General features: G+C 43.6%; 1 protein-coding gene across 1 annotated transcript; it reads right to left on the reverse strand.

Annotated features, from left to right (window-relative positions):
* Positions 1–47,238: 47,238 nt before the first annotated feature.
* Positions 47,239–112,989, reverse strand: CDHR3 (cadherin related family member 3). The gene is given in 19 exon segments (XM_083179694.1): positions 47,239–47,856; positions 48,937–48,985; positions 53,432–53,463; positions 57,676–57,698; positions 59,277–59,452; positions 67,947–68,191; positions 70,018–70,189; positions 71,890–72,119; positions 75,470–75,568; positions 75,711–75,813; positions 78,638–78,809; positions 81,950–82,139; positions 82,663–82,808; positions 83,967–84,071; positions 84,162–84,256; positions 85,219–85,310; positions 92,225–92,393; positions 95,026–95,213; positions 112,936–112,989. Coding segments are annotated over 19 exon segments (2,691 nt in total). The 5' UTR covers positions 112,985–112,989; the 3' UTR covers positions 47,239–47,500.
* Between the last annotated feature and the right edge of the window lie 31,190 nt (positions 112,990–144,179).

Genomic DNA, 144,179 nt, shown 5'->3' on the forward strand with positions numbered 1-144,179 from the left:
TAGGCACAGTGTGAGGATTCTCCTTAGTGAATCCTCACACTGCTAGCGCAGCAGGAGCTGACAAAAGCGCGTCCTGTCAGCTCGCTGTGCACAGGGGAGACGCTGTCTGGCCTCCCTGTGCAGCGCTTACAGCTTCTTTTAAGAAGCTGCCTGGGCTCCGGAGCGTTCTGAAACCGGCTTTACGCTAGGTGGGGATCATGGGGGACAGGCGCTCCGTGATGGCGGTGGCCATTTTCTGCGGAGCTTACACACTGAGCTCCTATATGAGAGGACAGCAGTGTGTTACAGGCATGTTCCGAGTGGTCCCCAGCTGAGGGGGAGATACTGGAACTAGGAAATCCTGCAATGGGAGTGGCTGTCTGGGGGTGGCTGGCGCCAAAAGCCACAGACCCCGCAGCAGCAGGGACTTGGTCTCTTCCCTCACTCTGTTTTGGCGCCATTCGGAACTCTTGCAGTGGAGCCGAGCTGGCTTACAGATCCTGACAGAGTGATTGGATTTCCTGGGCATCGCTTTCCCCATTCTGAAGACTACGGACAGCTAAGTGACTGAGTACACTGTAATAATGCCTGTATATTTAATGCGCTGTGACTGTGTTATTTGAGAACATCATGTCTGAGCAACAGTCTGTGGTTTTGGGGGAGGGAGCCTTAAATGCATTGAGCGCTTACAGTGGTTGTACACTGAAATTTGTCCCTGAGCAGATGGCCAGGGGGGGCTTATGTATTTCTTGCGCTGCTGTGAAACCCATGGGGAGTGAACCCCAGAGGGTAGTGCTATCGGAACCTGCGTGGGCCAAGTCCCTGGGCAGGTCTGTTAATGCTTTGGTGCATTGCTGGACAGGCAGAGTGATGTGCTGGTAACTTCCCCTAGACCATTGCCATTATCTCAGCAGTCCTCTGGCTCCTTGCCTCTGATCCAGACAGATCCTGACTCATTACAGGTCATGCAGGATACTGCTAAGGGAATCAGCAGGTTTAATTACTTGTTGGACAGGTTTGATGGTGATTCTGTGGGGACCCCTAAAAGGTCTTATTCAGTGCCATGTTAGCTGCTGATGAGGAAGGAGAGTATTCAGACATTCCCTGGGAGCAGGTTGATGATTCTGAAGAGTCCTCAGCCTCAGGGGTGGAGGATTTGATTACTGCTGTTAAACAGGCATTGAATTTGTCTGTGGAGGATAAAACTCTTGCAGAGGGTGTTTTTTAAGAGACAGCGTAAAGAAACTGTTACTTTCTCTGCAGACGAGGGATTACAAGATTTATGGAAGGGGCCTGAAAAACGCCTGATAAAAGGCTTCAGATGCTTAAAAGATTTTAAGCCTGTACCCCATACCTGAGGCGCATGCTGACCTCTGGGAAAAGGTCCCAGTGGTAGATGCTTCTCTGGCACGTTTGTCAAAAGCCACTGTGCTACCAGTGCAAGGGGGAGCAGCGTTTAAAGGACCCCATAGACAAAAAGCTGGAGGGTAACCTCAAGGCAATATTTGAAGGGGTGGGATACACCCTACGCCCTCTGATTGCTTCAGCCTGGGTCTCTAAGGCCATGAATGTGTGGGCCAGTGATTTGTGCACTATTTTACACGCTGACCCTTGTGTGTTTATTGCTTGCGGAGAAGCTTAAAAGCAGCTGCAGATTATGTACTGGAGGCTGAGGAGGAAGCTCTCAAAATGGCTGCCAGAGTTTCCACAGTGTCTGTAAATGCCAGGAGAGTGCTCTGGCTTAAGGCTTGGGAGGCAGATAATGTGTCTAAGAAAGCCTTAGAGGCATTAGCTTTTAAAGGAAAGCTGTTATTTTGTTCTGAACTAGAAGAGATTATTAAGCAGGCCACAGGTGGCAAAAGTACTTCCCTGCCAGCCCCTGCAGGCAAGCAGACATCAAGGTTTTCTGCTTTCAGGCCGTCCTAGAGGCGGTGCGTCCTTTCAAAGGCAGTCCTTTAGGGGAAAGGTTTCAGTCCTCCAGGGGCAAGACCCCAAAGTCTAAATTTGGTTCCTTTTATAAGAAACCAAACACAAAAGGAGAGGACAAACCCTCCGCATGACTGCCAAGGGTTTTGCCCGGCGGTGGTTAAGGTGGGGGGACATCTGACACACTGTTCAAAGACGCATGGGCATTGTTAGACCGGGATTCTTGGGTGTTAGAAATTATAACCCAGGGTTACACTTCAAAGGTCTTCTTCCAAGAAGATTCATTCCCACACCAATACCAAAGGAGGCTCGGCTCCATACAGCTCTCTTGGGAGCGGCTCACTCTCTTTCAGAGAAGGGTGTGGTGATCCCGGTCCCCAGAGCGGAGTGGGAAAAAAGGCTTTTGTTCCACTCTGTTTCTGGTGCCCATACCAGACGGGTATTTAAGACCGATTCTCAATTTAAAGTCACTAAATATCCATTTGTGGGTAGACCATTTCAAAATGGAGTCTCTACGGTCAGTGCTGCTAAGCCTGGACCAGGGAGAATTTTTGGCGTCCATGGATGTCCAGGACGCCTACCTTCATGTTCCTATCCACCCAGAACATCAGGCTCTATTGAGGTTTGCGATAGGAGACCTGCACTTGCAATTCCAGGCGTTGCCCTTCGACCTGGCCACAGCGTCAAGGGTATTCACCAAAGTAATGGCGGCTGTGTTTCGACTGAGGGGAATCACGGTGATTCCATATTTGGACGACCTGCTGTTCAAAGCGGAGTCAGCAGACAGGTTGAAGAGTCACTTGGCAGAAGCCATCGGGTTTTTGCAGGCTCACGGCTGGCTTTTAAATTTACAAAAGTCTCAGTTGGTGCCGTCACAGAGACTCCAATTCCTGGGAGTTGTTCTGGATACCCACCTACATCGGGTATTTCTACCAGAGGCAAAGGCCAGGGATCTGGCTGCCTTGGTCCAGGAGATCCTCTGGTCTCAGAGCACGTCAGTATGGAGGTGCCTCAAGCTGCTGGGGAAGATGGTGGCGTCTTTCGAGACGTTGCAGTTCGCCAGTTTCCACTCTCTAGTGTTAAAGTGGAACATTCTGACAACTTGGTCAGGAAAAATCAGACCATGAAGTCAGAACAAATAGTGTTGTCTTCAGAAACTCGATCCTCCCTGAAATGGTGGACAGAGGTGGATTCCCTTCAGTGGGGTCGGTCCCTGCAGTCCTGGAGCTGGCTGGTAGTCACTACCGACGCCAGGCTGGGGGGCAGTAGTCTTGGACCTGCGTCTGCAAGGCTTGTGGATCCCAGAGGAGTCTGCCTTACCGATCAACATCTTGGAACTGAGAACTGTGTGGAAGGTGATTTCTCTGGCGGGAGAAAGGTTACAGAGGCTCCCTTTAAGGATTCAGACCGACAACGCCACAGCTGTGGCATATCTGAATCACCAGGGAGGCACACGCAGCAAGCTGGCTATGTGGGAGGTGTCCCGTATCTTCTTGTGGGCGGAACAGAAGGTTCCAGCATTATCAGCAATATTCATACCAGGAGTGGAGAATATAGAGGCCGACTTCCTGAGCAGGGAGGAGCTGATGGAAGGGGAATGGAGCCTGAACCCACAAGTATTTCACCAGATTACACTGAGGTGGGGAACACCGGATGTGGACCTGATGGCATCCAGGTTCAACCATCAGGTACCCAGGTTTTATGCCAGGACGAGGGATCCACTGGCAGAAGCAGTGGATGCCATGACTATCCCCTGGGAGGGGAATCTTCTTTATGTTTTCCCGCCAGTTCCAATGGCAAGAGTATTGAAAAAGATACAGGCCCAAACAATTCCAGTAATTTTAGTGGCACCAGATTGGCCAAGGAGGTCCTAGTACTTGAGGCTTCAGAGATTGTCTGTGGACTCGTGGCATCTACCTCTGAGGTCAGACCTTCTAAAACAAGGACCGTTCAACCATCTGGATTCAGCTCGATTAATTTTGATGGCCTGGCTGTTGAAACCGCCATTTTGAGGAATAAAGGATTCTCAGAGGCGGTGGTTAACACAATGATTAAAGCCAGAAAGTCAGTGTCTTCTGCAAATTATTATAGGGTCTGGAAGACCTATATTCGATGGTGTGAAAGACAGAAGTCACACATATCACGCTTTAAATTGGCTAAATTGTTGGAGTTTTTGCAGGATGGCTTTTCCTCCGGGTTAAGCCTTCAGTCACTCAAAGTGCAGATCTCGGCCTTGTCAATTTATTTCCAAAGAAGGATTGCATTATTACCGGAAGTACAGACCTTCCTGCAGGGGGTGTCCCGATTTGAAACCTCCCTACAAACAACCAGTAGCACCATGGGATTTATCTCTGGTTTTGGAGTGTCTTCAAAAGGCACCTTTTGAACCATTAAGGTCGGCTGACCTTAAATTCCTTACATGGAAACTGGTACTTTTTGTTGGCAGTGGCGTCAGCAAAAAGAGTATCGGAGTTGGGAGCATTGTCATGCAAGTCTCCCTTCCTTATATTTCATAATGATAGGGCTGTCCTTGGGACAGTACCCCAATTTTTTACCAAAAGTAGTATCTGCTTTTCATCTAAATCAGGAGATAGTTCTGCCTGTGTTTCAACCCCCAGAGGGTTCAAAGAAAAGGGACAAATTGAGGAATTTGGATGTTGTGCGCGCAGGGCGCATTTATGTGGACAGAGTTAAGAGTGTCAGAAAGACTGATACTTTTGCTAGTTTTGTATGACATACACAAAATTGGTTGGCCTGCTTCTAAGCAGACCATTGCTAGGTGGTTGTGCTCTGTTATAGCGTTTGCATATACAAAAGTTGGTAGGCCTGTGCCGGCCAGGATTAATGCGCATACCACCAGGTCGGTTGCCACCTCTTGGGCGGTTCGACATGGGGCAACAGCTGAGCAGGTTTGCAGGGCTGCCTCTTGGTCATCTGTTCATTCCTTTGCCAAATTCTATAGGTTCCATGAGTTCACGTCGGAGGACGCATCATTCGGGCGAGCAGTGATGAGAGCTGCAGACCTGAGCGTACCCACCCAAAGGACCGGCTCTGGAACGTCCCAATGTTGAGCTGTGTCACCAGGACCATTGAAAGAGAAAAAGGGATTTTTGTAAGAACTTACCGTTCGAATCCCTTTCTCTGATATGGTCCTGGTGACACAGCGATCCCTCCCTTACACTCAGTAAGTATGCCAGGTTCATGATGTTTCATGTTATATGGTTAAAAGTTATTTTTGAAAAATGTGCATATAATATGTGCAGGCGTTTGTACTGAGTTAATGTATTCCAGTGGCTTTGAAAGATTGAACTGAAGAGTCTGGGATGCAGAAGGGAGGAGCCTACCACTCTAAAGCTATAGGATAGGTGCCTGGCTCCTACGGACCCTCCTACATCCCAATGTTAAGCTGTGTCACCAGGACCATATCAGAGAAAGGGATTCGAACGGTAAGTTCTTACAAAAATCCCTTTTTTCTTTTAGATGAACAAAATCCTTTTTTCTTCTAATCTAAACTCGTGCCCTCTAGTCCTAGATTCCTGTCTAGCAGAAAAAAGGGTGTTTGACGGTTTCTTATATTGGCCCCTAATGTATTTATACATATTAAGCATGTCCCCCCTTAAACGTCTCTTCTCTAGTTTAAATTGTCCCAGATTGCTTAATCTTTCCTCGTAGCTTAAATTCTTCATCCCCCTAATAAGCTTTGTTGCTCTTCTTTGGATTTTTTTCTAATTCTATGATGTCTTTTTTATAGTGGAGCCCAGAAGTGTACTCCGTATTCGAGGTGCGGTCTAACCAATGATTTGTACAGAGGCATAATTACTTTTGAATCCATAGTTTCCATGCCCCTTTTAATACATGCTAGAGTTTTGTTGGCCTTTTTTGTTGCTATATTACATTGAGCACTACATCCTAGTTTGTTGTCTATTTGGACTCCTAGATCCTTTTTGAGTACTGAATTACCCAATTCATCCCCGCTTAGGTTATAACTAGCACACTGGTTATGTCTCCCAAGGTAAATGACCTTGCATTTGTCCACATTGAACCTCATCTTCCACTTTTTTGCCCACTCATCTAGATTGTCAAGATCATTTTGAAGCGTGGTGACATTTTGATGATTTAATAACTCTGCTCAGTTTAGTATCGTCCGCATCGTCCGCAAAGATGGATACATTTCAGAGTAACCCCATCCCAATATCGTTAATAAAAATGTTAAATAAAATGGGCCCTAGAACCGAACCCTGAGGCACCCCACTTAGTACTGGTGTCATATTTGATACGGCACAATTCACGACCACTCTTTGTTCTCTATTACACAGCCAGTTCTCTACCCATCTACAGACATTTGCCCCTAATCCCAGGTCCTCCATTTTATTTATCAACCTCTTGTGTGGTACGGTGTCGAAGGCTTTAGGAAAATCACATCTACAGTGTTTCCATTATCAAGGTTTTTGCTAACCTCATAGAAACCAAGTAGATTAGTTTGGCATGAACGATTTTTCACAAACCCATGCTGGTTATTACTGAGTAAACTATGAATATTGCTTGATACCATCTCTTAAAAATCCTTCAAATACTTTACCCACTATTGATGTTAAACTAACAGGTCTGAAATTAGCGGGATCCTCCTTTTTTGAATAATGGCACTAGCTCTGCTATTCTCCAGTCTTTTGGTACCTTTCCTGCTGACCGTGAATTATCAAAGATATAATGTAGAGGGGAAGCTAATTCCTCCCTTAATTCCATTAGTACCCTAGGATGAATCCCATCTGGCCCACAGGATTTATTTGGTTTGATTTTGCTGACCCTCAATAGTCTTTCTTCGGTAGAGAAATCAATATTGAGGTCCGGCTTGTTCATCCCATTTGTGGTATGTGTGCGTTCCAAAGTCTGCTCCCTTAGTAAACACTGATGAGAAGAACTCATTTAACAGTTCTGCTTTTCCGTTATCCTCCGTAAAACTTTTTCCAGTGATATCGGTTAGTGGGCCTATGTTGTCCTTAATTATAGGTTTACTATTTATGTATTTGAAAAACTTCTTGGGGTTAGTTTTGCTTTCAGTAGCTATGTGCTCTTCATAATCCCTTTTAGCTACTTTGATTGCCCCTTTGCAAACTTTGGTGAAAGTCTCCTCATTTTAAGTTATTTTTATAGAATTGAAATGCTATTTTTATAGAATTTAAGAATCTGACAAATATACAAAGCTGTGAAATTCTTCTCATTCTTATTTTCCGATGTAGCCTTTAGTATTCGTAACGGGTGGTATACGTATTTGGCGGGTGTCTATACAGCTGCCAAAATACATATGGAGTGGCAGCATTGCACGGATCAGTGTTAAAGATTTAATAATTAAAAAATGGAGTGGGGGTCCCCCCATGGCTATAACCAGCTGCAGACTTAAAGAGCCGGTCCTGGTTTTAGAAATTGAGGGACCAAAAAGATTGGGGTTTCCCCTTATTTTGAAAACAAGCGCCAGGCTCAAGGGCTGGTCCTGGTTCCCAACATCAATTAATTGGGGTCTTGCCCCAGGGCTGATATTAACGTGTTAAAAATGGATGAAATAATACGGTTTCTGTGGTTGAACTACAAGTCCCAGCAAGCCTGCACTTCTACAGCTTCCAAGCTATCCTGTGTGGGTTCCCGTCATCATTGAGCCAACATCGGGCCATTATAGATACAATATCGAATCTTCAATTGCAGATGACATCCTAAAGTTCCTATAAGCTTCCTAGCTTTTCATGCGATCATATCTAGTAATCCTGATTTCTCCTATACCATCTGTGTAACATTGGATTATTTCTTAGTTACAGTGCTATCCAGCATATCTGATATCCTGTCAATGTTCTTCACCAGAATAATTCTAGTACTGCATTCCTGTACATTCCACTAATTGCAAATTCCTCGGTTCCAGCCAACTCCTGTCTACACACGGTTCTAAACCTTTCCAATGACTATATAAAATTGGAAAGCAAGTGATGCCTTACCGTAGAAATAAACCAAATTTGTAGTACAATTTTGGGTCAAACACAATAATCAGGGGAACGGAAACAAATTCTTACTCCAAGGTAAGTTCCTTTCTTCTTATGGGTGGTGTTTGGAACAGTTCTTTATGGGTTCCTTTCAAGCCACAAGACGGGACACGCAGGATGGGATCCTGAAACTACACATCCCAGTGTTTCTCATGGACAAAGAGCATATTTAATTCTTTATATTTACATGAACATTGTTCTTGCAGTGGTACTCTTCAAACCCTTAGTGCATTGTTCGAATCAGTGTCTCTGGATATTTCTTTTTCAAAAAACAGGTACTATAAACTTCACATCTACTTTCCTTAATTAATAAATAAAGAAGGGTATATTACGCTTTCATTGTCTAGATAACCACTATTAAAATGTACATAACTGTTACTATCAACAGCTTTGGTGTTGTATATATGATGTTTACCCAGTATTGCAATCGGATCCAGTGGAGAAGCTGACAAAGGCAATTGTATATAAGCCAATACCAGCTGACACAGAGCAGAGGATAATACCTGAAAAGGGGTGTGTCAAAATCAGTGCCACGTAGTTGACTCAACCCAAGGCAAGAGGTCTGAGTATAACATGCCAGTGTGTTCACCAGAGGCCCTTGCAATGGGGACATGGGTTTTGTGGCACCCAATGTGCAAGTTGGGCTCTCTGCCTAAATCACCTGCAACTGATACTGAAGGATCCACGAGGATGCAATATAATAAGTTGAAGTCAGAAAGATTGGACTGATCTGTGGTAGTAACTGTGCAAGTGCTGAGAGATTGCAGGTCTGCTCTTAATTTTTGAAGTTGTGTAAGATTGTAATCTAGGAAGGAACAGAAGAAAAGAAGACTTTTTCTGGGGCACTCTTTGAAAATCAGATATAGGTGTGAAAAATTAATTATAATTAAAATTATAAATTTTAATATGTAATTGAAAAATGTGACATAGGGTGATCAAGGACATACCAGTGAAATAAGAAACAAAGGGCAGTATTGAATGCCGCTGATTCGCCACTTTTTTAGGCGAATGTGTGCCATTTTCGTGCTCCACGGCGTTCCTTTTGACTGAAAAAGTGATTCGCCCTATTCAATGCTCAAAATTTGCAGACGACGAACAGTGAATGACTGCCAATTCGCCATCTGTTAGACGCCACAATTCGCTGCTGTTTTCTAATGGGTTTTTCATTGTGATTCGCCGTGAGTGTATTTTATCCTAGGATGGCGAATTGCTTTCAGCGTGATGTTTGCTGTGCCTCACCGTGTAGCTATCGTCATCTTTTTAAGGTGAACTGGAATGTTATCTTTTAAAATATAGTTGTTTTTTTTTTAACTTGGTGTAAAAAAAAATAAGTATTTTTTTTCCTGTGAAGGGGCATGCTATTTTTATTCATGAATATATATTTAATTTAAATTTATTTTTATTTTTTTACACCTAAGCCAGCAGGGGGCCGGGAGCCGCTCATTACATATGTGGGAGCAGTACAGCGGCTCCCTACCCACGTCCCCTGCCAGCTCTCCCGGGGGGGGGGCAGCTTGTGCTGCCACCTGTGTCCACGGGAGGCCCCCCCCCCCATTTTGGGGCAGGCAGGGAGACTTCCTGCCTGCAGCCGTCCCCAGGTTGGTGAAAATTCAGCGAGTCCCTGCGGCGTTCAATAGGGAGGGTTGGTAGCGAATGCTCCAGCCCTCCGGAACACGGTGCACATGCTGAAATCGGCATTGAATACTGCCAAAGAGTATATATGCGATGTGTTACAATTTCCTGCTTACATTTAGGGGTGAGATTTTTATAAATATACTCCCCCTTAAAGCTAGAAATATGTTTCAAGTGTGGTATATTCCTCTGATACACAAGAAACTTATACAGCGAACAAGGTAACAAATTTGTATCAAAGAGATTACTTCTTGTTTGGCGTGTTCTAAAATATTTAAACTGTATTCTGGTCTTGATCAGTTATTAGGTACTATTCAGTAGAGATTTATGACATTACATATGTCAATGTAACAATTACCAACATGTCTCAGGTTATTGAGCCTTAACACCTTCGTATATGTGAACAGAATTCTTTACATTTGCATTAAGTATTTCTGGGCTCTGGATTTTTGTGGCTTTTAAATCCCCTTATATCATATACATGTATTGTGCCTGCATATAATTATCAGTGCATGGATGAGTGGGACATTTAATCAAAAGCTTATAGGCGGGACCACATATGCATGGGTTGGATTTTCCTTTTTCATCCCTAGAGAGGGTGATATATTGCAGGTTCACAACTCTATGTGATAATGATGCGCCAAAAACGAATCAATCTGCTGTCACTGGGTCTTGCAGAACGCTGCAGAGGACTCAGGATGAGAGAAATCATGTGTGTTTTAGGCCAGAAAGTATAGTATGATTACACTTCTGCTGTCAGCCTGGTGCTATTAGCATTGCAGGATACCAGGGTGCCTGTTTAGCTGATGAGAGAGTGGGAGAAAATGAAATAGTGGGAAATAGGTAGAGCTCTAAGTAGTTTGAGCCATCTACCCAGTGTTTACACATGTTGCACGTTTAGTACGTTCTTCAGTGCTCCCTATACCAGACAATTCTTCATTAAAGGATCCTCTTGATAGGAAGTTAGAGCATTTCCTTAAGACTGCCTATTCCCAGGCAGGGGTGATTATGCGTCCAACGCTGGCAGAGCCTGGGAATAGGCAGTTTCGGAGTGGGCTGACCAGCTTAAAAAGGGTCTTACTTAGGGTACAAGCCGAAGGACCCTGCTGGGCCATGTTCAGAACATCCAAAGGGCTAGTACATATCTTGGGGGAAGTGGCCATTGATTCAGGTATACTGGCATCCAAGGTGTCAGCAGCTACGATAGCTGCCAGATGCATGCTGTGGTTGAGATCCTGGCACGCGGATAATAATTCCAGAAAAGCCTTGGAGGCCCTCCCCTATCACAGAGATACCCTCTTTGGGCCTGAGCTGGACAAAATAGTTACCACTTTGGAAGCCTCTACATCTGTGTTTCTGCCTTCTGCGGCTCTCCCTAGACAAGACTACTTTTCGTTCCTTTCGGAGCCAGGATAGAGCTAGGGGCCAACCCCCTTTGAAATTTCTTCATTTAAACATAACTGCAGTGTTATACCAGCAGTTCTACCGAAGTGAAACAGAAGGAGAAACATCAACCACACCTCTGAAAACCACAAGACTAATTTGAGTGAGTTCACTTTATCCACACACCATACAACTCCATCCTGCATAATCTGGACATTCTACTATAATAACATCACCTTTTTGACATCACCAATAACATTCACTGTAACCGTTAATGCTTGTATTTGCACTGTCAGACTTGAAAATTCCCAGCTGTTCCTCTAAAGCCTCCACCTGTACTGCACTTCCACTGTCTTGGATGATCCAGTGCTTTTTTAGACTTAAAATGTCTAGGACTGAACTGATCATAATCCCACCCTCGCGCATAAAATCCAACCATCTTTCATCCTAACAGTATATTTATGCTCACTGCTACCCCTTCTGTGTCACTTCTGTCTGTCTTATCCTTCCCTCTAGAATGTAAGCTCTCATGAGTAGGGCCATCTCTCCTCTTCCCTCCTGTTCTTACAGCACTTTTCTTGTATTTCAACTACAGCTCTCTTACTCACCTACAATCTATACCTGCATCTATTCTCATTCACTGCCTTTTAGCTCAGCTGTATTGTGTAGTAAGAATTGTGCTTTTATTGTGTTATGTCTAGTTCTGTGTACCTTGTACTGTTCTATATGTACGGTGCTGGCTGGTGCAATCACCATGTGGCGCCGCCTGTGTGCTCAGTAAATGGCTGCCTGGGTGCTGCACAGCTCAGTAATTATATGTTCCCCATGTCTGTGCCCCTCATTAGAGTACATCATCTAGTATGTATATATATGTATGTATATATATATATATATATATATATATATATATATATATACAAGAAAAGGTACCCCTTCAATGCGCTAGAATTTGTAAATAGAGATGGGCAGCAACTAGGTGAGTCCCCTCTGTTAGTAGGGGATAGAGACAGAAAATGGAACAAAATAATTGACCCAGTGCGCCCTAGGTTAAAGTATCCTCCACCAGATCAATGATAGAACACAGTGGTAGTTCTTTTACAGAAACATTTAATACAAATGGTTTAAAAGTTACAATAAAACATTTTTCATCTGTATATTCGAATTCAGTCAGTTTGTGGAAAAACCCAACGCGTTTCGTCGACCAGGCGACTTCCTCAGGGGTTAATTTTATCCAAACTCAGCTCAGAAGTGTAACAATGAGCCTTCAGAATTCTGACTTCATATACAATGGATAAGTCCTTATAAGGTCTTAAATCCTATATAATGTAGTGTGATTTTCAATTTCCAGGTGGTGCCCTTTTATGCGAAAAAAAGGGGGGGGGAACGGGTTCAAGATGAATCTAATGAATCCACAAGTTCCTTGAGCAAATCTCACAGCCACCTTGCACTGGACCAAACTGCAGGTGCAAACTGGACCTGCAGTTTGGTCCAGTACAAGGTGGCTGTGAGATTTGCTCAAGGAACTTGTGGATTCATTAGATTCATCTTGAACCCGTCCCCCCCCCCCCCCCCCCTTTTTTTCGCATAAAAGGGCACCACCTGGAAATTGAAAATCACACTACATTATATATTAGACAAGGGTGGGGATCCGGCTCTCCCTGTAGGAAACTCCTGCTGCGCTGGGTGCCCACTTCAATGTAGTCATGACTGATTAAGAGCCTTTTTTCTAAGACGTTTGGAGTGCTACTTCCACCCCCTAAACTAACTCTCTCTCTCTCTCTCTCTCTCTCTCTCTCTCTCTCTCTCTCTCTCTCTATACACATATATATATATATACACATATATTCATATTGTGTATATATAAATGTGTGTGTGTGTGTGTGTATATATATAGCGGCATATTCATTTTGTTTTGTTATTTCTCGATCACCATAGTGACCGATGCGATCCACATCATTTCCGGGACATGGGAACTCACATGTCCTCCTCCGCAACTCTACCTTGCAGGTTAGTTCCGGCGTCTGACGTCACCAGCGAAGGACGCTGTGGCAACATGCGGGAGGTGACTGGACGGAGGTATGGTGGGGACGCATGAACGCGGTAACATGGCGGACCACACGGCGACAGGTGAGCCCCATTATACATTGCTATATAAGTTTATTCTGGTTCAGTTAACAATTGATGCCCTATGAGGAAGGTGTGGATGCACCGAAACGGCCCGTCAGAGCGCTTGTGGTTACTCTGTTTGCCCACTGCTGTCTTCAGCCACGCTGTGCTCCAGGTTTGTTGAGTATTAGCCTCATGCATTTGAACCTGTAAATAAACTGCGCACAATAGTGCATTGTTGAAATATTGCTGGGAGTACTGGTCCTCTCTGTGGATGTGTGTTGGATAATACCCATATGTCACCAGTGTTGTTATATCATAACCTCTGACCCTGCAGCCATACTCAGATTGGAAGAGTGTGCGATCCCTACTGAACTATATATATATATATATATATATATATATATATATACACACAATGTGTGTGTGTGTGTGTGTGTATGTATGTATGTATGTGTATATATATATATATATGTATACACTACTTAAATAAAAATTTTGAGGGGGGAAGCTGTCCCCGGGTGCTGGGAGGAGGGTGGTCCCTGCGGCTGCTGAGGGGAGGGGGTGTACCGGTCAGCCTGAGGTGCGCCGCTGCTGCTGTACCTCCCCCTGCAGCCGCGAAGTTCCTGCGGCGAATGGACAGTCAGTGGCGGGGGGTCCCTCCGGCACATGGGAACTAGTACTAGTTCCCATGCGCCAGAGGGACCCCCAATGCTGACTGTCCATTCGCCGCAGGAACTTTGCGGCTGCGGGGGGAGGTACAGCGGTGGCGCACATCATCCCCTCCGGCTCTAACCTCAGGCTGACAGGTACCCCCCCTCCTCCCCTCAGCAGCCGCAGGGACATCCCTCCTCCTGCAGCACCTGGAGACAGCTTCCCCAGCGCTGCACGCTGTGGACCCACAGCGGGACCATTTACACGGGTCCTATCCGGGTTCTACCCAGGTCAGGACCTGGGTAGAGGACCCGTGTATATGGCGGTGGTGTAAAAGGGGTATTACTTACACTTTAATACTTTTTTTAGCTTAGTACATCTTTCCCACTGACTGCAGCTCATTAGAGACTCTGCTGCCTGGCCGGCTCAGCAGAGTTATCTTTTGATTGGAGCTGCAGATAGTGTCTGCCGGCCAGCACTGATCAGGGGGTGTTTCTGGGTAATCTGATCCCCCTGCGCGCATGCACTACTGAAGTTGGGCATACACTAGGCCAAGGTATTGTATGCAACCTCACATGCCTTGGCAATTCCTCGCTGGAGACCTTTTGCATATGATGTATGAATGCAATCACATTCACTGATGTATGCAGCGGAGACAATTTCTGAATACATTTTCAAACAATTTGAAGCCTGGTGGATCGAAAAATTTCAGCCCTGCTGATTATCGGACACCCGTGAACTGATCTAGCGAAAGCTAGCCTTCGCTGTCTGTACGCAGGGTGAGTGAGATCATTTGGGGTTGGTAATGCAGCATTACCACTCCCAAATTTTACCACCCTGCATTACCACCCCCAATAACACAATTTTGTGGAATTGACACAGAAAATGCAGGCATTCCACAGCCATTGGGAGGGATGCCACTGATGTAATCAACATCCTCCTTCCCACGGCCTTCGCAGTCTTACTCGGCACTTGTGAACAGGGGGAATACATTCGAGGGTGAGTGATTCCAAATGTGTTTCACCCTGTGTGCACTTCTGCAAACCCATTTGCTGCAGTGCACATGGGTGGGATTTCACTCGAGTGGGGCAGCAAGGGGCATTTCCCCACTCAAAGGGCACCGGAAACGCGTAGCTCTGTAAGCAGGTCTGAATCGGGCCCAAAGTGTTCACAAGGTACATTCAGTATTGTGAAATCCTCATATCACTATGTTACATGAAATACCTGATACGATTTAGTAAAGCAGTGTGTCTTTTGTTCAAGCTGCCTTGAGTGCAGGGCCGGTGTGTGGCACCGGAGTGCTCATACGCTCCACGGGGGGAGGGGGTGTGTGATGTGGCTGCCGCCACTAAGCTCCACAGGGGGGGGATTGTGGTCTGGCCGTTGCGCTCCACGGGGGGGGGGGGGGAGTTGGCGGCGGGGGGAGGGGGTTGGAGGTGCGGCTCCGGGGGGGGGGGAGGGGCAGGGGTCACTCACCTGCTCCCAGCCAGTTCCTTTCTTCCTGCTCCCTCGCAGGGAGTTTTGCCGCTGCTGCTTCTTCTGCTGTCCAGTACCACCCTCCAGTGGCTGGCGCCCTAGGCAAATGCCTAGTGGTGGCGCCGGCCCTGCTTGAGTGCCACAGTTTTGCTGGATATTTTTCCCCTGTCCAGGGGTTAACTGAAGGACACCGGGGTGAGATTTAATAGGATGAGAGATTCAGAAAGTGAAAAATTTGGTGAGAAATCTCTAGTTTTTTTAAAGCAGCAATCATTTACACTGCAAAATCAAACTGGTTTTGCAGTGTAAATGATTGCCGCTTTAAAAAAAACTGGAGATTTCTCACCAAATATCTCACTTTCTGAATCTCTCATCCTATTAAATCTCACCCCAAGTGCAGATATTGTGTGTGTGTGTGTGTGTGTGTGTGTGTGTGTGTGTGTGTGTGTGTGTGTCATCACTGTTTTAGGCAGGTGTGGATATAATGCTGCAAAAAAGTAAGAGCGTTTTTAAAAATACAACGTTAATAGTTATTTCAAACAGTTATCAAAATGCAAAGTGAGTAACCAGAATAGAAATCTAAATCAAAACAATATGGTGAGAGCACCTTTTGCCTACAATGTAGCATCAATTCTAGGTATATTTAAAATGTTACTAAACCACACATTTTCTTCCAGTATAGACATTGACATATCCCTCTGTGATCTGTGCTGCGCATTGTAAAGTAAAGATTACTATACATTACTGCAAATCCAGCAGAACAAGAAAACCGAAAGTATTATACAGAATATTTTAATCAGACCAAAAAATAATTTGGGAGGCTAGAGGGGCAGTCAATTCAAAATAAAAACAAATTGGCAGTATTTATTTTTCTATTTCACTTTTCGTTCCTTTCGGAGCCAGGATAGAGCTAGGGGCCAACCCCCTTTGAAATTTCTTCATTTAAACATAACTGCAGTGTTATACCAGCAGTTCTACCGAAGTGAAACAGAAGGAGAAACATCAACCACACCTCTGAAAACCACAAGACTAATTTGAGTGAGTTCACTTTATCCACACACCATACAACTCCATCCTGCATAATCTGGACATTCTACTATAATAACATCACCTTTTTGACATCACCAATAACATTCACTGTAACCGTTAATGCTTGTATTTGCACTGTCAGACTTGAAAATTCCCAGCTGTTCCTCTAAAGCCTCCACCTGTACTGCACTTCCACTGTCTTGGATGATCCAGTGCTTTTTTAGACTTAAAATGTCTAGGACTGAACTGATCATAATCCCACCCTCGCGCATAAAATCCAACCATCTTTCATCCTAACAGTATATTTATGCTCACTGCTACCCCTTCTGTGTCACTTCTGTCTGTCTTATCCTTCCCTCTAGAATGTAAGCTCTCATGAGTAGGGCCATCTCTCCTCTTCCCTCCTGTTCTTACAGCACTTTTCTTGTATTTCAACTACAGCTCTCTTACTCACCTACAATCTATACCTGCATCTATTCTCATTCACTGCCTTTTAGCTCAGCTGTATTGTGTAGTAAGAATTGTGCTTTTATTGTGTTATGTCTAGTTCTGTGTACCTTGTACTGTTCTATATGTACGGTGCTGGCTGGTGCAATCACCATGTGGCGCCGCCTGTGTGCTCAGTAAATGGCTGCCTGGGTGCTGCACAGCTCAGTAATTATATGTTCCCCATGTCTGTGCCCCTCATTAGAGTACATCATCTAGTATGTATATATATGTATGTATATATATATATATATACAAGAAAAGGTACCCCTTCAATGCGCTAGAATTTGTAAATAGAGATGGGCAGCAACTAGGTGAGTCCCCTCTGTTAGTAGGGGATAGAGACAGAAAATGGAACAAAATAATTGACCCAGTGCGCCCTAGGTTAAAGTATCCTCCACCAGATCAATGATAGAACACAGTGGTAGTTCTTTTACAGAAACATTTAATACAAATGGTTTAAAAGTTACAATAAAACATTTTTCATCTGTATATTCGAATTCAGTCAGTTTGTGGAAAAACCCAACGCGTTTCGTCGACCAGGCGACTTCCTCAGGGGTTAATTTTATCCAAACTCAGCTCAGAAGTGTAACAATGAGCCTTCAGAATTCTGACTTCATATACAATGGATAAGTCCTTATAAGGTCTTAAATCCTATATAATGTAGTGTGATTTTCAATTTCCAGGTGGTGCCCTTTTATGCGAAAAAAAGGGGGGGGAACGGGTTCAAGATGAATCTAATGAATCCACAAGTTCCTTGAGCAAATCTCACAGCCACCTTGCACTGGACCAAACTGCAGGTGCAAACTGGACCTGCAGTTTGGTCCAGTACAAGGTGGCTGTGAGATTTGCTCAAGGAACTTGTGGATTCATTAGATTCATCTTGAACCCGTCGTCCCCCCCCCCCCCCTTTTTTTCGCATAAAAGGGCACCACCTGGAAATTGAAAATCACACTACATTATATATTAGACAAGGGTGGGGATCCGGCTCTCCCTGTAGGAAACTCCTGCTGCGCTGGGTGCCCACTTCAATGTAGTCATGACTGATTAAGAGCCTTTTTTCTAAGACGTTTGGAGTGCTACTTCCACCCCCTAAACTAACTCTCTCTCTCTCTCTCTCTCTCTCTCTCTCTCTCTCTATACACATATATATATATACACATATATTCATATTGTGTATATATAAATGTGTGTGTGTGTGTGTGTATATATATAGCGGCATATTCATTTTGTTTTGTTATTTCTCGATCACCATAGTGACCGATGCGATCCACATCATTTCCGGGACATGGGAACTCACATGTCCTCCTCCGCAACTCTACCTTGCAGGTTAGTTCCGGCGTCTGACGTCACCAGCGAAGGACGCTGTGGCAACATGCGGGAGGTGACTGGACGGAGGTATGGTGGGGACGCATGAACGCGGTAACATGGCGGACCACACGGCGACAGGTGAGCCCCATTATACATTGCTATATAAGTTTATTCTGGTTCAGTTAACAATTGATGCCCTATGAGGAAGGTGTGGATGCACCGAAACGGCCCGTCAGAGCGCTTGTGGTTACTCTGTTTGCCCACTGCTGTCTTCAGCCACGCTGTGCTCCAGGTTTGTTGAGTATTAGCCTCATGCATTTGAACCTGTAAATAAACTGCGCACAATAGTGCATTGTTGAAATATTGCTGGGAGTACTGGTCCTCTCTGTGGATGTGTGTTGGATAATACCCATATGTCACCAGTGTTGTTATATCATAACCTCTGACCCTGCAGCCATACTCAGATTGGAAGAGTGTGCGATCCCTACTGAAATATATATATATATATATATATATATATATATATATATATATATATATACACACAATGTGTGTGTGTGTGTATGTATGTATGTATATATATATATATATATGTATACACTACTTAAATAAAAATTTTGAGGGGGGAAGCTGTCCCCGGGTGCTGGGAGGAGGGTGGTCCCTGCGGCTGCTGAGGGGAGGGGGTGTACCGGTCAGCGAATGGACAGTCAGTGGCGGGGGGTCCCTCCGGCACATGGGAACTAGTACTAGTTCCCATGCGCCAGAGGGACCCCCAATGCTGACTGTCCATTCGCCGCAGGAACTTTGCGGCTGCGGGGGGAGGTACAGCGGTGGCGCACATCATCCCCTCCGGCTCTAACCTCAGGCTGACAGGTACCTCCCCTCAGCAGCCGCAGGGACATCCCTCCTCCTGCAGCACCTGGAGACAGCTTCCCCAGCGCTGCACGCTGTGGACCCACAGCGGGACCATTTACACGGGTCCTATCCGGGTTCTACCCAGGTCAGGACCTGGGTAGAGGACCCGTGTATATGGCGGTGGTGTAAAAGGGGTATTACTTACACTTTAATACTTTTTTTAGCTTAGTACATCTTTCCCACTGACTGCAGCTCATTAGAGACTCTGCTGCCTGGCCGGCTCAGCAGAGTTATCTTTTGATTGGAGCTGCAGATAGTGTCTGCCGGCCAGCACTGATCAGGGGGTGTTTCTGGGTAATCTGATCCCCCTGCGCGCATGCACTACTGAAGTTGGGCATACACTAGGCCAAGGTATTGTATGCAACCTCACATGCCTTGGCAATTCCTCGCTGGAGACCTTTTGCATATGATGTATGAATGCAATCACATTCACTGATGTATGCAGCGGAGACAATTTCTGAATACATTTTCAAACAATTTGAAGCCTGGTGGATCGAAAAATTTCAGCCCTGCTGATTATCGGACACCCGTGAACTGATCTAGCGAAAGCTAGCCTTCGCTGTCTGTACGCAGGGTGAGTGAGATCATTTGGGGTTGGTAATGCAGCATTACCACTCCCAAATTTTACCACCCTGCATTACCACCCCCAATAACACAATTTTGTGGAATTGACACAGAAAATGCAGGCATTCCACAGCCATTGGGAGGGATGCCACTGATGTAATCAACATCCTCCTTCCCACGGCCTTCGCAGTCTTACTCGGCACTTGTGAACAGGGGGAATACATTCGAGGGTGAGTGATTCCAAATGTGTTTCACCCTGTGTGCACTTCTGCAAACCCATTTGCTGCAGTGCACATGGGTGGGATTTCACTCGAGTGGGGCAGCAAGGGGCATTTCCCCACTCAAAGGGCACCGGAAACGCGTAGCTCTGTAAGCAGGTCTGAATCGGGCCCAAAGTGTTCACAAGGTACATTCAGTATTGTGAAATCCTCATATCACTATGTTACATGAAATACCTGATACGATTTAGTAAAGCAGTGTGTCTTTTGTTCAAGCTGCCTTGAGTGCAGGGCCGGTGTGTGGCACCGGAGTGCTCATACGCTCCACGGGGGGAGGGGGTGTGTGATGTGGCTGCCGCCACTAAGCTCCACAGGGGGGGGATTGTGGTCTGGCCGTTGCGCTCCACGGGGGGGGGGGGGAGTTGGCGGCGGGGGGAGGGGGTTGGAGGTGCGGCTCCGGGGGGGGGGGGGAGGGGCAGGGGTCACTCACCTGCTCCCAGCCAGTTCCTTTCTTCCTGCTCCCTCGCAGGGAGTTTTGCCGCTGCTGCTTCTTCTGCTGTCCAGTACCACTCTCCAGTGGCTGGCGCCCTAGGCAAATGCCTAGTGGTGGCGCCGGCCCTGCTTGAGTGCCACAGTTTTGCTGGATATTTTTCCCCTGTCCAGGGGTTAACTGAAGGACACCGGGGTGAGATTTAATAGGATGAGAGATTCAGAAAGTGAAAAATTTGGTGAGAAATCTCTAGTTTTTTTAAAGCAGCAATCATTTACACTGCAAAATCAAACTGGTTTTGCAGTGTAAATGATTGCCGCTTTAAAAAAAACTGGAGATTTCTCACCAAATATCTCACTTTCTGAATCTCTCATCCTATTAAATCTCACCCCAAGTGCAGATATTCTGTGTGTGTGTGTGTGTGTGTGTGTGTGTGTGTGTGTGTGTCATCACTGTTTTAGGCAGGTGTGGATATAATGCTGCAAAAAAGTAAGAGCGTTTTTAAAAATACAACGTTAATAGTTATTTCAAACAGTTATCAAAATGCAAAGTGAGTAACCAGAATAGAAATCTAAATCAAAACAATATGGTGAGAGCACCTTTTGCCTACAATGTAGCATCAATTCTAGGTATATTTAAAATGTTACTAAACCACACATTTTCTTCCAGTATAGACATTGACATATCCCTCTGTGATCTGTGCTGCGCATTGTAAAGTAAAGATTACTATACATTACTGCAAATCCAGCAGAACAAGAAAACCGAAAGTATTATACAGAATATTTTAATCAGACCAAAAAATAATTTGGGAGGCTAGAGGGGCAGTCAATTCAAAATAAAAACAAATTGGCAGTATTTATTTTTCTATTTCACTGGAAATACAATCTACAACTTAAGTAATTGGAGGCACCTTTATCACACCAAATTTTATGTATGTGATATTGTTATATTTGTTTTATGTATGTAAACATGTTTCTCCTCAGTCTGCTGGGTTCAGGGTTTTTTGCTGTTTTTTTTAGGAATGTCTGCATGGCTCCTCAAATAGTGTGAGTGTATAGTAATACCATTTCTCCACACTGCTTCACTTTACCTGCTATTTCTTCTTATACCACATGGTGGCAGCAAAGCATTAGCTTTATAATTATGACCACTTTACCCTCACCAAACACATGGGATTTTTAAATACTGCATTTGCTGATACGTCATTTTCTCCATATATACAATACTTATGACAAGGCCGCCAGCCACCGACCGAGAGACCTATTGGAGAAACAAAAGATACTGTGATATACCTGACCCACTTCACTTTATGGTAAGCAATTTGTAACAGACACAATAAGGATAATTACTACTTATGTATGGCACTGAAGGCTCAAGGGCAGAGCCGGCCTTAGGCATAGGCCAACTAGGCAATTGCCTAGGGCATTTGGAATGCCTAGGGGCATCAGCAGCTTCTGCTGATTAAAATGATATGCAGCATGCCTATTTTGTGTGTGTGAGTGAGGCTGTTAGCGGCTGTGCGAGTCCTGTCTGTGGGTGGGTTGGTTGTGCAATAGTGTTCGGCATATGTGTAAGGGGCATTATGTGTGTCATGTATAAATGCATTAATAATGTGTGACATATGTGTAAGGGGCATAATGTGTGTCATGTGTATAAGGGCATTAATAATGTGTGACATATGTGTAAGGGGCATTATGTGTGTCATTATGTGTATGAATGGCATTAATAAAGGTTGGCATAATGTGTAAGGGGCATTATGGTTATAAGGACATTAATAAGGTGTGTCATGTGTAAGGGGCATTACTGTGTGGTATTATCAGGGGTGCAGAGAAAAAGGGGTAGGGGGTACAAATTACCCAGGCCAAAGTCTGATGGAAGGGCCCAAATGGGGGCCCCGGGCCCCGTCCCCTTAAGTGACAGCAGCAGCTGCAGCTCTTCTCCTCTGCCCAGCACTCCCTGCTTTATGCTGGGTTGCAGTGTGGCCATGGAGGTGCTTAAAATACAATATTTTCTCAGGATTTTTTTCTAATGGTATAATGTGAATAATATGAGGAGTAATGTACATAAGGTAAAGTGGTACTACTGTGTGATGTAACGTGAATAAGGGACACCATCGCATGATATAATGTGAATAAAGTTGCACTACTGTGTGGCATAATTTGAATTGGGGGTACTATTGTATGGCCATGCCCCTTCCCAGCAAGAACACACCCCTTTTTGGGCTCCGCACCGAATGGGTGCGCTGTTTCTATTTAAAATATTGCGGGTAGGAGCACCAAAATGATGACTGCTATGATGAGGGTTGATGATCTTGGGAAAGGGGAGCAGGGTCAGAGACGGAACTAGTGGCGGTGCTAGGGGGCAACAGTCAAAATCTTGCCTAGGGCGTAATTTAGGCTAGGGCCGGCTCTGCTCAAGGGCTTTACCACCGATGAACATTTTATTTTTTGCACCATTGGAAAACAGGAGCACTTTGGAGAACTTTTGTTGCCACATTAATTTAGTGTGTCATTATAGATTATTTTTTTATTGTTATGTACTTCATGTCACTTTTATGAAATTTTGCTTTTGTATACTAGGTATTAGCGCTTTTTGTGGCAGTCCACATTCTGCCAGCACTCAGTATCCCATAAATATGGGGGTCTAACTGACAAAACTAGCCTGGGCAGAGTGGAGCGGACGGGACAGACGTGCCAAGCGTGCTGATGTCAGGACCCGGAAATCAGATGCCGGAGCTTTGCAGTGTCTGGAACTGGTGACTTGACACTGTTACCCATTTGGGCGCTGTTTGTGTTAATTTTATTTAACACACATTATGTGTGTGAGTGTGTTTTATCCATATCGACGTAAACCTTTACCTATTTTTAAATGTACTACACCTCGTGTTCCTTTATATGCTTTCAGAATTGGACAGGTAGAAGAGCCCACACAAAAAAGGAGTGCTGCACACAACTGCAACATTGCAATCTCCGGATTATTTTAAATGATCAGTGTATTTGCGCAATATATATATAAGCAAAGAAAGGAGAAGCGCACCATGAGCAAAGTGAAATACAATTAATTTACTGAAAATACATGTTCACATACATTGGGGTTAAAATATATCAGCTTGCCAAGCTCGAGTGAAACTGAAACGGCTGGGTTTAAACGACAATAAATTCACACAATAGTGAATTCTAGGGGGGATGTGCATACAGCATGGATCCACCATGCTGTATGCACATTCCCCCTAGTATTCACTACTGTGTGGGTTTCATTTCGTTGAGCCTATACCTTATGTTTCTGGAGAAAATCAAGTTTTTGGCTACTGTGGAGTTTTCCTATCTGAGTATTAATGAGAATATCAATCTGGATACCTTTTGTTTGGATTAACATAGCTGTATCAGTTGCTCTATTGCCCCTGATGAAGTGATGAACAATAAGAAACGTGTTGGGTTTCCGTTCTGATCAAATCTATCAACCCACCAGAGTTGTGTATTTATTTGTGAATTCTTGTGTCAATTTGCTACACCCTAAATAGGGTGATTTATATGTCAATTTACATTTTATCCTTTTTTGTATTAAATACAATTTGTTAATCCAAGTTGGTGTATTACTCCAGCGCCCTCTGAAACCCCATTCCTTTTTCATTTCTATTTCCTGGATCCTTTCTAACAGAGGATCCTTCAGAGGTGGTGCTCTTAAAATTCTGACCCCCACATCTGGTTATATATATATATATATATATATATATATATATATATATATATATATATATATGTCAAAAAAGAGGACAGGAGGGGCGCTCCATAGTGCATAAATGACAGTTTTATTAAAATGATCATAAAACCACTTTCAAAAAAAGAGACAAACAATTGCTTGTACCATAAAAAAGAACGCTGTAGGCTGGGTACCACAAGGCTTTTGTATATACAACACGACCTGGCAAACTCCTACCAGCCGTCCGGAGCACTATCGCCAACCAGGATCACCCACTGGGAACACCGATGGTGAGAACAGCGTGTCGTAGGAACAGAGGCGTGCAGGGGAGCCGGGTACACACACAGCAGACGTCACAGGCCTCACCCTAACTAGTTTCGTAGTAAAACTTCATCAGAGGGCGATTGACGCCCTCTGATGAAGTTTTACTACGAAACTAGTCTGCTGTGTGTGTACCCGGCTCCCCTGCACGCCTCTGTTCCTACGGCTTCCAACGACACGCTGTTCTCACCATCGGTGTTCCCAGTGGGTGATCCTGGTTGGCGATAGTGCTCCGGACGGCTGGTAGGAGTTTGCCAGGTCGTGTTGTATATACAAAAGCCTTGTGGTACCCAGCCCACAGCGTTCTTTTTTATGGTACAAGCAATTGTTTGTCTCTTTTTTTGAAAGTGGTTTTATGATCATTTTAATAAAACTGTCATTTATGCACTATGGAGCGCCCCTCCTATCCTCTTTTTTGACAGATCCATTGCTTACTCCCAGAGTCCAGGGAGTTTGGAGGAGGCTGCAGTCCTAAAAATTGGATTTAGTGCTGACTTGCTAAATCAACCTGATTATCAAGTTCTTCTAAATTGGCTGGAGTAGTTGCACCTGTCAGCGCCGTTGGTCCACTACCTGCTGTCATATATATATATATATATATATATATATCTATATAGGAAAAGAGAAGGGGACAGGGGGGCGCCCAATAGTGCAATATCATTTTATTTTACAATAACACAAACATAAAACAGATGGTCACTCTATGTACAGAACTCATACCGAGTTACTCATCTGGAGTGGGCTGATTACCACTAGGTTCACAACATTTCCACTGGCAAAGAACAGCAAACACAGCATCAATCACCGCTACAGAATGGTTGAACTCACGGGACCTCTGCAAGACAGGCTCGGGGAAATGCCGGCGTCTCCGGCTGCTGCAGGCTGGCGTTGTTTAGGCTGGAAGCGTGTGCTGATTGCCAGGGGCTTGGATCATGTCACGTTGGCTATATATATATATATATATATATATATATATATATATATATATATATATATATATACATACATACCCAACAATAGTGTTATATATAGAGCCCAATATCAGATAACTTTGTCATATGTATTGTCTTCCCGCAATTCATATACACATGTACAGATTTCTCATGTGTAAAGCATTTGAGGTCCGCACCACAAAAAAGCAAAGGAAAACATTTTTCTTTGCATTTTTGGTTCAACAACCAACAACAATCAATAGTTTTTTCAAATGAGACCCCACAGTTTTTGAGATATTGGCCTCTACCAAACGGTTGAGAAATCCGTTTGTGATAAACTTTTTTTTTTGGTGCGGACCTCAAAGGGTTAAAATACAAAACATAAACATAGTAAAATAATGGAATTTTTACAGCATGGAGTGGCAAGGAACGGCTAAGGCCCTGGCCTATGTTCATGACTAGTGGTTCAGCTTCACAGGACGATCTAATCCCTCCCAAAAATTTGAAGGATAAAATAGTGAAAGAGACCATGTTACTTTTACAAAACAGAAAGAAAGAATGTATTAAAACAAAATAGTGAAAGAAAAAAAACACTTCCTCCTAGAGCTGAAGCTGCTGCCACTAGTCATGACATAGAGGATGAAATGCATCAATGTTGTCTGCCAAGGCAATTTCATCGTAGAGGGCATGTAAAATCCAAAAAGTTCAGTAACATGAAGAAAATAAAATTGAAATCGTTTGAGGAGAATTGTAAGCTTGACAATATGCCATTTATGACACGGAGTCGAAAGGAAAGGCTTAAGCCCTGGTCTATGTTCATGACTAGTGGTTCAGCTTCACATGACGATCTAAGCCTTCCTTTTCCCCCCGCTCGAAAATTTAAGAAAGTTAAGCTGTCATCAAAAACACAGCAAACAATTATGCCTTCTAAAGACATGGTATCAAAAATCCCCAAGGAGAGTCAAAGTGTGTTGATGGTTGTGATGCCTGACCTTCCCATCACTGTATGGGAAGAGGTGGCTCCTTCCACCATTTGCACGCCTGCTGCATATGCTTGAAGGAGTACCCACAGTTCAGTTCCTGATATTGATATTGAAGGTGTCACTGTTAAAGTAAACTTGGAGGAGGATATTGATATAGCTGGCACTGAGGAGGAAGTGTCCAAAGTGTCAAAGCTTGGCTGTTGATGGCTAATTGCTCAGCTTCAAAAGGAAAGTAACTTAGCCAGCCCCTGGGTATATCCTGAAGAAACCCCATGTGACAGGGAAGATTCCTGTGGGGGCTGTGATTGTGTGGGGGTTGCAGATTTTTAAAAGTGTGTGGCGCACATGAGATGGGTTGTTGTTGTTCATGATGCTTGGAGGAGATGAGTCTAATTTGTCTCGTTGATGATCCGATACCAATATGAAGCAATCTCACTTCAACCCCGTTTCATGCTGTGTGTACTTGAATCGGTTTGTTTCTTTATTCCCATTTTTGTTTTAATTGAAACAGTTTTTTACGCGTGACTTACCTTTGAACTATATATCTTTTTATCTTGGTTTTCTGTAATATACGGTAAGCCTTGTAGCGTTTTCACTTAAATTAAAAAGTAATAATTTAGTTTTTGGTTTCAGCTGTTTTCCAGCCCAAGCCTCTGACGAAATCGCCAGAGCGCTACCGTGTAATTCACAATTTGGTGTGTTGGCAGAATCAAAGCTGTCGTGGACTAAGTCCAAAAAGCTTACTTTGATTGGTGGCAAGCGAAATCGTGGTGAGATACACACACGTTTGGGGTACTCAGTAACCGTGTCACGGATTCTCAGATTAGCGTATCTGGGGAATTGCCGCCTAGGATCGTGACACGCGGCCTTGACAGCTATGTTGGTGTTAGATGTGCGTCCAGTGTCTGTCATCAGTGGAGTGGGATTTAGATGGTTGATGGAGGTATTGTGTCCCCGGTATCAAATCCCATCTAGATTCCACTTCACTAGGCAGGCGACACCCAGGATGTATCAAGATGTCCAAAAAGGGTCCTCAGTGCCCTGAAAAAAGCAGTTGTACCCACTGTCCACTTAACTATGGACATGTGGACAAGTAGTACAGGGCAAACTAAGGACTATATGACTGTGACAGCCAACTGGGTAGATGCATCGCCTTCTACAGCAGCATCTCTTAAATACCAGCTCCTTCCAAGGCAGGCTACAGATGTAGCGAGATTTATCTTTGCAGGGGATGGCGATGGCGTCGCCATCCCCTGCCCCGCCGCCATCTGTATGCCGGAAGGGGACGCGCGCGCACGTCCGCTTCCGACGGTGCTGCCCTCGGTCGCCCGGTCGCACCCCCCCACAGTGGCCAGAGGTCCCCCCAGCCCCCTCAAGTGGGAGGCGGACAGTATTGCGTCCGCCTCGCTGCCCCGCCGCCCGGATACTGAGACGCGCGTGCGTGGGGGAGGCACGCGCGTCTCAGTCAGATAGAGGCGCCGTGTTGCTGGATCGCCAGCAACAATAAGGCCCGATACATCTGTATGCTGTGTATCACACAGTTATATAAATTTATTATAGCATATTGTCTCATTGGTATAGATATTCAGTTTCTATCAAAAGATAGTTGGTACAGATACAAATCAAATCTAATCAAATATAATTATAACGGTGCACTATATAAAATATAGAGAAAAAATTAAAATAATAATAGGGTTGGACAAAGCAATGATACTTATGGTGGAGTCCCGCTTGTATCTGATGTACTCTCCTAAGATGGTTAAGGTGATCCACCTGGTTAGCACAATGGAGATGGAAGTTGAAGTTGGTGGGTATCCATAAACCTGACTGGGTCTTGAAGCAGTGTTTGGAGTGTATCTGTCCCAGTTGTTTTTCGGACAGTATCACATACCATGTGAAGCAACCCAAGAGTTGAGCAGGTGGTGGTGTCCCAAATGCTGTCTACCAAAAACAAACGGTACTTGTTTCCTAGTACGGCGCCCATGATATTCGTATAGCATTGTATTCAATTTAAAATTGTATACCATTGTATATGGCATACAATGGCATACAATGCAATGCGATTTTAAATTGTATAAGCACCCTAATGGTTTTTTTCAATGTTAAATGGTCCCCCTATATGATTTTTAATTGTATAAGCACCTTAATAGGTGCTTACAATGTTAAATGCACCCCCACGCCACCGCCACTATCAACGCCAACCCGAAGCGTGGCAAGCGCAGCGAGCCCACGAGGGGCGGCGGTACACGTCCTCCGACCTTTTCATACCCCCACTATCTATGTCGGCGTGGAGTTGATTTTATATAGTGTGGCGAGCGCAGCGAGCCTCCGAGCCCGAAGCGTGGCGAGCACAGCGAGCCTTGCGCAGGGACGCGTATTACTTTACATGTATTCCGCGGCCCTTCGCCACTCTTCAGGATTGGTGGCTCGCTACGCTCACCACACTATCTAAAATCAACTCCGCGCAGACATGGATGGTGGGGGTATGGAAAGGTTGGAGGATGCGTACCGCTGCACTCGCCACGCTTCGGGTTGGCGTTGATAGTGGGGGGTGATTTTAACATTGTAAGCACCCATTACGGTGCTTATACAATTAATAATCTTATAGGGGGGGCATTTAACATTCAAAGCACCCATTAGGGTGCTTATACAATTTAAAATTGTATACCATCGCATTGTATGCCATTGTATGCCATATACAATGGTATACAATTTTAAATTGTATAACATTGGGTGCTGACGCATCGCATACCATTGTAAGGCTTATGGTATACAATGCGATGGGCGCCGTGCTAGGAAACAAGTACCAAACAAATATTTCTCAGGCAAAGTAGGGATCTGAAGAGGTTATTCAAAATGGGCTTTCCATCCGATAATGCTTAAAGTCCAAAATTAGTATGAATATTGCATGTATACTCTCAGTGTCGAACTGAAGCATGAAGGGTTCACCAGGGAAATGCACTCACAGGGTCCCACCAAGGGGCGTGGTCTTTTTGAAGGGGTGTGGCCACCTGACCAGTGAGGAGTGGCTATATATATATATATATATATATATATTCTATGCGATTTTGGGCCAATTTTATTCGATTTCGGCACTTTGGGAAGATAATCGGACAAAATTGGCCCAAAATCACAGGTATATGACATCTGATCCAATACGCGGACCCGTGCGCATCGGACTGGATCAGGGAGGTCGGACGTTCAGCACATAAGATCACATCCGACCTCCCTGTATGCATATGCCTACCCTGCAGCCTGACCAGGGGAACAGTGGGGCGGGCAGCGGGTACTGAGTGCTGCTCTAGCGGGCCGGGTGGTGATGATCATCAGCAGGTCAGTCAGTGGCAGGTACTGCAGCCTGCAGGTCACTGTGAGCTGGCGCTGCGGGTGCTTCCAGCAGTGTGGTCACTCAAGGGCGTCCAGCAGAGTGGACGGGAAGCACACACACAGTGTGTGACGCAGCAAACTTCCCCCTCCTGCCCTCCATGGACACTCAAGCGCGGGCAGGTCCAGGCGTGACACGTCATGATGCTGCGGACATCCGCGACGTGTCACGTGGCGTCAGCCCACAGCCACACAAACTGAGCCCGGCCTACCGCTGCCCAGCGGCAGCTTGGCAATCAGCTGCCGGCCGGATCAGTTATCCGCTACTAGCGGAATGCCACTGTCTACCCGGTGGCTTCAATAACAATATGCGGGCCGGAGGCAGGCGACAGGCACCACCCCCTTTAAAAGTGGGTGGGGTTTAAAATCAATGGGTCCCACCAGGGAATCTCCCGGTGCCTCGGCAGGGCAGTCAGAGCCTGTATACTAAAGTTTTCACCAGATGACAAAATGCATCAGAATACACGCAAACCTATTGGTCACCTTGCTGACTAGGGCCCTTCTCCCCAGATTGCTCAGTTTAGATGCTAGGCCAGCTCTAGGAAAAGTCCTGGAGGTTCCTAACTTCTTCCATTTAAAGATGATGGAGACCACTGGGGCCTTCAAAGCAGCAGATATTTTTCTATACCCAACCCTAGATTTGTGCCTCGAGACAATGCTGTCTCGGAGGTTTACAAACAATTAGTTGACTTCACCTTGTATAGACAGGTGTGTACCTTTCCAAATCATGTCCAGTCAACTGATTTTACCACAGGTGGACTCCAATTAAGCTAGTAGGAAGATATCAAGGATTATCAGTAGAAGCAGGAAACATCTGAGCTCAATTTTAAGCTTCATGGCAAAGGCTGTGAATACTCATGTATTTGTGATTTCTTTTTTTTTATTATACATTTTATTAATTAGATGTCATGAATACAGAGAATATACACCACAAGAAAACCTGCATAGAGGTTTCATAATACTAAGAAAATTATCATCATTTAACTTAGACATCTCTTTTTTTATAGAATAATATTAATTTTTAAGAATAATAAAATGTAGGAAATGAATAGGAAAAGCCAGAAGAAAGGCAGAGGAGAGAAAGACAATTAAAAAGAGGGGAAAAGGGGGAACTGGGGAGGATGGGAATAGAAAAAGGGATCCAACCCAGCTGGAAAATACAAACACCGGAAGGTCAGCAACATAAACACTGAAAGGTCAGGCAAGGAAATTACTCAGGTCAATTTAGTCACATTGAAATAATTGGTACAGGGATCCCAGACTTTAATGAATTTTGTAGAAAAGCCTTTCAAAATACTGGTAATATACTACATCAAATGGACATGCAAGATTTTGGCAGAAATTTCAGCCATTGTTGGAAGATTCAGAGATCTCCAATGGCCTGCAATGCAGGATCTGGTCATGAAATTCTGATAACAATTTGTTATCAGAATCAGCTTTATTGGCCAGGTATACTTGCGTATACTAGGAAATTGATTTTGGATTGCTGTGCAACAGCCATTTTGGATATCAAACAGTGACAGTACAGATATACATAACACATACAGATATACGCTCGATGTGCCCTGGGGATTGTAGACGTAGGGAACATATATTCACTGAGCCGCATAGCGCCTAGGCAGCCATCAGCGGCGCCACTAGTCATTGCAACAGCCAGGTAGGTAACAATATAAGCAGAGATAGTACAGTTATTACACAGGGAACATATATTTGCTGAGCTGCACAGTGCCTAGGCAGCCAACAGCAGCGCCACTGGTCATTGCAAACAACCAGGTAGGTAACAGTTAAGCAGGCAAAGTACAGTTTTAGGTTGCTATGCAGTGTACGAGACAGGGGAGACACAGGGGTACATATGGCTGAGTGGCACTGTTCCTAGGCAGCCATTGGCGGCACCATCTTGATCATGCTGCTCAAAGGCAGCAGTAAAAATAATAATTTTATTTATATAGCACTTTTCTTCCATTGCTGGCACACCCTGGCATCTTGTTGCATACAGGCTTTGCATACAGTGGGGGTGGAGATACATGGTACAAATCATAGTAAAAAATCAGTAAACAAATAAATAAGTAATACATAGCTTTCATCAGCTTAGAGGCTCGGAGAGATGGTAATTGCTGAAAAATTAAAATAAAATGATGCAATGTGCAGGTGTAAGTCCAAATCCAGTCCAAACCCCAATCAAACTCATGCTTCAAGTGACATGCTTAAAATGCAGGCTAAGATGGCAGGCAAGCCTTTGAGCAGGCTTCCAAATATTTCCAATTTTAAAAGAAAGTTTGGATCAGCTGGTACAGGGGGAGGGGCTGGTGTTTGAACAAATTGCTCAACAAGCTAATTAATGGTGGGGGGAGTTGCAGGCTCCCAGAAACAAAAACAATGTACAACGCAGACTGTTCTTTAAATGAAAAGCATCAGATGTTCAAAAATGGGATTCATGTACCTGTAAATAGGAGATGAGATGGTTTTAAAACTTCTCTCCAATCAAACATGCTTCAGATGACATGATTAAAATGCAGGCTAAGATGTCAGGCAAGCCTTCTGCTCAAGAGATGCCTCCGTATACATTTTTTTTAATCTTACACATATCGAGCTAGAGGCAACACTATTGTAAATATCGGACCATTCTTCATCCTCAAGTGTCTCCCTGATATCAATTTCCCATGCTTTTTCATGTGCATCTCTAGTGTTAGAACTTTGAGGAAAACTAGATTCTCTATTGGAGAAAGGGGTCTAGCAGTGATTTGTGTTTTTGCTGAGAAGTGTTATTTAGATATGTTGTATTTGGATTTCTTTACCTTTGAAGAAAATAAATGGTACTTGTGTATTATCACGGCGCCCACTACGGCATTTGTGTAGTGGGCTATTCAGGGTAGCGAAATCGCATGCCATTATTGTATGGCATGCGATGCGATTTTACTATGCTCTCAGTGAATACATTAAAAGAATGGGGTGCGATAAAAAATCGCATCCCATCCCATCACATTGCATGCCATTATTGTATGGCATGCGATGCGAAGGGGTGCAATAAAAAATTGCATCCCATCGCATCACATTCCATTATTGTATGGCATGCGATGCAATGAGATATTGGTAATGATTGCACATATAATAATGTAATTTAATGTGCGATACCATTAAATTACATATAATGACATTTATTTAGGCCCACACCCCCCCACTATCCACATCATCCCGAAGCGTAGCGAGCCCCGTGAGGGGCGGCGGGACGCATCCGGCCGACCTTTTCATACCCCCACTATCCACATCGGCGTGGAGTTGATTTTATATAGTGCCCAAAGCGTGGTGAGCTGACGCGTAATACATGTAACATAATACGTGTCCCCTCGCAAGTCTCACGGGGCTCGCTGTGCTCGCCACGCTTCAGGCTCGGTGGCTCCCTAGGCTCGCCACACTATAGAAAATCAACTCCACGCTGATGTGGATAGTGGGGGTATGAAAAGATCGGCAGGACGTGTCCCGCCGCCGCTCGCCACGCTTCGGGATGAAGTAGATATTGGGGGAGGGGGGCGTTAATAAATGACATTATATGTCATTTAATGGTATACTACATTAAATGCCATTATAACAGTTAAAATCGCATGCCATACAATAATGTCATGCAATGCGATGCAATGCGATTTCACTACATTTGCGTACGTAGTAAAATTGGGCGCCATGATAATACACAAGTACTGTACCAAATAAATTTATATCGCAGAAAAAACACCTATATTCTGCATAGGAAAAGAAGGGTTCAGTCCACCCAGCATAGATAATAAAGAAAGATATGGGAAGCCAAGAAGTGCCAAAAAGAGATAACAAAAAGTAACAAAAAGCAAACACAAAGAGCTGAAACCTTAATTCTAAAAAACTCTCGTATGTATGTTTACTTTAAAAAAAATTGCTTGAAATTAAAGCTTACATGATTTGTGGTTTGGTTGCGGACTGTGAATGAAAAATTGGTTTGCACGAAGGAAGGAGTTAAAATTGTTTACTTCCAAAAGCACAGACAATAAAGTGACTACCACACCATAGATATCAATGGTGACATTTAATGAGATGCAAAAATCGTTTTTTGGCGATATTTTCGGCAAAAACGACCGAAATCGCAAATTTTCCGAAATCGCATATTTTATGAGATGCGAAATGTGTCAAAAAACACGCATTTTGCCTCAAATTAGTACATTCTAAAGGTGCAATTTTTAGTAACGCCGGAACTCGCATCCAGATGTTTTCCCATTATAAAGTATACAAATCGCATATTACTAAATAGGGAAAATGTTACAAAAAAATCACCACACATGCAGACCAGGTTCTGACAGGCGAATTTGCCAGAACCATGCACAGATCATTGAGATCTGCGCATGGTCCTGTCTTAAAAAATGTGTAAAAGTTAAATTTTAAAATAAAAATGGCGTGAGGTCCCCTCTCCTGAGCATAACCAGCCCCGGGCTCATTGAGCGCTATAGAAGCTGTTAGCAGGGACGGAGGAAGCAGGCTCACCCCGCTATCAGTGCGAGCTGAGCTGGCTGTGAAGGAGGGAGACTCAGCACTGGACCCTGGTTCTGTAAGTATGTTGGTGTCAAATTACTATTAGCTTTTCTGTAAGTATGTTGGTGTAAAATTGAGGTGTGTGTAATAACTTTGTACTTTTCTCTGTGTGTGTGTTTTATTTAGGGATGGCCATCGACTATCGATGTTCCCAAAATATCGATGGTTGGGACCTAGTGCTTGATGTTTTGGGCATCGATAGTGGATGGTCGAATAGTTATATGCCATCGATGGATGGCTTCCGATGGTAAAAGTTGGGGGCGCATGCGCACTGCGTGCGCAGCGTCATTGCGTCCAGCGGCGTCGCTGCGGGCGGCCCGCCCCGCCGGGAGGTGCGCGCATGGGCAAAAGAAACTTAAACTGGATTGATGGCTAAAGTTTCTTCTGCGCATACGCACGGATCCCGGCCGGGCAGGCTGCCCGCAGCGACCCGTCCCGTTGCTCTGCACATGCGTGGCTAAGCGATGGCAGGAACCATCGATGGTGTGAGGTAGAATTGTTTATAGCCATCGATGGTTCCTGCTCTAGAAGCCATTGATGGCAACCATCGATGGGGGATGTGCCGATGGCCATCCCTAGTTTTATTTTAACATTCTTTTTACACAGTGCTCATGGTACGGCCAGGGGAATTTATGTTAAAAGTGTGCCACTGGCTGTGGCATGACACCACGTGCTGTTGGAGCCTGGTGCTGGTATTAAAATACAGGGGACCCCCAGATTTTTTGTCCCCCATATTTTTGGAACCAGGACCGGTCCAAGAGAGCTGGTTTCAGAAATTTGGGGGACCCCTATGCTTTTTGTCCCTTGTATTTTTGGAAACAGGTCTGGCTCAATGAGCCCTGGGCTGGTTATGGTCAGGAGGGGAGACCTCAAGCCATTTTTTTTTTAACACAAAATTGCACATTTCCTTAAATTCGCACATTTTTATGACTAAAAATCGCACATTATCGCACTTTTTTGCCCGGATTTTGCATCCCATTAAATATGCGTATTCCGGATAAAATTGCAATTTTGAAAAGTGCAATAAGGTGCGATTTTGGAAAGTTACTAAAGGTCACCCCAAATGTTTATCAGCACCTAATCTATAGTCTATGTTCCCTCTAATTTTACGAAGGCTGTGCGCGGCAAAAGATATTGGCTTTGGAAGGAAATATTCATTTTTGTGCGTCACATAACAGTATAAAGGCCTAGTAAACTAAATGGTCAATTTTTAATAATTACATTAATTAACCAACATTGTATAATGTCAAATAATGTATTCATTGAAATATTCAATGCCTTTTCATATAATATGTATAGAAGCTCTGACAGGTGTGCGGGTGGCAACATACCTTTGTGCGCTCTGTTGTATTGTCTGTGAACGCGCTCGGCAAGTTTTTTTATGCAATATAAATTTATAAAGAAATCCAAATACAACATATCTAAATATAAATAGGATCCAATTACAACAGCCACATTCAAACACATACATTGGTATACCCAGGAAGATCCAGTATATTATAGACTACATAACAAGTGCAGGTAATAGTAGGGGGGAGGGAGTTTGGAGCCCCAAATCACCCGTAGCCTAAAAGAGGAGCAGCTTCATGCAGCAGCATATTTAGCTCTTGAGCAGGGGTGGGCAACAGGCGGCCCGCGGGCCGTATGCGGCCCGCGAGACGCTCAGGTCTGGCCCGCTGCCCTGACCTATATCACAATGACAAGCGGCCCGACTAGCTGAGCCGCTTGTCATTTAACCGGCAGGGCTAAATAGTGCGGTGATGCCGCCGCCGATGCCCGACTGCGCAGCATTACTGGGAGACTAGTGACTGTGGGAGGGGACGTGGTCACACGGTCACATGGCAGCCGCCTCCCCGTCATTGATTTGTGCGGCCGCCGCGAGACCGTGTCCCGCCCACACTGCCAGTAATGCTGTGCGCCCCGCGTACTCGTAGTAGTTGGTGTAGTCGGGACCTCTGTTTCCCCTGCCGCCGGGCTTTAGCAGCTTTCTCTCCGTCCTCCCTCCCGGCTGCAGGCATGAGAGGGCAGAGGAAGTTCTCCTTGCTGGGGCCACAGCAGCGCACAGCACTTGCTTCCCGGAGCCTCATATGCCCGCTCTCTGGGGCATTGTGCAGAAACTGCTCCGCAGCTATGTTCTTCCTGTCCGGCTCCCGGGGGTACCCTATGTGTAGCTGACCTTGATGCTGAGCGGCTGGTAAGAGGCCATCAGATTGGGGCTGCTGCAGGAGATCTTGGAAGACTAAGGAGGTAAATACCTAGGTGCAGGCAGGTGTGTGTGAAGAATTATCACCCACAAGCTGCTGTAAACACACTACTGTCATCCTCACCCCACTGTTGCCCACACACTGTAATCACCCACACACTGCCATCAACTTCCCTCTGCCGTCACCTCCCGCTGCCGTCACCCTCCCGCTGCCGTCACCCTCCCGCTGCCGTCACCCTCCCGCTGCCGTCACCCTCCCGCTGCCGTCACCCACACACTGCTGTCACCCACACACTGCTGTCACCCTCCTGCTGCTGTCACCCTCCTGATGCCGACACCCTTACGCTACTGTCACCCACACACTGCCGTCACGCTCCCACTGCCATCACCCTCCCACTGCTGTCCCCCTGCTACTGCCGTCACCCACACGCTGCCATGTATACTCTGCCCAGTGCAGCCCCTACACTCCCCATAACGTAAATTTGGGCTCAATTCGGGTAACATAAAGTAAATTTAGGCTCAATCTGGGAGGCATAATGTGAATTTTGGCTTAATTCCATTTGCATAACATGCATTTTGGCTTATTCCATGTGTCATAATGTGAATTTTGACTCCCTCCATGTGAATTTTGGCTCATTTTGTGTGGCATAATGTGTAAGGGGCAAGTATAAAGGGGTCTACTATTGTGTTTCATAATGTGTATAAGGGGTATATGATGTGGTACACTACACTCAAGGACACCCCCCATTTGCATGACCACACCCCTTTTGCATGGCCACACCCACTTTTCCTGAGTGCGGCCCTCTAACATTTACTGGAAGTGTTAAGCGGCCCCCCAGCTGAAATTATTGCCCACCCCTGCTCTTGAGTAACATCAAGCCAGACAATATTTATTGTTGTATAGAGAAAGCATGATACTGTAATATCATATATATGTATATATTTATGCATATGGAAATAGTAATGAGTTATGTATTAGACAATGTTAGTTGGTAATATATGTTGTTGTTAATAAAGTTAATGACACTGCTACAAATGATGTCATCTTTAGGCTGAATACATATTGTATGACTGGGAAATTTCTTAATTTCCAAATAAGCAACTTTTGGCCTAGGGGTGCTGTGGATATAATTCTAATACTATAGGGTGTCATGATGCAAATAAGATTGGGAACCCCTGGAACAGGCTTGCCTACCCTCCCGGAATGGCCGGGAGCCTCCCGAAAATCCTTCTCCCGGCCCCCCGTGAAGGTGGGCAAGTCTCCCGCTTTTTGGTGACTGCCCCCACTCCCCCCTTGCCCGCTGGTTTAATTACTGTAAAATTGCGGGTCCGCGGAGAGGGGCTTAAATTGCATTTTGTGTAATTTAAGCCCCGCCCCTCTCCAGTGTCCGCGAATCACAGCATTTTCCTGCATGGGGGGTGGGGCCAAGTGATGTCAGCCTTGCCCCCGTCCCCCTGACATGTTGCCTCTCGTTGTGTTCCAAAGTAGGCAAGTATGCCCTGGAACACACTGAGCACTGATTTTTATATTCAGGTGTGTACTCTCTTTACTTTACTCTCTTATCTTTACAATAGGATTGTGGACAATATAGAATGTGAAACAAATTGTATATCATCCTTCCGATCTGACCGTTGCCAGAATACAGAACTAATATATTTATATTCACCTGCAAGCCATACACTTCTCTTAATAACCATTTTCAAGAGCAGTGTACCCTGTTACCACTTCTCTCTGTGAAGCTGAATAAGTTAAGTTTGATCTGAGTAAATCCAGGTATGGTAACCTACAGCCAGAAGAGCAGACAACCTGAATCCTGTGAAGCTTAAAATAATATATGTGGACAAGAAGATTTGAAATAAAAACTTAATGCTCACAAAAGAAAATAAATTGGGTCGTTTCTGTTGTCATTCTGATTTAAAAAGAGTAAACACAGTTGTTTGACAATAAATGGCTTCATCCAACCACTAACCATGAGTGAAAGAAAAGTTTGTGAGTTATCATTCTTATTCTCTGACAAATGGCCAGAGAAATCACAAATTCTAGGGTATGTAAACTTATGAGCAGTGCACAACTGTGTGTCTGTATGTGTGTGTATATATATATATATATATATATATATATATATATATATATGTGTGTGAACATATATACAGTATACAGAAGAAGAAGAAGGAGAAGGGTATAGAGGTGCGCTTGTAAGGGTTTCACCAGAGAAAGTACACCATGGTAAAAAATAAAATATATTTATTCCAAACAGCATTATAAAAAGTTTCTATCAATAGGTGGCTTCACATAGGATTTCAGTACTTGATCCAACATTGCCTGTAATAATGGGTTACTCAACATGTATATGCTTCAGCCCCAATAAAATTTGCTACTCCGACTTTCCAGTGTAAGTTTTTTCTAACTATTCTCCTGTTCTAGGGGCTGAAGACGGTTCAACAAAATTTTGTCTGACCAACTTCAATAAAAAATATTTATTTCTTTTTTTTAAATAAAGGATCAAGACATTTTTAAGTTTGACAAATTTTGGATTCCAGGTTATCTAAAGCGACACTTTAATATCTTGCAAAGTGCAAGTGGTCCCGATTAAGAAGGTTCATACTTTTCACAAACACTTTTGCCTTCTAATGTGGCCTACACACAGGGTGATTTCAGGGTATTTTCTAAGTGATCTCACTACATCACTTAGAAAACGCCCCTACATCGATCCGTGTGTAAGGGTCATAGCGATAGCAATGCACGGCCCCACTCAGCGCTATTGCCTGGTAATTAATATCCAGTATGTTGGATATTAATCAGTCAGAGCCAGTGTTCTCACCAGAGAACACTGGCTCTGACAGATCGTTCAGCACACATCGCTGTGTGCTGAGCGATCTAGCATCGCGCAGAACCCTCAGCAAATCTCCCCTTGTGTATGCCATACTTACCTACTTTTGAAAACTAGTTTTGTTGGAAATAGAATTTTGCACAGTGCTCCATTGAGGGGGCATGTCATGCTCCACCCAAAGGGCGTGTCTAGTTCCATATATGGAGAGATTGCAAAAAGAGATTGTGAACGTGGCAAATAGAAGTGTGGGCGTTTACTGCAACATATGAGAGGAATATTTTAAATTGACTTATATCCAAATGTAGATGAGCCCCAAAGCAGTCAGTAAGAGCTACTATACTTACTAAAGTGCTGGGAAATGGTGCTGATGATTCAATGTGAATACAGTAGGGGATTAGCAGAGTAATCCAATTACTTAATCCTATTATAGAGATAGATGACAGTGGCTACATCTGTATCTACCTCTCAATTTTTTCCACAAATGTAACAGTGTAATGTGGGCTAGGTGAAATGAGGGAGATTGCTATACTAATAAGGGAGAGAGGGAGATTGCTGCTTTTTCAGGGAGTCTCCTGCAGAATGCAGGAGGGTAGGCAACTATGGTGTAGGCCCCATAAGTCTGATGATCCGCTGAATTGACTTTGAAGTGGTGAGGTTATTATCAGGTTACTGAATGCTCCAGTTTTTCTACATATTCTCTTATTGCCTTAGGTGTTGCTATGGTAAAGAGTTTACTGTATATTAGGATCCTCAGGTTTGCACTATTTGCTGTCTTTTTGGTTTTAGCTTTTACATTTTGGCTAAAATGCCTTGTGTGTGGGGCTTTAATGTCCCATATGTGCTGGGCAGTGTGACATTCTGCCAGTACAAATTCCTCATTATTGGCACAACCACAAAGAAACATGAAATTGGCATTTCAATTGTCTAGACACTAGCCAAAACAATCACATCAGTTCTATATATCAATAAAGCCAACAGGTTTAGGATTTCAAATGCCAACAAGCAGCAAAATCATTGTTCCCTATGGACAATATGGTGTATAGGCAAATGGAACAGTACAATGTGCCTTACTTTGCTCTTTCACAGCTGTCCACATGTTTCTTATCAATAATAAAGTGCAAGTGGCAAAGTTTGGGCATGGTTAAAAATGTCTGTGTATCTCTATTGGGAGAAGCAAACAACAAAACTAAACTTTGATTACACAAGGAAGGTCTGTCACGATCAAGCATGTTCATTCATGCGTCTGTTTGGAGTACACTTGTCTTTTAAGATGGAAGGTGTTTTTTTTCAATACAATAGTCAAAGATAAAACATAAGCCATTAATAAAAAAAGGTGTCTGTGTGGTGTATGAGTATGACTGTTTTAACCATGTAAACAAAGGTTGGTCAAGAATGTCATTCTGCAAATACTTGTGTTACATAGTTACTATCAAAGCATCAGCCCATCCATGGCAACTGCAAGTTTCAGTAAACTGGTGGCATGCACTGCCTGGAGGATAGATTACTTCAGGCACTTAATCATTAGGCTACAGTATGCATTCTTCATTAGAAGATACTGAGATTATTTTTACACAGTTTATATAACTAACACTTACTGAAATTATAACATGAATTAGGCACATACACATATGCAGGCATTGGCAAGTGCATACTACATTGCCAACTTTAACAAGGACCTCCTTCGTCAGAACATGCAGGACGAGGGAGGAGGTCGTTAACAAGGTGCGCAATACACTTTTTATGATTTAGATGCTCAATTGGACCTCCAAGGCCCCTCTACTATTGTGACACCACTATCCACCTGGACAGCTCTACAAGCGCATCACATTCCCTGGCACCACTACCATTCTTCACCAGGACGTGTGGCATTGCCCACCCTATAAGGGGCCTGAGGCATTTCCACCTTTTAGGCGACCACTCCTCTAATTCACTCCAAAGCTTGCCATGAGTACACTTTACTGGGGCAATTCCGTACTAACTGTGATTACACTCCCTATGCACAGAGACACTTTGAACTCCGGCAATGCAATTAGCGGCACACACGCTCTGAGCTGATCACCCTTTATTACAGCTGGGACCAGAGCTGGCCCTAGGCATAGGCAAACTAGGCAAATGCCTAGGGCATTTGGCATACCTAGGGGCACACATTCCCTAACCTAGGGCCGGCTCTGTGTGACTGAGGAAGCAGAAGTCTTTTGGGTAGCGGCAGAGCCAGATGAGAGTGGGGGCTCATACCTGCCATTATTGAGAGAGCATGCAATTTCTAGCATGGACGGATTAAGCCTTCGAGACCGCAAACTGCATGGTGCATGGGAGAATATTACACTGTCAAAATACAGAGCAAAGGCAGTATAAACATGGTCAATGGGTAACTGCACAGTGGGGGATTAATAAATATATATATATATACGTGTGTGTGTATATATATATATATATATATATTCCATAGGGCCACCTTGGTCCAAATAAGGACAGTCACCAATTTTTCAAAGAAATGAAAAAAGTTTTTATTACATCACCATTTCCACAGGTGTATCTCCTTACTCGCAGGTAAGTATTTTGGGGTTGACATTTTAGCCATGTTTGGCCTTTCTCAAGACTCAGCAGCTGTTGGCAACCATTCAGTTCCAGAGACCAGGGTACCCCCTCCCCAACTCTGCCTTACCCCTCCGCTTGCCACCGCGTCTGTACGGAACCCGCAGATCTAATTGTCTGCGGTCCTGCCCGGCGCATCTCCTGGCTCCTGCTAATGACTCTCACATAGGGTTAATTTTTTAGGGCGATTTTTCATTACAAGGAGCCAGGAGGAGAGCAGGGAATGCAGACAAGTAGATCTGTGGGTCCCGGGCCACAGCAGAGGCAGAATGCAGGTTCCGGCAGGCGGCAGAGGTACAGTGTAGCGATAGCCCCCACAGACCCCCGGGGCCTCCCTACCACTGCAGGGTCTGCTGGGCTATTGCTATGCCACTGGCTACGCTGCTTACACACATAATGCACCCAGTAGCAGCGCCGGGCAGCTCCACTTAAAAACACAATGGTCCCAGTAGCAGCTCCGGGCAGTACCACTTACACTGGGTGCTGTACAGCTCAGTAAATATGTTGTCCATGTCCCTCATTAGAATGCATCTAGTGCATATCTGTATGTGTGATGTATATCTGTACTGCCATTGTTGCTCCTTCTGATAACCCTCTGTATTACAGTATGTGCATTATTTTTATTGTCTGTAAAGCGCCTTGAGTCCTGTTGGAGAAAGTGCACTATATAAATAAAACTTACTTACATAATGTCCCCAGTAGCAGGAACGCTTCTACGTCAATCTTGCTTCAGTGTAGCTCGCTACCCTATTCACCATGTAGCCCTGCCCTGTGTAGCTTCAGTCAGGGGAGGGGACTGCAGAGTGCCCAGTGCTTCCTGGAAGTGCAGATTCCGGAAGCGCTGGTGTGCAGTGCATGGCACCCCCAGGCAACAAGCAAGCAAGTAACTCCTCCTGGCATTTATTACCCTATGGTAACGGGCAAAAAACTCCCCCTGGGCAACAAGCATGTGTTCCTCCATGGCAACGAGCATGTACTGTATTCCCCCATGGCAACGGAAACTCCCCTGGGCAACAAGCATGTATTTCCCCCATGGCAATGAGCATGTAATTCCCCTTGGCAATGAGCATTTAATTCCCACCCCTGTGGCAACGAGCATGAAACCACTAGCAACGAGCATGAAACCCATGGCAAGGAGCATGTAACCCTCCTGGAAACTAAACTAGCATTTAACACCCCCCCCCCCAGCAATGAGCATGAAACCCCTGGAGAGGAGCATGTTACTCCAAGGCAACAAGATGTGACCCCTGGCAACAAGCATGTAACCCCTTGCATTGAGCAAGAAACCCCTGGCAACATGCATGTAACTCCTGAAATGAGCATGTAGGTAAGCGGCAGTTATGTGGCATAATGTGTAATAGGCATTACAATGTGTGGCATAATGTGTAAAAGGCATTATAGAGTGTGTTATAATGTGTAATAGGCATTACAGTGTGTTGTATAAATGTAATAGGCATTATTGTGTGCCGCATAATATGTAATGGTTATTACGGTGTGTGTGTGTGTGGTGTAATATGTAATGGGCATTATGGTGTGTGGCTTAATATGTAATGAGCATTGCCGTGAGTGGCAATATGTAATGGGCATTACGGTGGGTGTAATCCGGGTGCAGTGTGTCTAAGGGGCTCTACTTGGCACAGTGTGTAATGGGAACTGGTACTAAAATGTGGCAACGCCCATTCCCCATGCTCCACATTTTTGCTGCGTGCCTTCATATGTGACGTAAAATATTTTGTGTAACAATAGGTGGGGGAGGGTGGTTGTCTATTTTTTCAGTCCTAGGCCCCACAATTTCTGATGGCAGCCCTGACAGCTTGTGATACCCGTGGGATCAGCATTGCAAGAGAAATAGACTGTAAAGTCAAGCCATAAGAAATGGCCTTTAGTTTGTGTGTCCAGGGTTTAGGCCTTGTACCTTATTTCATGCATTCAGTTACATACCACAGTGACAATAGCATTAGCACTAATTCTCAAGTACATTAAATAGACAATCATGTATTTAAAGCCTCAAAGCGACAAAACTGGATATGCCTGTCCTTGGCAGTATAGAATTATGTGGTAAGAATTCACAGAAAAGTATTCAGTGTCTGGTAACCTGATCTTATTATTACCAATTGCCCCTTCTCTGGAAGAAAACCCTATCACTCCAGTAATGATTGAGATGTTTTGTTCGATGAATCTTTTCAAATCTTTTGAAATAATAAGGAACAAGCCTACAAGATGGCAAAGATACATTAGTTACTTAAGATTATAATAGAAGAAATACAAGGTCAGTAAACACATACTCTTATTTACCTGTGATGCACACGTCCTTTTAGAAGCTACTCTATATTCTAATTAATCATTGTGGAGAAACAAAATTAAAGTATATAAACAAACAGAAACTGTGGCACAAAACAGCTTTGAATAACCCTGTAACATTATCTGAATATCAACAAAGCAGAGAGCACTTCAGAGTGACAGACTGGAGCGTGACGTTAATCATAAGAAATGTTAACACAATTCATTTTCAAGACCTATCAACCTCTCTGCAATAATTGTTTCTGCATTCACTTCAGAGACGGCTGTATCACACCTGAACCAAGTGGCTCCAGCTACCATCACACTCCACCTAGGCCTGATGTAAACTACGGCACTTGAAATTAACTGGATACCTACAAAAACTATCTCAGAATATTAACCATCAGTGGCATAAATGTTGTACACCAAGTGACTTCTTTATGTATAAGACCGTGCCTATTGTACTGTATGGGACACTGCTAAACAAATATATTTCTAAACTATCATTTCTGCTCAAGCCTCTAGGCCAAGCGACTTTTTAATACATTTAAATCACTTCTTTATTCACCTTCTCCCAACCCACCAGACACTAGCATGGCACAAGATCTTTCTTCCTATTTCAAAGAGAAGATGGATAAGTTGGATCCAATATGAAATGGTATGCTCCTCCTCAGTCAGTGACCTGCTCAATTCCCTACCTGAACCCTTTGGCACATTCATTTCATTTGATCTTACAAATGAACATGAAGTACAGTATCTACACTTTTCTCTTCCTCCTACTCTAATATCTCTCCTCTTGATTCTATGCCCACACAAATAAGTAGCTCTGCCTCATATGCTCATCCCAACATGTACTAAAATCTGTAATCTCTCTATCTTTCTTTCTCTACTGGTATCTGTCTTTCACTGTTCAAGCATGCAGTATTACTTCCATCTGAAAATACACAATTCTAACCCTAACTCTCTCTCAAACTACAGACCCATCTCTCAGCTACTATGCCCCTAGAGCGGCTCCCAGTGAGACTATCGCTGTTCAGAGCCAAATGCCAGAATAGTGCATGCGTTAATGAGATGCTCACATGCCGTATTCTCGCCAATGGAGCGCGGGAGTGACTGAGACGTTTGCGCGCCCACTTCTGTTGGCCCACCCCTCAGCTAGTGCAATATGGCGTGCTGGCAGAATGACAGAGAGCGGCTCCATCTGTGCTTGAGATACTTCCCTAGTAATGCATACAGTACATATTCTTTACTCAAAAACTTATTGGACTTACTTCAGTCAGGCTTACATTCCCAACACTACACAGAGACAGCAACACTGCCTCATAACACTGAGGTCATGGATTCGATTTTCACCATGGCCCTAACTGTGCAGGGCTTGTATATTCTCCCCTTACTTGTGTGGGTTTCCTCCAGGTACTCTGGTTTCCTCCCACAATGTCATATAATGTCTGTGTGTGCATGTACATGTGGTAGGGAACATACTTTGATTGTAAGCTCCACTGGGGCAGGGACTAATGTGAGCGTTCAACTATTCTCTCTAAAGCGCTGCAGAATATGTGTGCGCTATATAAGAAACTGTAAATAAATTAATTAATTAACTAAAGTAGCAAATGATCTGGTCACTGCTAGTCACCAATTGCAGGCAATTGGATACCACTCATAAAATTTTTTTACTTATAACTGTCAATATAATAAACTTGCAAACCTTTAAACTGGGTTGCTTTTCAGTCTGATATATTCAAAGCAGAAACATCTTCTTCTAGTATAGGCCTGGCCAATCTGTAGATCTCCAACCGTTGTAAAACTATACATGCCCTGCCACAGTTTCTGCATTCCCTTACAGCAAAACTGTGGCAGGGCCTGCTGGGACTTGTAGTTTCACAACAGCTGGAGAGCCACAGGTAGTATAGTATTTAGCTCTAAGTGAATTTTTTTAGTAAAGCATTTGATAGACATGTGTACATATGCCATTTATGTACATAGAAAAAAATCTCTTCAAACATGTTTAGTGAAAGTCAGGGGTTCGATTATGAGGGCAAAAATGAGAAGTGACACGGGGCAGCCTTGTCTGGTGCCATTAGAGATAGTGAATGTTTGGCTAGTAAACCCCCTGCCTGCACTGTGGCTGAAGGATTATGGTACAGTGCGGTGCGATCTAGCCCATAACGTATGAGATTCTCGCAGCATGTATGGGCACCTTTAGTGCCTGCAACATTTTGAGGACACAGCACTGAGATGGTGTATGCATACATGTACATGCACCCGAGATCCTCCATAGGATCGCATGTTGCATACGCTCCCACAATCAGGCTGCAGCTTGTTGCAATGGCAATGTGAAAGGGCGCAAAATTTATGGTTTGCACTGCAGGAGGGCGCCGGACACCCTAGCACCGGCCCTGCCTGGCTGTCCAAAACATTGTCATGACATCACTCGGACCTACCCACACTGCCAAAGTCCTTTTGATGTTCTTTGATAGGATAAAAAAAAAGTATGGACAGATGAAATGGTCCCATCCACTGTACAGTATGTGAGTTTAAATGTGAGACAGGTATTTAGCCTACTTCCAGACCTAGAGCCTGAATCAGATGTGTATGCAATGCCGATGTTCATGCAACAGAGCATTAATCAGTAGACTGTACATGTGTAAAGGTGCTCTATCGATGTAGCCTGCAAACAGCAGCAACATTTTTGTGCTATGGTTTGTTGGAGGGAGGAGGGCCCAAAATTGGTATCTTGCCTAGTCTCCCATTAGGTCTAAATCCACCTCTGCTCTATTCTAGCAATACCTCCAGTCAATCACCAATACCCTTTCCAACTCCCACATTAATTACTACTGAAGGAGTACTACAATGAAAGTAAAAAAGTTCTACCTGTTTTTTATTTATTGGTATGAATTTAGGAAGACCAGTTTGATCAAGGGCAATATTACCTATACTATATGATTAGGGTGAACAGTTTACCCCTTTCAAAATTATGCTGGAACATAGCACCTTATATGTTGCACTGGCATTATTAGCCTAACATTTAAATACTACTACTACTGCTACTATTACTTCTACTACTACTACTCCCAATCAATGTCATATTGACATGCTTATGTGAATATGACACTGATTGTGTTGTGTATTGCTCTCCCATATCTTTCTAGAAGAGTCATGTCCACTATGATATGAGTGACTGGATAGGAAAAGTATACAGTACTACTGGACAGATATATGCACACTTGTTGTACTGCTTTATTATTATCGTAATACCACACAAACTGAAAATGTATGCTGTTCATCTTAATTATAAATATATTCAGTGCCATATATTAGTAAATATAAAACATGGTACAGTGTCATTCCTATATAGGCCAGTAAAGGAAACTGCAGCTCAGGACTCCAGTTGTGTATGACATATATCACATTCAATGCTTACTCCGTCATCTTAGTTTAGCAGCAGCTGGAGCAATGCTGGCTTTGATAGCATCTACCATGTTCATGAACACACTGAGGTTTATTGCTTCATGCAATGGAAATTTCACTACACTGGAGTTTTGGACAATCTCGTAGACACTTTTGGGGAGAGCATTGGAGACATCGGCAACCTGCTAGGTGGACCTTTATTTTCAGGCTCCATGTTGACTGCTGTTTTTTCAGGTGTTTGTAGTTTGTTTGGGGTTACAGGTTTTGCAGTATTCATCACTTCTGCTTTGTTTGCTGTACTGGGCGGTTTCTCCTTTTTAGTTGGGGTACCACTTGCAGTTGGCGCAGGGGGTGGTTGTTCAGGTGGGCTTGTTGCCATTTGCTCAGATGCAGGTTCTGGGTTTATTGGCTGCTTTGTGTCCTTCCATCTTCTGGCTCCAGACTTAGAATTATATTCATAGATATTACCTGTAACTATATAACACCAAGTGTAGGTTTTAGTCTATAATAAGGTGTAAGTGGCTGTAGATGCTTTGCGTAGGGTGTGGTTGTTGTACAGTACATAGTAGTATGTAAGTGGCTGTAAATGTTTACGTATGGTACACCATTATATCTATATATACAAATACATACACAAACATACAAAAAACATAAACACACATACATGGCAGATCTTTTATTCTGTGAAGGGGCATGGTATTTTTATTCATGTGCTTGCAGCACATGAATATATTTTTAATTATTTTTTTAAAACAATTTTTTTTTACACATTTGCCAGCAGGGGGCGGGAGCCCGGAGCCATTCATTAATGTTCATATATTCACTGCACTCTGGTCCCGATCATTACATATGCAGGATCGGGACCAGTGAGTGCAGCGGCTCCTATCCCAGTCCCCTGTCAGCTCTAGCGGGGCTCTCCCTGAGTCAGTGCCAGCCCTCCTTCACCCCCACAGTGTCCGGCGCAGGCAGGGAGGCTTCCATCTCCCTGCCTGCAGCCATCCCCCAGCTCCCCGGTGGCATTCGCCGGGGGAGTTAAAATTCCCCGCCAGGGGCAGAGAGCCCCTGGCGTTGAATAGGGCAGAGGGGTGGCTGCCGGGCGAATCTCCCGTAAGGGAGAATTGCGGCAAAAAATGCAGCGAATCCTACACAGGATTCGCTGCCGCCCGCGATTCTACCCATTGAATACCTGCCAATGCTGTCGATGAAGACAGCATTGAATAGGGCCCGGCGGACTTCTCCCCCGACGGCAGATGCTCGCCGGTGATTGAATATCCCCCTTAAGGTGCACATACACCGATATCGTTACGAATGGTATCAAATTGTTCATCATGCGTACACATGAAATAACTTGAACCACTACACAAAAGATTGGTCTATAATCTTCCTGCATGCATGAAATATCAGAGACCAATCTTAACGATCGGTGGGTACACGCATCGTAAGCGGTACACGAAACAATTTGAACGATTGGTCTTTCTGATCAATCAAGAACGCCCTCATTGTGCTTCAAAACGTTCCGTGAGTATGCACCTTTAGTAGACATCAAAATCTTACCTGGGTCTAGCGCTTCTCCATCAAAGACAGTGTTGACTTTGGTCATTTCCTGTGGAGTAAGCAAATTATCTGATGTAATTTTCATGTTATTTTATTAGCAAATCCATCAAAGCATATTTCAAGAATTTGCACAGATTGGATAATGTAATGAGCATAGATTAGGAAGGATCCCTGTTAAAGCCATATACAGTATATTTGCATTAATAAATAGTAAATTTACCCTTTACTGACGAATAAAAAAATTATATTTATTCCAATACTTTGGTATTATAATTATTATATTATAATTGTTACTATAATAATGGTCAACATATTATGCAGCCCTTTACAGTGAATCTTTAATCATTCACTTTACTCCCTGTCCCAGTTCTGCAGAGTCTAATTTTTCAACAACACAGACCTTAATATATTACTATGTTTCTGCAGAGTAGAAAATCCGAAGCATATGTCCAAAAAAAAGGGAGGGAGAGAAACTTAAAGTTCAACGTAAACACTATGGGGATATCCTATTATTGGGAACGAAAAACTTCAATTTTTGACGATGATTTGCCAATGTTTTATATCAGACTGTACTATTGTATAGCCGGATAAGAGAAATATTTTCACCCGAAGCAGCTCTGTTTCACTGAATATGGGTTCCTTTCAGGGATATGAATTCACTTGTCCGAAGCAGGCAAAACAAATACCTGATAAGCCGTGGCTCCTGGCAGCTTACCAGGTTATTTACATAGCCGGCCCTGAGTGAGCCTATTACCTGCGATCAGCAACCGTAGGGAATAGAATATCCCCCTGTATGTCTGTAATAAATATTCCCGCTTATGTCATCATATCTTATATTAATATAACTAGTATACAATCACTAGGTTGACAGTGACATTCTCAATAATGTCACTGTTAGGACTATGCCAGTTCTATGAAATCATTGTAACAGTGTCAGCATTCTAACATTAAAAAACAAGGTGTTTTAATGGCATGATTCAGGTTATACTGAAGACACAGTTAAAATGTTTTAATAAGCATTTTAACTTTGTTGGCATCATGGTGCATTGATCAGTCGAGAGAGACATTATAAACAATGTCACTATCGGCCTGTTGTATGTATTTGCACTGCTGTTAATGTATGAGATAATAAAACCACAGTAGTCAGTCAGTTAGTTTCAGGGCCAAACACAGGATTTTCAGAAGGGGGTTTCCAGAGGGGCGGAGCAAAGCCAGGACAGTTAACGTATTATAGATAGACCAAATGTATATAAATAATAATAATAATAAATATATATAGTGGAGTGGGCTTATTATACATCATTTTCTGGTGGGAGGACAGCTTGCTTGACTGCAGATATCTCCAGTTCCCGGAAATAGATTTCTTATATTTTAATGGAATTAAAAACTAGAGAATCCCACCAACCAAATGGTATTGGGGACTAGAATATCAGAGTTCAGGAGGCAGAGCAATCTGCCAACGAGAATATAAAACTACATACCAGGTGTGTGGAGCAGTAACCAGCTGCTGGTAGGCTGATATCTCTGGTTCTGGGAACAGTAGAGACAAGCTACTAATGTCCATCAAAGGGGGAGAGTCCCAGCTTTTGGAATGTACCATCAGAAAAACTCTAAATCAGACAGAACTTGAAATATCTGACTGGGAAAAGCAATTAACAGGCTTGGATGAGGACCACTGCTTTGAAGTCAGATATCTCCGGTTCCCAAGGGCCGATTATTAAAATTCTTGTACCCATGGAAAGAGGGGACTCTCAGCTTTCAGGCTAGGGCCCTTAGACTCCCGGAAGGTTTTCTGTGTAATCAGAAACCCCCTGCTTGCGCTACTGTTTCAGTAGCATCATAGTGATCATCATCATCATCATCAATAAAAATGCATTTTTGGTCACTGACCAGTGGAAACCCTTTTTGGCCATAAAAAGTAATAGTCCTGAGTATGCAAACTGGTTTGTTAAGTAACTTATAGAAAAACAAGACAATATTTGCACACTATAATTTAACTATTTTATTATTGTCTGCTCAGTCTAATTCTTCACTTTCATGCCAAACAGAATAAAACAATTATAATCACCAATAATGCAACTGGTATTTACCATATATGACAATATGTAACTATTTTATATAAATACATACATTTTTACAGAACAGTAAATCAGTAAATTCAGACCTATTTCTACCAACCCGACTAAACCTTATGCATCAGGACTCTAAGGTGGAAATTAACTAAAGCTTCTAAAAATGAAAAGAGGCGAAGTTGCCCATAGCATCCAATAATATTCTGTCTAATGTTTTCTAGGATGTCATAGAGAAATGAGATACCAAATCTGATTGGCTGCACTATGGGCTACATGATCTCTCCTAATTTTTTGGTTTAGTAAATTTACAACCTAATAGTTGCTACTTTAACCTAAAACTAACATTTGAGACAGTGCTTAGTTATTACTTTTGTCTTATGGTAAAAAAAAAATATGGGGAACCCTGCACACTAAGGTGGCTATATATGTGGGCTGGGAGTCCTGAGGTAGACCAAACCTCATGAGTGTAAAGTGAAGAACAGTGGAGGTACTGAGCAATGTTCCTGCTCATCACACCACACAAGGGTTGAGCGGTGTACCTCCATTGTTCTTCCATTTACTTTTTTCTTACTATTACACCCCAAAAACAGGACAGTGCATTAATCAATATATAATGCATGGACATAGCTATAGTGGGTGCAAGGGGTGTTATATCTATGGGGCCCTAGGACTAAGGGGAGCCTGGATCCAAGTTATAAAGTTGTATATCAGTTTCCCAGATTTGTTTGCTAAACAACTGGGTCTGAACCACTTCCAAGCATAAACTGTGAGGCATTATATTTTCAGTGAGAGGAGTGTGTAGTGGATGTTATGCGGTACTTGGGGCACTGTGATGTGGCATAATTGTAAATGCTTTCACTTGAAATGTGGCACTATATGATCTTGAGGCCAATGTATGTGAATACCTGATCTGCTCAATTTGTAGGGTACAGTACTTTGATACATAATGAGAAAGGGCACACTGTAATGTGGCATAATAACAAATGGATGCACTATAGTGTAGCATAATATGAACTGGGGCACTAATGTGGAATAAATTGAACTGGTCGGCACTGAGATGTGGTACAGTATGAACATCGGTCACTGCACTGTTGCATAATATGAACTAGGGACATTGTATATCATGAAGTTAATTGGGGATATTGTGTGCCATAATGTGTACTGGCAGTCCTGTAATTTGACATCATGTATACTAGGGAACTATGATGTTTCATAAAATAAACCAGGGCACTACTATGTGGCATCATATTAACTGAGGCACTACTATTATTCAGAAAATTAATGAGGGCACTTTTATGGGGCATAAAGTTAATAACTGCTGTGGAATGTTGTCTCTCAGAAAGAATTGGGACAGAGGCCCCTTCCATATGTTGCTATGGGGCCAACCAAGTGCCCTGATGCAATGGGAGTGAAAAAAGGAATACTGAGAGGTAAGAGCACATGCAGAAGAAGATGCAGTTGCACCCATTTGTGATTTTATGCAAATTCTGATACAACTCCCTCGTGTACATCCTTGTGACTAAATGTGAAAGGACTGAGACAATCAATATTAGCGTCCATGCATGCTGCATTACCAATTGGTGCATCCTTATACATCATCGGTCGGACCATAACAGCAGATGTTCACCTGACTATGGTCTCCTATTCTTGCAACTGTGTCAGTGAATGCAGTAGCTGCCTGAATTGACGTGACCGACACAGTCGCTGCCCATCATTTCACCACAACCTTTCTGATACTGTACGTCTTGATCACAAATACATCTTTTACAAATACTCTGGGCGAGATGCACCAAACTAAAAATGCCATAAAAACCCAGAAAAGCCCCACCGCTGGGGCTTCGTTGCGGGGGGTTACGCCAGTTCTAGATGGCGTAACCCCATGGAAGCCTATGGGCTTCCCTTAGCGTCCCACACCACCCCACGCGCCCACTGCCGATCTGCACCGCATCTTCCTCACCTTTGTCCAGGCAGCCTCCTGTTGTGCTGCCCGGACAAGTGATCTCCTCCTCCCTGCACTGCTTCTGGGTGCAGAGAGGAAGCGGAGCCCTTACAGCCGGGTGAGAGTTCCCGGAGGGAGGGGCGACCCGCTGCACATCGCCGGCTGTCGCCTTTGCATTATTAATCGCATATGTTACTGCATATGCGATTATTAACAATGCGGATGCCGGCGATGTGCAGCCGTGGTTATTAGAGAATCCTGTCCTCTGTGTGACACATCATATGAGTCGGTTGCAAAAGAACTGCGTGTCTAATTCAGGCCCTGAGTATGCAACAAATCCCTTACACATTGACCATAGACTTAATGGTGCTCTAGCTTCACTAGAAAAAAGTTGTGTCATAACTCTGGTCACTGAAAGACTCATATTTCACACTATAATAAAACATTTATTTCACTGACAATATGCAAGGAGGACAGAACTCACCCAGAAAATATCTTTCTTAACCTTTTTCTTTTCTACAAGAAAAAATGTTACAAAATATTATTATATAAACATTTCTATTTTACAAGCCATAACAAATGTAAAATAAACTTTTTATAGCATTCCCGATCTCCTTGAATGTCCTTGAGATTTCTACATTTCAAGGAAGAGGCTGCCACAAATTGGGGCTTTGTGCTGTGGGGTATATTGACACATTTGGGTATGGATCATATGATAGACAGTGTTTAGAACATATACTGTAGCTCTATCACTCTTTTCTTCCCTATTAACTGGTTTATGGTCTTGTTTATCTTGAGTTTTACACTGTACTGCATAACTGCCAAAGGTGTTTTGCCAAATCAGTTTCTTCTTACCATGCCAGGGTTTAACTGGGTATATGTGTGTGTGTGTGTGTGTGTGTGTGTGTGTGTGTGTGTGTGTGTGTGTGTGTGTGTGTGTGTGTGTGTGTGTGTGTGTGTGTGTGTGTGTGTGTGTGTGTGTGTGTGTGTGTGTGTGACCTTTTTTATGTTTTTGTAAAAGCTTTTGCATTGTTTTTTTGCTAGTTTGTAATCAAATGTTTAGTGATTGTAGCTATTTATTTAGCTAAAAGACAGTAAAAGATAGTTGCATTTTTAGCAATCTTAAGGGGAGTGTTGAACCAAAATTACATTTACACAACCAACTGTTCAATAGGATGCCAGCTAGTTTGCAATTTACCATTGCTACAGATTTGGCATGGTCTTCTGTACAATGCTGTAACTGAGTGGCACATGGCAAGAAGCTTATCTACAGGGCTGTAACTAGGGTGGTATATGTGCCACTGCACAAAGCACCATAAGGCAGAGGAGCGCGGTTCTACAGCACCTGTCAAATTTATGTTTTAATCAATCCCACTTGCAGCTTCCTACTTTATTACCCAGCACTACCTGAACATCTCCATCTCTCCGGCATGTCCTTAAGCACCTTCAGTCACATACTCTTTTATTTAAGGCACACATTTCAAAACCAATAATTCCTATAATTATTCCATGAGTAAGGTATCTGACTTCAACATGGAAGGTCATAGGTTCGAATATTGGGTATGTAGTGTTCATTCTAGCACTCTCCATCTTTGAAAACTCATGCAGGTCCTCTTCCCTGCCTGGGGTGTCGCTGTCTACTGTAGTGCTTCTAGCACAGTGTTCTGTATGTCAGCACTGACCTGTGCTAGAGACACCACAGAAGACAGCGACACCCCAGGCAAGGAACAGGAACTGCATGGGTTTTCGAAGATGGCGGGTGCTAGAATGAACACTAGTATGTGCCCTTTAAATAAAAGAGGATGTCACTGAAGTTCCTAGGTATGACTGCTAACAAATGTGTGATGTAAAATAAAGGGTAATGTTACTAAATGATAAAAGGTTCTCAGAATAAGTGCATAAACAATGGTACAGGGATTGGTGTTCAATTTGATTTCTTGGGAATTGTGGATAGGGGCATCATATCAAGTGCTTTCACTGAATTACTGTTTTGCTATTGTTAAATCGGTACTTGTGTATTATCACGGCGCCTGCGAAATCATCCGCAAATCAGCCGCAAATCACATGCAAAAATCAGATGCGATTTAGCGGCCGATTTTCCGCGATTTTATGGCGATTTGCATGCTATTCCATCCTTGCACACCCTCACTATCCAAGTTAGCCTGAAGCGTGGCGAGGGGACGCGGTACGCATCCTCCCGACCTGTTCATACCCCACTATCCACATCAGCGTGGAGTTGATTTTATAAAGCGTGGCGAGCCCGAAGCGTGGCAAACGGACACGGAAAACGATCCAGAAGCGTGGTCGAGCACAGTGAGCCCCGCGAGGGGACACGGATTACTTGACGTGTAATCTCGCCACACTTTGGGATCGTTTTCCGCCTTCGCTCGCCACGCTTTATAAAATCAACTCCACGCCGACGTGGATAGTGTGGGTATTAACAGGTCGGGAGGACGTGTACCGCGTCCGCTTGCCATGCTTCGGGCTGACTTGGGTAGTGGGGGTGTGCAAGGATGGAATAGCATGCAAATCGGCAGGAAATCGCGGAAAATCGGCCGAAAATTGGCCACTAAATCGCATCTCGGATCGAATCGGCCGAAATTCGTCCGCAAATCGGCCGCGATATCGTATGCAATTTAGTTTAAATCGAGCACCATGATAATATGTGGGGTTTTTTTGAGAAAATCTAGCCTCCCATTCCAGTTCAAAAAAATTAATTAAACTTATTTGTACAACTTATGTTAACAAAATCTAATTTACAAAACTGATAGAACAAAATAAGCCCAATCTCGTACATACCTATAGGCTGTATCCTAGAAAAGAAAGTTACATGTATTAGTGCAAGAAAATAATATTATATTTAAACATGTTTCAATTAATCTTTGCTAAACAAAAGTAGTGCTTAAAGAATACTTAAGAAGTTTATCTTGCAAAGTGACCTGTTCTGGATCAGAATATTATGGATACTACATACAGTAATAGCTAGGGTTGCAATGCAGTGTACAATATAAAACATGCTTTGCACTGCATAATACTGACATTTTAAATTTGTCAAAGTGTCAAGAGAAATACTTTTTCTCTTTGAAAAGATCCAAATGTAAAACATAGGAGCTCCTTCTTCTTTTGTTTCTTTTATTCCTAAGGATTTAAGAACATTCTCTCAGAAACTATAAATAATAGTAATACTATATTAAAACTGTAGATAAAAATATATAACAGCTATTTACTGGTTTTATTTTATTTTTATTTATTTTTTGAATGTACTGTATTGCACTAAACTAAATGGCGAGATGAAAGGAGAATGCCGACTGTCATTTAGCTTGTTTTTGTAAAACATATACAAAGTGGAAGCAAGAAACAATGTATATCAGCTTAGAATGATAACCGTAACAAAATGTAACAAGTCCAGGGAAAGATTCTAAGTCCTGGACTGAGAGAAGTGCTAATGCGCATGCGTACCATTTGAAAGTGGGGATGGGATATGGCGAAATACGCATGCGGGTGCCTTCCAACATCGGAACAGAGGCTTGGATATAAGGTGCGAAATATGAACCAAGAATGCTATTTAAACCAGGTAAACAAAAAGATGGCATTTATACCTAGGATTATGAGGAAGCCGTTGAGGTACAAGAGAGGCGGAGAAACGCGTTAATACAGAGGTTCATTCAACACCGTCCAATTATACCCTGCCACCTGGGTCCGAGACTCCAGAAAAGGCTGCCCCATTGGAAGCACCAGCAGCCGGGAGCACACCGGGGGAGGCAAACCACAGGGCAAAAGGCAGAATGGACCACACGAGGAGCTCCACATAACATGTATAGTCCTTACCAGAGAAAGAACTCTTTTTTTTATTATTTGCATGCAAAAAAAAAGTCTGAGCACTTTGTCTAAATAACACATATGCCTAAAAGCTCACATAACCACACCGGTGTGCACGAACTGCCCCAATTATCCATCTCAGCTGGTCATGGTATACTTCATGGTATAATTAATTAACTGTCGTATTAACTAATGAAAAGACATCCACTGTAATAGGAACTGTCCAACCCTTGATTGCAAGAGAAACTTGACATCAGAAACTTTCGGTATATACAGTTACCAACTTAGAGATATTAATATCATACATTCCAAGCATGCCACAATATAAACCAACATATTAACCCCCAGTGGTGAGAGAGCTGGGAAAGTTATTTGGATATACAAAAAAATATTTTTTCTTTACAGCTGTAGAAAAGTCCTAACAGTAGGACAAAATATACTAAATACTGGACATCAGTTTGATTCATATTAATGAATGCAATTATGATGTGAGAAATTGTTTCATGCAGGTATCTTAAATGAGAGGTGTTGTTTTAATGTATGTAGAGGGGCCAGTCAATATTCGCACTTGTTTTATTACTAGTTTTCCTAAAAAAAAAAAGTATTTGTGGTATTAACCTGATATATAGCAATATCCTTTTAATAAACTAGTCACCTCCAAAAGCACTGTTTTCTCTTTGCATGTTCATAAATTATTTCTAGTAGATGCTGAGCACCCTTATATAAACAGCAGCATATTGGACGTTACTGTGAATCAGCACTCCACTCATTCCATTGTTTTTCGGGATATATATATAAGCAGAGACGGGCGCCACTCAGGTAGATGTGAAAAATCCAAACTGGGTTTATTTGTGCATGTAGGCAACGCCCCTTTCTCAAGCCAAAAACAACAAGACAAAGTGTTGTCACCTTACATTGGGGCAGGAGGAATCCTGTTCTTAGGAGGGCACCAGGACAGTAATCATACACAGCAATAGTGAGTGCCGGATACCAACGATATATTTATATATATATATATATATATATATATATATATATATATATATATATATATATATATACAGACCCAGAGGTGCGGCACTCGTGACTACTTTATACAAAACGTGATCCGGGAGCCAGTTACTTTATCAACATTTCAAATTTTATTTAATTTGTCATCAGGATCCTGATGACAAATGAAATAAAATTAGAAACATTGATAAAAGTAACCGACTCCCAGATCACGTTCTGTATAAAGTAGTCACGAGTGCCGCACCTCTGGGTCTGTATATCGCAATTTGAAGTTGCTGTGAAGGCACCGACTCATTCTACTAGAGGTCGATTGGAGTGCCATACCCTGGGATCTATATATATATATATATATATATATATATATATATATGTTTCGATGGTGGCTGCATAGCTGTCCAATTTCACAGGCTATAGGGTAGTCCCCTTGTAGATAACGATGTAGCCCCTTGGTCTACATTTAGCTACCCCACTGCCGAGCATGCATGTTCAGTAGAACGCACATGTGCAGGAAGTGAAGACACCATTGACACAGTCAATTCACTTCAATGCCTGTCCACGTGAATTATTATTATTATTATTATTACTATATGTTATTTATAAGGCGCCACTAGTGTTTTGCATTTTGCAGCGCCTTACAAAGGGCAACAATATAACAGTACAGGGAGACAAAACTTAACATTTCAGTAAATAAATAATGAAAATACAGTACAGGTAACAAAGAGCACCACAATTCAATACACACAACAGCTTAGATGTAAGTCTTGAGAAAGTAATCAGCATAGTAGTGGGGGCATGGATAGAGATGCACCGTAGACACAAAAATTCTGATATAAAGCCACCTGTTCTCATACAAAAATTGCAGATAGGAGACGCACCCAACATAAGTATACACATAAGAAAAATGAATCTCCACTGAGCTGTTTCCATGATTAAACCCAACTATCCTTTCTAGGACATCCTTCTAGAAAGGATCGTTGGGTTTAATCCTGGAAACAGCTCTGTGGAGATTCATTTTTCTTGTGTCTAGAGATGCACCGTAACCAGCTGGAGAGTATGCGTACAAAGATGGTCGCCGAGTAGGGAGATCTGTAAGCAAAGTATGAGGAGAAGAGGGTTTTGACAACAGAAGGGAATAGGGCCCTGCTCAGAGGAGCTAACAATCCAGTATTTACTTAGTTATTGTGGTTAATATACAGTACCTGCTGTGCTAAGCATATTTTTGGACCTTAATCTCTCAAATATCTTCATATTTCCATTATAAATGGATAATGTCTGGTTTGCGTGCAAATAAAGTGAGAATGACAAACTAGATAGGTTTCCTAATCATAAGAACATAAAATAATGAAACTACAGAACATTTCTCCCTTGTCAGTGGATAATAGACTAATAGATAATAGAATGCCAGACAGATACATCACTAATTCTGCTAAGGAGTGAAAACAAGCCTGGTAGACACGTAGAAGCTGCAGATAAATGTACAAGCCTGGTAGAATACTTACAATGGATCAGTGTCTGGCTTGGGGCTGCTTCTACATGGGAAATGTTTTGCAAGAAGATAACTTAAGAATCCAATGAAGCCAAGTAGAAGCAAACAGCCAAGTGTGATTACGAATGGCACGTACCATGCCGTTGATGAATAAACATTTTCACTTTTGGCAACATATATAATGCTAGGCTGTAAACACATAAACAAAAAAAAATTAGACATTTTAAGCATAAATATAAATAACTCTGATAACTTATGGCCCTTTCACACCCCACCTTAAACCTGGGTTATTGCAAGGTTGTTGCCAGGTTGACCGGGGTTGTGGTGCAGTATGAAACCACCAAACCCTATAACCTGGGTTGACCAAACTGGCAATTCGACCTGGGTTATAGAACGGGTTAAACACGGGTCACCCTGTGTATATTGGGTGACCCGGCTTTAATGTGAAAGTGCTGGAGCCAGAATGGACCCAAGATCAGAATCAAGGGTTCAACCCAGCAATGCGATGTGAAAGCGGTATAAGGGGGGTTGATCATCACAAAACAACATCCATTTATCATGTAAAGGTCGACATGAGTTGTTCACAATATTTTTCTATTGTTGGTCATTTTCATGCTTTATGATCCATGTGGGATACAATTGGAAACAGTCAAATGCTTTGATCCACAATCCATTAGAAGATGACTTACATAGAATTCTCTACACTGCCCAATGTGACTTTAAGGTCAAATTGTCATTAATTTTGTCTTAATTCAATGAAAATCAATCTGAATCGTTGTTGGGTTCCAGGGACCGAAACACACATTTACTAACAGGGATCCTGGAAGTACAACATCAATTTAGATCAATTTCTCTTTATTTGAAATGATAACAATTGCTAAAATGACAGCTTACAAAATGTCCAAATGCTTCGAAATTCATAAATATACTTTAAATCGATGTTCTATCTCTATCTTACACCTGAGATACTTCAATGGGTCAGATGTATCAAACTTCAAAAGTGATAAAATTGAGAATGATAAGCAACCAGCCAATCAGCTCCTAACTGTTATTTTTCAAACACAGTCTGTGACATGGCAGGTGGAAGCTGATTGGCTGGTTGTTTATCACTCTCCATTTTATCACATTTTGAAGCTTGATACATGTGACACACCGGGGGAAATTTACTATGATGGGAGTTTATTTAGCACCTTCTAGAAGATTATAGATAGTATCTGATTGGTTGCCCATAGCAATATCCCATGTGAAATAGAACTCCCATCTTAGTAAATTTCCCCCAACCAAACTGTGTTGACATAGTAGTACTGAAACAGGTCACATCTGTCGTGTCTTCTGTTCATGTCCAATTTTATTTTGAGTGAGAACACACCCTTACCTGAAATAACTCTGTTTCTACTTTATCCTTCACAACTTTGAACTGTACTTTCCCTGACACAGGACATTTTGGGGGAAATTTTCTAAGATGTGAGTTGTATTTCACATGGGATGTTGCTATGGGAAACCAATCAGAAACTAATTCTCATTCTTTTAGCACCTTCTAGAACAGGGCTGGGCAACACCGGCCCTCCAGATGTTAATGAACTACACATCCCAGGATGCTTTGCATTAGTTTTGTTATGTGGCCATGCTGAAACTGATGCAAGGCATGCTGGGATGTGTAGTTCACCAACATCTGGAGGGTCGGTGTTGCCCAGCCCTGTTCTAGAAGAGAATAGATATTATCTGATTGGTTGCCCATAGCAACATCCCACGTGAAATACAACTCACATCTTAGTAAATTTCCCGCACTCTGTGGTTTTCCCTTCACTACATAACACTATTGGCGTCTAGCCTCCAAACCTATAAGCGCTACCAATATTTTTAGATATTGTACCAAACATACACATCTCCGCAGTGCATTAGAAGTCCAGTCGAAGAATACATCCTAATATTCAACTTTTTTATTATAAATATGTATTTATATAGCGCTAGCTAAGCATATTGTTAGGCTCCCCTGCCCTGTGCGGCCGCATCGCCATGACAACCGGGAGGCAAGCTGTACCGGGACACAGGCTGGAGGCGTGGCATGCTTAGCAGCAGCAGCAGGGGGCGTGCCCGGCACTCTGCTTCTGGTATAAACATCCTGTGCGGGCGTCGGCCACTTGCTGCAGTGAGCCTGTTCCTGAGAAATACCAGTTAGTTAGAACTGTATTGTATTCTGTATTGCTTGCTAGTTTACTGCCAAATAAGTATTGGAATACAGTGTTCTATCCGTCTGATCCAGACCTAGCAGTAAACGGGACTCAGTCATTTGATTTGCTGGGGTCCCTGCTCCACACTGTGGATCCAGTAAGTCTGCGGCTGTGCTCCCAGACCTGCCTTGTCCTTCCTCATTGTGTAGTGCTTCCAGGTGTCAGCTTAGTGGCAGTAAGCTGAACCGGTGTACTGCAAGTAAGGTTAGGCCTGTGGTTACACTCCTACGGTCCTTATTCCCATCTATGACCTAGGAGCTGCTAGCCTTATTTGCTTGTAACCCTCCAGGGTTCAGTGGTTGCCCTTAGCAACCGCACTTTAGTTGCTATCCACGTGTTGAAGCACAACATCTTGCTCCACCGTTTCTGCTTTACCACATCTGAGCATATACTCCACACTAGTGAGACATTGTGGGGGGAGATTCTCTAAACAAGAAATGCGGTAAAAACCCCGTTATCGGGGTTTTTACCGCATTTTGGGATGCTGTAAGCATCCGCCGCCGGGTTAACGCGGGGGGCATCGCCAGAAAAATCTGGCGATGCCCCATAGAAGCCAATGGGCTTCTACCGCAACCCTCCGCCGCCCTGCGCCGACCCCCCGCCGCCCTGCATCGCCCCCTCACCTGTGACCTCCTCCCTGCACTGATCCTCTTCCGGGTGCAGGGAGGAGGAGAGCCCGGCGCAGCAGCAGCAGCGCCGGGTGTGTGAGGGAGGGGGGAGCCGCCGGGACCTGCTGGGACCCGGCGACTCCCACCGCAAAGGACAGCTCTTAACGCAAGAGCTGTCCTTTGCCTTAATTATCGCATATGTTACAACATATGCGATAATTAAGTATGCGATGGGTGGCGAAGGGGGGCAGAGATTCTTAGAGAATCTCCCCCTCTGTCTGTAGAGTCCTCGGCTCCCTAGTCTTCTGAGTAGGTAGTGTGTACTTCCCTGTTTGTGTTATATTGTTACTTACTCACTATCTGTTTATGCACTGTACCCATTCTGTGTGCCTGAGTCGTCCCCTATTGCTCCTTGTGTGTATCGTCTGTACCCCTTTCGTGGTGTACACCATATATGAGCATAGGAGTGCACAACACATATGCCATGCACCAATTGTCCCTGCCCCTTGGAAATACTGGGGTCAGACATTTACATGGCAGCTCTGTAAGCAGGTATCCAATAATCATGGCTCAGGTACTGAATAGCAGGCCACTCTTTTGCTCTAATGCTAAGCTGTGGTGTGTGGAAAAGCATAATTACATTTGTCACCCAGAGAGCCCAGTAACAAATACACTATATCAAGTTTCAATAAAAGCCAGTAAATACACATCCTAAAGCAGTTATCCAACCTCAGACAGAATGTGATTGTGTGATGCTGTGAATGTTAATCCAATCTGAAAAAGGAATTGGCTTTGCTCTATTGGTGTTATTATAAACAGACAATTAATGTCTGCCATTAAAAACACCCTGAGTTAACACAGTAGAACAATACCATTCAGTTAAGTATTTACATTTACGGTGAAAATAATAAGGGTTTGTGCTACAGTATGACTGTTTTCTTTTTATACAAAAACAGTTTAATATGCCATTATATAAATACTAATTTGAACAGATGGTACACAGAGTTTAATTAGTTCACTGCTGTGTAGCACATTACTCTATATTCTGCTACCATGTGAAATGTTTGGGAAATAAATGTTTATTGTACATAATTTATTATGAGGTAACTATTCTTAAATGCTTACAGGCTCAGATTTATGGAAATTCCACATCGGCCAATCAAGAGTAGCAGATTTGTGGAGGGGATACAGTAGGTTATTCCTCCAACTTGCATGCAAGAAAATTTAGCATTGGTCATTATCTGTATTCACCAGGGTCATCGATGCCTTGAACTGTTCCATGACACTCAACTCTGCATTTCTGCAACTCAATGTCCCTTCAGCCATTTTTTACTTTCCATTTGTTAGTCTATCATTTATTGCTGTAATCTTATTTACACAATATGAGGTTGTTTTTTTTTTTACCCCCAGACCCCCTCAGTTAATGTAGATCTTGACTGTGACTGGGTATATAACAGCACAGTACTTACTGGGTGAATAGTAGTAGGGTGAGAGAATCAGAAAGTTAGAACTGTTAAAGACAATGGGTGAAATGTAATAGGGTGAGAGAATCAGAAAGTGAGAGATTTGGAAAGAAATCTCCAGTTATTTTTAAAGCGGCAATCATTTACACTGCAAAATCAAACTGGTTTTGCAGTGTAAATGATTGCTGATTTTAAAAAAAACCTGGAGATTTCTTACCAAATCTCTCACTTTCTGATTCTCTCACCCTATTACATTTCACCCATTGGGGCAGATGTATTAAGCCTTAACAAGAGATAAATGCAAGGTTGATAAAGAGAGATAAACGTCCAGCCAATCAGCTCCTTACTCACTTTTTTCAAACACAGCCTGCAACATGGCAGTTGGGCTGTGATTGGCTGGACGTTTATCTCTCTTGATCACCCTATCATTTATCTCTTGTTAAGGCTTAATATATCTGCCCCATTGTCTTTAACAGTTCTTGGTAGATATGCAGTGTATAAATTGTTATAGACAGTGGGGATCACTCTGTCCACTTTATATCTCTCCAAGCCTTAGATAATAGACCTCTGTTTACTACCACATTTCCATATATTTCGTAATTTTTTTTACATATGGACACTGGACATTTTTACAATGGTAAGGTCTTCTAGTGAACAACTAAACATGTCTCTCCTATTAGGCTGGATGCTACACACTGGCCAGTTTGTGCTGTATCTAGCTCCATGCTGAATGGTGAATGCAGTATCAACTTACTCTGAACTATATCAGGTATAAATCATTTGTGTACTGCACACAGTATTCAAAGTCAAAGCTGGTTATGACATTACTGCTATTTTCTATATATAGTTATGTAGTCATAGTTTTAAAAACAAGCTTCAAAAAGTGTTAGAGAGGAGAGTTCAACTTCTACCTGTCATTTTTCAAACCCAGTCTGTAACAGCAGTTAGGAGCTGATTGGCCGGCTGTTTATCATTCAGAAAAATACCTCCCCGTCCCCGATGATCGGGGTTTGCGCATGTGCAAACAAACCCCGGGAGCGAATGGCTTTGGCAAGTTTCACATTTACCAGTCCGTTCGCTTCAGAAGGGGCAGGAAGGGGTCGGGCAAGGGGCGGGCAGGGGGCAGCAGCAGGGGAACTCCCAGCATTTTATGGTCATGCACATAAAAACATTGGGTGTTCCCCTGCTAATGTAGGCATGTCGGTGCCTGCTTTGGGTGGGCGGCTGATGTCACATGACGTCAGCGCCTACCCCGAATTTATAGCACGGCGTGTAAATTAAAAGTCAGTCCAGGATGACTTTTCATTAGGAACGGCAGAAAAATCATTCGATAGTAGCGATCATAGAATGAATTTTTTTGGCCATGCTGCCGCAAGCGAGGGTATGTGTTAGCATACACATACAGTAGCATGCTAGCAAAGGGATTTGCGCAGTGGGGCAGCGTTTACCTGTTCACTAGGCTGTGATTACACGCAGCCTGGCAAACAGGTTTGAATCAGGCCCCTAGTGTAGCCATCTGCCTGATGTATAGGCCCCTTAGGACACTAGTAAGATTAGGGAGATTCTAACATTAAGAAATGTATGGTCCCTCAGAAATCTATTAGTTAATGCTGGAAAGATAAGTTGCTGAGAAGTACCTAGTGACAGGCCCAGAACAGGCTCCTTGGGTCACAATTCTAACCGGCAAATGGTCTGACGACCCCCTAGTATGTCTTTTGAGATGCAATGTTTCTACTTTGTTTAGTGTTCTTCCAAGTCCATTCACTGGAAGGCCCAGAAAAGGCTCCCTGGGTCAGAGCTCTACCAGAGAATTCTGCCATGAGGTCAGATGGAGACGCTAACCCCCTTAAAACCTGTCCAGGATCCAACTGGACCACCTCCCATTTGTTTCATCTCAATTATTGCAGAGGTGTCTAAAGGCCCCTACATACGCAGAGATGTGTGCCAGAGATACATAACCAGGGCCGGATTTGTCACTAGGCCCGTGAGGCACGGGCCTAGGGGCGGCACCTATCATGGGCGGCAGCCGCCGGGCAGGCACCTGCTGTCACCCAGTACAGTATGTCAGTCGGACACTTTTACAGAGCGCCCGCTTGCCGCGGCTCCTCAGTGCAGGGAGGATCTCTCTGCATCCCCACAGCTGTGCCTGCACTCATGTACTGCCTGGGTGCACTCAGCGCTACTGCTGCTGTCGGCTGCTGGCTGCCGCTGTACCTGTCCTACTCTGGGCAGCAGCGCCGGCAGCCTGAAGCTACAGTTCTGTCCCTCCCTCCTTCAGAGCAGTTCATGCAGACAGTATGCCTGCTTGCCTCCACACACGGACAGCCTGAAACTCCGGAGGAGTCTGCCCACACAGGCTGTAAAAAACTGGTATCTACTAGTGTGTTACTTTCCGTTCCTTGCAAGAGGCAAGGAACTATTCTCCGTGCAGCACAAGGAACTATTCTCCGTGCACAATACCGAGCCCTCCCCTCATATTGCTGCTGCACGGAGAGGAATGTGTCTGGAGCAGACACTTTAACTGTTTGCATCATTTCTATGAACAGTAAGTGCTACTAAATTTTAATGTTAAAAGTGTGTCTGTTTACCAGAGCTAATTATTATGTCTCCAACATCAGTGTACTATATATAATCTAATCTTGTAGGGAGGCAACGTTTCGTGCCAAAGGATGCCAATTTATGAAGGTGCCAATGAACCTGGCATTGTTCATTGGCACCTTGATAAAGTGACATCATTTGCCACGAAACGTTAGTAAACCCTTTGCCTGCTGTGTATTCTTTGCTAGTGCCACCATCCCCCCACAAGTTATTGTTTGCTCGACCCCCGGCTTGGAGGGCACAGCACTTATTACCATTTTCATAATCTGTTGCCTATTTGGAGTGCCGCCGCAATCGTGCACATATACATCCAGGGGGGGGGGGGGGGGTTACTACAACAGCACTGCAGCCAGGAATCTCATGCTCCTTACTACTGTACTTACACAAATCATCATAAATAAATGTCTCACCTACTGTACTCCACAGGCCAGATTTGTATGTATTGTATGTAGAGTTGTATGCTAATACTGCCTCAGATACGTTTTTTTGAGTATGGGTAAAAATAAGATTAAATTTTAACAGATGCCCTCAACTTCATCTACATTCACAGCATTGGCGCAGATACAAAAAAAAAAGTCAGATTATGGTCATACTGAATCCATTTTGCCTAAAACTACAAGGGGGGGACAAAAATGTTGTGCCTAGGGGCGGCCTGTCCCCTAAATTCGCCCCTGTACATAACGGGAGATTCAGCACAAGAGATTTCACTCTTGTGACTCATTTCAGACAATGAGCCACATACAGAGAGATTTGTGTCAGAGATTCATAATGGGAGATTCAGCATGGGAGATTTCAAATCTGTCACAGAAAGTGAAACACTGCACTTCATCACAAAAATGTTATTATTACTGAACACGTCTTCTTTAATAAGTATTCTTTCACTTCCCCTAATATGCTACCCCCCCCCCCCCAAAAAAAATTAAATCATGGTGGCTAGTGGTTCCCCCTGAACAGAATGCAAACCCATATGCAAACTATTAAACGTTGGTGGTACAGTGGGAGCTGACAAAAAAATACTTACCAAGTCCGGGGTCCAGCGTCTCATCCGCTGTCATACAGACAATAATTTTGTAAAAAAAAATGGCATGGGGTCCCCCCCCCCCCCCCCAGGCATGACCAGCCCCGGGCTTTTTGAGTGGTCCTGGTTCCCAAAATCCAGAGGACAAAGTGCGTGGGGTCCCCCAGATTTTGGGGACCAGCACCAGGCTCTTGAGCTGGCCCTGGTTTCCAAAATACGGGGGACAAAATGAATAGGGGTCCCCCATATTTTGGAGACCAGCACCAGGCTCAACTAGCAGGGGGTGTAATGCCATAGCCAGGGGACACGCTTGATGGTGTCCCGTGGCCAAAGCATTACCCACCCTAACTAGTCAGCCCAGGCCGGGAGTTTTTGGGGAGGTGGGGACCCCCCAAATAAGGGGGTCCCCCCTCTCCAGGGCACCCCAGGCCTAACTGCCTATCTGGACAAACACAAAGGCCAATGACTGTTGTATTATAAGATAATATATATGACCCTGGCCCTGTAAGGAGTTTATATTTTTAGTTTAAACCCTTGGTCCATTTTTTAGTTTAAGTTTATTCCTGAACTATCAAGCTATGTAGGAGCCTATGAAGACCAAACAATCATGCATTCATAATGTACATACAAACATTTTCTTCTAGTTTTTATAAGAAGGACAGAGAGAGAGATAGATAGATAGATAGATAGATAGATAGATAGATAGATAGATAGATAGATAGATAGATAGATAACTTGTGTCATCCCAGTTCATTATATACTCACTGTAGTAGTTGTTGTAGTAGTGGTAAGTCCAGGAATATAAACATTAATATATAAAGACACAGTCCCAGTCTGAACAAGCCCTGTTGATCCTGGAGGTAATAAATTACCATCTGTGATGTAAACCAAAAGGTTATAAGTCCAAGCAGTGTCTCCACCTCCGGAGTAATCAAAGGGAAGAGCAAGAACCAGACTAGTTATGTTGGTACCAGCAGAAGGCGAGAAAGCAAAATGATTGTTTACATTGCCTGCAAATCAAAAAAAGATACAATGATACATATTTATTATTTTGAATGAACTTACTGTGTATAGCTCAACATATTCCTTTACACTTTATAATTGGGAACAAACGATAATAAAAAAAGACAGGATGATAACAGACATGGCGCAGTAATCAATGCAGCCAGCTAGAAGGTTAAACGACGGGGATCGCCAAAAACAAGCAACCATCGCCATTTAAAACACAGACGACCCCCCCCCCCCCCACGCCGGCGCTCACCCTATTCAGATGATGATACCCTGTCAGATGATGACGAAGATTCCCCCAAACAGCGAGGTTTGTGGCTAATGCAGGGAGCACACTGCATTTAGCCAAGAGCCTCGCTGTTTTATCGGCCGTACACGCAGTTTCCACGTCGCTGCAAAAGCCCAGCGACATAGAAATGGCGTGTGCAGGGGGTCAGTTGATCATTGCTGCTGCCCCACACCCCCTGCCCACACTGCTAGCTGCGAATCGGATGGCGAAAAAGTAAATTGCCTTTCCCGCTCACACCAAGTGGCTGCACATGCGCATAATGGTACAGATGGAGCAGGGCTCCCTCTTGCTGGCGAATCGCCAGACTGTCTCCGCTGGCGATCCGCCAGCAGCCCGGCGTCCATCTCACGCGCACGCGCGTCTCAGTTTCCGGGCAGCGGGGCGACGGGAACCCTGTCCGTCTCCGCTTCAGGGAGACGGACAGGGTTAGGGGGGGTGCGGGGAGGCGGTGGGGACCCCGGGTGACCGCCAACAAGCCGGCGAGGACCCGGGGGAAGCGCCGTCGGAAGTGGACGTGCGTGCGCGTCCCCTTTCGCAGATACAGATGGCGCCTGGCGGAGAATGACGGCTGGTGATTCTGCCGCCATGCCCTGCAAAGACAACGCCTGCTCCATCTGTATATGCGAATGCACAGTTGCTCGCCATCGCTACCCTGCGCGAACACACAGGGGAGCTAAGGAATTACAATAAGGGCCTAGATTAGAGTGTTATTATGCATGTGAGGGCAATCCACAGAGTTGGTTCATCCCCCAAAAAATCCCATAACCCTGAAGTAGAACATTTAATGGTTGTGAATGAGAGATGCAAATGTCAGCGTGAAAGATATAGTATTTTGAGATACAGTAAGCAAAGAGATAAGCTAAGAGATATATGTTGGTGTAGATCGGTTAAAAGCCTCACGTGTAAGTAAAAGTATATCATATTTAATATGGTAAATTCATGATGTCAATGGTGAGAATGGTGAGGTGGATGAATGACTGGCAAGGAAGAAAAACATTGCAGCTGATTTCCAAATGGATTGTACTGGTGAGAGTCAGTTTTGGGGAAGACCAGTAAGTAGACTTTTGCAATAATCAGGGCCGCCATCAAGGGGGTACTGCAAGTACTTTTGCCTTGGGCCCCAACAGACATGGGCCCGGGGATGCCTCTGCAGCTGAGTGTATAACTGTATATAAATGTCCTTAAAAAAATGTTCACCTCCATGAAACAGAAAGAACAAAATATGAACTATCAAATACATAGGAGCACAGTAGCTGATGGTAGTGTCTGTCTTTGTGACAATCAGCTGGTTAAATAAAAACAAGTCTAAATATAAAAATAGTAGGTTTGAACCTAAATATATAAAAGATATAATGTAAAAAAATTCTCGAATAACAGACAAAAAAAAAAACAGAATTTTGGTCACTGCGACTAGTGCAAATACAAGATATATAGTTAAGTGATTTAGATAATTCCTATTATAAAATATCTGATTTGAGAAAGTGTGCTCTTTCACATTCGGGGCGTGTAGCCTAAAGTGAAAGACAGCCAATATTATACCTGAATTAATAGAGTAGCTCAATGAGCTGGGCACGGAATCACGGTCTGTGCAAGTCAACTTAAAATTCTGAATGTTTGTTCCAGTTATTTGATCCACAGGTACATACAACGTGTATGAATTTGGTGTACAAATTGGCTTTTCATCATTTGCTTCCAATACATTCACTGTCACCTAAGGAAATGAAAAATGTGAAGAACATCAATTCTCTCGTTAGTTGTGGTGACAGATGTGAGAACAGGTTAATAGCAAATATTACCATAAATATTTCCATTAGGAGTAGATTAGGTGACTAGGGATGCCATTTGGTGGCCTTCAAGACATGACATGTGACAGAACAATATACTGTAATGAACCATTTCAAGGGGTGTACACATGGAAAGCTCCTCACTACTGAAATGGCTACTGAAATTTTTCACCTTTATGTATAAGCATTTTAAGTTTATTCAGACTGTACCTGATTACTTGAAAAGCATTTTAAAACACAACAGTATGCATAACCCTTTGAGTGCCAACATTGCGATGAGCGATCTCACAGAGACTGTTATTTTAGTATAAATTCAAATGCAGCCAAGTCACTTAATAGAAGTTTAGATAAATATTGCACCCAAAAAAGAACAGTCTCTGTGAGCAATGATGGAGTTTTTGACAGACATTTTGAGGATCTCTCTCAGCAACGTTGGCACTCAAAGGGTTAATAAAAACCCTGTTTGCTTGCCAATTTTCACACTTAGTTTGACAAATTCCCTTAGCACTCAAGGGGTTAAAGAGCAAGGGACCCTAATACTAAGTACAGTGTCTGATCCCAATAGTCAGAACGCACTTACAAAATAAGCACCAGACTATAAATATGTTTTTGATTCTACAAAAAGATATTATGCTATATAACACACATATATATATATATATATATGTGTTATATATATATGATTGGAGACGAGCCGGCACTCAATCAAACAATCATACGCCCCGGGTGCCTTCCATGAAGATAAGGTAGTGTGTAGAAATGATGGCGTCACTCCTGGGGTCTTGGTGAAGATTTTTATGTATAAATAATTGAAACGTTGACCTATCGATGTGCATTGTGATTGTACTTTCTGCATTATATATACATAAAAATCTTCACCAAGACCCCAGGAGTGACGCCATCATTTCTACACACTATATATATATATATATAGATATATATATAGTGAGAGGGGTCCTGGCACTCAGACCATAAGGGACTGCGACTTGGGTTGTCGTTCCGTTCCACTAGGGAAGAATGTAGCAAAGAGGCAGGATGGCACTCCCAAGATTTGGTAATACTGCACGTCGGCAGATTCAAGCAATGACAGTCAAACACCAGTCGGACACAAGTTACTGGTGTTTGACTTTCATTGCTTGAATCTGCCACCGTGCAGTATTACCAAATCTTGGGAGTGCCATCCTGCCTCTTTGCTATACATATATATATATATATATATATATATATATATATATATATATATATAGTGCTATATAAAACCAAATAAAAGAAGTGTGGGAAACACCTAACCGGGTAAAGGGAATATAAAACATATGCTCTAATATCTCTTCAGCTTTTGTAAAGGGACTGGTTTATGCCCTACTAAAAGAGAAGATTATATACCCTCCTGCGACAGCAGACTAAAGTAATCAAACAGCTTCTCCCACACAAAGCTATTCTACTTGACAAGCATTAACAAACACAAATGAGAAGTACATCTTACAGGTGGGTTCTTTTCATGCCCTAAATTAACATTTATACTACCAACGTCATGTTTTCTGTGCTGTTCTAGATCCCCAAATCCTGCAGAAAATGTGATGAAAACAACTAAGGGCATTAAATCACGGCGGTTTTCAATGTTTCTTACGGAAGCTGTAGCAAACTTGGACGCAGAATCTGTAGCTTGAACTGTAAATATATATTGTGGCGTGGTTTCATAATCTGCATAATAAGCAAGACTCAAAGCCCCTGTACTTGGGTTAATCCCGAAAATGTTGGAAGCACCCAAAGTACTGCCGCCAGTGACAATCGAATATGTGATGCCAATAAAGGGGTAGTCTGCGTCTGTAGCATAGATGTAGCCAATTATTGAATAAACTGTAATGAAAAAAACATGCAAGCATATGTATCATTACTATCAAATAAAGTCTCTATTTAATTTAATTCTTCATATAATTAATTTTAGTTAATTACTTTGAAAAACATATGCGTTACTATAAATAGATTTTTTGAATGTATACAAATGTCATCAAATATTTCTAATTGTTTCTTCTTCTTACCAAATCAAGGGTCTGACTCAGAGTTGATCACTGAGCAGAAAATTCGCAAACTGAGCGAATGACTGCACACACATAGCGTATGCATCACCCAAGCGCACAAACATCAGAAATTGTGTATGGCTCGTAAACACAATGGGGGAAATTTACTAAGATGTGAATTCTACTTCACATGTGATGTTGCTATGGGCAACCAATCAGAATCTACTTCTTTATCTAGCACCCTCTTGAAGATAGTAGACAGGATCTGATTGGTTGCCCACAGCAACATCACATGTGAAGTCTTATTCCCATTTTAGTAAATTTCCCCCAATGTGTTCAGAGGTTGACTGTCAGGAACCCTGCATTTGGGAAGGGGGGGGGGGGGGGTGGACCTGACATTTTCTGAGAGTGTCAGAACCAAGGTATTTTAAGGAAGGGTCTGTGATGTAAGACCCTCTGTCCCACAGCCTGCCCCTTCACTGTATTTCTCCCAGCCTGCCCCTATTCACTGTATGTCCCCCAGCCTGCTCCTCCTTCACTATATGTCCCCCATTCACTATATGTTCCCCACTCTGCACCCATTCACTCTGCACCCAAGGCACTGTTCATCAGTGCCTTTCATTGTATGTCCCCAAGCCTGACCCTCCTTCACTATATGACTCCCATTCACTGTACGACCCCCATTCACTATGTACACCACTCTGCCCCCATTCACTGTATGTCCCCCAGCCTGCCCCTGCTCCCCCTTCTCTGAATGGCCAGCACTGCCTCCATTCACTGTATGTCCACCAGCCTGACCCTCCTTCACTGTATGTCCCCCACTCTGCCCCCTCCCTTCTCTGTATGTTTCCCAGCCCCTTGTGTGAGCCAGAGGAAGGAGAGGTAAAGCAGGCACTGTAAGGACAGGAGATGCTTGGGCTCCCGATGCCGCCCTCCTCCACTCTGCATGTTAGGGGAGCAAGCTTCCCCTTTGCTGCCCCTCTCCCCAAACACTGCTGTCACTGTGATTATGGAGTAAGGTGATATACGATTGCAGCAGCAGGGGTAGGAAGTCAAACACATCTGACTGTGGCGGCCAGCACCTCCTCACTGCAGCAGACAGCAAGGTAAAGGCGCACTCGCTGGGGCCCCACCTTTAGTGTCCTGTGCTGTGCTTCCCACATCTGATGCTCTGCCCACTTCCAGCTGGAGGCTGCGGGCCACTTGAAATGACAGCACGGGCCGCAATTGGCCCCCGGGCCTGACTTTGGGCATGCCTGGTATAGACAGTCTATAAAACCCACATTGAATAGGTGAAAATTATTGACAGGGCCGGCGCAAGGCACCGGAGCGCCCCAGGCGAGTCGGGGTGGGGGCGCCCCAGTGCCATGGTGTGTGTGTGTGGGGGGGGGGGGTACCTGTGCCTTCTGGGGAGGAAGGGGTGTCTATTCTGGAATCTGACAGGAGGCGGAGCCCGCGCGGGTACCTGTCCTGCGACGCTTTGTGTACCTGGCGGCGGCGGTCCCTGCAGTGAATAATAAATAACAAGCTCTATCCGGCGGCGCGGGAACTGCTTCTATTTTGAAGAAACACTGGCCGCACGCTGATTGGCTGAATCAGCGTGCGGCCAGTGTTTTCAAAATAGAAGCACTTCCCGCGCCGCCGGATAGAGCTTGTTATTTATTATTCACTGCAGGGACCGCCGCCGCCGCCAGGTTGTGATACACCTGTGTCGACCAGTAGGTGTATAAGTGGCAGAACGTAAATCAGAGCCTGGGAATATTGTGCATAAGGGCACTGCTATACGCAAAGATCAGCAGTTAGCTATATGCTAGTTCCCGTGTTGGTCACAAAGCGTCGCAGGACAGGTACCTGCGCGGGCTCCTGTCAGATTCCGGCATAGACACCCCTTCCTCCCCAGACGGCACAACAGGTACCCGTGGCATGGGAGGCGAAATGCCGCCCTCCAGTGGCCGGCGCCCTAGGCAAATGCCTAGACTTGCCTAGTGGTGGCGCCGGCCCTGATTATTGAACATAGAAAAATAACGAAATATGTAATAATTTAGATAAAAACACATTTATTGGAGAACATTGAATACTGCCCTAAATGTATTAAAGGATTCCGTTTACATTGTCACACTTTATAATTCCAATAGCCCCAAATCACAGTCACTGACAGAATATTGGCTAAGACAAAAACTGTTATCATAACTATGCTCTGCTAGATGAATGTCTCTTGCAATTATATTACATTTGGTGTTTTGTCACATACAGGTTTAGGCTTTTTGTATAACTAGATATGGGTCTTATGACAGCTATTTTGAACACAATACATTTACCATAATTATATTGTATTAATGTTTGCTACCTTAACATTGTGTTTTGCATTTTGTTCTTCAAATGATTATTGGCTAGATTACATTTGTTAATTCGAATTGTTTCAATATTTTTTCAAATCTGTTTTCATGCATGTGATTACACTAGGATCTCCACCTGCACATTTCCAAGCTGTTTGAGACCACCACTCATTCCAAACCACTGGATACCATATACCTAGTACAGTAATTCAATGAATTCTTAACTAACCAAAATATCTGTGGTAACATTTCTCTTATCCAGCAGCTGAGCAGTGGCGTAACAATAGCCCCGCAGACCCCGCGGGGGTGCTGTGTAAGTGCGGGCGCCGGGGGTCTGGGGGCTATTGTAATGCCACTGTGCTGCAGCCAGGACCCGCAGATTTACCTGTCTGCACAGCGGTCCCGGCTCCCCTCAAGGCTTCTGCTGAAATGAAAATGGTCCATCATAAAATGTCCGCCCCCATACAGCAGACAGTTCTCTGAAACTGTCTGCTGTATGGGGCGAACATTTTGTGATGGTCCGTTTTCATACCAGCAGAAGCCAGGAGGAGAGCCGGGACCGACTGCAGACATATTCTGCGGGTCCTTGGCACAGCGAGCGGAGGGTAAGGCATGGAGGACACGGGGGCATGGGCGGTGGGGGGGGTGTTAACTTTACAGGGGGGCTACCTACATTTTCGGCAGGGGGGGGGCACAATTTAGATAATTATGTCACTGCAGCTGAGTATGAGATGTGACTCATTTTTTGTCTAAGTGCCATGGTGGGGCTTTGACAGAAATTTTGGAACACACTAAGAGCAGCTACTGTATGTGATGCAATTTGAGAATTGGTATACAGTATACAATTACTCACTTGGAATGATTTCTGAAATATTGAACACATAAGAAGACCTATTGAAAACGGGAGGATATTCATCAACTGGTATTGTTTTCACATAAACAAAAATATTCTCTGTAAAAAAAAAAAAGAAGAGAGAACCAAAGTATTTATTCATTGTACAGTAGTTATGTATGAAATATAAAAATGAAAATTAGTAATTAGTGGATTATTTATAAATGGTGCAACAAACACCAAAGAAAAAACAACTACTTACGCAAGTAATATGGAGAGGCAATGTCCTGCACTGAAAGTGTTAAACTGTATTCATTGCCAACAGCTAGATTACTCGGATTCTCAAAATCCAGGCTACCTGTCAACTGAAGCAAACAATATTTAATTATTAAATGGATGGATCATACATAGGAAAAATGAAATCGACAAAACATGTGAAAGATTAGTAAAATCTAGCTCAAAAGAATGATTTCATACAAAAGTAGTTATTTCCATTTTATAATATAAAAGGCTTGACAGTGGCTATTAAAAACAGTTTACAGTTAAAAAGGTAATAACTATTGTGCAATTGTAGGGTGTGGTGACAACCGCAAGAGGACGACCATGTTGGGCAGCATTGCACCACCGGATCTATTCTACACAACTTTGCCTTTTCCACTTTTCAGTTTATATCACCAATAACTATAATTGCTTACTCAAGAATAATAATTACTAGCACGCCGACCATAGGCCACTATACCTGTTCATTATGGTATAGGCATGTATTTCTCAAAGGGTGCAAAGCCCTATTGTTGACAAATGATGAGGCTTATTTTTGCTTTTCACAATAATAATAATAATAATGATAATAATACTGATGACAACAACAACCTAATGACTGAGAATAGTTATCAATGAATGTTAACTTCACACCACAAATATAAAGAATAGAAAATTAAAACAAGATTAATAAAAATAAAAAATAAAAACTAAGGGTGTAAACTAGGGTTTATTCAGACCTGATCGCAAAGCTGATTTCTTCTCAAATGGATGAGAACTCATTGCACTGTAGATGGGGCATATGTAACATGTGCAGAGAGATTTAAATTGGGTGAGGTGTGTTCAAACGGAAATCTAAATTTCAGTGTAAAAATAAAGCCGCCAGTATTTACCCTGCACAGAAAATAACTCTCCCAAATCTAACTATCTCTGCACATATTACATTATAACCCCCTATGTTTGATAAGAAGAAGAAAGACTCTTCCATTTTGATACATGGGAAATTTTCATTTCAATTTTGGCAACCTTACTGCAATCCCAAATCTATTATAGCATGCATCTGACACAGTGGTATCAAACTCAAATTTTTTGGGGGTTATCCTACCAATACATTGGCTGATAAGTGAGTTCCAGACACCCTTTTATTTTACCTTTGTTTGTAATTGTCCCCCTCACTTACAATTATATCCAATGTAAACGTTTGCACTTGTAATTGTAATGTGGTCCAGTAGCTAGGTGACAGTGTCTAGGTTGACAGTCAATATGTCAATCACTATTGGTCAACAGGAAGACGGTCCACATGCACTAGTTCGACATTGACATAAGGTTGACATGAGTAATAGGTCGATATGGCAATGGTCGACACACTGAAAGGTCAACATGAGTTTTCACAATTTTTTGTTTAAGATAACGTGTTCATACTTTATGATCCACATGGACTACAATTGGGAAACGAGCCATGCGAGGGTACATGTTACACTAATTGGGGGTCCATGTTGACAGATGCCTATATAAACAATAAAAATGTGAAAATTGCATGTCAACCTTTCCTTGTGCCAACCCTTTCCATGTCAACATATTGCTTGTGTTGACCTTTCTGAATGTCGACCTAGCACATGCCAGCCCTTTTCACGTGTCAACCTTTTCACTGCCTACCATTCGTGTCGACCTAGACACTGTCGACCTCATAATCCACACCCATTGTAATGGATGCTCATGGAAGCATGCTGAAATATGCTCTATTGTATGTTGCCTATCACTGCGTGTAATATTTTTGTGATGGACCTCTATGCCTATGTCTTGCAATTCTGTTTACAGTGCTTTTACTTCCATAAAGCAAAAAATAAAACATTTCCAATAAACAAATAAAAATACTGTAGAAGAAATATATTATGTAAATAGTAAAATGATGGTCACATTTGGGAATCTAAATCTAGAAATGACCAACTCGCTGGTAATGGTACAGATTAGCTAAGTACATCAATGCTACTGACCATGAAGCCCTAAATTCTTATGTCAGTGATTGTGCACATTTTGGACCCATGCAGTAACATAAAAAGTCAGTGTTACCCAATACCAAATTGTGAATGCACATAGCTGTAAGGGGAAACCATTTTAAACACATTCAGGTGTCACAATAATGGTCAACAGCTCACACTTTACAAGGAACTGTGGACCTTATTCTAGTTCACTCTTTCTTACAAAATCCTTCTTATATGCACTGTAGGTGGGGCAGATGTAACTTGTGCAGAGAGAATTAGATTTGGGTGGGGTTTTACTTCAAAGCGAGATCTATATTGCAGTGTAAAAATAAAACAGTCAGTATTTTCCCTGCACAGAAACAAAATAACTCACCCAAATCTAATTCTCTCTGCACATTTTACATCTGCCCCCCCTGCAGTGCACATGGTTTTGTCCATCTAAAGGTGCGTACACACGGGGGCGATTTTGTACAATATCACGGGAAATATGGTCGCTAAGCGACCATATTGCCCACGATGGGAGTGTGCACCGGCGATATATCGCCGTGTGCGCACTCCCGTTTTTACCCCTATAGTGATCGCTGGTCGCAGGAACATGCTCCTGCGACCAGCTGATTACCACTGCCGGCAGTTTCTTTTTCATCAGCGACCATCTCTGGTTGCTGATGAAAAGGAGAAACTGAGCATATATGGCTGAGCAATATATCTCCCCCGTGTGTACGGGGCTTAAGAAGCAATTTGTCAGAAAGAGTGAACTAGAATAAAGCCCTATATGAGTAGATGCGATCACCTTACCCCTTTCCAAGCTGTAGTAGTGTCAGGCTGCTATGTGTATAACTAGCTCAACTCCAGCACAAAATACAGTATTTCCTTATAGCATTCTCACAAAGGGGAACCCTTCCCCTCTCCTGCCACCATGAATGTACTACAAAATAGAATATTAACACACCACTATCATTCCAGATCCAGATGGGATTAGTTGAAACTTCTGATTGCTTCCTAGTCCAGAAAGTCCTGTAAAGTTGAAAGCACTGTATTGTGGCTCTACATCAATATCTGTGCATCTATTAGTAAGATCTATTATAAGGCTGCCATTTGCTTCAGTTTCAGGTACAGCTACACTAAAAAAAGAAACACTATATTAGTATAGGCAGAGCAAAGACAAGACAACTGGAACATAAAGTATATAGAGCAAGTGGGCAATATTTAGGTAGCACAAGGCCATAAAACACAAATTTGAAACCAATGTATTTATTTCTTACCAGTTATTTATATAGCGCACATATATTCCACAGCGCTTTACAGAGAATATTTGAACATTCCCAACAGTCCCTGCCCCAGTGGAGCTTACAGTCTATATTCACTACCACATTTTCACACACAGAAATTCTAGGGTTAATTTTGTTGGGAACCAATTAACCTATCAGTATATTTTTGGATTGTGGGAGGAAACCGGGGTACCCAGAGTAAACCCACGCAAGTACGATGAGAATATACAAACTCTGCACAGTTAGGGCCATGGTGGGAATCAGACCCATGACCTCAGTGCTGTGAGACAACAATGCTAATCATCACACCGTCCCAATGACTTATTAATATCCGAAAAGCTTAATGGAGATTATATATATATATATATTATTGTCTTATTATGACAGACTTAATGGTACGAAATTACGAGTGCTAAACTAACACAGCACAAGACCCTATCTGTTGCAATCCTTAGACTTTGAATTCAACATTTTTAAACTGACAATTTTACTATTTATTCCATATGGATTGTGGTTGTCTGTGCTGAGAAAACTACATCAGATGAGACTTAAGATGCAATTATACTGGAGGGACAGCAGGTGGTGCTGTCATATTTGTGTGTATGTGTTTTACAGTCTGTGATGTATGCATATACTTGTTTGTTGTTTCCTGTGTCTGAAGGTGACATGAAGGAGAGATGCAGCATGCAATGACAGTTATTCATGTACAGTTACCTTGTTCTCATTACTAGTTCTTGTTATGACCAGTTCCAGTTTATATAAAACAAATCATACCACAAAGACCTTTCCTGTTTGTGCCTACTAACTGAAGCATAGTCCAAGAGGTGATCCTGACTGCGTGGGTAGAACTCAAATGCCAACAGTCTGGGGTTTGATTCATGTTGTCAATGGTTAGAATGTTAGAATGTCTGCATTCATCATGTTGCCAATAGACAGTACACAATATGCCTGTTCTGGTGTCTGTGGATTGCCATAATTCCAACCCTATGGTGGCAGTCCGCAAAATGTAAATATTTCACTTGTCGACATTTGTTATGTCAACATTGTGAATACTTTATATAGATTACGCTCCACTAGGGCAGGGACTGATGTAAATGTTCAAATATTCTCTGTAAAGCGCTGCAAAATATGTGTGCGCTATATAAGAAACTGATTATAAATAAATAAATACTTTCATATTTTTGAAATGATGACATTTCAAAGTGTGGATATCATAACTGCCTGCATTGTACCTTAGGAATGTCAGCATGCTGACCAGTAAGTGGTTGTCTGTATGAAGATCCTCTGGCTTCACTGCTGATACCTGAGCCTAATCGTGTAAATTAATTACATATAGGGCCTTATTCTCGTTCACTCTTTCTGACAAAATTCTCCTTAGATGGACAAAACCATGTGCACTGCAGGTGGGGCAAATGTTACTTGCGCAGAGAGAATTAGATTTGGGTGGGGTTTTACTTCAAAGTGAGATCTATATTGCAGTGTAAAAATAAAGCAGCCAGTATTTACCCTGCAGAGAAACAAAATAACTCACTCAAATCTAATTCTCTCTGCACAAGTAACATCTGCGCCCCTGCAGTGCACATGGTTTTGCCCATCTAAGAAGGATTTTGTCAGAAAGAGTGAACTAGAATAAGGCCCATATAGCCAGAGTAGTATAGAACCTGGCTGGGCACAGGTATTTCTCTGGGAGCATGGCATAATCAAAGGAGGCATGGTCATGCACCATTAAAACCAAGAAAAAAATGCACTTTAACCCCTTCACGAGTACTCCCGAGAATTTTCTGGGCTGTGCTCCAGTGCCCAGACTGGCAACCCCGGAAAATTCTCAGGAGTACCAGGGTCTGTGCTGCTTAGTGCCAGGCAGTGCCGCTGAGCAGAGTGCTGAGCTCAGCTTCAGCCGCTGCCTGGCCCCGCCTCCTTCCCCCCATGGCTGTGTGTGGCATGACCTTGTAACATCACGATACACACAGCCGGGTTGCCGGGGACATGACCGGGAAGAAGCTGATGTAGTGCTCAGCGTTGCTGCCCGGACCCGGGAGTCACAGTGGTGGGGTTTTTTTAGGGAGCGCTCTGCCAAAAAACTCACCCAGTGGGAGCTCTCCCTAAAAAAAAACACCACTGAAGGGGTTAAGCACCTCCCTGGCCACGCTAAGAGCCCAGCAGACAGCAGCATGTGCAAGGTTGAGAAGAGCGGCAGCAGCTTCTGCTGCCACCTAATGGGGGGCGGGCTCACTGGGCGCCTCTATCAGACCTGGACCCAGGTAATTAGTACCCCCCCCCCCTCTTTCTGCACTACTGCTGGTAACTAAAGGGCCATTGTGGTAATATGCCCAAATTCCAGTTATTTGGCCTGTAGGCAAAGAAGTTGAGTCTGTGTCATAATGCAAACTTGTCCAGGCTCTTGTACGATTGATGTCAGTGCTGGTGGTGGCTATAAGCTGTCTACTTACATTGCTCTAGTCTACATCTAATTCTTTTGAGAAAATTGTTCAATAAAACACATGAAAACCTTAGAAAAGTTTGTGCCGGAGTGATAACATGGATGAGATAATTGGCACCTAAAAATAGGTTTTCCGGATAAGTTGTACAGTGATGGTGCCATTCCAATTAAAATGCTAACGCTAGAAATATGCAAAAATCAAATGAATTAAATGACAGCAATTTAGGATGGGGTCTGTGTCCACCTCCTAAGTTGTCCTTTCTGTGTTATATGCTTTTTATTTGCTGAGATAAAAAAAAACTTGAGATGTTGCTTCAATGAGCAGTTAAATAACTTTTTTGGTCAACTACTGCATGTTGAGGACCCATTCTCCTCTAATTATCATTCTACCTACCGGTGAAAACTATAATGTGCTATAACTTAAGATACACATTTAGATCATTTAGTTATAACAGTAAACAACAGCAAAAGGTCCTGGACCAATATATATTGAAAGAATGGATAAATGTACTGGGGAGTCCAACCAAAGTTAGATCAAATTAAATCAGGATACCTGTATGCAAACGGACTGCACACTGGAGGGTTGTCATTTAAATCTTCAATATAGATGGTTAGAGTTGTGTAGTTAGACTGGCCAACGCTTGGAAGGTCACTCACTTTGATGTCTAAATAAATAATTCCAACAGACCTTAATGGGCCAACATCACGGTCTATTCTCATGGCGATTTGAATCACACCAGTCACTGAAATGGGAAATGGGAAAATTGAGATGAGTTAAATGCAGTGTTGGCTAAACAGTTTACATTTATGGCAATACCCTGCTACTGATAGATAGATAGATAGATAGATAGATAGATAGATAGATAGATAGATAGATAGATAGATACAACTTTATTGTCATCATCCTAATTTAGGACAACAAAATCATAAAGCTTCATCATAACAGAAATATCATATTTCCTTATACTGTCATATTGGAGGATAAACAGAAATGATATACAATTCAGCCGGCTACAAAACCATTCTATGTTTTTGCACAGTTACAAGCAGTGAGCATTTTTTGCTTGGCTAAATATATACTGTAAGTAAGTTGGTTTAACTTAGTAGAACATGGGTATAGTTTTAACATCAGAATTTTGTGCCTGTGGATAAAAACAACATTTCATGGTAAAGAAATTATTTGGTTCTGTTATAATATGGACAGAAATGCACATCGCAGCTGACAAAGAAGTTATATATACATATACATACAAGTACTGGTCTTACACTCATTTATTGTGAAGTACTGGTTTGGTGTATTGATGTAATAGTAGAGTGTACTAACAAAACCAACATCTGGATCCACAGCAGTTATAGTGGTGAGAATAGTTCCTGCACTCTGCTCCTCAGGAATGGAAAAGGTTGTATTTGTTCTAAAATAAATGAACATAAAACAGTTAAACCATTGCTCAAAATTAGAGATGTGCAGGTTCTGATTTACTCTGATTTCAAAGCAGGATCTTATTGGCTATCCCAAATCACATGACAGTTGTTAATAGTTGATAGCCAATAAGATCCTGTTTTGAAATCAGAGTAAATCAGAGATTGCACATCTCTACTCAAAATATATATTAAATTGATCAATTTCTATAATTTGATATACTTATATGGAATGTTACATATATTCTTTTGTATACATATGATATAAGTGAGACATATATAGACCTCCTGTATTTTTTAAATGTATTAAACATGATGTTACTGCTGTTTGTTTTATCGCAGCACTATCATTAACGTTTATATTATTTGCCTACATATTTGTAGATGTTCCTAAGGTGAATACAGTACGAATAACATTAACATTCCAGATGGGTACACACTATGCAATTTTTTTACAAACGATATGCACGATAACGTTATAATTAATGATATTATCGTATATTTTGTGTATTTGTACCCACTATATCTTTAACAATGCGGGCTCCCATGGGTAGTTAATAAACCCCCATCCCCTCACCCCCCTCGCCTGTTCATGCACTCAAATATGACTATTTCGTCAGTGACTGCATGTTCGGCGAGGGTCAAGGTGAAACCACTGAATGATATCATTTAAGATATACAGTGTTTTAGCACTAGATGGTTTGCACTATGGCAAGCTGAAGACTATCTAAAGCTGGGTACACACGCTATACACATATTGGATAGTGTGTACCCATATTTGGATGGCACTTTTCATGATGCACTTCACTGCACTGAATGTTGCAGTGATTGCTGTAAGGTTCTTTTCTGCCATAATTACAACATAAAAAATAATTTACAAAAATAATTGCATAAGCTGGACATATACTATACAATTTTCTGGCAGATCATGGCAGACCTGGCTAGTTGAAATGAAATCTTATTATGGCTTAAAGCAAATGACAATTGACCATTTGCTCCTAAACACTGGAAAATGGACAAAAACTGTTGTCCCTACAATTCGGTTAAATCCATATAAATCATTTGTGTCACCACATTGAGTGATATAAGTATCTAGATCGTTCTGTAGACACTCAGTTTGAAACCACAGTGATTTCTGTTATTATACATACATGGTGAAGTATGGCGTTTCATCATTGATGTTTGTTATTGTAACAACCAGGGTTCCATTCGCAGACAGCCCACCCGTGTCCGTCACTACCACAGTCAATGAGTAACTATTAAACATAAATAGGATATATCATTTGCTATTGTCCTGATTTTCTAGGTTTATTTCCATTACAGTAAAATTAAGTCTGAATGTCTACCTGTGTGGGCCAGTCTCATAATCAAATACCATTGTAGACTGTATAACTCCAGTTGAAGAGATGGAAAATGGATCCGTAGAAGGAGTCAGTGAGTACTGCAATACAGTATACGTGTACATTACATTACCAGCTTTTCTTATCGTTGGCACTCGTATACAGTAGGTCAGATGATTAATATGATTTGCCTTTAACTGTCACTACATATTTTACCATGTTTCTCATGGCTATATAATTATGCCACGCTGTTTCATGTTCAGTATAAATGCACTACAGTTTAAGCCAGAGGTTCCCAGACTCGGTGCTGACTTCACCGTAACGGACCAGGTTTTAACCCTTTGAGTGCCAAGTGAATTTGTCACAATAGGTGTGAAAATTGGCAAGCAAACATTTTTATTTAGCATAATGACCTATAATGTTTGCTTTATATAGGAAATATAATCTTTTTTTTTTTTTTACACAACATTTTTTATTTGAATTTATATAACAAATGTGAGCGACGCTGGGATTTTTAGCCGAAATTCTGAACTTCTCTCACAGAGATGTTGACACTCAAAGGGTTAAGTATATCCATGCATGGTCACAGTTGACTTAGGGTCTAATTTAATAGTGAATGGAACTGGGCGGGGAAGTCGCACAAGTGTATGGCCATCGTTACCGACTTATCGCCAACTGCAGCCAGCTATCATGTTTTAACTACAGTATGTGATAATAAAATTACTTTCAAATCAATTAATCAAGTTTGTAGCAATGTGAAAATGAGTGTGAAACATAGGACATCACGTTTGATTTTCACTCAATGCACAGAACAAAACAGCAAAGTCTGACTCTATTACACCTAAATGGTTTTTATGTCACACCAATGTGCATGCTAATCCTCTGCTCTCAGGGATGCTTCCGCAGAGCAGATGTGCACCAAAGTGTGCAGAGAGGTAGGAAAAAACACTCAAGTGGCATACTACACAATACAGCTTAAATAAAATATTAAATCTCAGGTATAGCATACATGTAATCTCTAGGCCAGAAATATTACAGAAACTGAAAACTGAAACCAACAAACCATTAGTGCAGCAGTTCCATTTTCGGGATCAAATGCTTGAATTTGATAAATGACACCAGTTGGAGTTCCTTCTGTGATATAAAGCATTACAACTACAAAAAAACAACAGAGAATAGTTATAGATACACAAAAAAACAATGTTTACAAAAAAATATGGCTGATACACACATACATAAACACACACACACATATATTACACACATACAGTATATCAAAATATGTCAAAATTATGATAGGACAGTGACAGAGCTAATACCCACACAAGAGGAAAGCTTTTTAACCCTTTGAGTGCCAACATCTGTGAGAGATGTGCAAAATATCTGCTAAAAATTGCAGCGTCGCTCACATATGTTATATAAATGCAGATAGAAAATGTTGTGTATAAAAAAAAGATTGTATTTCCTATATTAGGTAAACATTACAGGTCATTATGATGAATAATAATGTTTGCTTGGCAATTTTCACACCTATTTTGACAAATTCACTTGGCTCTCAAAGGTAGGAACAAGAAGAAAAAAGAAGAAGGGTAGTTGTATGGATGCACACCTGAGAAAATATAGAAATCTATCTCTTATATGTAAATTATGGAAAAAGTGGGGTATCCTCTATAATCTTTAATAGTTACAGGATATGGGATATCCCACCAAAAATTGCGGAATTAGAGACGTTAAAATTTTTTATGACTTACTATATATATATATATATATATATGGGAAGCGGTCATCTATTAGAATGAACTTAGGTCTACAGTCATTAGGTCGACCCCACTAGGTCGACTGGCAGGAAGGTCGACCTGACTTAAGGTCGACATGGGCCAAGGTCGACATGACTTAAGGTCGAATTTGCATAAAGGTCGACATGAGGAAGGTCGACTGGTCATAAGGTCGACATGGGTTTTTCACTGTTTTTTGAGCCGACATGTGCCGACAGGTGGTATTTCATACCTTACCATCCTCTAGGGCGTGGTGGGAGAATAAAATAGTGTGCCGAGCGCAGCGAGGCACCGTGCCCGAAGCATTGCGAGCGAAGCGAGCGATGCGAGGGTCCGATTCTCATTGCCAACTGTGTCCATGTCGACTGTGTCGACACTCGGATAAAAAACAGTGAAAAACCCATGTCGACCTTATGAACAGTCGACCTTCCTCATGTCGACCTTTATGCAAATTCGACCTTAAGTGGCCCATGTCGACCTTAAGTCAGGTCGACCTTCCTGCCAGTCGACCTAGTGGGGTCGACCTAATGACTGTAGACCTAAGTTCATTCTGACAGATGTCCCGATTCCATATATATATATATATATATATATATATATATATATATATACATTCAGGTTGAGTATCCCGTATCCGAGTATCCGTTATCCGAATTATTCCGAAAACCATACATTCCAGAAAGTGAAAAAAAAAATTTTTTTTTTGCTAAAAACTCACTGGGGACATTTGAAACAGCATCACTGGGGACATGATATGTAACTGGCACTATATATGTGCAAGAAAATTATTGCTTGGCATTCAAATTCAATATCTGAGATAGTACACAAATTTTGTTTCATGTTTTGAAACCTTGTTTTTTGAACAAATAAAATATATTTGTGTGTATTTTATGTGGTAATAAAATATATTTGTGTGTATTTTATGTGTTTATACAGCATACATGCAAGATACTTCAAAATACATAATTGAAATATTAAAATATTCCAAAATACGGAATAATCCGTTATCCAAAATCCCGAGCATTTTGGATACGGGATACTCAACCTGTATATATATATATATATATATATATATATATATATATATATATATATATATATATATATATATATATAGATATACATACAATAAAGTGGATAAAGATTGGAAGATATTGAGTGATATAGACTTTAAAATGTAGGCAGTAGGGGGTGGGTGCGGTAGTATTGTTTCACACTGGGATTGTGTCCAGTCCGACTATATTGGAGATTGTATTCCTGTAGACGTGTGTTTTGTAATAATCTGCAATTATGCCTGTATTGGCTTCTTAGACACATATAGGATAGGATATAAATATATCGGAAACTCCTATAGGGACCCCAAGGTGGTGCTTGAGTGTCCAATGGGGGGCATTAGTGTTGGTATTGATTTGAATACCCTTTGCACAACATACACTTTTTGTATAGCAGGTGGTCTGATTTGGTTTATGTACACCAATTCAATAAAGGCCGATGCAGGCATAATATATGTGAACCCAGCATATGTAATAAATCTGTCAATCAAATAAAACAATACGGGCACACAACCAACCAAGAGTGGCAAAAACATGTACAACCATTCTACATTTAATCAGCCTATGGCATACTGTGTATAACCAACAGCACTCAATAAGCCATTACAGGTCTACTATGTCAAAAATGAATTGGTGTACATAAACCAAATCAGACCACCTGCTATACAAAAAAGTGTATGTTGTGCAAATCTCAGCCCCACTCCCTTTCTCTCAAAGGTAGGGCCAGATTAAAGGGGGGGGGGGGGGCACAGTGGGGTTAGTATCCCTGGGTCCTGTGGTCAGCATGTATTTTTCAAAAATATATATTTTATTTAAAAAATGTTGTGCATGGGAGTGGGGTAGAACTGCAGATCACCTATCTGCTAATGTGTCAATGATGGTGCTGAGCAATGGGAGCCAAGGCACACTGACTGCATTACTGGGAATGGACTAAGTACCATGACACTTTGCACAAGATGGCAGAGGCTAAGAGGTTTGAGCTGAGCGCTGATTGGTGGAGCTCATTACGTACATGTCAATGTATATTGGGCCCAATACAGGCCTGCTTGCTATGCTGCCTATTTTTGCTGACTATCGAGCAGGTTAACGCCGCTATGCTGAATGCACACCCCCCTCCCCAACATCATCCACCTGTCCCAAGCAGGCAGGGGCACACCTGCATTCCCACAGGCCCATCCAGTGTTTCTATTGGCGAGTCCGCCGTTTTTATGGGCATGCCCCCGAAACACCAGGTGCCCACCTCGGAATGCTCCCTAATCAGGAAGCGAGTACAGGGTACAGGAGTGACAGCCGAGGGTAGTGACCGGGTCTCCAGCATCAGTGAGCATACCGACTAGGTAGCTGACAGTCAGAGATAATGGAATAGTCCAGACTCATAGCAACTGGGTGGGCATCCAGACCGGAGACCGATCAGGAGCGGCTGGAGCAGCCGTGTGACCCCCTGGACAGCAGTGGTCCAGGCAACTGCTGGGAAGAACAGAGTCCAACCGTGTGACAACTGCAGAAGCTTATACAGAGAGGGGGCTGAGTGGTTGCGGCAGGAGCAGCCCTGTCACCCACTGGACTGGCAACTGCTGGGAAGATCGGCTCCTGTCAGTGGACCTGGGTAAGTCCACAACCCACCTGTTTACAACTGTCCCAGCCACAGACCCAATAAGCCTGGGTTTAGACCCTCGTGTAGGATACACTGGCTTTCTATTTGCCATAGTCATTGCAGGGCATTCTGCTTGTCAAGAGATATTTACCATCTCATAACTACAGTAGCAGTGTAAAGTTGGAACTTTAAGCACTTGGAAAATGTTCTACTTGGTACAGATTACAAATATAAACTCCTGTCTCTTAAGGCTACAGCCATAACGGCCCAGTCCTATACAGTTATAATAAAGAAGGCTTTATTCACAGTACAAAAGTAATTCTCTAGTCTCACTGAAGCAATCTCTGGTAAATAGCATACAGAGTGTGGGGAGAAACAATGCATTGTTTGTTTATGTTCTAGCCCAGGGGTTCTCCAACTCGGTCCTCAAGACCCAACACAGTTCACGTTTTCCAGGTCACCCGGCAGGTGCACAGGTGCACTCATTACTCATTGACACACTTTAAAAGATGTGGAGCTAATTATTTCACTTGTGATTCTGTGAGACCTGCAAAACATGCACTGTGTGGGGTCCTGAGGAACGAGTATGAGAACCTGTGTTCTAGTCGTTTGAACAAGGATCCCGTCACCTTGGATGTCATCAGTAAATGGGCGCTTAATCCATTGTTCAAGAAAAGAAAAAAACGTGGGGTGCTTGGGTACACAAGATGAATGACCAATTTATTAAAAACAAATACAAACACACAAATACAAACGTTACTTATAATAAAATTGAAATCATACCCAGTTGATATGCACAGACAGCTCAGTTGACAGTTGTTACTCTCAAAATAAAGGGTTACCTTAAGTTCTTTCAAGACTTTAGTTAATAATCACTTGAAGGGCCGATGTTATATTAATTGATTATGTTATAGTTAGAGGTACTGTGTGGTCTGTCATTTATTTTGTTGAGTGTCCATTATTCAATAGCATCAGAGGCAGAACTACAATTGATGCAGCAGCTGCATTGCACCGGGGTGCCTGAGGACTAAGGGGCCGCCCACTGCTGTGTGGAATATTGTGAACAATGGGTGATTTGTAATAGGATGAGAGATTCAGAAAGTGAGAGATTTGGTAAGAAATCTCTATTATTTTTAAAGCGGTAATCATTTACACTGCAAAATCAAACTGGTTTCATTTATAGCTGAGAAAAGGGGCCATCATGCAGACTTCTGGTTAGTACCTGTATTCCCATACTTAAGCTGGGTACACATCTATACAATCCCTGTTTTCTTTTGAGCATTCAATCGACCATACACGCGATCTACCGTCCACAAACACCAGCCGAAACGCGCAAACACACCTATACAATTTTACTTGTGACGTTCGATCTACTCCCATCCAAACAATCGCAAGAAAAAGATTGTACCACCATACACATTCTCTCGATTCGGGCTATTGACGCATCATATATAAACAACATTATCATAATGGGCTGGGTTAAGAGCAAACCAAAACAAAGAGGCATGAGTACAGAACCTAAACAAAAGCGATTTCTTTTTTACATCAGTGCTGGCTGGGAACATGCACATTTGTTCGTTCGTTCCGTTTGTTTTCTATCACTCCCATCATGAGCTTGAGGAAAATAAAGGTTCGGGCTTGCATTCTTGGTGCTATGGGCACAACATTGCAGCCTATAAACACCCCTGCTGCACAGGTACTAAAAAATTAAGTCCGGCAAACCGCTCTGAAGAACGGTGTAGCTGTCCTTCTACATGTAGACAGCCGGTGGGGTGACTAGGGACAGGCATATGGCGAACCGCTATAAAGGTGGGATGCATGTCTACATGTAGACAGGTGGCAGGGTGACTAGGGACAGGTGTACAGCAAACCAATATAAGGATGGGGTGCGCCTCTACATGTAGAGAGCTGGTGGGGTGACTAGGGACAGATGTACGGCAACCGCTATAAAGATGGGGGTGTGCGTCTACATGTAGACAGGTGGCAGGGCGACTAGGGACAGGTGTATGGCAAACCACTATAAGATTGGGGTGCGTGTCTACATGTAGATAGAAAGTGGGGTGACTAGGGACAGGTGTATGGCAAACCACTATAAGGATGGGGTGCGCGTCTACATGTAGACAGCCGGTGGGGTGACTAGGGACAGGCATATGGCGAACCGCTATAAAGGTGAGATGCGCGTCTACATGTAGACAGGTGGCAGGGTGACTAGGGACAGGTGTACAGCAAACCAATATAAGGATGGGGTGCGCCTCTACATGTAGAGAGCTGGTGGGGTGACTAGGGACAGATGTACGGCAACCGCTATAAAGATGGGGGTGCGCGTCTACATGTAGACAGGTGGCAGGTGACTAGGGACAGGTGTATGGCAAACCACTATAAGATTGGGGTGCGTGTCTACATGTAGATAGAAAGTGGGGTTACTAGGGACAGGTGTATGGCAAACCACTATAAGGATGGGGTGCGCGTCTACATGTAGACAGCCGGTGGGGTGACTAGGCACAGATGTACGGTAAACCGCTATAAAGATGGGAGGAAAATATAATGAGGGAGAGGTGAACGCTTCTTGTTTACATACTGTGCTGTAGGAGAGATCATGCAGCTAGTCAACGCCCACATGGGAGTTCCAGCTTTGGGAGTATAATCGCAAGAACAGCCAGCAAATCGATCGAATATGCGTACACACTGCACTTTTGTTCTGATATGGGCCCGTCTGGTTGGATGAATATTAAAAAGCACTGAACCTTCGACCGACCGAGTATGGAGTTTTGGCCGTTTATCGATCATACAGCAGGAATCGGGACAGCATACACACCTATACAATGGAACGGTCGTTTGTCCCAGATCGAAAGAACGGGCTGACCATTGTATAGATGTATACCCAGTTTTACACCCCATTGCCTGGGAGTTACATTTTGTGCATGGATTAGCTGATAATCACCGATCGGCATCATTTTTCGCAAGCCATTTTCGGATTACATATCGCCACTTTCAAGTTCAGAGGGTCATGAATCACGCAAGTGCTGATGGTTTAATGCACGGGAAAAACCTGATTCCCCACTAATTGAAATGGTCAGGGTAACCCTGGCTAATTGGATTCTCCCATTTGGACCTGTTGCGGAGATGAATGGAAATCGGGGTTATGTTCTCATGCATTGAATGTCTGAATGGAAATTGGACATATGTTCTCTTGCATTGCATGGTAGATTGCAAATTGGGCATATGTTCCCTTGCATTGCATGGTTGATTGGAAATTGGGCATATGTTCTCTTGCATTGCATGGTAGATTGGAAATCGGGCATATATTCTTCTGCATTGCATGCAGGGAAACAAATTTGTACATTCGCCCAATTGCTTGGTCGTACCCAGTAACTCTGCCCTATTCATAGCTAGGAGTTATGGATATCATTATGATATCGTTTGCAGCTAACTGGCATGGAGAGATGTCAAACTGATTTATTTAATTCCACATATTGCTTTTTAAACATATTCCTTCAATCATCATTTAATAAGGTATTGTTTATTTTTTTTCTCTAGCATAATTCTTTGAAAAGTCTTTGGTAAGTATGGGAACAGCTAAGTGTGCCCCCTAATGAAATGGGCAAGGACGACAGAACTATGTTTTTTTTTTGTTATGCTGATAGATACCTTGACTTGCTAGGTTGTCCAGAAACACAGGCGGTTCATTCACATCAGTGAGCCTTACAGTTAAGGTTTGCAGTTCGGTGGCACCTGTTGTATCTTCCATATAAATCTGTAAATCAAAGCTGCTGGGTGTTGTTTCAAAATCGAGCGTAACACTGCCTGTAGTAAAGACCTGTAACACATTCCATTAAGCACATACAATCATTGAGAAATCAGAGTTCTGTTTATTGAGAGTAAAACTAATATGGTTCAAGGAGAGCCAGAAAAATCGATCATATAATGTGTTTGCACAGATAAATACATACAATACTCATCCAATCAATTGTTTATTAAATATTTTTGTATATCTGAACACAAAAACAGATTAAAGAAGAACTTATTCAGATCTGATCGCAGTCCAAATTTGTTTTAAAAATAGCCAAAACCATGTGCACTGGAGGTGGGGCAGATGTAACATGTATAGAGAAAGTTACATTTGGTTGGGGTGTGTTGAAACTGAAATCTATATTGCAGTGTAAAAATAATGCACCAAGTATTTACCATGCACAGAAATAAAATAACTCACACAAATCGAACTCTCTCTGCACATGTTACACCTGCAATGCACGTGGTTTTGCCCATTTTGAGAACTAAAATGTAAAATCTAACAATGGGTTGAGTTCACTAGGTAAACATTGATGGTTCGTTGCCGGGTTCCAGAAGCATCCAATAATCCATACCTCCCAACTGCCCCACTTTGGGTGGGACAATTGTGCTTTTCAGAGACTATCCCACCCATGGGCTGCAGTGTCACGATAGTAGGGGAGAAAAGTTGCAGGAGCACACACCACTGCTCTGAGTTGTGTGTGAATAGGTGCCATGCAAAGCTTAACAATGCAGAGAGAGACTATGGGAGCAGCCCATTGTCTTTGAGAGTGCTGTGCAAGGGGGTCACACTCCCTTTCCATGAGTTCACGCTCTCTTTTGGGCAGACACGGCTACAACATAAATAATATATAATAATAATCTAATAATAAATCTGTGGTTCACCCAATGTGACATGAAAAAATTACCCCACAACACACCTGAGTGTACCTGAGTGAAGTTAATGGAAAACTTCCTCAGTGCTTGTTAGGGCATAGGGTAATGTGTGGGTAATGTGTGTAACTATCACCAAGACAATAGACAAGAACAGAAGAAGCTGGTCATGTTTAAGCGAGAGTGCAGTGGACTCAATAAGGTCCAGATGTATCAAGCTTTACAAAGTGATCAAATGGAGAGTGATAAACAGCCAGCCAATCAGCTCCTAACTGTCACGGTACATGCTGGGTTTGAAAAATGACAGTATCTGAATGGTTGGTTGTTTATCACTCTCCACTTGATCACTTTTTGAAGCTTGATACATCTGTTCCTAAGTAATTAAGCATGGTTCCAGTGTGTGGTGTGGGCCTCCCTGAAACCATCATGCAGATTGCTGAGAAACAAATGCAGGAGCAGGTTTACTGAATCATACAGGCAGAATCCAGAGAAGCAAATCTGCAGCTGATATCGTTCAGAAAGATTCTTCCCCATTAGAGTAGTAAAATTCTGGAACTCATTGCTGGTGGGGGTGGTTACAGCAACTACTGTTAATGAATTTTAATCAAAACTGGATACATTTTTGGCCACTAAGGGAATCCTATAGATCTGACATACTCAAGTCAGTAGTTATAAGTTAGATAGGTTGAACTCGATGGACTAACATATGTTTTCAGCCTTAATTACTATGTTACTATGTTACTAGTGTGTATGGACAATATCGGACCTCCGTAGCCAATACAATGAACTATATCGGCCATAGCCCCCCCATTGTGTATTGTGTATGGGGCTTAAGATTACAGTGTACCAGACCTTTACTTAACTACGATCAGATTGCTAAATCTTCTGATCTTACATGCTGTATGAAAGATCAGAAGATTTAGCAAAAGATCCATAGGAACGCACATCGGATATTAAGATGAATCTTTGGTAAAGAGTTGCGCTCGCCTGAAATCTTTTGTCCAGGAAGGACAAAAGATTTCAAGGCTAATTTAGGCACACATCTTAAGATCACAGATCTTTCTAGTGTGTGGACACCTTTACCTATTTATAGGACTGCCATCAGGAATTTTGGGGCCCGGGACTCATTTCCTCCCCTTCCTCACTTGACTTACTGTAACCTGGCTCCTGCTCCCCCATCTCCTCTTCCACTGAGATGCAGCCCAGAGGTTCCGGAGTGCATGCTTCTTCAACTCAGTATGCCAGTGGCCAATTTAAATGCAGCACCAGCTGGTGAGACAATCAGAGCTCGCACACCGGTACGCAAGCTCTGATTGGCTCAAAAACTGGTGCAGCATTTTAGTTGGCCGCTGGCTTTCAGGGTTCCCGGGGCTGGGACAGCTGTACCCACAGCACCCCCCTATTGGCGGCCCTGCCAATTTAATGCCTATAGAGTGTAACAACAATTAGAACTGTGATATTTTATTCTTGCCAATTTTTTGTAGGGATATGTGGCATCATGTATTTTTATCTAGGGAGGCACATGAACACATGTGGGATGTTGAATTCTTTGGGATATAGCATGTGATTAGTATGTTGATACTGAAGGCGTATTTCAGTATAATATGCAATATGCATATAGCAGAAAGAGGCATTGTTTTTGCTGGATAATCCTTCTATTACTGTATATTCATTTACAGTACTTAAAGACATATCAGCGTATATTTTGGAGGAGGAACTTAAAATAATATTAATAATAACACATTCATAAATGCAAATCTGAATACATTACAATAAATAATACTTACAGAATATGTGGGAGGGTTGGAAACAATTGTAAAGGCTTTGGTAAGGGGATTACTGTTTATTATCACAGGAGTTGTAGATAAGGAAGATGTTGAATTTACAGAGAAAGTGTAAACCAGGGTCCCTGCTGGCTGGTTTTCTGGTAATGTAGCTGCATTAGGAAGTCCAACAAACAGCAATGTGCCTCCACCTTGAAAGAGAGCATCAACCCAAATACTTATTACTATGCTTGTGCACTGCTTAACATAATCACTATTATTGTTATTATTTTAATGACACTTTATGCCACAAAAAAATTGGAATGTCCATTACACATTATGTCACACCGTAATGCCCGTTACACATTATTCCACACACAGTAATGCCAATACACATTATGCCACACAGCGCATCTTCACCAGAGCCACCCTCGCTACGCCTCTGAATAAATATCAGCATTAACACAAGTACAAGAGGTTTTTCATACTTCTACCCCTTCCCCCTTTGTTTTCCCTGGCTTTTTCCTGTTGTCTTTCTTAAATATACAGTAGTTAATGTTTTCATATGCCCAATGGATTTTTATTTTCTAAGAGAATTTCTTAAGGTTGCTTCTGCTTTCTTATTTTTTTTCTGTATTTTTTTTATTTTGTATTGGTATTTTTGTTATGCTGTTATTTCTCATTGTATTGTTAAATAAGAGATTAAAGTCAAGCATGCAGTATAACCTGACTTGTCAGAAATGTCCCTATACAATCTGAGGTACAATACACACTCAGATGACATATTCCATAGTCTATCTCTCTTTCTCTCTTTTCTGGTTTTCTGTATAGACCTGTGGGAACAGTTGGTGCTTTGAAAAAATCAATAATAATAATAATACAAATAATAACAAACAAGTATTCTATACACTCCTATACCCTCTACACACATGGCGATATTAAGGCATTTTCTAATCGACTTTGCTTAGTTTGGTAAAGTCGCTTAGAAAATGCCCCTGCATTGGTGTGTGTAAAGACTATAGCGACAGCAATGCGTGTCGCTGGCAGAGATTGATGATCAGTGACCATCAGTCTCACTGGTCACCAATGTTCGGCGCTGTCAGATTGCTCAGCACACAGCACTGACAGCTCGTGCCATGTGTGGGCTGTCAGCTCTGTGTGCTGAGCAACAGCGGCGCAGAAGAGGCTGACCTAGCATAGCTAGGAAGCACTACACACATTGCTATGTGTGCAGGGCCCATTAGTGATATGTGTACCACTTATTCCGTTGCAGTTCATGTGAGTTATATATAAAGCCAAACTGCAATGATATATATGAATATATTTTCCTGTAAAACAAAGTCCTTTTATAATCTGGTGATATAAGTTATTACTGATAGTCCACATTTCAAATGTCTGCCTAACATGTTGAAATAAAGATGCCAAATTAAGCGTCAACCCGTTTAAAAAGCAGAGTCCTACACGTTTAAATACCGTTTTTAAGGCAGTGGGTATGCCTCTTAAACGGTATTTAAAATACCACACTACTTGCCCCTCCCCTGGTACCTGCCCTGTGCCCACCCTCCCCTGATACTTACCTGCGTGGGGGATCTGGGCAGCGGGGTTCACGCACTGCTGGGTAGGCATCGGGTCCGGCATGGGCACAGTACTTCGGGTCCCTCAGGATGCTGGGCAGTAGGGACGCAGCGGGGACCATCCCACATGGGCACGGTGCTGTGGGTGCTGGTGGTGCAGCAGGGTCATTTCGGGGTCCATACGGCGTCGGGGCAGTCCCTGCAGCTGATGGGAACTAATAGTTCCCACTATGCGCATATCTAATGAGTGTCGTGCATATGAATGAGCCGCTAATTACATATGCGCATATGTAATGAGCGGCTCATTCATATGCACAACGCTCAGTAGACATGCGCATAGTGAGAACTATTAGTTCCCATCAGCTGCAGGGACTGCCCCAATGCCGTATGGACCCCGAATGGACCCTGCTGCACCACCAGCATCCACAGCACAGTGCCCATGTGGGATGGACCCCGGAGCGTCCCCACTGCCCAACATCCAGAGGGACCCCAAGTACTGTGCCCATGCCAGACCCAATGCCTCCCCAGAAGTGCGTGAACCCCGCTGCACGGATTCCCCACGCAGGTAAGTATCAGGGGAGGGTGGGTATATTACTGGTTAAACCTGCTTTGACCCGTTTAAAGAACCGTTTAAAAAAACGGGTCAAAGCAGGTTTGGCAGTGGGAAAGCAGCATAAGCGTCATACTGCAGCACTACCACTTGTGGAACTCCATACAAGTAATGCAACTGAGCAAAAATATGGTCATATATCACCGTAACACAAATAGCCGGATTGCATCTTTCCCTCTCTATAAACAAATAGCATACCACAATGCATCTGTATTGTTCTCAGGAGGTTGACTAGTGCTTTCAAAGTGCTAGACTGCCTCTTACTTCATTCCCTTCCAAATAACCATCATTGCCACACACACCATTGGTTTGTGCAGAGAAATGGTTCCATACTTTCCACTCTGCCAAAGTTAGGAGGTACAAACTATGGGATAATATATAGAACCAATATAGAGAATCACTGTGCATACTAGGAGATGCAAAAAGGTTACATGAATAATGAGTAACCTAACACATCAGCCGAAGTTACATACATAGCAATTTTATGACACGATCCATAAATGTGCTCACTTTCAATATAAACTATTCTCATTTGAACAAACAAAATGGGGGAGAGAAGAAACGAAAAAATAAAATACTAAAATATTAAAAAATTATTATAATGTGTTCCAGGGTCTTATTTCCAATACCCACTGTGATGCCCCACACACGCCATGCACAAACAGCAATGTATCCAATCCAATGTTACATTATGGCAGCCAAGTAAAAAAATGCTCTTGTATTCACTTGTGTTCTCTGTATGCAATGGCATCACTATAAGATTCTTTGACAATTTAGTAAACATAAGAAGTGAAATAAAGTAACACATGGCATGTACAGAGTTTTAGAATTTCATTGAGACCAAAAGTACTTTAGAAACCACAGTGTAATCATAATCCTTAGACTTCTGCACAATTAAATGGTTTATAATGATGTACTTAGGTACCTGCAAACATTTAAATGGACTGGGAAGAACACTTAATATTCAAGTAAATAGAGACACTGCTGCTTCTTGCCCAGTTTACATTATGTAGGAGTATGCACATATTGGCAGATGATCAAACACAGCAGCATGTCTTTACAGAGAAGTCATTAAGTTAAATCCATAATAAAAAATGTTCATAGGAATGTACATATACAGTACATTACTCTGAAAAGGTGTTCTGTTACACTAGTAAGATCGAGTAAGCAAACACTAATGAAGCCTCTAGTTCTCTTTCATTTGTAAACTCTATCTGAGAAGTATCTAATTAACAACCAGAAGGTAAACTACCTTGTTCAAAGTTTCTATTGCAGACAGTTGGAGCTCCTGATCATTTGAACATTTGGGTACAGTTCTAAAAGAATCTCATACCGGTCAGAATGATGCTGTAATGACATTACTATCCTGCCTCAGTAAAAATCAACCAATCCACACAGTGGCCCTTATTCTGATTGAGTCAGATGGCTGCGTGTTCGGTCGGACGGCCGATGTATTGTGTTTGCGCATTCACATGTGCGAACGCCGGGCACGTCAGAATATGGCGTGAATTCCGTACAGAAAATGATCGGTCGGAACCATCCGAGCAGGGGGTGGAGAGGGGCATGAAGGGCTGTTTGGGCTCATTACCATATGCATAAGAGAAGCGTTTCATGGGCGTTCCCATGAAAATGCTGGGCGTACGTATGGTAATCCAGCCGTGACGCACGTGTGGGGGGCAGACAGCTGACATAGCCGAATGCCAGCTACTTGCCCATATCCCTTCTTTTGCACAGAGAAATGTCCGAGTGGTCTGTAGCACTCGGAGCTGTCTGACCGCTCGGTCCATCATTCGATGGTCGGCGACCGTCGGAGGATGGGGGAGGTTCCCACAGATGGGGGAGTTGTTCACATGAAACATCCACTCGCGGTCCATTCGCTCAGCGTCTTACCGTATTCGGACGTTGTGAGGGATCTGTACGGTAGGCGGGGCTAAGAACACTCGGTTCCTGTCCGAAATACGCATCTGTCTGAGTCAACTAGAATAAGGGCCAGTTACTTTCTGTCTTTCTTTCCTGCCTCGAAGCATCTCACCTAACACAGTAAAATGCTGCACAGTAGTGAAAGCTCAGGCAATAGTTAGGTAGAAGCACTCTATTCATTGGATTTGCATATGTGCAAAAAGGGCTCCTATATGAGCAGCTGTGGCTGTTCCTCAAACTAAGTTCCACTGAGCTTCATCTGTGACTTTGTATGTGGGGAGAGGGATCACCAGGTGTGGTGACACCTGATGTGCACTCTGCATTCAACTGGCCCCTGGGCATAGCTTAACTGAAAGGGTGTAGCCTTGCAGAGACCCCCATTTTCGTTACTCTGGGGGGGGTTGTCCAGCACCTGTGGATGCTGACTGCCCCCTGAGACAGTGCTGTCTGCAGTACTGGCTCTTTATGTGTGACAGGTGCTGAGTGCTGCAGGAGAGTGTCATACGGCAGCCACTGGCTCCTGTCACTGGCACTTTGGTGTCACTAATTTTGAGAGTGACACCCAGGTGTGGGCTGCACTCACCATACCCTGCGAGTTATGCCACTGTATGTTAATGCATTATACCAATTGCTATGCGGTTAAAGTCGCAGCCCAGTGTACAGCTTTTTGCTGTATCTGTGTTAGAGACAAAGTAGAATAAATATATATGTGTGCAGGTCTAAACGCAGGAGGTTCTAGCGGTGTTTACATAAGGAAATGGCCATTCCCAAAGAATACAAAAACAGTGAAAAAATTACATAAAACGTGCTGGAAACAATGTATATATAAGTAAATAAAAATAATTTATTACACTGAAATTCACTGGTCAGTGATAAAAATACACAATATAAAATTATGAGAAATTAATTTAGAATAAAATATAAAAAGTGTTTTGTTTTTTTCAAAATTCCACAACAGGGGATAATTATAAGGAGTTAATCCTATGGAATTAGTAGGGCTAATTTTTCCTTGTGGAGATGGTAATTCCGACCCAATTATATGTTATTTGTTACGTTGCCCAGCCCAGAACATTGGTATTTTGCAGCATATGCCACAAATCCCTCAAGATCTGAAAAGGGCAATTATAACGAATTCAATACTAAACAATAAAATGGAAAGAATTGAAACTATGACATGTTGTTAAATATTTGTCTACAACACAACTGAAAAAGAAATCAATAGTAACACATAGTTTCTTACAAACAGAAGTCATTATGTTCCACACTGCACCCATGTCAGTCTTTGCAAACTGCTCAAGTTGTTCTTTCAAAACATTTATCATTTAGACAAATATTGTCAGAAGCAGTAGTATAGGTGACATCAGATCTTGCGCCACTCAGTAGTCATTATGATAATATGTGTGCTACTTTCACTGCTGCCTTTCAAACAGTTTTAACTAAAAACTCTGATGACAATGGTTGTTTTTGTTGAAGAAATACTCAATTAACACGTATATGTTAAATGTTGAAATATATGTGTGTACAGGTGGCAGAGTGATAACCCGAGTCAACGAATAGCCCAATACTTAACCCATTGGATGGTTTATTTGGTAGCAATGTGAAAGTATTTATAGCCATACTCACAGTAATGCATACACAGACTTGTTAAATAGAGCTTATCTTGGGTATATCCAGACAACCTAGCTGCTGCAACGCTGCACTCATTACTGACTGACACATTTTAAAAGATCCACAGGTGGGGCTGATTACTTGACTTGTGATTCTGTGAGGAGATCTGGAAAAGATTAACTTTTGGTAGCTCTCAAGGACTGGAGTTGTCTACCCCAGGAATATGCTCAGTAACGCTCTCCACATACTTGCCTACCTGACCCTCTCCATGCGGGAGAAAATGCTCTGTTCCTGGACTTCCCTGGTAATGTATGATTGCCATCATCTGTGGGGAGCTAGGTAAAGGTGTTTCACCACAGGTGATGGCAATCATACATTACCAGGGAAGTCCCACATGGAGAGGGTCAGGTAGGCAAGTATGGCTCTCCACCTTCAACATTTACAGTTCTTTTCATTAATGGCTGAGCTCTAAGGGCAGGCTCGGACTGGCCTGGGGGGAAACCGGGGGATTCCCCGGTGGGCCCCTGTCATCTAAGACCCCGCCCACTTTTAAAGTGGGGCGGGGCCTAACGCTTCCTATGCCGCCGGGTAGTCAATAGCTAGCGGATGACTTACCCGGCGACGGGGCAGGCAGCTGGAGGCGGAGGGTGGGGGGCGTGCAGCTGGAGGCGGTGGGGCGGGCAGCTGGAGGCGGAGGGTGCAGGCAGTGAGACGTGCTGCTGCCAAGTAAAATTCACGTCTCACGCTGGACCGCTAGCCAATGGGCGCTTGCGGTCCAGCAGCCAATCAACTGGTGGCTGCTGGACCGCGAGCGCCTATTGGCTAGCGGTCCAGCGGGAGATGTGAATTTTACATAGCAGCAGCACGTCTCTCCCTGTCAGTCTCTCCCAGACACAGCGGGGAGCAGGGGGACTCAGGGGCCGGGGGCAGCACGCAGCATGCAACACAGGCAGGGGGAGAGGTGAAGTGAGCAGCTAACCGGCGGCTGGCTCACCCACCCACCCTGCTGCAAGCTGCACCCACCCACCCTGCTCCAAGCTGCACCCACCCACCCTGCACCCATCCACCCTGTTGCACCTACCCACCCTGCACCCACCCACCTATCCACCCTGCACCCATCCACCTACCCACCCTGCACCTACCCACCCTGCTGCACCTACCCATCCTGCACACATCCACCTACCCACCCTGCACCCACCCAACTACCCACCCTGCACCTACCCACCCTGCTGCACCCACCTACCCACCCTGCACCCACCCACCCTGCTGCACCCACCCACCCTGCACCAAGCTGCACCCACCCACCCTGCACCCACCCACCCTGCTCCAAGCTGCACCCACCTACCCACCCTGCTCCAAGCTGCACGCACCCACCCTGCACCAAGCTGCACCCACCCAGCACCCACCCACCTACCCACCCTGCTGCACCCACCCACCCTGCTGCACCCACCCTGCTGCACATGACTGCAACCCACCCTCCCTGCTGCACCCTCCCTCCCTGCTGCACACTACCGCTCCCTCCATGCTGCACACTACCGCTCCCACCCTCCCTCCCTGTTGCACACCACCACCGCTACCACCCTCCCTCTCTGTTGCACACCACCACCGCTCCCACCCTCCCTCCCTGTTGCGCATTACCACCGCTCCCACCCTCCCTCCCTGCTGCACACACCACCGCTCCCACCCTCCCTCCCTGCTGCACACCATCCTCCCTCCCTGCTGCACACCACCGGCGGTGCGCTGAATTGAAAATACCGTCCGGGAGCAGGCCGCTGCACAGTTCTGTCCACCTTGGCAACAAGCAAATTCAGACCCCCTTGGCATCGAGCATGAAGCCCCTGGCATTGAGCATGTAGGTAAGTGGCACTTATGTGTCAAATGTGTAATGGGCGTTGCGGTGTGTTATATAGTATGTCATGGGCATTGCAGTGTGTTATATAGTATGTCATGGGCATTGCAGTGTGTTATATAGTATGTCATGGGCATTGCAGTGTGTTATATAGTATGTCATGGGCATTGCGGAGTGTTATATATAATGTCATGGGCATTGCGGAGTGTTATATAGTATGTCATGGGCATTGCGGTGTGTTATTTAGTATGTCATGGGCATTGCGGTGTGTTATTTAGTATGTCATGGGCATTGCGGTGTGTTATATAGTATGTCATGGGCATTGCGGAGTGTTATATAGTATGTCATGGGCATCATGTGTGCGACATATTGTGCAATTGTCATCACAGTGTGCGGCGTAATATGTAATTGACATCACAGTGCGTGGCGTAATGTGTAATTGTCATCACAGTGTGCGGCGTAATGTGTAATTGGTATCAGGGATAAACAGTGTATAATGATTTAAGTAGCATGTCATTGTCTGGTCTTTATCTGTGAGGCGTACTAAGTCACTGTGTGGCCTTCAGCCCGCCAACTTAAGTGCAGGAATTACGCCAAACCCCCTATTTTGGCGCGCGCAATTTCTTCACTACCATGTTATGTATTTGGGGGGGGGCGGCATTTTTATTTCTTCGCCCTGGGAGCTGAATTGTCTAGAAACGGCCCTGGACCTATGTGCTGTATTATATGTGGGGGGACCTACGTGCTCTACTATCATCTGTGTGTGGAGGACCTATGTGCTGTAATATCTGGGGGGGCTATTTGCTGTATTATTATCTGTGGGACCTATGTGCTTTATTATCAGGGTGGGGGATTTACGGATCAGATGTTACACACCTGCGATTTTGGCCCGATTTTGCCTGATTATCGGCCCAAAGTGCCGAAATCGGATGAAATTGGCCCAAAATCGCATAGTGTATAGCCACTCCTCTCTGGTCACGTGGCCACACCCCTTCAAAAAAGCCATGCCCCTTGGTGGGCCCCTGTGAGTGCATTTCCCTGGTGGGCCCTTCATGCCCCAGTCCGACACTGTCTAAGGGGCAGGTATATCAATCAGGATTTGCAGTTTAGGTTCTCCCATTTGAATGATCAAGGGTCCCTATATTTATATTCAACAGAGCAGTCACCATAGGTTTCTAGGAGAACTGCAATCTTCCCAAATGTATTAAGCTCTGAAAAGCTAAGCCTTTCAAAGCTTACTACAGTTTTTATGGTATCAGCCAACATTGTAGCCAATAGGCCTCAATATCGCCAACATTTTTGGATGATTTTTATCAAGTCTTCAGTAAGATCATTTGTGATTGAAAATGTATTGCCCAAAACGAACAGGTGTTGGTGGGGTCTCCATTTGAGGATGGGCAATTTCTAAAAGAAATGGAAAACAAAGTTTTGTATTCTATATTCTCTCCGTTCTTGGGTGAGTTTCCTCTGAGTACTCTGGGTTCCTCCCACAATCCAAAAATATACAGGTAGGTTAATTGCCTCCCAACAAAAATGTAACCCTAGAATGTCTGTATGTGCCTCTACATGTGGTAGCGGATATAGATTGTAAGATCCACTGGGGCAGGGACTGATGTGAATGGTCAAATATTCTCTGTAAAGCGCTGCGGAATATGTATGCGCTATATAAGAAACTGTTAATAAATAAGTGTTAGCGATCAAGTCTCTGGATTTTGAAGGCCATTCTTTAATGCTTTGGTATCCACCTATTTGCTTAACACCTGAAAGATATTTTCTGTTTTAAGGTTTACTTATCCTATCAGTCCTGGCTTACTCGGTGCCGCAAACAGGGAGAAATCCATTCGATGGTGAATAGCTGTGTGCATGGCTGTGAACAAGTTGGCAGTCATGGACAGAGGCGGGAATTAGTGTGTGTGTGGTGGTGGGGAAGACATTTACCTGATCGCTGGGCTGCGACACTTCTGGTCTGAATCATGCCTTTAGTTCCTGCTAGTATAATTAGTGTGTATGTGTGTGTCTATATATATCTAGATCTAGATATATATATTCTTTGTGCGGTCCGGCACTCCAATCCTGTGCCAACTGCCTGGGTGCCTGTCCCCAACGGGAATAGATAGATGCTGGAAAGAGGGACTGGCACTCCACGGTCTTTTAAAGTTGCTTTTTTATGTGCAAATAAACATGAATCCCAACGTTTCGGGGCGCAGCCCCTTTGTCAAGGTGTGGTGACAACACGTTGTCACCACACCTTGACAAAGGGGCTGCGCCCCGAAACGTTGGGATTCATGTTTATTTGCACATAAAAAAGCAACTTTAAAAGACCGTGGAGTGCCAGTCCCTCTTTCCAGCATCTAGATATATATATCTAGATCAGGCATGTCCAACGTTGGCCCTACAGATGTTTTAAAACTACACATCCCAGCATGCTTTGCAATAGTTTTAGCATTCTCTAATAGCAAAACTGTGGCAAAGCATGCTGGGATGTGTAGTTTCACAACATATGGAGGGCCAACGTTGGACATGCCTGATCTAGATATAGATATATCTATCTATCTCAATCCTTTAGTCCCGGCATAGGTGCCGATTCTGTGGGTGCTTGAGGGCCCAAACACCCACTGAAATTGATGAGCACCCACCCACTCAGCAGCGGCCCACATGCCCATGTCCCACTGCACTCCCCTTCCCTCGTCGCTGGCACAGGTACTGTGTGAGCATTTATGTATTTGGCACTGTGGGGGCATTTATGCATTTGGCACTGTGGGGGCATTTATGTATTTGGCACTGTGGGGGCATTTATGTATTTGGCACTGTTGCCATAATTTGAATATTGGAGACAACTGTACTGCGTAATATAAATCAGTATTATTTTGTGGCCACGCCCATTTCCCATAAAGCCACTCCCCTATATTTTTGGCTTGAGCACCCACCAGCAAAAACATAAATCGGCACCTATGAGTCCCGGCACTCCTCGTGGATAAATTAGTAAATTGCTTCTGGTGCCTCCTTTGAGCTTTGTACGGCTCCAATTTTTTTTCCCAAAAATAAGTGTCATTCAAGACTCCTGAGTGACACTTATTTTTGAGAACATGTATATATATATATATATATATATAGATATCTGCAGAAAAGGTACAGAGGGAAGCGCCTCTTAGTGCAAAAACGTTTTTTATTTTAAAAGGCAGACTGCCAATTGATAAAAGATTCAATCGTACGAGCATATGTATTTTATTTTATTGAATCTTTTATCAATTGGCAGTCTGCCTTTTAAAATAAAAAACGTTGTTGCACTAAGAAGCGCTTCCCTCTGTACCTTTTCTGCAGATTGTTTTAATCCCTTTGGATCCAGGGATTCCCCATGAGTTGGAAGCTGCGGTTCTAAATGAGAATCTAGTGCCCCTTTACAGACCCGGAGAAAGGACTGTGAACTTTGATTAGACCCTAACACTCAGGTGTAGTGGTTTTTTAGAAAGACTTTGAAACCTAAAAAAACCAGCGCACCTCCCTCCTCCAATTATATATATAGATATATATATATATATCTATATAAATCTCTATCTCATATATTTAGCCAGATCTGTCACTCATACCCTGTGTGTATAACGTTCCCGGCCAGCGTTCTACACAAACCCCCCCCCCTAGGGAAAAGACACTCATCCCCTGTGTGTCTAACGTTCCCACCCAGCGTTCTACACAAACCCTCCCCCCCTAGGGAAAAGACCAGTATGATACACACCACCACCCCCTTGACATCACCTCCCCTCGCCCAGCCAGGGCTACAGTACACGCCCACCATCCACCATTACCCCACAGCCACCAGGTGACACCCCCCACGCCCCCCTTCCGCGATTCATGGCACACACACCCCCTCCCACGATTTGCGGACCCCCGCGACCCCCCCTCCTGTGATTCATGGGCCCCCCCGCACCCCCCTCCCACAATTCTCTGCACACCCCGCACCCCCCTTCCCACGATTCGTGGACCCCCGCAACCCCCTCCCTACAATATGTTTTAGTAGGTATGTAAAATCCAAGCAATTTTGGTATGTGAAAATTCCTTCAAAAATAATATCAATGAAGTATCAACATGATTGAGGATGTCAATTTTCAAGGACAGAGTGAAGACACTAGATTCAGAGGAGTGGATTAGCATTAGAGAGAATGTATCCAGGAATGTATACAAGAGCAATACAGATAGTGTAGTCAGCAGGCTGTCCTATCCCATATATGGTGGGGTTCTCTGAAAAAGATGGGTCTGACTCCTACTTTACCCATCATAAGCTGCATACACATTAGACAATACTTTAAATGAAATGCACCATAACGACCAATCATAACAACATTTTAGTGTGTATCATCTAGACTAGAGTGTATGCACTAGGTAATTAATGATGGCGTTTGTCATCTGTACGTGCAGCTCAATCTGAAGATATTGTCAATGACAGCATTGTGACATATGTGGCCACTGACGATGTGTTTTGTGAAATCATTCAGTGTGTTTGCACTATATTGTTTGTACAGGACTTCAAGGTAAACCATGAACAACATGATTCTTCTACCTTGCTAGTACCCAGACATGTACCTACACATGAAGTGATACTAATCTGGAATATACACCATATTTTTTCATATGGGTATTTTTCATGACTGTTCAAGTAGTGCAGCATATGTTTGGCTTGGATCTCACCCTTTGATACTCCGTTGTACAATTTGCTGCTACACTGAAATAGCCATGTCACTTCCCCACATGTATCTAGCAGTAACATGTCCTCATTATCTTCCCATCCAAACCATTATAAACCCATCTACAAGAGCAAACTCTTTGACTTTTACTTAAAACAGGGGTTCTCAAACTCAGTCCTCAGGACCCCACACAGTTCACATATTCCAGGTCACCAAGCAGGTGTACAGGTGCACTCATTACTTATTGACACATTTTAAAAGAGCTAATTATTTCACTTGTGATTCTGTGAGGAGACCTGCAAAACATGTACTGTGTGGGGGTGGGTCCTGAGGACCGAGTTTGAGAACCTGTGACTTAAAACATTCAATGAATTACAGAACACTGCAATGAATTACAGAATGATATAATAACTGTAATGATATGACAAGTTAAAAGTTTTGAGAATTCCACATACAGCATATGAATACTGAACTTTGTTAGTAACTCTTGACATGGAGATTTTTTATTGTATCCACAGCTGTACTGAAATCATAATAAGATGTACTTTCAAAAATGTTTTTTCCCAAACACTATTCACATTATGAATTAAATAAAACTAGAACAGAAGAATTGAACAATAATAGAAATGGGCAAAAATCTGTAATTAATATAGAGTGTTGCACACAATGATAGAAATCTGTAAGACTCTCCTTGAAGAGTCCTAAGCAGAGCCGGTCTTATCCAATTTGATGCCATAGGCAAGATTTTTGTTGGAGCCCCCTAGCAGATGACACCACCACCAAGTATTCAACTGCCCCCCCCCCCCCTCACCCACACTCGCCGTTTCCACCTCGCTGGGTTTTTCCAGCAAGGTGAAACCGGCTAGTGGGGCCGTGAAAACGGCGAGGCTCCCTGCTATATGCAGTGGGCTTGCTCAGGGGCGTAGGGACGGCGGAGCCGGTGGAGCACAAGCTCCAGGTGCCAAAAGTTCACAAGGCGCCGGAGCCATGCTTCACAAACTCTGCCGCCCGCCCGCCTGTCTGCTCCCTGCACCCCTGCACGCCCAGCCTCCCCCTCCAGTGTCCTGACTCAGAGCCAGTGCGCGGTGATCCAGGACTTTCACCTGTGCTGGCTGTTTAGTGGTGGCCGGCGGAACTGCTTGTCAGAGTACGTGTCACCCTTCAGTGGGGTGACAGCAAAAAAGCTGCACCCCCGCCGCCGGAAGCGTCCTCATCGGCAGTCCCCGCATTTGGCAGCATCTGCACCCGCACTCCCCTCCACCGCCGCACTCCGTGCGCGGCGCCAGGAAATAGGTGAGAGAGGAGATGGTGTGTGCTCTCCAAACCGCAGGAGAGGGAGGACCTCCTGTGACACTATGAAGGTGCCAGACTGCTTCGCACAAGGTGAAACGGATCTTTTTACACATGCCTCCTATCCTCCTCCCCTACTTGTCCTCTCCAGGCTTTTTACACATGCTTCCTATCCTCCTCCCCGGTGCTGGCTGGATGCAGTATAGAGGGAAAGATGGGGCATTTACGACTATCAATGGAAGATTGCATGTATTTTAGTTGCACCATGGGCATTTTGTGTGTTTTAGTGGCACCATGGGGCATTGTGTGTGTTTTAGTGGCACAATTGGGCATTGTGTGTGTTTAAGTGGCACCACGGGGCATTGTGTGTGTTTCCTGGGGGGGGGGGCGGCAAAACATGCCGTTGCTCCGGGCACCGTGGCACCAAGCTACATCACTGGGCTTGCTGCATTTTTTGTGAGCCTCGCCGCACCTCTGACAGGTAGAAGTTACAGCAGTGGCTGCAGTGCTAGGGCCCCAGGCATAGGCAATTCAGAGATATGGTAATGGATGGTCCCACATACAAATACTCAAGCAGGTTGGACCCTTGCACTGCGAAAAGGGGGTGTGGTATTACACATTAGACCACACACTGTAATGCCCTTTGCACATTTTAGCAAACTCTTAAATACACATTACACATAAAGCCACACGCCGTAATGCCAATTACACATAAGGCCACACACCCTAATGCCCATTACACATTATGCCACACACCCCAGTGCCCATTAAATATTAGGCCTCACAGTGAGACTTCTAATTACTAGCTGCTGTAACACTAATGAGAAACTGATAGCACCATGGAAAAAGAATTTCCCTCTCTTTCTCTTTTGTCGCTCCTCAAAAGAGAGAGGAGGTGTGTGAGAGAAAATGCCAGGAAGAGAGAGAGACGGGAGCAAGAGTGAGTTTCAGAGAGAGGGAGAGAGAGGGTGTCATGGAAAGAGAAAACGAGAGTGTGTCAGGGTCAGAAAGGGGTTGGAGACCGTAAGAGAGAGGGTGCCGGAGAGAGCGAGAGAGACAGTGCCAGGTAGAGAAAGAGAGGGGCGGTAAGAGAGAGGCTGTCAGAGAGGGTGAAGGAGGAAAGAGAGAGAGAGAGAGAGAGAGAGGAAGCATGGAGAAAGGAGGGGAGCTAGAGAGACTATGGGCAGAGAGACACAGAGGTGATAGAGAGACATGGGGCAGAGAGAGATAAAGAAAGGGGAAGAGGAGGAGGGGGAGAGAAAGATAGGAGAGTGGGCAAAGGGAAAGAGAGAGGAGGAACAGCAGGGGAGATAGGGTGACAGTGAGCAGGGGAGAGAGAGAAAAGAGGACAGAGAGAGCAAAAAAAAGGTAAGAGACTGAGTAGGGGGAGGTGACAAGGGTGTGAGGTGATGAGGGTGAGGTGATGTGGTGACTTGATGAAATGATGATGGTGGTTTGGTGATGAGGGCGAGTCTTGGTGTGGTGACAGGGGCAAGGTGAAGGGGGAGAGGTGACGGAGGAAGAGAGGAGATGGCAGCGCGAAAGGGGGTGAGAGGAGGTGAGGGGTGGCGAAAGGTGATAGTGTAATGGAGGAGAAAAAGGGGGTGTAGTGACAGGGGGTGAGAGAGGGTGAGGTGATGGAGTGAGTTGAAGGGGGAAGAGGAGGTCTCCTTTTACCAGCATCACTGGGCCTGCAGCTTCTGGCTGGGTGCCACTTCTCCCCCTCTCCCAGACTGGGTGCCACTGCTGCTCCTCCATCTCCCCGGATGGGTGCTGCTGCTGCTCATCTACACAGCCAGGTGCCACTGCTTCTCACCCTCTAGCCAGCAAGGTGCCGCTGCTTCTCCTCCTTGGCAGCTAGGTATGAGCAGGATGAGATCGGTAGGGGGGTTGGGAAGGGGCAGGGTAGGAGGAGAAGGACAGCTGGGTATGAGCAGGATGAGATGGGATGCTGGTTATGAGCAGGAGGAGATGGGAGGCTGGATATGGGCAGGAGCAGATTGCAGGCTGAATATGGGCAGGAGGAGATGGGAGGCTGGGTATGGGCAGGAGGAGATGGGAGGCTGGGTATGGGCAGGAGGAGATGGGAGGCTGGGCAGGAGGAGATGGGAGGCTGGGTATGGGCAGGAGGAGATGGGAAGCTGGGTATAGGCAGGAGGAGATGGGAAGCTTCAGCACAGTATGAGCAGGAGGAAAGATGACAGGCTGGGTATGGACAGGGGGTGGGGGTGACATCACAGCACTGCCCCCACCACCATTCAAGGTGAAGCTTCCTGCAATGTCATTAGGCGGCGCCCGCACAGCACTGCACAATCTGGGCGCTAGCCTAGTTCAGAGGCAGAGCAGCAACCTTGTGTTACAGAGCAGCAGGAGGCCATTTCAAATATGGCGCCGACTCGTGAGCCAATCGGAGCTCGTGGCCCGGCAGCCAATCACTGTGGCTGCCGGTACACAAGCTCTGATTGGTTCAAGAGCCGCCCCATGTTTGAACTGGCCGACACCCGACAGCTGCCGGAGGGGTGGAGTAGTAAGCCTGTGGCGCTGCACTCCGCTCCTCTGTCCTAATCGTCTCTCAGCGGCGGGTGCCGGAGGTGCGGGTGATGATGCCCTTACTTGCTGGGGGGCACATTGCACCCTGCTCCCCCGGCCCAGCCTGCCACTGGCTGCCACCCCTAGGTATAGGCTGCTGCCCTAGGCAATTGCCTAGTATGCCTATGCCTAGGGCCGGCTCTGGTCCTAAGTGTTGTTCAAACAAATATTAAGAAAAGGGACATTGTAATCATGCTATGGCCATGTCTCGATAAGTCTTCGTAAGCCAACATGAAGAAGCTATGTGTCAAAATCTTAGATTAGAGTTACATACCTCCTAAATTTTAACAAAGCCCAAGTGGGAAAAATGCACGCCTGAAATTAGGGGGTGGGACTTTGCAGTTAAAGAGGGGGACAATAATTATCACTGTCTCGCAAATATTGGGACATATGGGATTATAAATATAGGACTGACTGAAGACTAGATGAATTATATATTTTAATTTGGAGATCACATCAGTCAGCACTATTATTATTATTATTATTATTATTATTATTATTATTATTATTATTATTATTAATGTTATTACTACTACCTTTTACATGCTGACATATCCTGATACAACCAAATTACATGCAAGGGCATGAAACAAAAGGTAAAGATGACCCTCCCTAAAGCACTTACAATTGACAGATGTGGAGGTACATTTTATGCATAAGGTAATGGAATAACAATGTAGCTTGTGAAAGGCTTGTGAAAGGCAAAGTACATGGGACTATTTAAGGCAGCAGCCTAGGCTCTTGCCTGAAGCTCTGTGGGTGAGCACCCTCAGTCAGGTCCATATGGAGGTCTGTAGAGCCAATGATATCATCCCTTTGCCCAAAGTCATTTCTTAATAGGGCACACCCCCCAAAAAAAGCTTGGACGCCCCTTGTCTTAATGAACTGTGCCACAGACAGCCTGGTCCCAGCCAGCTAACACAATAAACTAAACAGAAGAAGACACACCTAGAAGCATAGGAAGAAGTAAAAAAAAGGAGTAGTACAGATGGAGCTTAGCCCATCTTTGCTGCCCGTACCCAGACCCCCCCCGCTGCACATAGGTATGTCTGCGTGGGGTGTCGTGACCCCCGCTGCCTGTCCAAGAACCCCCTCTGCACATAGGTAGGTCTGCGGGGGGGGGTCGCTCAGCCTCCAGCACCAGGGGTAAGGCACTCATTTGGTGTCCCCCCTCCCCCCAAATGACTGCCTTGCCCCGGGCGCCGGAAAGCCTAGTTTCGGCCCTGAGTATGTTTACATACAACCTCGATCACGAAGCATAATTTGGTATAGTCATAGAGCTGAGAATGCTCTCAAAGCCTGCTAAAGCTCTCTGCAATAATAAACATTAAGATCACGACAAAAGATGACAAAAAAAACCTTGCTCCGAGGCCCTACCGAGGTGCCGTGAGGTCACACAATGAGTGTATAGCAAAAATTGTGTTTTTTTAATTAACTAAAAATTACGAGTAATTAATTTAGATTTCAATTTTTTTTGTTGCCTCGTCCCTGTTTTAATACTGCGGATTTGTATAGATAGACAGAAGAACAGAAGGACAAATTTTCGCTTTTATATATTAGATAAATATTCCCCAGGAAAATGTTTAAGGTTGTATTTGAAAATATGCAAATGGCATTTTAAAAATATTGTTTTAAGAGCACAAAATGTGTCCACAAAATCTTAATTTCTATATTCAGTTAACATGCATCTGGTCCTACGGTACAACCCTCTTTGATTAATAGCAAAAATACAGCTTTAAGTGGCATTTTAAGGGTCATCCCAGCCATTGAATTTATTAGTAATGTATATTAAAAGCATTAAGGAAGAGAACTTACCAGGGCCTAAGACACTAAGCAGGAAAAAGAGCAGTCTTAGTTTGTCCATCTTCCACTGAGAGTCTGTATTGTGTGTGCAGTATCACAGGACTGACTAGTGGAATGTCTTGCTTTACCTGCCTGGCTGTTCACTAATCTCCTCCTCTGCCTAGAGAGCAAGCTGTCAAGTAAAGAATCAAACAGATAAAATCGTATCTAAGGGAGAACTGAAACACCATTAGTTTGTTTGTATACAGTTTTCAGAAGTTCCCTAGCTAATAATTATGATTGGAAATAGGTGACTTCTCTTTTTAAAGGAGTGCAGAACTCTCTCCCCATAAACCAAGTTCTTCAAAGAAATAACAGGTTGCTGTAATTTACTGAAATGTAGTGTAGATGCACTGATGTGAATGCAATATGTTTATGTCTTATTCAACTGTCAACAACAAAAATACATTTTGATAAATGACCCTAACTGAATGATAATGAAAAAAATACATATAAACTATTTCTGAGTGAAACAAAGTAAAAAAAAAAGTGTAAGTTAACAATTTGGCAAATACATATTGCATTGCAAGTGGAGGAGATTTATTAAAGTATGCAGAGAGATGTATATGTGGGAGGGATGAAATCCACACTGCAGTTTCAAAATAAACCTGTCCAGCATTTTTGGGCTTCAGCCAGTTTGGCCTCTCTACTGAGAGGAAGCAGCATAGTTGCCTAACATCCCAGAGTGGCATAGAGGCAACGGTGTAGCTAGGTGCCACAGTACCCAGAGCAAGGGCATGCTTTCTCCCCCGCCAAATAATTACATTACTACTAGGTGATTCATCGCTCCCTATGGGCGCTCTTCACACCGGCTGCGCCCCCTTAATTTGTGAACGTTTGTATTGTGTGAAATATGGTTAGAATTGTATGAAAGATGCCCTGTATTGCAACTTGAGTTATAGGTGAAATGTGTTAAATAGAGAGCATATGATTTGGAAGGAGGTGTGTATTGTTTTGTTTAATTAAAAAGCGGTTACAGAGTAAGATGTACATTGATAGTGTGGATGGTACAGTGACATTTGTGGGTGTGTGTGGGGGGGGTGCGTGTGTGTTGTTGAGATGTGTGTGTTTGTGTGTGCAATAGTATAGTAGGGTGTTTTTGAGTCAGTGGCTCCCCACTGGCGGAGGTCACGACACAGGAAAACAGGAGGCTGGGTAGTGATAGGGGTGTGTGGGCATAAGGGGGACTAAAGAGGAGGGTGGGGGACACTGTGCAGCTTCTGCCAGTGGGTGAGGGTCCAGTGCGGCAGCACAGAAGTACAGGACAGTGGCCCTGAGTCAGTGTCTCCTCCTACTGGGTGGGAGTTAGGGTGCATGAGAGCAGGAGGCTGGGCTATAAGGCATGATAGGGGAATGTGGGCAATACAGCGTCAGCGACTCCCCAGTGGTGGAAGTTATGGTTCAGGAAAGAAGGAAGCTGGTAGTGATAGGGGTGTGTGGGCATACGGGGGACTAAAGAGGAGGGTGGGGGGCACTGTGCAGCTTCTGCCAGTGGGTGAGGGTCAAGCGTGGCAGCACAGGAGTACAGGACGGTGCCCCTGAGTCAGTGTCTCCTCCTACTGGGTGGGAGTTAGGGTGCATGAGAGCAGGAGGCTGGGTGATAAAGCATGATAGGGGAATGTGGGCAACACAGGGTGAGCGGGTCCCCACTGAGGGAAGTTACGGGGCAGGAGAACAGGAGGCAGTGCAGTGATAGAGGTATGTGGGCATGAGGGGTAGTAAAGGTTTTTGGCTGTTGCTGAGTAGGGATAGGCATTGGTGCAGACGCCATCGATGGTTGGCATTGATGGTGATTTTGCACCCTGCCATCAATAGTAGTAACATATTACTTGGATAACCATCGATCGTTGTAGCTATCGATGGTCATCCATTATATCTGACTGAATAGGCCGTGGGTCAATCAGAACTTGCAGTTGCTTTTCCAACATATAGTAGGGGCACCCCAAGACAGCCCAACTTTCTGCCAGCCCCAGCCCCCTATGCACCTACCACACTGTTCCCTTCTGTAAGAATGCAAAGCAGGAAGCAGCAGCACCTAGTTCTATTAAAATTCTGTATGCCAAGGTGGGGTGATCGCCACCAGACCCCAATACCCCCCCACCCCAAACACATCAGCCTTGTACAGCATGGGATTTACCTCTGACTTGGTGGCGATTACCTGATCATAGGGCTCTGCAAATTAGCAGCCCAGCGACCAGGTATGAATAACCCCCATTATGCAAAGATTTAATTTTCAAACCAAGGCTGAATGACAACATGAAGGCTGTTTATGAGGCAGTTATGATCAACATAATAACATCTTATATTGCTTGCACATTACTTCTAAATATAAGGATAATTATTGAACTTCTTCACAGTGAGACAATTAATGCTCCATAGACTTAAGGGACCTATACATCTGCTGCAATTTCCGATACTTTGATGCCAAGGTAAAGAAATCAGGGAAATCCAACATGTTGGGTTGCAGCCCCTAGAAGCCAGACAGGGCTACCATAGCAGCAGAGGAGTGGTTTCTGTTCTCTTCGTTATCCCAGTCCAGACTGGCAGTCCCACAGTGGGAGAACTTAAGGCTTCACGGTTCAAGTATCAGTCAGCCCCTACACCTGAGGCTTCTGGTTCTGAACAAACCTCAGGCGTGACAACAACAGAAACTCTGTATGGGCACAATTGGGATGCATGTGCATCAGTGGCGTAAGTTTGTCCCAGTTGCCCGGAGGCAGCATCAATATTGGTGCCCCCCAAATACCTCAATCAGTACGGTGTCTGTCACCAGTAAGACAGGTGATGGGTCTAATACAGGGTGTGACACTTGCAAAAATGATATTTGGAGGGTGAGTCAGCCACAGAAGTGATATCAACAGCTTTCAATTAACTAATTCAAATTTTCAGGGCATAAGAGGTGCCCCCTTGGGAGCAGGAGCCCGGCGGCAGATGACTCCATTGCCTCCCAGAGTTACGCCTCTGATGTGCATCTTATAGATGTATTCACAAAAGCAAAAAAAATCACTCACCTCATCTAATATCAGCATGTGTTTACTTCTGAATCAGCCCCTTAGCGCACATTTGCACCAGCCCTATCCTTGATGTAACAGATTCTTCTGTATCTGAAAAAGCCCTTTTTATGTGGTGAAATGTACATCAACATACACCTGTACTGGTGCACACATTGGTCTTGATGACTGGCATTAGAAGAGAGCTTCATCACTGAATAATGGCACTGTCCATCTACAATTAAATCACTCATTTCCTCCAGGTATCCATTTCATGCATTCTCCCATTGGGTGGCACCAGTCTGAATCCCCTGCCATGTCATTATGGTAACAAGGCAGTTGTTACTATCTGCCTCCAACAGCCGAAACACTGCTGATTCCTTTTGCCCAATGCCAGCAAGCTCTCTCTCACCTTCCATTCACTGTGTTATCACACATAGTAAGGCAGTAGAAGCTGCTGGATTACTGATGATAGCTTTTGGGGTCTATTCAATGCAGCCGGCAAGGGGGTTAAACGGCGGGGATCGTCGAAAACAATCGATCCTTGCCGTTTAACCCCTGCACCGGCCGATCACAGTATTCAAAGTGCCAGGGAAATCCTTGATGTCAAACAGCGAGGCTCGTGGCTAATGCAGGGAGCCTGCTGCATTTAGCAACAGGCCTCGCTGTTTTAGCATACCCTCCAACATGACCCATTCCATTAGGTACAAAATGCTCTGTTCCTGGACTTCCCTGCCATTGGCAGTTACAGATGTGAGCCTGCAGCACAGTCCAATATTCAAAAAGGGGAGCCACACCAGCTGCCATCCCAAACATCACTGAGAGTTGATGTGACCCCCCCTCTTTGAATATTGGACTGTGCTGTAGGCTCACATCTGTAACTGTCACTGGCAGGGAAGTCCAGGAACAGAGCATTTTGTACCTAATGGGATGGGTCATGTTGGAGGGTATGTTTTAGTGGCTGCACACGCCATTTCCCCCTCGCTCCACTCAAGGGGTAAACAGAGTGTGCAGGGGTCAGTTAAATACTGACCCTGTGAGCTGTGACAGCGAGCAGGCAGCACACAGAAAGCATTGAATACACCCCTTTGTCTTCTATCCCACAATACACATCGGTGCAATATTATATATATGTGCTATATACTGCATATTTATGAGGCACTTTATACTATGGATCAGCCATCTGTGATTATACTATGTTACATACAGTAAAGACTGTTTCAGCAACAACATTGGTCTTTTTTCACAAAATAATACAAAATGATACTGTATCAAACCTGTATTTATTACTGTTTTGCATAGTGGTTATGTTTATTTACTACATGTGATATAAATATCATCTAAGAGAAAGTTATACATACAATACATTGTATGGTCATGTAATATCCCGCTATATGAGGTATTCCGCCTGACAATGGGCAGAGTACTACACTGCATTTGTAACACAGGCAGATATTTCCCAGCAGTCCCGGCAACTGCTCAAGAACAGGTCACATGACCAGTCAGGTGGTAAGGGCAGTGACAGTTGGAAGTGTGTGGCAGTTGGTGCTGGGGTGTAGGAGACAGGCTGCACTGTGTGCAGGGACCCAGCAACGCCTGTGAGAAGATGGAGGCAGATTTCCCCTCATTTGAGAGGAGGCCACAGGCCCTAGAAGGGAACAGATCTGCTGAGGGATGCGATCAGAAGGACAGGAGGTGAGCACTCACTGACAGGTGCTGTATACTTTAGGGTAGTTTGACGGTGGCAGACAAAACAATACAGAGGCCTCCAGCCAGAGCCGGATTAACAATGGGCCTGATGGAGCTACAGCTCCAGGCCCACTCTCTAAATAGGCCCATTTTGTAGCTGAGGGTCAGGGCTTTCCAACGAGCCCAGCCCCGCATCTCTAGCCCCCTGGGAACCGGAGATACTGCCAGGCAAATCTGGAACGTTTTCCCCATAGGATAACATGAGACCCGCAAATTCCGACTCCCAACTGGTTCCAACGGCATCACAGAAGCTCAAGGTTGATCTCAGTCTAACCTAAATTGCTGGGCCTTCAATCTGATACCAGGCTGGTCCATATGGGTTCATTGGTACAAGAGATATTTCGTGTAAACCGATTTTTTTTTTTTTCATTTTTGAAATGTAATTTCATAGTTGTTCGTGTTGTGTAAGGACAGATTTCTCTGGAACCAAATGGCCCAGTTTCACAGGACCAAATTCATTTGAAAATAATTTGAATCCCTCGTGTAAATGGGTCAGTTGGTTCCGAAGATATAGCTGGATGTTTAAAGGGGGAGGGTAGTTTTCTCTCCTCCTCACGCCAGAAAATGCAGGAACTAGGCTGGTGTAAAAGGGGCCAGTCCGGGAATGTCCCTGCATGATCCTGGGTCAATCCTGGGTAAATCCCTGCATTTTCTGGTGTGAAAGGGGTATTATTTCAAATAGCTGGGACCTACATTGCTCTGAATACCGCCGAGCAGCCCCCTGCTCTCTGTCCGGCTGTCAATGGCTGTCATTTCTGCCTGGCGGCGGCTGTCCCTCAGTTACCACAAGCATGTATTCCCCCTTGGCAATGAGCATGTAATCCCACATGGCAATGAGCATGGAAACTCTGGCAATGAGCATGGAACCCCTGGCAATGAGCATATAGGTAAGCAGCACTTATGTAGCATAATTTTTAAAAGGCATTATGGTGTTTGGCTTAATACGTAATGGACATTATGGTGTGTGGCTTAACATGAAATAGATATTATGGTGTAATATTTAATGCGCACCTTTGGCGCGCAATGCCCGTTTATGAATCATATTGTGCATTATTGCTCAATCTGTTTGGTATAGTGTGTATTTTGGCTCAATCCATGTGGCAGAATGTGAATTTTGCCTTAATCTGTGTGGCATAACGTGAATTTTAACTCAATCAGTGAACCATAGTGTAAATTTTGGCTCAGTCAGTGTGAATTTTTTTCTCATTCCATGTGGCATAATGTGTAAGAGTATAAGTAAGTAAGTAAGTAAGTTTTATTTATATAGCGCACTTTCTCCAACAGGACTCAAGGCGCTTTACAGACAATAAAAATAACAATGCACATACTGCAATACAAAGGGTTATCAGTACAAGGAACAGGCAACAATGGCAGTACAAATGTACATCACACATACAGATATGCACAAGACGCATTCTAATAAGGGACACGGACATGGGGAACATATTTACCGAGCTGTGCAGTACCCAGGCAGCCATTCAGCGGCGCCACATGGTGATTGCACAGCCAGTAACAGTACTGATATATATAAACTAGATGTACTCTAATGAGGAGCACAGACATGGGGACCATATAATTACTGAGCTGTGCAGCACCCAGTCAGCCAATCAGCGGCGCCACATGGTGATTGCACAGCCAGCTAGGTAGCCAGTAACAGTACTGATATATATACTAGATGTACTCTAATGAGGGTCACAGACATGGGGAACATATCATTACTGAGCTGTGCAGCACCCAGGCAGCCAATCAGCGGCGCCACATGGTGATTGCACCAGCCAGTACTGTACATATAGAACACAAAAGAACAGTACAGGGTACACAGAACTAGTCATAACACAATTAAAGCACAATTCTTAGTACACAATACAGCTGAGATATAAGGAAGTGAATGAGAATAGATGCAGGTATAGATTGTAGATGAGTAAGAGAGCTGTAGTTGAAATACAAGAAGAGTGCAGTGAGAACAGGAGGGAGGAGGGCCCTGCTCTAAGGAGCTTACAATCTAGAGGGAGGGGGAGACAGACAGGTGACATGAGGTGCAGGTAAGGAAACCTGAGGCAAGAAGTGAGCATGGCAGGACACGAGGCAGCAGGTAAAGAGAATGGACAAAGTAGTCCTCTCTCTCCTCCTATCCTCCTCTTCCCCCTCCACCTGCACCCTTGACCCCTAATAGCTTTGCACCGTGGGCCATGCCACAGCACACCCTGCTAGGGGCAGAAAGCATGCAGAGTGAATAGGGAATGCACAGGATTGAGGAACCATGGCTCTGGTACATAGAATGGTTCAGTATGAAGTTCATTGTCCTGGCTGTGCAGACTGTAGGTGATGCTGGGTCAGGTAACTCACTGCAGAATCCTGGATTTTCAGTGGATGATGTTGAATTTTATGTCCTTCTGTGTTCCTCCGGTATTTCTTTATGTAGTTGTTCAATGTTTGTTCAACTGTTTCTTTAACTGTTCAGATGCTACCCTTAGTTAAGAACACCCTTTGCTAAAACAGCCAGCTGCAAAACAGCAAGCTGTCTTGCTTCTAACCCTACAGAAATACTATCCCAAATTAAGAGCCAGGCCAGGCCAGACCATTTGCCCACCTGATTGAAATGCTAATTGTACAAAGATCATAAACTAGCCTGACTAGCCAACCAAGAGGTATGCTAATATTGGCTTACTTAGAACCTTCCAATCTATACATACATCTAACAAAATACAATTATCTATTGATGTTACATACATTTATAGCTAAAACATGCCAGAAGACAATGCAGAGGCTAGGCTGGGATCTGTAGTGCAGTGGATGTGGATGTTACATACATTTATAGCTAAAACATGCCAGAAGACAATGCAGAGGCTAGGCTGGGATCTGTAGTGCAGTGGATGTGGATGTTACATACATTTATAGCTAAAACATGCCAGAAGACAATGCAGAGGCTAGGCTGGGATCTGTAGTGCAGTGGATGTGGATGTTACATACCTGTTAGATGACAAGAAATAGATGGATTAGTCCAGATTCATGCAGAATAAAACTGTTTCTTTAACTGTTCAGATGCTACCCTTAGTTAAGAACACCCTTTGCTAAAACAGCCAGCTGCAAAACAGCAAGCTGTCTTGCTTCTAACCCTACAGAAATACTATCCCAAATTAAGAGCCAGGCCAGGCCAGACCATTTGCCCACCTGATTGAAATGCTAATTGTACAAAGATCATAAACTAGCCTGACTAGCCAACCAAGAGGTATGCTAATATTGGCTTACTTAGAACCTTCCAATCTATACATACATCTAACAAAATACAATTATCTATTGATGTTACATACATTTATAGCTAAAACATGCCAGAAGACAATGCAGAGGCTAGGCTGGGATCTGTAGTGCAGTGGATGTGGATGTTACATACATTTATAGCTAAAACATGCCAGAAGACAATGCAGAGGCTAGGCTGGGATCTGTAGTGCAGTGGATGTGGATGTTACATACATTTATAGCTAAAACATGCCAGAAGACAATGCAGAGGCTAGGCTGGGATCTGTAGTGCAGTGGATGTGGATGTTACATACCTGTTAGATGACAAGAAATAGATGGATTAGTCCAGATTCATGCAGAATAAAACTGTTTCTTTAACTGTTCAGATGCTACCCTTAGTTAAGAACACCCTTTGCTAAAACAGCCAGCTGCAAAACAGCAAGCTGTCTTGCTTCTAACCCTACAGAAATACTATCCCAAATTAAGAGCCAGGCCAGGCCAGACCATTTGCCCACCTGATTGAAATGCTAATTGTACAAAGATCATAAACTAGCCTGATTAGCCAACCAAGAGGTATGCTAATATTGGCTTACTTAGAACCTTCCAATCTATACATACATCTAACAAAATACAATTATCTATTGATGTTACATACATTTATAGCTAAAACATGCCAGAAGACAATGCAGAGGCTAGGCTGGGATCTGTAGTGCAGTGGATGTGGATGTTACATACCTGTTAGATGACAAGAAATAGATGGATTAGTCCAGATTCATGCAGAATAAAACTGTTTCTTTAACTGTTCAGATGCTACCCTTAGTTAAGAACACCCTTTGCTAAAACAGCCAGCTGCAAAACAGCAAGCTGTCTTGCTTCTAACCCTACAGAAATACTATCCCAAATTAAGAGCCAGGCCAGGCCAGACCATTTGCCCACCTGATTGAAATGCTAATTGTACAAAGATCATAAACTAGCCTGATTAGCCAACCAAGAGGTATGCTAATATTGGCTTACTTAGAACCTTCCAATCTATACATACATCTAACAAAATACAATTATCTATTGATGTTACATACATTTATAGCTAAAACATGCCAGAAGACAATGCAGAGGCTAGGCTGGGATCTGTAGTGCAGTGGATGTGGATGTTACATACCTGTTAGATGACAAGAAATAGATGGATTAGTCCAGATTCATGCAGAATAAAACTGTTTCTTTAACTGTTCAGATGCTACCCTTAGTTAAGAACACCCTTTGCTAAAACAGCCAGCTGCAAAACAGCAAGCTGTCTTGCTTCTAACCCTACAGAAATACTATCCCAAATTAAGAGCCAGGCCAGGCCAGACCATTTGCCCACCTGATTGAAATGCTAATTGTACAAAGATCATAAACTAGCCTGATTAGCCAACCAAGAGGTATGCTAATATTGGCTTACTTAGAACCTTCCAATCTATACATACATCTAACAAAATACAATTATCTATTGATGTTACATACATTTATAGCTAAAACATGCCAGAAGACAATGCAGAGGCTAGGCTGGGATCTGTAGTGCAGTGGATGTGGATGTTACATACCTGTTAGATGACAAGAAATAGATGGATTAGTCCAGATTCATGCAGAATAAAACTGTTTCTTTAACTGTTCAGATGCTACCCTTAGTTAAGAACACCCTTTGCTAAAACAGCCAGCTGCAAAACAGCAAGCTGTCTTGCTTCTAACCCTACAGAAATACTATCCCAAATTAAGAGCCAGGCCAGGCCAGACCATTTGCCCACCTGATTGAAATGCTAATTGTACAAAGATCATAAACTAGCCTGATTAGCCAACCAAGAGGTATGCTAATATTGGCTTACTTAGAACCTTCCAATCTATACATACATCTAACAAAATACAATTATCTATTGATGTTACATACATTTATAGCTAAAACATGCCAGAAGACAATGCAGAGGCTAGGCTGGGATCTGTAGTGCAGTGGATGTGGATGTTACATACCTGTTAGATGACAAGAAATAGATGGATTAGTCCAGATTCATGCAGAATAAAACTGTTTCTTTAACTGTTCAGATGCTACCCTTAGTTAAGAACACCCTTTGCTAAAACAGCCAGCTGCAAAACAGCAAGCTGTCTTGCTTCTAACCCTACAGAAATACTATCCCAAATTAAGAGCCAGGCCAGGCCAGACCATTTGCCCACCTGATTGAAATGCTAATTGTACAAAGATCATAAACTAGCCTGATTAGCCAACCAAGAGGTATGCTAATATTGGCTTACTTAGAACCTTCCAATCTATACATACATCTAACAAAATACAATTATCTATTGATGTTACATACATTTATAGCTAAAACATGCCAGAAGACAATGCAGAGGCTAGGCTGGGATCTGTAGTGCAGTGGATGTGGATGTTACATACATTTATAGCTAAAACATGCCAGAAGACAATGCAGAGGCTAGGCTGGGATCTGTAGTGCAGTGGATGTGGATGTTACATACATTTATAGCTAAAACATGCCAGAAGACAATGCAGAGGCTAGGCTGGGATCTGTAGTGCAGTGGATGTGGATGTTACATACCTGTTAGATGACAAGAAATAGATGGATTAGTCCAGATTCATGCAGAATAAAACTGTTTCTTTAACTGTTCAGATGCTACCCTTAGTTAAGAACACCCTTTGCTAAAACAGCCAGCTGCAAAACAGCAAGCTGTCTTGCTTCTAACCCTACAGAAATACTATCCCAAATTAAGAGCCAGGCCAGGCCAGACCATTTGCCCACCTGATTGAAATGCTAATTGTACAAAGATCATAAACTAGCCTGATTAGCCAACCAAGAGGTATGCTAATATTGGCTTACTTAGAACCTTCCAATCTATACATACATCTAACAAAATACAATTATCTATTGATGTTACATACATTTATAGCTAAAACATGCCAGAAGACAATGCAGAGGCTAGGCTGGGATCTGTAGTGCAGTGGATGTGGATGTTACATACCTGTTAGATGACAAGAAATAGATGGATTAGTCCAGATTCATGCAGAATAAAACTGTTTCTTTAACTGTTCAGATGCTACCCTTAGTTAAGAACACCCTTTGCTAAAACAGCCAGCTGCAAAACAGCAAGCTGTCTTGCTTCTAACCCTACAGAAATACTATCCCAAATTAAGAGCCAGGCCAGGCCAGACCATTTGCCCACCTGATTGAAATGCTAATTGTACAAAGATCATAAACTAGCCTGATTAGCCAACCAAGAGGTATGCTAATATTGGCTTACTTAGAACCTTCCAATCTATACATACATCTAACAAAATACAATTATCTATTGATGTTACATACATTTATAGCTAAAACATGCCAGAAGACAATGCAGAGGCTAGGCTGGGATCTGTAGTGCAGTGGATGTGGATGTTACATACCTGTTAGATGACAAGAAATAGATGGATTAGTCCAGATTCATGCAGAATAAAACTGTTTCTTTAACTGTTCAGATGCTACCCTTAGTTAAGAACACCCTTTGCTAAAACAGCCAGCTGCAAAACAGCAAGCTGTCTTGCTTCTAACCCTACAGAAATACTATCCCAAATTAAGAGCCAGGCCAGGCCAGACCATTTGCCCACCTGATTGAAATGCTAATTGTACAAAGATCATAAACTAGCCTGATTAGCCAACCAAGAGGTATGCTAATATTGGCTTACTTAGAACCTTCCAATCTATACATACATCTAACAAAATACAATTATCTATTGATGTTACATACATTTATAGCTAAAACATGCCAGAAGACAATGCAGAGGCTAGGCTGGGATCTGTAGTGCAGTGGATGTGGATGTTACATACCTGTTAGATGACAAGAAATAGATGGATTAGTCCAGATTCATGCAGAATAAAACTGTTTCTTTAACTGTTCAGATGCTACCCTTAGTTAAGAACACCCTTTGCTAAAACAGCCAGCTGCAAAACAGCAAGCTGTCTTGCTTCTAACCCTACAGAAATACTATCCCAAATTAAGAGCCAGGCCAGGCCAGACCATTTGCCCACCTGATTGAAATGCTAATTGTACAAAGATCATAAACTAGCCTGATTAGCCAACCAAGAGGTATGCTAATATTGGCTTACTTAGAACCTTCCAATCTATACATACATCTAACAAAATACAATTATCTATTGATGTTACATACATTTATAGCTAAAACATGCCAGAAGACAATGCAGAGGCTAGGCTGGGATCTGTAGTGCAGTGGATGTGGATGTTACATACATTTATAGCTAAAACATGCCAGAAGACAATGCAGAGGCTAGGCTGGGATCTGTAGTGCAGTGGATGTGGATGTTACATACATTTATAGCTAAAACATGCCAGAAGACAATGCAGAGGCTAGGCTGGGATCTGTAGTGCAGTGGATGTGGATGTTACATACATTTATAGCTAAAACATGCCAGAAGACAATGCAGAGGCTAGGCTGGGATCTGTAGTGCAGTGGATGTGGATGTTACATACATTTATAGCTAAAACATGCCAGAAGACAATGCAGAGGCTAGGCTGGGATCTGTAGTGCAGTGGATGTGGATGTTACATACATTTATAGCTAAAACATGCCAGAAGACAATGCAGAGGCTAGGCTGGGATCTGTAGTGCAGTGGATGTGGATGTTACATACATTTATAGCTAAAACATGCCAGAAGACAATGCAGAGGCTAGGCTGGGATCTGTAGTGCAGTGGATGTGGATGTTACATACATTTATAGCTAAAACATGCCAGAAGACAATGCAGAGGCTAGGCTGGGATCTGTAGTGCAGTGGATGTGGATGTTACATACCTGTTAGATGACAAGAAATAGATGGATTAGTCCAGATTCATGCAGAATAAAACTGTTTCTTTAACTGTTCAGATGCTACCCTTAGTTAAGAACACCCTTTGCTAAAACAGCCAGCTGCAAAACAGCAAGCTGTCTTGCTTCTAACCCTACAGAAATACTATCCCAAATTAAGAGCCAGGCCAGGCCAGACCATTTGCCCACCTGATTGAAATGCTAATTGTACAAAGATCATAAACTAGCCTGATTAGCCAACCAAGAGGTATGCTAATATTGGCTTACTTAGAACCTTCCAATCTATACATACATCTAACAAAATACAATTATCTATTGATGTTACATACATTTATAGCTAAAACATGCCAGAAGACAATGCAGAGGCTAGGCTGGGATCTGTAGTGCAGTGGATGTGGATGTTACATACCTGTTAGATGACAAGAAATAGATGGATTAGTCCAGATTCATGCAGAATAAAACTGTTTCTTTAACTGTTCAGATGCTACCCTTAGTTAAGAACACCCTTTGCTAAAACAGCCAGCTGCAAAACAGCAAGCTGTCTTGCTTCTAACCCTACAGAAATACTATCCCAAATTAAGAGCCAGGCCAGGCCAGACCATTTGCCCACCTGATTGAAATGCTAATTGTACAAAGATCATAAACTAGCCTGATTAGCCAACCAAGAGGTATGCTAATATTGGCTTACTTAGAACCTTCCAATCTATACATACATCTAACAAAATACAATTATCTATTGATGTTACATACATTTATAGCTAAAACATGCCAGAAGACAATGCAGAGGCTAGGCTGGGATCTGTAGTGCAGTGGATGTGGATGTTACATACCTGTTAGATGACAAGAAATAGATGGATTAGTCCAGATTCATGCAGAATAAAACTGTTTCTTTAACTGTTCAGATGCTACCCTTAGTTAAGAACACCCTTTGCTAAAACAGCCAGCTGCAAAACAGCAAGCTGTCTTGCTTCTAACCCTACAGAAATACTATCCCAAATTAAGAGCCAGGCCAGGCCAGACCATTTGGCCACCTGATTGAAATGCTAATTGTACAAAGATCATAAACTAGCCTGATTAGCCAACCAAGAGGTATGCTAATATTGGCTTACTTAGAACCTTCCAATCTATACATACATCTAACAAAATACAATTATCTATTGATGTTACATACATTTATAGCTAAAACATGCCAGAAGACAATGCAGAGGCTAGGCTGGGATCTGTAGTGCAGTGGATGTGGATGTTACATACATTTATAGCTAAAACATGCCAGAAGACAATGCAGAGGCTAGGCTGGGATCTGTAGTGCAGTGGATGTGGATGTTACATACATTTATAGCTAAAACATGCCAGAAGACAATGCAGAGGCTAGGCTGGGATCTGTAGTGCAGTGGATGTGGATGTTACATACATTTATAGCTAAAACATGCCAGAAGACAATGCAGAGGCTAGGCTGGGATCTGTAGTGCAGTGGATGTGGATGTTACATACATTTATAGCTAAAACATGCCAGAAGACAATGCAGAGGCTAGGCTGGGATCTGTAGTGCAGTGGATGTGGATGTTACATACATTTATAGCTAAAACATGCCAGAAGACAATGCAGAGGCTAGGCTGGGATCTGTAGTGCAGTGGATGTGGATGTTACATACATTTATAGCTAAAACATGCCAGAAGACAATGCAGAGGCTAGGCTGGGATCTGTAGTGCAGTGGATGTGGATGTTACATACATTTATAGCTAAAACATGCCAGAAGACAATGCAGAGGCTAGGCTGGGATCTGTAGTGCAGTGGATGTGGATGTTACATACCTGTTAGATGACAAGAAATAGATGGATTAGTCCAGATTCATGCAGAATAAAACTGTTTCTTTAACTGTTCAGATGCTACCCTTAGTTAAGAACACCCTTTGCTAAAACAGCCAGCTGCAAAACAGCAAGCTGTCTTGCTTCTAACCCTACAGAAATACTATATCTGGCTGACATTTAATGTTCCCTTTTGGCGAACAGTGAACATTGATTAGGGTGAATCAGAGGAGTGAAAAAAGCTCGATTCACCCCAAAAAAATAAAGGAGTGTGTATAGTATAAAGGGGTTACTATTGTGTTGCATGATTTGTCTAAGGGATATATGGGGTCCGGTATGATATGCTGGTGGTCAAAATACAGACGCCGGACTCCCGACCGCCCGCAATGCCAACAAGGGGGGGCTGTGGATCGATCCCCCTTGCGGGCTCGCTGCACTAGCCAAGCAGAGGGCACGGTGCCTTGCTACGCTCGGCACACTATTTTATTCTCCCTCTGTGGGACACCCACAGAGGGACAAAGTGCTGGCATTGCGGTGGTCGGGATTCCGGCATCGGTATTTCGACCACCAGGATTCCGACTGCCGGCATATTGACGGCATCCCGGTATATGGTGTGGTAAACTTAGATGACCACATAAAAGGTGCTGAAATGTTGTCTACCAAGTTTTGGCTTTCAGTATGTTTTTTATGACTGGAGTGCCGCCTCACCCCACAAGTATTTTAGGATCTTAGGACATCGGCATCCTGCGGGTGCACCTTTGGATATCTCCCTGCATTTTTCCTATGTCAGCCCCCTGCTTTTTCCAGGCATATATAATTAGTTGAAAGTATTTACAAAAATAGAGACACATCCATGAGCAGACCACCCAACCAGAACACTGGTCACGCCCCCCACATTATTAGGTTCTGGCCACAACCCCTATTATTGCGCATAATAGGCCCTTGATCATTTTCAGCTCCAGGCCCATTTAGACCTTAATCTGGCTCTGCCTCCAGCTGCACTTCATGGGGAAATTTACTAAGATGGGAGTTCTATTTCACATGGGATGTTGCTATGGGCAACCAATCAGATACTATTTATTATCTTCTAGAAGGTGCTAAATAAATAACAAGTAGATTCTGATTGGTTGCTCATAGCAACATCCGATGTGAAGTAGAACTTCCATTTTTGTAAATTTCCCCCCATGAAGAGGGGCAGACAGTGAGGCAGACATATCTGTGTGCCTTTATTACTTTGTCTTTCATATTTATGTAAATCTGGCATTGAAATATTTTTCCAATCGTGCGTCCATACAATGTAAACGTGAGACATACTATTGAGATGTTTTACTCAGCTTCCTTGTTAAAGTGGGGGGACGGTGTGGAACTGAATTCTACCACCTGTAATGGTAGGAGGAACTAGTTCCATCTCCACCACACCCCTGCACAGTAATTTCAACAGGAATCCATTGTCAGTGGTTTCCTTTTCTGGCACTGCGATTGTTATGTCATGCTGTCGCCACCGCTGAAGTGAAGAAGAGTCAGTAAGGAGCATACATTGCATGCTGAAGACAAGGTGAGAGGGAGCTGGAGGGACACAGAGAAGTGGAGGAGCTGTTGGAGGGACACGGTGGTGAGCTGCTGGAGTGACAAAGACAAATGTGTATAAAGGGCACTACTGTGGGCATTGTGTGTAAGCAGCATACCGTTCAGCATAACTTGTATAAGGAGTACTACTGTGTGTCATAATGTAAGAAAGGGTCACTACTATGTGGTGTAATATAAATCGGGGGCACTACATATGGTATACTGTGAATATGATTATTATGATTATGCTGCTGTGTTGTGTGATGTAAATTGGGGGTACTGTTGTATGACCACAGCCCTTCCTAGTGAGACCACTCTTCATTTATAAATTATGGGGAGGGGGGGGGCACCAATTTATAGTTTGCAGGGGTGCTGTAAACACTGGCACACATATCAGCTTTGCCTAATATATGTGTGTAAGGGGAGGGGTGTTGCTGGCAGGGTATATGAGTTCCACCACCTTTCCGGGACAGCTTTTAGCCCTGTATATAACCAAAAAAAGAATAAAGTTATTTATGAACAATCAATTGTATATTAAGTAAGCCTCCAAAAAGCACATGAATAAAAATAGCATGCCCCTTCACAGAATAAAAATAGTAACTTTTTGACACCAAAAAAAAAAATAATTAAACCCTTTATTGTAAAAGATCACATTCCAGTTCACCTTAAAACGATGTCGAATGCAAAACGGTGAATCATGGCGAAAATCGTGCTGAAAGCAGTTCTTCATCCTAGTATTGAATACACTTTTGGCGAATCCCAGTGAAAACCTCATTGAAATACACCAGCGAATTGCAGCGAGTATGAAATGGAGAACTGGCTGACATTTAATGTTCCCTTTTGGCGAACAGTGAACATTGATTAGGGTGAATCAGAGGAGTGAAAAAAGCCCGATTCACCCCAAAAAAATGTGAATCAGGAGCATTGAATACTGTCCAAAGTGCATCTGTCTTCCTGGCATAGATCAGTCCACACGGACAATTAATCAATTAAATTACGAACTTGAGGATACATGTTAACCAATAATTAATGCTGAATTTCTTACCATTGTAGTGATTTCTAAAACTGTCACCCACAACTAAAGAGCGGCAAGTGAAACAGTTCAGGCATCTAAAGCACCCATTTTTTTTGCATAAAGAAATTGCCTAACTGATGTGGCAGTTGTTTTTTTGGCAATGTATGCCTTCATGACCCAGTCCCATACATTATGGCCTCTAGTATAACTGGGCATGAAGTTTTATGAGACAATTTGAGATCCGGATCAGATTGCACGATGGGCCATCAATTTTTGCATGTTTTACGGATACTTCCACTGGCCACAATAAGTGATTAATCCACGCTTGATAGCAGGTTATTACAAGGAATAGATAGTGCCTTGTTATGTGCTACACACGTGTCTTGAGGGGGGGGGGGATATAAGGTGAGCATTGTGTTTGTACTGTGTTAATGCCTGTTGACGATTTGAAATAAAACATTGAAATGTTGCATTCAAATTCGCTGTATGTGACTGTATTTGGAGTGCCGCCAGATCATGGTTTATACATAGGGTTCCTGTGCTGTGGAGCTCTACTGGAATGCGCCGACTATTTACACTTTTAGACAGGGGGGGGGGGGGTTTGGTTTAGGTCAATCGCACAAGACTACTAGATATCATTAGAGGACCCCTTGATCTATAATGCTTGAATATGGGTATTCTCAAGACAGGGGTGTGCTACCTTCGGACATGGATTAGAGACAATATTCAAGAGAGAAAAAAGATATGTCCTTGAGATGGTGCACCAAAGAAAAGAATAAAATGTAACTTTTATTAGGTAACATATATTAAAAACACAATACTGACATACATAGGTGGGGTTCACACATTTAAAACCAAGGTGGCAGGCAGATGTTGCTAACAGTAATTATGTTATATATTAGACGTGTTTGGGTGTGTCACTTGTTAACAGTTTAAAGGCTACCCCGATTCTAAGCAGAAATGTGGGTCTGCAGAGCCCACACGTTACTGCTAGACTTATAGGGGGTGCCAGGGAGGAGTGGGTTAAATAACCTCTTATAACTCCGCGTGTCCCTTGTTCTGCAACTCTGTTAGATTATATTGCTTATATTGGTCTTGGGACATAGGGCAGGGATGCCTTATATGTCTCTCAAGATGAAGCATAGACTATACAGGAATTATCTCGTGATCACTCTGCACTCAATCAGGGTGTTCCACTGCCTTGTGGCAAGTAGGAATGGCCGCCCTGTGAGAGGATCAGATGTAGGTGCTCCCTCTGTGTGCAATGTTAGAAATGCACACAGGGTAGAATAAGGAGCACTGTTGCAGACAGGTCTCAGTCCTTAAAAGGACTGGTGAGACATCGCTGCTGTTAAGGACACACAATCAAAATGCATATAAGAAAAATAATAAAGTGCAACAATCTGCCTGCGCACCGCTAGCCGGCACGCGCTTCGCAGATTAGCTTCCTCAGGGCCAACACTGTTATATGCATTTTGATTGTGTGTCCTTAACAGCAGCGATGTCTCACCAGTCCTTTTAAGGGCTGAGACCTGTCTGCAACAGTGCTCCTTATTCTACCCTGTGTGCATTTCTAACATTGCACACAGAGGGAGCACCTACATCTGATCCTCTCACAGGGCGGTCATTCCTACCTGCCACAAGGCAGTGGAACACCCTGATTGAGTGCAGAGTGATCACAAGATAATTCCTGTATATTCTATGCTTTATCTTGAGAGACATATAAGGCATCCCTGCCCTATGTCCCAAGACCAATATAAGCGATATAATCTAACAGAGTTGCAGAACAAGGGACACGCGGAGTTATAAGAGGTTATTTAACCCACTCCTCCCTGGCACCCCCTATAAGTCTAGCAGTAACGTGTGGGCTCTGCAGACCCACATTTCTGCTTAGAATCGGGGTAGCCTTTAAACTGTTAACAAGTGACACACCCAAACACGTCTAACATATAACATAATTACTGTTAGCAACATCTGCCTGCCACCTTGGTTTTAAATGTGTGAACCCCACCTATGTATATCAGTATTGTGTTTTTAATATATTTTCACAGTCTTTTATAAGTTACCTAATAAAAGTTAAATTTTATTCTTTTCTTTGGTGCACCATCTCAAGGACATATCTTTTTTCTCTCTCAAATATTTACACTTTTATACTGCTGCAAATATGGGATTTATTTAATAAAATTCAGGTGACGACACTGACAAAACTGTTAACTTCCATCATTTTGAAGGTAGCTAGTATATCATAAATGAATAACATGATAGAAGCAAGAAAGACTGTTGTGAATAATAGCACTGAACAGAATTTGGATGGTAAGGAAAGACACTAAGGCCAAAATTTACTAAGATGGGAGTTCTATTTCACATGCGATGTTGCTAAGGGCAACCAATCAGAATCTAATTTCTATTTATTTAGCACCCGCTAGAAGACTATAGATAGTATCTGATTGGTTGCCCATAGCAACATCCCATTTGAAATAGAACTCTCATCTTAGTAAATATCCCCCTAAACATCTGATTAATAGAAATGAAAAAAGGAAGCAAAAAACACTATACATCAGTGCCCATGCTGACAAAGCATTATAAATTAAATATAATTAAATTGTAAACATTAAAATTATAGAGCTGCCACTGGGGCAATACCCCCTTTTCTCAAGTTAATGGCAAGACTGTAACTAGGGGTTGGCCAGGGTGTCGTTTTCTAGGGAAGCTGATCAAGGGTATGACACCACCTGGCGTATCCTGCTAACTGCTAGGAGGCCGGTCCCGGTCTGCTACCCAGAAATAAATTGAGATATAATTTTTTTAGCGGTGTCCATATTCTCTACTCTTACAGCACATTACAGGTAGGTCGGGCTCTGTCAATGATGACATCAGCGCTGAAGATATAGAAATGGGGAGCCCACAGATTGCTATCTGGTACATTGTCACTGCTAGAACTGGACAGTGGACAACATGGGCTGCACATGTCACCACAGTGGGGGCGACTTTCCTTACCGATATTTTTGCAATGGTATATAGACGAAGTTCACATTGTTTCAACTATTCAGTGCAGTACATTGTTTAGGAGGAGTATAAAAAGCATAATATCATGTGTTTTCCTAGGAGGATAGAGCATGACAAGGTCACAGAGGAATGTGACTTGAGTTTTAGAAGAGGGGAGGAGTCCTCTGCATAAGGGGGTGTGACCTCACAGAACTGCTGCTACCACGAGTCACTTCCCTGTATTTATCAGTATGGGCGCATGCCCAGTGCTCCATGAGCTGCTGGCCATGCCTCCAGTCATGGTGTCTCCCATGAATAGATGACGTGTGCAATCATGCGTACAGCATCTATTCACAGCTGCTCTGAGCCCTTTCAACTGCCCCCACCCCAACCTGAACACAGGGCACTGCTGCCCACTAGGGGAACAGTGGGACAGTCCAAAAAACAGGACTATCCCATGAAAACAGGGACAGTTGTTATAAGAGTTACTATTGAAGAGTTAGATTTTCTTTGTACATTTTTGTTGTATTAACTATGTGCCCACAAGCCTGGCTGTATCCTTCTCAAGGACGTATGGGCTAATTTATATAAGCTTATAGCTGTAGTACAGCCAGTTTATGAAATGGGAAAACTGAATACTCCAGTAAGGTACAGTATGTTTGGTACAAAACCTCAAATATAAAAGATAGTCCAACTCACCCACACCTTACTGTGGTATTTAGTTTGCCCATTTCTTGCACAGTTTGTGAAACAAATGGGAGTACTGCTACATTTGAATCACCCTGCAGTTCAGCTTCCCTATCTCATAGATGAGTGCAAATGACTGACAAAGATGAGTAACTTATCGGGTGCACTGCTGTGGATTAAGGTACAGTAGTATAAATTTATATCACTGTTGAAATCACAGTTTTTCGTGGATTGTTCAACTGATGTGAAAATGATAGCGAAATACTTTTGCATAGTATTGTTTCTGTGTTTTGATTGATATTGGGGCTATTTATTGGGAAGGTGCTCCCCCTAGTGATATTTCCAAATTATTACACTAATCAACAAGGTTTTGATTACATGGGTGAAAACTGTCTGTTAAAACGGTCTAGTTTATAAAAAAGGTGTTACCATACCATACCAGTGTTACAATCAAAGCAGCTATAGAGGAGAAACAAAAATAAAACTAAGGGCTAAATGTAATCGCCTTCAAGTTCCAGAGGAGCCAGATTTTTTTGCGAGTCTACTGTTATTTTCTAGAATAAATAATTTATTTATTTATTATTTATTTATTAACAGTTTCTTATACAGTGCAGCAGGGTCAGTTGCTCTTTACAGTTATCAGTTGTCAAATGGTAGGAGGGCCCTGCTCGCAACCTTACAATTGTATCAGAGTCACCATTCCCCCACATGAAAGTAATGTGGAGGATCCAGACCAGGTTTTGGTAATAGTTGCAGAATCCCAGGCGTGTAATCAGCAGTCCCTGGGATTTCCTGATTTAAGGATTTCAAGGGCAGAGTCACCTTGCTTTTGATGGTGGAATAGCCGCCCAAGTGACAGGCCGGGTGTGTTTTATCATATTGACCATTGGAGCCTTGCTGAGTCTGCCTGTATGCTACTGCCTGTAATACCGACTGCATATGGATTAACCTGCTATGCCGTGACTTGCTGTACAAAATAAACAACAAAAGTCTTCATCCCTGTGTTTGTGATTCTTGTCACACAATCTATAGGGAAATAGACATTGATACACAAGGATAAGCATTCTAGATTGCATAATGGTCCACCTGATTTTGCAAAGGTTCTTGGTGGGTTTGAAAAATACGGTGACCCAGCAAAATGAACCAGGGTTCAGGAGGAAAATAAGAGAACAAACAAGTGGGGGCATGGCTTGGACTGATAAGTGAGAGGACATGCCTGGGGACTGCTCCATAGATATCCTGCTAATTGATACTGGCCTGGATGAGGGACTGCAGATCTCTACCTCCAGTCTACTTACCCTCCGGAGCCCCTTCTGTATCTCCTGTGCTGCCCGCTGGTCTCCTGCGATTCCTCCCTTCGCTGATCTTCCACGCTGGGCCTGCCGCACTCTGAGCTCCTGGGCGCCATCTTGGTTCCTTTCTCCTCTCTGATTCTACGTTGAGGCACTGTCTGGCGAGTGAAGTGGCGGCGGTGTCTACTGTGCGGGCTGCTGGGACAAGCTCTCCTGCCTGTTTGAAGATTTCTATTGTGGCTGGTGACCTCCAAGGAGGGAAGCGACTCCCACATACTGAGCTATTGTTGTGGCTGACTAGACGCCGGGCACTATTCTCGATCCTCTGCCACTACTGGGACAAGAACTCCTGCAACCTCGTACAGCGGATGTCCGGTAACCCCTGGTGAGAGCTGGAGCCCGAGTACCGCTGGTCCCCTGCTGAACTGCTAGAATCCTGCTCTGGCGCCTCTTTACCGGGTGCCTCATGTTGGGATGATTAGTGACTGGGGCGCTCTGTTGTTGAGCGTGAGAATGGGAAGCGGTCTCTTTTGGGACATGCTGCCGTGGTCCTGAACTGGGGAGCTCATATTCACCTGTTGTTACCTAGCTGGGACTTGTTGTAACTACTAGTTTCTGCCCTATACCGGCACTCCGGATTCCCCATCAATCGTCTGCTGCTCCTTATGCTGATGGTGGTGTGCTAGCCGCCACCGACCTACTACGTGCCTACTATACTGCTAATACTCTGCCTCACCTATTCTCCCATATATGACAATGGAATCTCAGGTACATCTTATCCTGCATGCGATATACACTTCTACCAGACTGCTTCTACATTTGGATGAGATTCAAGAGGGTACCCTATCCCCTTCCAGTAACCCTGAACAATGTGATGCAGTTGTTGAGGGAGATGCATCTGTGCCTAGCGATATGATGGGCCCATCTGTTTCTCTGCCAGATTCTGTTCCAGATGGGTATGTCCTTGCTGACTTATCTCAAATTAAGAATATTGGTTGCCATACTCCCGCAAGCAGTGATTGTGTTGTTACTACTCCTCAATCTCCTTTTTTGCTATTAATGGCCGTTATGGGATCCCAGATATGCTGCCTGGATTATCCACGAGGAGCTGGGACTAAACACCCTATTGTCATTTCTCCTATAACACACGGTCTTGAGGACTGGCCGGACTGACGATCTAAACCTATATTGTCTCCTGAGATATCTCTTCCACTGTTCCTACCTATTTTCTTTTAGTAATATTACCTTTCTTTAGTTACACTGTTTTTTACATATACATCAGGGTTGCCAACTTTAAGATTCTCCTCTCCGGGAGAAGCCCGGAGAGGAGAGTTTCACCGGCCGCTCAGGGGGCGGGGCTTACTAGTGACATCACTAAGCCCCGCCCCATGCTGGTAAAACAAGGAATTAACAGATTTTCGTGGAGGGGGCGGGGCTAAAATGACGCGATTGTGTCGTTTTAGCTCCGCCCCCTCCTCTGAGCCCCGAGGATTGCGGCATTTTAATGCCGCGATCCGGGGGACAGCGGGGGTCCCCCGTGAATCCGGGAGGGTTGCCCACCCTTCCGGGGGGCCGGGAGGGGGTCCCGATTTTCGGGAGACTCCCGGAAATTCCGGGAGGGTCGGCAACCCTGATATACATACATCCTGTTCTTGCTCCAGTCATAGGTATTTTCAATGTGATTTTATATCATACATTCTGTAAAACGAATGCATTGCTATTGAATATGATGGTGGAGGGGTTTTGCACTTTGGTCCATATACACATAGGGTCCAAGTCCACTACCCCTGTCATATCCTGATTGTAATATTCAGTAACTAGAGGGGGAGGGAGTTGACTAGATTAGTATAATTTAGGATAGAGGGGCTGTGGTTTGGTATCCAAGTACACCTTAGTTGTGGGTGGGTTGTACAGGGTGGGGGGTTATAGGGGTGGTTTGTTTTGGGCTTTTGGGGGGGCTCAGTTTTATTTCTTAGATTTCCTGCTTGACCGGACACCTGTATGTGCAACAATCTTTTCTCCCAGCATAATGTTTTTCTTTTCCATTTTCTGTTTTTAGTGGGTATTATGTTGACAGACTATATTTCTCTACTTGTTGCAGCCTTGTCGTATTATAATGTGAGATGGGATGGATAGAAGTGAAAGGTTTATGAAGGTAATGTGGGCAGTTCTGGAATATAAATAGTGGCATTATTGGGACCCTAAACCTTGAACTGTTATGCGGGCCCCTTTGCAACCAGCAACAATAGGGCAACATCCAACAAGGTATCTTTATGTGGTTCCAAGGACAGTCTCCCTTCCAATCCTCCTGTGACCTCACGTTTTTTTTCGTAAGCACAATATAGATGTTACTGACCTGGTAAAAAGGCCCTATTTGCATGTAAAGGTATCTTTAGATCAGGATCCTAATCTTCAAGTATATCCCTCGACACTTTGCATCAAGTCACCAAAAACACATCAAAACGCCTGATGGACAAACACTCACCTCTATGTGAGGCCCTATATGCACAGAGCTTCTGTAGAGATCTTCTGTAGAGCAGCTGGTGATTACTGAAGAGATGCCATTGCATGCGCACAGCATCTCTTCACTGCAGGGAAAGAACCGCCCAGCGGCTTGGTTAGCACTGGGCATGCCCCCAAAGTGCCAAAACATGGAAGTTGCAGTGTTAGGTTCCACACCCTCTGACCGAGGCCCCTTCCCCACACTTGAAACGCTGCAGGTCCCACTTCTAGGGGGACAAAAGGTGGGAGATATGCCCATAGCAACATCCCATCTTAAATAAAATTATCATCTAGGTAAATAACTCCCCAAATGTCTACCTATCAAAGCACTCCCCCCCTTAATAATCACTTAACAGCACCTTCCATCCGCATTCCCCTCACAGCCCCCCTTTAATAATCACCTCATAGAACCCCCACAGGTTACAATATAACCTCACAGCAATCTCTCCCCTCCCCCCCCTCTCGAATATAAGGATTGTCTAAAATTTTGTCTTTTCGATTTGACAAGTAGTAAATATAGATTTTTTTAATTTGGTAAGATATTGCTGGTTGATAACAAGGACCCAATCGGGGCCAGAGTGTGAAGGCTGGGTATTGAAGCGAATTTAGATTGAGCAAAATGGGAGGATTGTAAGTAAATATAAAATTGTCAGTTTGATAAATGGAATGATTCAATCAAAGTGGAGCAGAAGCGTATTGTACCCACAGGATCAAAAATGTTGCATATTGCCAATATACTGTACCTTTCGATTTCCATTCAGTAAAAGCTGGGTTCTCAAGTCTGGGGAAAACTGAGAGTTACCCCAAAAGTGTTAAAAGGAGAATTAGTGAAGTTTCTATAAAACTTTCTATTGATACATATCCAGGCCCTATATGTGTAATTGAAAAAGTGTAGGTGTTTTGGTTTGTAGATTAAATCAGCTGGGTAATTGTAAGGTCTTGGGGGTGCAATGTTGCCGGCTGTGACCGAAATGGGTCTGTAGATGCTGATGGATAACTGATCTGGGGAGACTTGATATAGGGGCGCATTTGCAGAAGATAAGTACAGGAACAAGGAGGGAACAGGCGAACAGGTAATTGGCTAATACTCTGGCAGAGGCAAGGAGTCTAAACCCGCCGGTGGTTTTCACCAGGGAGTCCCACAAGGGACTATGGGCTTTGCTGTGCCCATCGGACTTGGTACCGATGGTGCTGGAGTAATGGGCAGGTTACCGGCAGTCGGTCTGGGAACCGATGATGCAGGCTTGGTATCGGACTAGTTACCTATAGTTGGTCTGGAATCCGATGGTGCAGGTAAATGTCGGACTGGTTACCGATAGTCGGTCTGGAACTGATGGTACAGGAGTATCGGACTGGTTACCAATGGTCAGTCTGGAACCGATGGTACAGGAGTGTATCAGACTGGTTACCGATGGTCGGTCTGGAACCAGTGGTGCAGGCTGGTCTGCGTTGAGGTATCCTGGACTGGGCACAGAGACTTGCAGATGGAAGCTAGAGATGGTATAGCAGGAGTCAATCTAGCAACAAGAGAATAACAAGAAACAAGCAGCAGCAGAATCCGGTCAACTGGTAACACTGAAAAAGCCTGAAGCCTTGGGAGCAATCTCAGGAGATCAAACTCAGAAAGTAGACAATTGTTCAAGGCACTGGAGGCCATCTTGGTGGCCATCTTGGATCCCTCCCTGGCTTTGAAGGATCGCTGTTGCAGTAGTTTTGCCATGTCCGGGTTGAGCAAAAAACGATCCATCGGGGGGGGGGCCTGGATTGTTCCCCTCCAGTATTGGAAGCCATGCGCGGGCATATGGGTGCACGCTGTACAGCGTGTATGCTGGTTGGGGCTGAGGCTGCCATGGAGCTCAGTCTTCCGCTGCTGCACACATCCGCGACGAAACCGGTAGTCAACTCTCCTCTGTCTTTAAAAAGCTTTGAAACAAGAGTTTCTCTTTCTAGTGTGGTTTCATCCAATCCATTTTGAAAACATTGAAAAGGTTTGTATTAAATATTTTAAGGTAGGAGGTATTATATGAATCCACATCTCCAATATTTCCTTATGGACCACAGCACTTATTATTAATAAGTGTTTCCTATACCACTTTGTCACTTTCTTGCCTTATGGCAAAATACCAAATATCGCATATATATCATTAAATGGGACATCATTCACCAAATGCTCAAGTGTGTATTTTCTGACCTGTAACCAGAATACCCAAAGGAGAGCGCAACTTCAAAAATAATGCTAGTGGTCTGCCACTGGTGAGTTACAGCGAGGACAAGATGGTGGAGCAGACATTCCAGCTACAAATAGTTGATGGGAGAAAATATGCATTATGAAATATATTTAGAAAATTCTCTTGCTTTCTTGTGTGAAGCAAATTCCTGGAAGTAATAAGCATTTTCAGCAGGGTAAAATAAATACAGAATGATCTGTGTCCACCGACTCATACTCGAGCTCAAATAAAAATATAAGGAATATGTATCGTTCCCCTAAAATTGCAGCCGTTGGATGAACTTCTGGGTTTACCAAACCCTACACAACCTAAATACGAAAATGAAGGACACAAGATGGCACTGCTTCTAAAACATTGTAACAAGGTGAGTCCTGGGTCTCCTGTTAATAGGATGAGGTGTGTCACCAGATCCTTGCTGATCACTTCAGATTCCCAAGTCACCACACTGACCTTTTTGTGGTGCCCTATTCACATCAAAGGTTTCTTGACCCATGGGCACACCTTCTCCCCCTCGCAAGGAAATGGTTTTATTTGTAGATACTGACCTCTAAAGTGAGCCCTATTTTCACATAAAGGTTTCTTTTGGGGGCAAACACTCTTCTCCCCCTTCAGTATGGCAAGATAACATCACTCCCAGACCAGCTCTTAGGACAACAACTCACCTCTATTAGAGGTCCTATGTGCCTCAAAAGGTTTCTTTATAACTCCTCCACAATTGGATCAGACAAATTTTCATCCATAAAACACGTTTTATTCCAGATGACATGCAAGAAGATATGACGGGTGACATTCTATGCTTTGCGCAAAAAGCGCATGTTTTATTTGCGCACCACATCGCCGCAAATCGCCTATTTTAAATTCGCATTTTTCAGCCTAAATGCGCATATTTAATGTGTTGCGCATTGGAGGCTTAAAAAAAGTGCGAATAGGGGCGATTTGCAGCGAAGTGGTGCGCTGTTTTTAGTCCTGAAAATGTGCGATTTTCATGTCTGAAAATCGCACATTTGCAGGACAGCGCAAGGTTGTAAAAAAAAGAACCGAGCGCGGGGTCCCCCGCCCGAGTCTAACCAGCCCCGGGCTCACTGAGCCGGTGCTGGTGACATAAAATCAGGGTCCCCGACAAATAGGGGTCCCCTTGATTTTATGAAACCAGCACCAGACTCAAGGTCCGGCGCTGGTTCCCAAAATACGGGGGACAAAATGACTAGGGGTCCCCCGTATTTTAAGAACCAGCACCGGACACAACCAGCCAGCAGAGTAATGCCACAGCCGGGGGGAGACTTTTTATACAAGTCCCCCCGGCCAAAGCATTAAACCCCTGGCTGGTCAGCATGGGCAGGGGTCCTGGGGAAGTGGGGACCCCCCCAATGAAGGGGTCCCCCCCCTCCAGGACTTACCAGCCCATGCTGATAGTCCGGGGCTGTCCCCGATGCCCCTGGCCGGTGGGCATCGGGCTGATGATTTGTGTAAAAAAAAGAATGAAAACTATTGTTCTGGATGCGCTGAGATGTTACTTCGTCGGCGTCTGTATTCAGAATGATTTCTGGCCAATCAGGAGCCGACTTTCTCGGCTCCTGATTGGCCGAGAAATCATTCTGTTCAGAGACGGCGAGAAGGAAACATCTCAGCGCCGGGCAAAGTCCTGCAAGCCGGGTACCAGTCTGGAGCAGCGCTGTCACCGGAGGTCGCCGCCGGGGAGCAGGTGAGTAAGATTTGCCTCCTTAGGTACCCCTGGGGACTACCACGGATCCCGGACCCCGGATTCTGCAGCCCAGGAGCCCCGGAACCCCAGGACCAGCCCCGGAACCAGGACCAAGGCCCCGGAACCGGACTCTTCTGCCCTGGAGCCCCGGAGGACGGACCCAGGATCCAGGGACCGACCTACGGGCTCAAGGTAGGTAAGTATCAGTGTGTGTGTGTTTTGTGTGTATTAAAGTTTTATTTTACAGGGTGTCAGTGTGATTTTGTGCACTATTTTTTTCACTGCAGAACTACAAGTGCCAGCGGGCCCTTTAATGCCCCGCATGCTGGGACTTGTGGTTCCCCAAGTCCCAGCATGCGGGGTAGGCTTGCTGGGACTCATAGTTCGCCAGTGTAAAACAATAGTTTTCATTCTTTTTTTTACACAAATCATCAGCCTGATGCCAACCGGCCAGGGGCATAGGGGACAGCCCCGGACTATCAGCATGGGCTGGTAAGTCCTGGAGGGGGGGGACCCCTTCATTGGGGGGGTCCCCACTTCCCCAGGACCCCTGCCCATGCTGACCAGCCAGGGGGTTAATGCTTTGGCCGGGGGGACTTGTATAAAAAGTCTCCCCCCGGCTGTGGCAATACCCTGCTGGCTGGTTGTGTCCGGTGCTGGTTCTTAAAATACGGGGGACCCCTAATCACTTTGTCCCCCGTATTTTGGGAACCAGCGCCGGACCTTGAGTCTGGTGCTGGTTTCATAAAATCAAGGGGACCCCTATTTGTCGGGGACCCTGATTTTATGTCACCAGCACCGGCTCAGTGAGCCCGGGGCTGGTTAGACTCGGGCGGGGGACCCCGCGCTCGTTTTTTTTTTTTTATTTAACCATTTCTTTTATTTTTTACAGCAGAACCCTGCACGGAACATTGCGATCTGTGCAGGGTTCTGGCTAATTCGCCTAACAGACCCAGGTCTGAAATAAGTGCGATAATTAGTCACTTAAAAAATGCGATGTGCAAATGCGCATAGCATTAAATAAGCGACTTGTATACTTTTCTGTGCGAAAACATCTGGATGCGATAAAAATGCAAATTAATCTCGCATTTTTATTCACCAGACCTTAACGCACATAATATGCGATTTCAGCCCCTGTGCGCATTCCATTAAATCAACGATTTAATGGGAAAATGCGATATCGCCATTTTGTGGTCTAATTACCGCAAAATAACGATACTCGCATCCCATAGAATGTCACCCTTCATATCAGCAACAATACAAAATAAAAAAAAATGTAAATGAAAAAAAAAAAAACGATAAAAAAATATCACCTATATGGACCTACAAGGCTTGGTGATATTTTTTATTGTAGAGGAGTTAAAAAGAAACAGTTTGAGGCACATATGCTGTGCGCATGTGCAGGATCCCCTTGCGAATGAACCATGCAATGGCTACCCTTTGATGGCCGCTCGCAAGGTGATTGACAGGTGCCGGACATTTGGGGGCATTACGCCAAGGTTTTACAGGAGTGGTCCGAAAAAATGAAGGCTTTCTCTGACCATTGGTAGGGAGTGCTTGTGACATCAGCAGCGGCCTCCTTCTCCCCATAGCGCCAGTGACTCTAGACTTACTCAGCGCTGTGAGCAGGGGGAAAATAATTTGATGGTGAGTGATTTTCCCCGTGTCCAAGGCTGCAAACGCATTTGCAGCCATGCACAAGGGTGGGGAGAGGGATTTCGACAGGCAGCGTTTGCATGTTCGCTGGGCTCCGATTACTCAGAGCCCAGTGTGGAGGTCTGAATTGGGCCCATAATACGAACCACTTTACTTATCCTGAGAAGGAAATTGAAAAGAGTGTAGTTAAAGAAGATCTTGTTATCAAGCTTCCTTTCACAAAGCAAATGACATATAGCACAATATGTTTATTTCCATAAACGCTACACAAAATACTTTGTTGTGTATGTTGTATGTAAAGCTTGGGTAATAAATACTAATGAATGTTCAGTCAAAAATGTGTTATTTGTGTCCATTTCAAACAGCCACAACCACACAAATGAACAATTTCCTTATGGGATCATGTCTCTTTTACAGAGGGATCAGTGTAAGAGACTTGGGGCGGGATGCTCAGGGCCAGATTTCCCACTAGGCACATGAGGCACGTGCCTTTTTTCAGCACCTGCTGGGGGGGCGGCCTGGCATCCCCCCTTCTGGCGGGGTCAGCAAAATGCAAAAGGGGTGGTCGCAGGGGGTCCATGAATCGCGGTAGGGGGATCACGGGGGGGGGGGGCGCAAATTGCGGGAGAGGGGTCGCAAGGGGGCTATGAATTGCAGGATGGGGGGGCACAAATCACGGGAGGGGGTCACAGGGGGTCCGCAAATTTCGGGAGGGGGGGCACGTGGGGGCAATGAATTGCGGGAGGGGGGTTGAGGGGGGTCCACGAAACGCGGAGGGATGCTGCTCCATATCCCAGCAGCACTATGACAACGGCTGTGGAAGTGACTGGAGCACCAGCTGCAGTGGCAACAGGGACATCTCCAGCACTGGGAAGGAGGAGAGGACAGGATGGGGGGGGCTCACAATGTTGTACCTATGGGCAGCCTGTTACTTAAATCCGGCCCTGGGGATGCTTTAAACCAGAAAT

The sequence above is a fragment of the Crinia signifera genome, chromosome 4 (assembly GCF_055691185.1).
Source record: "Crinia signifera chromosome 4, ASM5569118v1, whole genome shotgun sequence".
NCBI classification, from domain to species: domain Eukaryota; kingdom Metazoa; phylum Chordata; class Amphibia; order Anura; family Myobatrachidae; genus Crinia; species Crinia signifera.